The sequence below is a fragment of the Macaca fascicularis genome, chromosome 3 (assembly GCF_037993035.2).
Source record: "Macaca fascicularis isolate 582-1 chromosome 3, T2T-MFA8v1.1".
In the NCBI taxonomy this organism is placed as follows: Eukaryota; Metazoa; Chordata; class Mammalia; order Primates; family Cercopithecidae; genus Macaca; species Macaca fascicularis.
The window spans coordinates 139,586,879-139,731,057 of NC_088377.1; the positions used below are offsets into that span (position 1 = coordinate 139,586,879).

Sequence of the window (144,179 nt, forward strand, 5' to 3'; positions counted from 1 at the left end):
CGTAAATTACTAAAAAGCCTTTAGGATGACTCCCTTGCCTACACTCCATCATCCACCACTCTGGCCTCAGATCAGTGGCCTGTCAATATTCACAGCCCCTAGCTAGTCCAAACACTTCTTCTGGGATGTCTGGGTCTTTTGAATCTACGTCTACTTTCTAAGATAGTCCAACATTTAAGCTCAAGAGAGGCCATTTTCCATCCACTCTCCTACACAAGTCACATTATTTCTACTTCAAAACTTCATCTTATTCTCTCTTCCTGCTTTCCTTCTTCCTTCTTTTCCATTCATTCAAACTTTAACTGTAATTGGAGGCTCAGCTCAAAATACTTGTCCCGCATATTCTATGATCAAGCAAGTTAATAATAATTTCTCCATTTTCGGAGTCATATGATTTTCATCAATATCATACGGTCTAGTCTTTTACTGCGCTCTAATAAATATATCTTTTTCTTATCAAAAAGACCATAAATACTTAATGTGTAAGACTAATATTACTTGTACCATTCATAGCATTAAAATAGCTGATGGCACATAAAAGCAATATTTTTCCTAATTGACTGATTCACACTGAACAGGTGTTATCATTTTTTATAAGCATAGGAAAAGCTGGCAAGGTCTCCCTCAGTATCAAATACATCAAGGAGGTAAGTGACTTCTTTAGACTTTATATGTCTAATGATGGCAGCTTTATTTGTGTACATACTAAGTGAAATATTCCGAATATTCTGCAGACAAGGGAAGTGTTCAGAAAGAATCCTTTACTTCAAGGCCCAGAGATTCATATGCAAAATTGTATTATGTATTGAAATTCTCTACTACTTCGAAATGTAACTCTGAGGCCTGTGTTTTCTCCTTTTGTCTAATCGTTTTACCTCATTGGGATATCAAAATAGATGATCATCTGAAAACATACAAACACCCAAATGTCTACATTTCCAAGTCAGCAGGATAGTTTCACAAACCAAGAAGCTAGAAGATACACAGGCCTTAGGTAACTTTGGGTTTAAATATGAAAACTTCTATTTCAAGTTTCTGCCATTTCAGCTACTTATTCAAAATCTTTGCAAGCAAAGGCAGAAAAGAAACAAGTTGTTTCTAGTAAAATGAAACTGTGCATAAAATCCCCAGCAGTTCAAAACTTGGCATTCTGGACTTTTTCACGAATTACAACTGCAAGTTTAACAGCCAACCTTTGGGACTTCAATGCACCAGGTAGGGGATATTGTTCCATAGAATAATTGCTCTCCAGGGAAAAGGCATTTCGGTAACTTTCATGTTATAAGGCAGCACGAGTCAGTGGGTCATTAATCATTAGTGAGTGTCACTGAAGAGTTTAAAGAAAAGCATTCAATGACATTAAATATTAGAAGGAAAAGAAGAGTCGTGCACATTTTCATGATAATCTGCCTTACTGACACTAAAGTTTCATGTCTATAATATATGCAAATATCAGATTTAAAAGAAATCTGATAAAAGAAACAAAGATAAATTTATCACATTGAATAAAAATGTATATTTCATAGGTAATTCATTTTTGTATGTGTGTAGGTAAATAGCAGAAAGGATGGACACTTTAATAGTCTAAAATTTTTAAATGTGCCATCTTTATCTTTAATTGTTTTTTATTAAGTTTTGGATTCTTTTATTCATCCATTTAAGTATAAAATAAGGAACTTGTGATAAAAGGCAAATACATAATAAAAAATTAAAATAAAGGTAAAGAAATACTCAAAGGAGAAAAAATACGGTGTTTTTTTTTCAAAATCCATGCTTAAAGATAGCTACCGTAGTTGTGAACTAATTCTAGCCCTAAACTTTCAAGAAGAAAAAGCACAAAAAGAGAAATAGAATAAATGATCTCATGCAAAACATAACAGAATGCCAGGAAAACAAATCTTCTAGCACTAATTTTTAGGAGGAATTTATCTTATACATCTCACTGTAAAGCAGTGATGTTGTAAGTCTTCAGTTTCAAACAACAAAATTCAGCTCTGTATAACTTAAGTGAGGAAAGATATGAGAGAACTTACAGAGTCAAAGGACAGGTTGAGGAACCAGCTTGGACCCATGAGGAACCAGGCTGTTTTAGAGTTTCAGTAGCTGAAATGGTCTGACAGCCTCTCCCAGGCAATAGCATTTCAGTAAGTCCCACTTTTCTGCTGTGTTTGTATTTGTGACTATAATAAGGTGACTTGTGTCTCAATAGCAGAGTTTAACAGTTTCTTCCAGGCACTAGCACTCTCATGAATAAGTCCAACTTTCCCATTGTCCTTGCTTTTACAACAATTTACTCGTGGCAGGCACTTGAGATATCCAACTGCTTTCCTTCTCTTGCCATCAACTGCTCCCACCCCTTCTCACCTGTCAATGGCCAGGTCCATGTGGACCTTATTTGGTCAAGACAAATATAATTAAGCAAATTGACTATGCTTAGGGGAGAGGAAATATTGAACTGAAATGAGGGTCAAATGTAATAATCTGATATGAGTAGATGTCATTGCACCAGACAGAATTTTTCAGAAAACATTGAAATACTTTAATTGGGAGTCTTACCTTCTCTCCTCCTTACCACTAACCCCAGGCCAGAGTAGAGGAGGAAGGAGAAGGTGGAGAGGGTAAACCCATTACCTTCAGTGAGAAAGAGAGATACAAAGAGCCACTCCTGATTAAACAAAAGAACAACTGTTTTTAAAAATGGTTCCCTATCCGTGTGATGCTCAGGATTAAAAGTCCTGTGAGAGGGTAGTTGGGTGAGCTTAGGGGACATTCATAGCTCTGACCTGTATGGGACAGTGAGTGGAAGGTTCTGATGTAGGACTTTTCTAAGGACCCCACGGGCTTCCTTAGTGGGAAACCAGGCACCTGAATTCACAATCCCAACAGTGTTACACAGAGTGGGGAATGGCAATTTCCCAAAAAGAAACCAGCGTGCTATTGAAATTGAGGAAATGAGTTGCTGGGCAATCAATCTAAACAGGATCAGATCATGCCCAATAGAGGTGGCAACAGCAACAACAGTAGAAATATCTTATCTGACACCTATTCAGTATTATAAGGTAACAAGCACCATTTTAGGTACTTTACATTTGTTAAACCTCACAACCTCCCAATGAAAAGAGTACACTAGCTCGTAATTATAATTGTAATAAGTAAATTGCCAAGGTCACCCAGATGGTCTGTGATGGAACTGGGCAGGATTCAAACCTGACTTCAGGGATTGTGTTCTTAATTTCTACAAACGCCATTAAGAGCTGTCTCAAAACAGATGCAGAACATATCCTCATACAGTTGCTTCTTAGAAATATAAATGTAAAATTAGAGCTCCCTGATCACTCTGCATATACGATCAAACATATTCTGAAAATACATCTTAAGTATATTATCAGAAAAAGTCTGTAGTATTATTTTTGTATTTAAAAAGAGCCACATATATGAGGCTATAGATGAAGATAAGTATCGTTAGGAAAAAATATAAAAGGTTTTAAAAAAGAGTTTGAAGTTGCTTTCTCTAGAAGTTTTCATAAATAGATATTTCTGATCTACATAGACAATTTAAGTTAATTATTATCATATACTATGTGTGTATCTCAAAATACAAAAAAATTAAAATTACCAATCATTTTATTAAAATTTAAATATTGAGGCATTCGAAGCAAAAATCTCTTTTTGTTTTAATGCCTGCCAGTAGCATTCTCTAGATGTAAATGTGATGTGTAATCTTAAAAATAGCCTTATTTTAAAAGAACACACAGACTCCTTGACATCTGTGGGATATTTCTAGCTGAGAATCATAGCCAGATAATAGCAAAAGCTATCAATTGATTGAACTTACATGTCTCCAAATCTTAAATGTCTTTTATATTTTTCTTGAAGGTGAAAATGAAATTACATGAGTAGTAACAGTAATAAATTGAAAAATATATCCCTCTGCTATATCCCAATTTCTGTCAGTGCTTTGTATTCTTAATTTCATAAAAAGGACCAATATTTTTAACTTTGCTGAGTTTCAGATTCATGAGAGAATTAGAATTTGATAATAACCCTGAGTCTTCTTTCCCTCTTCTCAGGAAAAAAAGTTACATTACTATATGTATATATACACTCAATATATACGTTATATATATTATGTATACGTTATATATATTATATATACATTATATATTATACTCAATGGAAATGTGTATTGAAAGATTAAACTAAGAAATATGACCTTTCTTTATATGCAATGATATCCATAATGAATCATATATTTTGCTACAATTTTAAATTGTATCTCTGTCATGTGCATTGTGGGTATACCCTGAACTTTTAATATTTTGAGCCCTTTCAAGCAAGGAATTACTGAGTGCTGGAAAACTTGCATTTATCGGATATTTTCCAAATTTTAAAATACTAACAAACACCTTGAATATGAAATGGGTAAAAATAAGACAGGTAAAAGTGAGACTTGATTTTACTTTCTGCAGCATCTCTAGCCTTCTCTGTATATCCACTACTTTCTCAATGCACCTGTTACTTCTGTCATTAAAAATATGCAGAGGGGGCTGGGCATGGTGGCTCATGCCTGTAATCCCAGCACTTTGGGAGGCCGAGGTGGGAGGATCACGAGGTCAGGAGTTAGAGACCAGCCTAACCAACATTGTAAAATTGCATCTCTACTAAAAATACAAAAATTAGCCGGGCGTGGTGGCACGCACCTGTAATCCCAGCTACTCAGGAGGCTGAGACAGGAGAATTGCTTGAACCCGGGAGGCAGAGGTTGCAGTGAGCCAAGATCGTGCCACTGCAATCCAGCCTGGGCAACAGAGTGAGACTCCGTCTCAAAAAAAAAAAAAAAAAAAAAGAAAGAAAGAAAGAAAATATGCAGAAGGAGGTACCCATATATGCTAGGTACCCCATATATGCCACACACAGAAGCTAATATTTTCTCATGTCCACAATAAATACTAAAATATCTTATCTGGAAGTTCCCTCAGAATTTTTTTGCCTGAACCACCTCATTTATAAAGTGGCTTTCCTTTACCTACTCAAAATAGCATTTCTTTCACTAGCTCAATCTTAACATTTTATATTGCTTAATTCTTGAAATAAATCATTTTTAGATGAATGATGATAAAATAGCAGGTGGGTTATTGTAGAAAATGGATTTTCTGGAAAAAATTTTATATAGATATATTCTGTTACATGCAGGGAGGATAAAGTCAGGTCTATTTTCATCTGTATCTTGAAGTGACCCTAACTTGAAAGGTGATTGTATCAATATGACCCTTAATTAAAAATTTGTTCTGTGGAGAAATTGAATGTTGCAGGAACAAGCTTCTAGTCCCTGGAGGGAGGGCAAGGTTCCCTGCCTGAGCATTTGAAGGCAAAACTCTCCCTGTAAACACAGATATTCCAAGAGCCTTTTGTATTGTGTCACTCTTAGAAAATGAGTGGGCAACCAAAGACGACTAAAGAGTTGCGGGGAAGAATCAACATCAAAATGAGAGAACAAGGTAAACAATGAGAAGAAGAAAGCAAAATTGGCCCAGGAAGGAGAAGTGCACTTAGAACAGGAAGGGCCACATAATTTGTGGGGCCCAGTGAAAAAATAATAACATGAGACCCTTCTAAAATTAGTAAAATTTTCAAGATGGCCATAGTAGAGCATTAAACCAAGAACTACACCTTCTCATCATGGGGCCCTGTGAGAACCCACAGGTTGCACACACGTAAAGCAGTCCCTGCCTGCAACACAGAATCAAACTTTAATATGTCTTTACTGAATACTCTTGAAGATATTTGAAAAGACAATCATGTCCACAAAACACGAATAAGACAAAATAAAGAGAAGAGCAAATAGAAAACAAGAAAGAACTCATGGAGATTAAATATATTTAAGGATGCACCAAAGTTCACCTTCAGTCTTTAGATTTGTCTAAAATCTGCTTATTGGTTTTGACTTCAGCCCTGACCTTTGGAAAGCCAGAAAGGTGAATGTCTATTTCCATATCATTTTTAGTGTTCCTGAGCATGTATATGAAAAGTTACTGGGTTCCCAAGAAGTCTAATTGCCACACTGATGCCACTAAAAGGAAGAAGCCGTGTCATTTAGATGTATTATTCATTTCTGAATATTTTCTTCCCTTGGACTGAAAGAATGTTTGTCTGTCATTGTTGAAATTTTATCAGTAGTCCAAGAATAAGTATATAATTATTATTGCAAATGTAAAATTCTGCAATAGTTAATGATGACTTTATAGGTTGGTATTCTATGAAAAAATAGTTATTAAAAAGTTGAAGTGAGAAATAAATCTGTAATTAAGTTGAATATTAAACAAACATTTATAACCTTAACCTGCAAGAATGAGGGCTGTAGTAAAGAATGTGAATGAGGTAAATATTACAAACACTGTGATATGTTTATCTCATTTAAAGTTCACAACACATTTTTGAAGTAGGTAGAGATCGTTGTGTCCATTAGATACTTGAGAAAGCTGAGGCTCTGAGAAGTTAAACGATTTGATCAAGGTCACCTATATTATAAATGGAGGCAAGCAGAACCAAACGAGATTTTGTGGCTTTAAACTCATTGTTATTTACTTTTAACTATGCTGTCTTTTCAGAAGAACTGTAAATGACTCATATCAAATTGTTATTTTATACATAAATTGGAGGAAGTAATTATCCTGTTTTTAATAACCAAAAGGGAAGATAACTTCTTGAGGTAAGTAGAACACTCTAAATAAACCATTCGACCAGAATATTTCTTACTATCAAAAGACTCTTGAAAGATTTTTTAAATTGGGTTCCATGATGCACTTAACATCGTTGGAAAGAGAGAGTACAGAGCAAAGTGGAAGCTGAAAGACTGGATTTCCAGGGCCATTATTTCTGCTTCAATCAGAGAAGATAGTTTTACCTGTCTTAAGTGGTAAGCATCTGAATAAGCTATTTTTTGAAGGAAGGATTTCTTGGCTTTACTACCTGCCTAACTAACTAAATAAATAAATAAAAATAAAAAGTAAAATGAAATAAAGGGAAATTAGAGATACACTGACCTAGATAACTGTTAATAAAACTAAGGTCTAGTGTTTTATCTCTGGTCCCACACATAGCAAGTGAATAACTGAATCACTGTCCGATGATTACTGATCTCTTCAGTGTGTGTGTGTGTATATATATATATATACACACACACACACTTTTATTTTATATTACTGATCTCTTCAGTGTGTGTGTATATATATATACTTTTATGTTGCTGATCTCTTCAGTATATATATATACACACACATATATATACATATATACACACACATATATATATATATATATATTTTTTTTTTTTTTTGAGACAGAGTTTCACTCTTCTTGCCCAGGCTGGAGTGCAATGTGCGATCTCAGCTCACTGTAACCTCCGCCTCCCGGGCTCAAGTGATTCTCCTGCCTCATCCTCCCGAATAGCAAGGATTACAGGCATGCGGCACCATATCCGGCTAATTTTGTATTTTTAGTAGAGATGGGGTTTCTCCAAGTTGGTCAGGCTGCTCTTGAACTCCCGACCTCAGGTGATCCACCCACCTCAGCCTCCAAAAGTACTGGGATTACAGGCGTGAGCCACTGCTCCTGACCCTAGTATAGATATTTAAATGATAGGACACTGACTATAGTTTCAGTTTTAAACTCCTTTTCACTTATATAATTGCTTGAAGAACATTGTTTCCTGCATATTTATGTTGATTGTAGCAACATAAATACTTCTTAAACATACTTCTTAAAAAGTAAATTATGACCATAGGCTTAGGCATATATTTTTTTTAATTTATATTCAAATATTTCAAGCTTTTCCTGACATCATCATTTCCACAATTTCTATTGTTACTGGTTCTCAACAGTCCCACTTTCTTCTCTGTATGTATACCATGATCATATATCCTCTGGGAAAAAAGACTCATTTTACATAGTTAGCCATGTGTAAAGCCAGATTTATTTATAAATGCATAAATCATGCATTTGCACCTGCATGGAAAAAATGCTGCGTTGTACAAAATATTTGTTCTTGCCAAGTTGATGTTTAATAGAGCCAAACTCAGCAACACGGTGGTTCTTCTATTCCTCCTTCCTTTCAGAGATGTCTCCCATGCTATGTTGAGCCTACGTTCTCCAGTCACATTAATAACACTAGCTAGCATGTATTAAATTCCTCTTCTGCACCAGGCAGTTTACATATATTATTTGTGAAACTCAACACAACTTTGCAAGATATTTATTAGTTTCCATAGTTTTGAGATGAGAAAAGTGTGCTTTAAGAAATGAAAGCAATGAATCACACCAATAATCTCCATGGTTTCATTGCTACTTTATCACTTCACCCTCTTGGAGACCTTCTCTCCAGACCTTGAAGAGAAAATTTGATATAAACTTGAATATATTCTGTTTAGCATGACTTTGTGTCAAAAAATGAAGGTAGCCTGGACCTATTTTGGAAATTAATTTTATCATGCATACAGGATTTGCAAAATTTTGTTTTTATTCACATTTATTATCATTCCTGAATTTTGGTACTTATCAAGATCAGTTGTCCAGCAGTATTATTATGTCAAAAGTATGTTTGAGTTTTGATTATAAAGTAACACTTTATAATATTTTTACTTTGTATAAATATCAATTATAGATATGCAATTCACTGAGTATATTTTTGAGAGTTAACTTTACCATTAGTGATGTTTTAAGTTATTCAAATACTTATTTTTTCCCCATCGAAGATCTGTACTTCAGTCAAGCTGTCACATTTTTAGTGTCAAATATGTTGCTTAGGTTTTTTAAAATTTTGAATATATATTACTTAAAAATTACAAATGATCTTAATGCAACAGTATTTACTGTTTTAAGATTTAATGAGCTATTTCTCCATTTAATATTTACATGGAGGAAGTAAATGAGTGACTCACTTTTTCAGAGGTAGATGATTTTACTACCTTCAAGAGTCAAGATAAAAGAGAACTGGAATGCATCTGAGGAAGGCCTATCACTGGGGAGTAGGGTTGTGCGCTGCAGGGCAAATTTATTTATTTGTTTGTTTGAGACAGAATTTTGCTCTCGTCACCCAGGCTGGAGTACAATGGTATGGTCCCGATTCACTGCACCCTCAGCCTCCCAGATTCAAGCGATTCTTCTGTCTCAGCCTCCTGAGTAGCTAAGATTACAGGCATGTGCTACCAGGCCCGGCCAATTTTTTTAAATGTTCAGTAGAGGTGAGGTTTTGCCACGTGGGCGAAGCTGGTCTTGAAATCCTGACCTCAAGTGATTCGTGCAGGGTAAATTTAAATGACTAGAACTAGCAATACATTTCTTATTTTCAGTATATTTATATATCTATATAAACAATTCTGTTTTGTCATATAAATTAATATTTTAGGTGAGATTCAATTTTTATTTTATTTTGCTTTTTAAGCTTGGCATGTGCTTCTGTAACATTCTTTCGAGTAACAGAGGTAACAAAGAAAATATCACAATGATTTCTATTAATCCTATCTTCCATGGATAGCCAGCACCATAATTCATAGGATACTGTAGTAGCATGTTCCTCCTTACTCTATGCACTTTGTTCCCAATAGTCAACATGAAACTAAAGCAATTCTTTAAACCATACTTAAGTGTTAAATGCTTGGTGATCAGGTTCTGTTATTTTTTTTAAATACAAATAAATGTTACTTTTTCCCATTAGAAAATTAACATTAACTCTCTTTGCCTCTCCCATCCATTTGTAAAATATTGTAAGAGAAACTATTATACAAGAATTTTTAAAACTTTGTCACCAAGTTTCATATGCTACTATTTTAACCTTCTAGTTAAGTATGCCCACATTTTACCAATTATGGAGATACATGCAGAATATTTTATGAGAGACACTATGGTATTGTAAAAAAAGTGTTCTGGACGTTGAATCAGAAAAACAGATTTCTAGTTTGCATTACCCAGTGACTGGCTGTGCACACTGCAGCAAGTCGCTTCAATGATCTGCATTTTTGTTTTCTAACCTGTGAAGTGCAGTGGTTAAATTATATAATTTTGAACTCTTCATCCTCTGATACTCTAATGAGTCTGATTTTCCTGTCTACTAAGAAATCACAGTGATGGAGAATGATGGAGGAAGAGCTTAAAATATACTGTTTTAGTTTTGTAAACATTTACATAAAAATAAAAGATATATCATGGTTTTTAGAAAGAATCTTTCTCTTTTGTTTTCTCTCTCTCTCATCTACCTATCTATGATAAAGTTTAGGCATTAAATAAATTCAGTGTGTGTGTGTGTGTGTGTGTGTGTGTGTGTGTGTGTGTGTGTGTGTATTTGTGTTTGGTAGAATGGTAACTATTAACTAAATGTGACATTTTCTTTTTATTTTTTCTTCCAGAGGAAAAAAAAATCACATTTAAAATTAAACAATATAACCCTTATTATTTTCATTCTCTGTAACTGCATAAAATGGTTTACAAATGAGATTAGTAAGTATTTGAGAGAGAAATTTACAGGTTAACCTTCTTGATATTAGTTAATTGCAACCTTCTGTTAGTCTATAGTAACCTTATTTCCAGGGTTAGAGCCCGTTTTTTGCATTAGTTCTTCCAAAGGGACCACATGTCAAATATCCTTGGAACAGGGTACAATTTAAATTACTGGTGGTCTACTAGTTAGTTTCAGTCTAGGAGAACAAACACCAGATGTATTATAGACAGACTTTAAAGGGCATTATAAACAGAAGAGGGGGAATAGGCTACTGCTAAAATTGTGGGATCCACCCATTGTTGCTCTATATTATAATCTCATTCTGGAAGAATTCAATTAATATTTATCATCATTGTTCTTTGAAACGATTCCATGAATGAAGACTCCTGCATTAAGCAATTTCATCTAAGCAAGACATAATTCACTTTTGCTCATGCCTGATTTAAAGAGAAAAATTGATGATGCACAGTGTATCACATCTTATTTAAGGTTACTTTGTAATGGCCTGTGGTTTTGTTTGAAAAATCAAAACATGTGCTAATTTAAGAAACAATTTAGAACCATTGTCTGCAAAATAAATCTGCTATTTAAAGGTGAAATAAATTTTACAGACAAAATCATTTTTCTTTTCTGTTTGGGCAAGTTTTTCCTGAAGATTTTACTGAGTTTCAGCTTCTCCTTTTTATAACCCCTTCTTCATTTTCCTTCCCTGATCTCCAAACCTACACTGCTTTCAGGGTGACACTGACACTCAGCATAGCTATTAAACATGATTTTGCTAACTGCTCAGTGAGGCCTGGTGTGAATTCAGGGACCACCATGGCCAGCTGTGCAAAGCCTTTGATCTTTTATTTACATTTTGATTTCATGTTTTGGTGCTGGAGGAGATTTCTTAGCCAACACTGGCTAAACAAGGATTTAAAATTCTGTGCAAATATTCTTTTAAACCACTGTTTAATTAGTGAAAATCTGTTATTAACCTTTTCAATCTAGGGCTATCGTATTGAAGCAAATAACTACCATTTATTTTTCCCAGCCATAAAGAAATATGGACACTACTTTTCTATTCAATTTCCATTTTGTATCGCATCTTGACTACTTTCTAAGATACACCTACATTTTCAATGAGAGTAATTTAAATAAATTTTTTTATCATTTATAGCATCTCATGAACTTCACCAGACAATCTGCATTATACTTGAAAATTCACCTGAAAGTTTTTGCATTTTTACACAACAAAGAAGTGAAATTCATTAAGGTGCTACTTAGGGAGATTAAGATTTATCAGGGAATTTGTTTTTTTAAAAAAACTATCTGTTGGCCTGGCGCGGTGACTCATGCCTGTAATCCCAGCACTATGGGAAACCGATATGGGTGGATTGCTTGAGTTTAAGAATTCGAGACCAACCTGGGCAACGTGGTAAAACATCATTTCTACAAAAAAAAAAAAAAAAAATACAAAACAAAATAGCCAATTGTGGTGGCTTTTCCTGTAATCCTAGCCACTTGAGGAGCTGAGGCAAGAAGATCACTTCAACCCGGGAAGTTGAGGCTGCAGTGAGCCAAGATTGTGCCACTGTACTCCGGCCTAGGTGACAAAGGGAGACCATATCTCAAAATAAAATAAAATCTATCTTTCAATATGTATATTTTAAAGTTCTTTTAAATTAGGAGGACCGGTTACAGAAAAATCTTGCAGGCATGGCTAAATATGTTGGCATATAAATCTGAAAATTTTAAATGATTTCATGCATTTTAATGTAGAAAGCATATATATGTATATATATCTGCAATCAATACAGATAAATTTATATATCTATCTCTATTTTATATAGGATCAAAGAATTATATTAAGCCAAAGAATATTTAGAAACAAATGATATTATTCTCTTGGAAATAAATGCATTTCAAAACACAGAATCTACAATATTCAGTCTACTTCTTAATGAAAGGATATTGTTTTAGAAGAGGAGATGTTTAATACAAAATTAATTACACTAAATGGAGAAACAGCCAAATATAGAGTAAACTGTTGGTCAGCTAATATAGAATCTTGAATGATATAAACCTGATGTAATTATTAGCTGTTGAGAATTTTTGGAGATATATTTATTTTCGTCCTTTGCAAGATTACTATATGACATCTTCATCAACATATTCAGTGGATTGTTTACTGAAATGTAGATTAAGAGCTTTCCACACACAAAAAAAAGAGTTTGTTCAAATATGGTCGACAAATCTTCCCTCCTGGGAGTGGTCTTTCAGTGAGCACTCTCTCAAAGATGATTGCTTGTCTTGCTGTTAGTCCTTAGTGCCAAAAATAACTTCTGCATTTGTAAAAGCTAATTAGTGCCCTGAGTTTCTGGTCTTTCCTTTTTTGGTTCTTGTTTGTTTGTTTTAATATATTAACTGGGAAATAGATAGTATTCCTATTTGCAGACAAGGGAATACAACTCAGAATATTGTATGCAAGCAGTTTATGGGTGAACCATATTAGGGACATTGTTAATGGGTTTTCTGGAAATGGGATAGATGTTGGATAAACCTCTGAATTTAAGAAAGTAACTTCGAAGAGCTCTAAAGCCGAGGCCTGAGAATTAGTAGAAATACTAAAAACAAAAACAACAACAAAAAAAACCCCAAATCTTTATTCATAAAATATTTGGCATTTGTATAGTCAACATTAATATTTTGTTCATCTAGTATGTGCCTTGAACTAAAATTACGTGACTGATTAATAAAGTCCTTGCCCTCAAGGTGCTAAGAGGCTAAAGTGAGAGAGACAGACACTTACTAGATAAAACCATGTGACGGCTCATTGTCAAAACCCCAATTACTGTAGAGGAGTCTTGGGAAATCAGAGAAGATGATGTCAGACCAATGGCCAACAATTTGTAGTTAACAAAATTGCTGAGAGAATATCAAGTGAATTAGAAAAATTGACAAGAGTAAAATATTAAACATGATTAAAAGGAGGAATCCTTTTAAGAGGTTTCATTGTGCATACTATCTATGAAATGTTTCATTTTATAAATCATGAAGTTCTCTGTTTGGTAGCAATTTGAAGTTTTGCTCAGATTGTTTCACAGTTCACCGCTTTGTTGCCGAAATAAAGCACACAACAGAACTAACGGTCTAGTCTCTGTACTGAGGGTAGCCCTGCATCTGTGTCTCTAAAAACACCCAGATTCTGCACTTGTTTCTAGACCAGTTAAATTCTGCCACCAATAATTCACTTACGAAGTCCACTAAAGACTTTAGGAAATTGTTTAATCATAAAATGGAACAGAATACCTAAAGGTAAGACTAAATGCTGCTGATATGAGACCTCTCCTAAGAGAGTGCTTGCAACATGGGAGGAGCAGCGGTGAGGGAGGCAGCTGGGCTGCATCACTTTCTGCTCATCCAACTTGACCATGGGTAACCAGGAATTTCCAAGCCGATGCTTTCATATTAATGCCTTATTCTCCTACATCATCCAGCTTGTTGTTTAGTCTAATATATTAATACTTTCTGCTTAGCCAGTTCTATTCAGGATTTTCTAGTTCCCTCCCATTTGGCTTTAGCAACACATTCTTGTGAATGGGTGACATTCTGAAAAGTTTCCATTTTTCTCCTTGGGAAAGAATGTGGAACAGACCTATTCTAATTTTTATTTAACAGAATTCCATTCAGTAAGTCTTTCCTGAGAAAATAATTATAATACTGATAATAATAATAATACTTCAAATGTGTTGCGTGCCAGGCACTGTATTGAGTATGCAATATTTTATTTAACTTTTAAAACAACCATATAAGGTATATATGAGTATTATCAATCACCATTTTATAGATGCAGAAAATGACATGTGGAGACGGTAAATAGCTTGCTCATAGGTCTTGACAATTAAGTGGTAGAACCAGAATTTAAACCCTCAAAAGCTGACTGCAAAGCCTGGGTGCTTGTAATAAGCACTCCAGAAGAGGTAGATAAGTATATCATGCGCTTCTTAGGACTTATGAGAAATTCACACATTGAGTGATAGAAAAATGGTATGCGACCAAATACTGTGTTTTTAGTACTTGCTATATATAGGCATTTGGGAGAAATCGAAAGATAAATGTGAATCTGGAAATCTTCAGGGAAGAGGGCAGCCTTTTGTTAAAAAAAATATGAGAGAGAGAGAGATCAAGAATTCAAGGTAGAAGCATTCAACAAGACAGAGGAAGAAAGGAGGAAGCATTTCAAAGATAGCAAAACAGCCTGGCTCCTTTTGAAGGGCCAGAACACCAACAGCAGACAACGATGCGTGAATACTTTCTCATAGGCCAGTGGCTTTCACAGGCTTTCCTAGAGCTCTGGAATCCTTCGAGTCAAGTGACTCCATGTCTGGTTCAACTGAAATTGCTTTACCCTATCCATTGCACATATGTGTAGATAGATATACATTCCAGCAAACAGACAGCAAGCTTGATCTGGAATCTTAGCTTGTCATTTTACCCTCTTTTCCTTGAAACTTTATATCCACAATGACAGCTTTATATCTGTTTATAGGTTTGCAGTTCACATGTTTTTATGCCAAAATATCCTCTGATCTTTTCTACAACCTGGAGCATAGTAGGTGCTCAGTAAATGAATAAAAGGAAAATAAAACATAAAATAAGCTATTGTGGTTGATATAGCAGGGACTTTTTGCTTTCTTCTTCTCCAAGAACAAGATTTCTAAACTTTCTAAACTTTATTTTCTTCTATAATCTTTCTTCTCTCAGATTAAATCTAAAAATAAAAGAGATGTAGAGCACTGAGTCTCTTTCTCCCTGCTTGTAATTATTTTCTCCAATCAGGATGTAGTTTCAAGGGTGGCCAACACTGTCAATCACCCTCTGCCCTTCTTTGAAACTCACTGATTATGGGAAAGTGCTTTGCATGTAATCACTTCAATTACTCAGTAAAACTTCCTGTGTTCCTTCTGCTGGTTCTGAATGTGGATTTTTAAAGAGACTTTGCTACTTTTTCTTTACGTTCTTTTTAAAACACATTTAGAAGAAGTAGAACAAAATAGTTTTATAGTATGACTGCACATCTGGTTGTCCAAATTCGCTTACCCTTCCTAGAGGGTTCATAGGATTGGAGCAGACAATATATATGGCAAAGACACCAGAACGAAGGGCTTTTTTGCTGAGGGTTAATCCAAGACTGCAGATTCCAGGGAGGTTGCAAGCTGGGAACTTGGTCAGCAGGCTGTTGTATTTGAAACCATTCATTTTGTCAGAAATTCCTCTGGCATGAAGTGCTGGGGTTACTTTATGGGTGATACACTTTTCTGGCCTTGAACTTGGTTAAAAACAAAACAAAACAAAACAAGAAAAGCAAGAGCAAAAACAACCCAAAACAAATAAAACAACCACAGCAAAACCTCCTCTTTGCTGGAACTTCCAGTGAAGGGGATGGTAGCTTCAAAAAGAGATTTTTCTCTTGATCTTTGAGGGCTATGACCTGCTTTATGATAGTATAGTCACTCTGTTGGCAAAATCTTCTGGAGAAGCTGCCAGGCTCCTGATCATGGGTGGTGTGGTGTGTATAGGACTAAGCTGAGGACTGCTCTCCCAATTGGCTCAGTGATTGCGGTCTTTTCAGAATAACCCGTCACTCAAACAGCATGGTGCCAGGGGTCACAGATTTCTCCATGTGAACCTCTGCACTCTTAGAAACTCATTCATGGGAAGTGTAATGAAGTTTTGATGATTTCATATTCAGTGATATCCCACATAATCTATCCTAAGCAAAATCTCTGGTGTCCAAGCTCTGATGCCCCTGTTTCAATGAGCTCGATATGAGAGATCTTAAGGAAAAGAATGATCAATTCCTTATTTAGCATCCTTCTTTGTCCATTCAGTCTGGTTTAATAAAATAGCATCAGTTAGGTTGCTTATGTGTTTCTCACAACTCTGGAGGCTGAGAAGTCCAAGAACAAAGTGCTGGCCCATGCGGTATCTAGTGAGGGGCAGACATCTGGTTCAGAGGGTGACTTCTAGCTGTGCGCTGACATGGTGGATGGGTGGAGGGATCTCTCTGGGACCTCTTTTAGAAGGGCACTAATACTATTTAGAAGAGCTCTGCCCTCATGACCAAATCACCTCCCGAAGTCCCCACCTCGTAATTCCATCACCTTGGGGGTTAGTATCTCAACATATAAATTTTCTGGAGACATAAACATTCAAACCACAGCAACCTCCAAAAATTAAAGAAAAATTCAAGTGGGAAGAACTGAGAGTTAGATCAGGTAGGGACACCGGGAATATAAATAAAACAAAAAATGTTTTACAAAATATTTTATATCATCAATAAAGTGCTTTCCTGTATATTCCTTTGGTGCTACAATTAAAAAAGACAAGGGAGGTTATTTAACACTCACTAAATATGTATGCTAGGTTCTTTTTGTGTGATATCTTCCTTATTCTTTACAAAACTATTGTGAAGCAAACACATCATTTTATTTAATGAATTTTTTTTTATAAAGCCAGAAAGCAAAAATTAAAATAGTTTGGCACTGTCCTGATGAGATAGTTAATAAGCAATGGGCCAGATTTTAATCTGTGTGCCTCTTTGCAAAACTCATGTTATTTCCCCTGGTCTGTCTTTGTACAACAGGCAGGAAGAACACTTCCAGCAGTTACATTACCACTAGAAGTATCACCTCTGTTTCACAGATGAAGTACTATGTTTTCAGGAAATCATGTAATTGGACCAGGTGACACATCTAGGGAAGTAGAAAGAGAAAGATAGGAGAGGCCAGATACAGTGGCGCAGTCCTGTAATCCCAGCACTTTGGGATGCCGAGACAGGCGTATTGCTTGAGCCCAGGAGTTAGAGATGAGCCTAAGCAATATAGAGAGGCCTGTTCACTACAAATAATAATAATAATAAAAATTAGACAGGTGTGGTGACACATGCCTGTAGTCCCAGCTAGTCAGGAGTCTGAGATGGGAGAATCACCTGAGGCTGGGAAGTCAAGGCTGCAGTGAACCAATATTGCACCACCACAGTCTGGCATGGGCAATGGGAGTGAGATCTTTTCTCAAAAAACAAAACAAAACAAACAAACAAACAAACAAAAAAGAGAGGGGGAGAGAGAACACATCTGAAAAGAATCTTGGCTGATTCTTCATGAAAAAGAAAGTTGAGGGTCTCAGCTAATTCAAGATTCCGAACTTGGTGATTTGAAAAATGGTAATGTCACCAAAAACCATTTTAATGTTAAAAGAGTTAGCAAGTCTTGAGGAAGTTAGTATGGTGGTCTATTAAACTAACTCTGGGTTGACATTCAAATATTTATTGAAATGACCAGAAGGAACTGAGAAGGTGCAGTCAGAGGACGGGCTCATTCTGGACATATGCCTTTCAAATCATAGTTGCTCTGGAAGCTCTTATTCCAGATTTCTCAAAACCATTTGCTTTTGACATTTTGGTCTTAATTCTCTTGTCACCTCTCCTACTCAGTCTTTCTTAGTCCAGTCTAAATTTTCCATCCCTATTTGTTTCAACACTCTTAACATATCACCATGTTTTATATTCTTCAGAGCACTATTTATCTAAAATAATCTCAGTCATGGTGTATTTACTTGCTTGCTGTCTCTTTTCACTAAAATATCATCCCTAGGTGATGAGGGACCTTTGCCTCTTTCATTCACCAGTGCTTCACAGACTACAATTATTATTGGCTGAAAATAAGCACTCATTAAACATTCACAGAAAAAAAACTAAAAGAAAGAACGAATGAATATAGATAATTTGACTGAAATATATGTGGGTCTCTGAGTTAAATACTGAGGAATCATAATTTAATGAAACATGTTATTTGTCATTAAGGAGCTATGCCATGACAATAAAGCAGCCCTCTGAGGAAGGATGTTTAGGCAGAGGAACACAATGAAGTGCTCTGCCTCTGGCAAGTAGCCAAAGATAGGGTATATGGAGACAAAACTGATCCAATAAATGAGAAAAATAAAAGCACATAGTATAAAAGTATGGCAGTATATTATGGAAACCAAGTAATAAAGATGCTTTATGGTGAATATTAGTAGGATAGGATAAAAAATTAAATTGCCATTTACCAATGAATGCCAGAGATAATAAAAAAATATACAGGTCCTACTTCAATGCTAACTTATTAATTCTACTTTTAGCCTTTTGGTTTTATTCAAAATAAGTAACAAGTTAAAAAAACTATAGTAAAGCATTCTTGCTTTTGGCCCCAAACATCCTTGAAATGTTTATTTAAGTGATGTTTTATGTATAAATTTGCATGTGTTTTCATATCAAGTATATATAGTATAATAAATATATAACAATAATAGGAAAAAGTATGGCAACATGAACTACATATGAGCAGTTAAGTGGAATTATATTTCTCTACATCACAGAAAAATATTTGAACTATTATGTATGATCATTTTCCTCTGAAATCAGTGGCCCTATTTAGAAACAAATATAATATTAATGGTAGTTCAATACCTGGGAAAGATTAGCAAGAAGGAAAACAACATTTCTCTTGGAAGAAAATTATAATTACATTTTAATTAATTTCATTTAAATTTTATTTTAGTGAAACTTAACCTATAACTCTGGGGTAATTATATCCTTAATAGTTTAGACTCCAAAATCATTTGAGTCTCACCTGTTGTATCTTGAATGTCTTTGCTGTTATAATATATTCAATATGAGTCAAAAAATGTTGGGTTTTTTTAGTTTTTGTTGCCAGAATTAAAGCAAAATAAGGAATTTATAAAGAAACTCTATTGTTTTCAGAAGTCATTTTCCTTTGTAATTAGCAACAATCAGTTTAAATTACAGTAACTTATGTAAATTTACATCTTTTGTGTTTTCAGGACTAGATCCTATAAACACTTTTAACCACAGTAGCAGAAAATTAGGTTAATTATGAACACATTTAATGGGCCACATTAGTGAACCTTTGGCATAATTTATGATATTGAAAAAATTATTTTTATTCTTAAATCAAAAATATTGAATCATTAAATTTCAAGAAATTCATCTTTGAAAAGTGTTACCCTGCCAGAAATTCTTAATGAATTAAATATTTAATATTTAAACATCAAAATATTTGGAAATAAAAGGAAATACAATTTTGGGGAATTGACCCTTTAAGAATAATGACACTAAAACTATCAATTATTTTAAGGAATATTTGTGAATTTACTATTATTATCTGCAGATAGCTCGAATATATAAATGTATATTTGTATGTGTGTATTTATTTTTCATTAATATTTTCTTATTCCTTAAGGGCAAATAAAATGCTAATGAGCATACAAAATAAGGAAATAAATGGTGATTCAAATGCATTTTATTTCTATGAATATTTTGAAAGACTTCTTATCTATTGTTTTATTATTTATTTTGAAGTAACCATGGTTCCCTGTTTTATGCCTAATGTTGGCCAAGCCAGCATAATACAGAGGTGATTAACCAAGTACTACATAAATTCAAGATACAGGTGGAAACAAATTTAAAGTATCAGTGTAGGTGATAGCATCACCTATTTACTGTTTTCATCTTTATCCCTCATTTTCATGACACAGATTTATCTCAGTGAAATTTTTATTATCGCCAAAGTGAACAGAACTCAGGGTGCAGCAAATCTGTTTTAGAAGTTTGTTTAAAAAATGAAATGGTTAATATATGATAGATAAGTACTAAAGGAACTCATTATTTCACTAGTTAGCTGCAACCTGCTTTGCTCTGCTGCTTGACTTCAAGAGGTTATTTTTCTTACTCATTTTAAACTTCCTTCTGAAACATGTTTTTTTGCATAGGCATTCTGCCAGATCTTAATAAATTTAGTGAGGTCTGACAAGTATGCTTACATTTTTGTGAACTATAAAGATCAGGGTTTCCTGGAGTAGATATAAAAAGAGGGTAAGGTGTCATTTAGTTAATTTAAAACACATTATTGGACAGTGACTCTTGATCCTATGCTATTATAATTAAATTTTATTCCAGTTGAAAAACAATGATCTTTGTTTTTAAATCTGGATAAATTTCTCAAAGGTTTTTTTTTGTGATTTATGGATACTTTTGTTACTGTTGCTTGAATTTTCATGTTCCAAACAGCTTTCTCTTAATGAATTTTTTTCCTAATTATTGTGGATTTCAGTTTTGACAAACAGCTAAAAATTCTATGACCAAATGTTTACCTGTTAATATTATATAATCAAATTATATGTAACTATATGAGCTGACATAACCTTATAAGCATGAGTTAAAGAACGGATTACATGAGAAAATAACACTTTAAAATTACTGCATTTATGAGGATTTATTACGTGAGAATGGTTTTACTACATCATTTTAATACTGCTATAAAATATATTTATGTACATTTTATATTTTATTGTTCCTAAATATCCACAAAGCACGCAAGAGAAGTTTCACAAGCCTGCCTGAAGAAGTGATACTGAGTGGGCACTGAGAGACCACAGTGAACAAAATGTGGAGAAAGAAAAATTGCATCTGGATAGAAATAGTATGCCTTGCTCCCCAAAGTACCCACCTTAGGGAGTTGTTATGAGGATTAAATGATATGGTGTTATATGAAGTTCTTTCCCAGTTTTGGACATATAATAGCCTGTCAATAGATGGCAGGTTCTGTGTTAAAAGAATTGAATTTAATTGACATTTCTTTTGTTTTTAGCTCATAAATAGAGATAATCAGAGCTCCATTCTGCATGGAGTGGATCATGTTTATCATGTTCTATTCTCTTCTGGACCTGGTGGTTTAAAAGGGCATTTGAACATGACAGCTGAGAAGGAATATTGAAAGGTCTGGAGTAGGGTGCATCCTATAAAGTACTACATATCTTTATGTATTCTAAAGAGAGTAGTAGTCTTATTTTCTTTGGCTCTGGAAAGCAGTATCACAACCAAATGCATGAACATTATAAGGTGGTAGATTTCAGATCAGCACGAAGGAGCATTTTCTAAATGTACAACGGCTTAGTAATAGAACTGCCAAGAATGATGGTATATTTCCTGTCTTTGAACAAGCAAGAGAGGGTAAATGACTAGTAGTTGAAGTGTTCTTAGCAGCAACAGGTAAAGCTAGAACGTTAGCATCAGTAATTTACTTTAATATCAAAAACTTGTAACAGCTAATAGTGTTCGAAAAAAACTGGAAAGTGATTACAGATCAATGCATGCGGGGGATAGGGCAGTCCTGAATAATGATTGCAACAATTGACTTATGCATGCTGTCAGCTACCGACGGAGAGAAATCAGTTTTATTACTAATGGATAGATTTCTCCCCATTTTCTACATTACATTCAAGTTCAGTTGAGAGGAAAATCCCTATCTTCTTTCCCTAGACTGCTGTGCCTTATTTTTCTCCTTTTTTCTAAAGGATAATAGAATAGCCTGCAGAAGCAGAATGTTTGGGTTCCAATCTCAGATTTGCCATATACTAGTGTTTTGGTCACCAAAGATTGTAGTAATTGAGGAAAAAGGAAGAAAAAAATAAACTGAGTTCTAGTTACTGAGTCAAAAAAATTACGAGAAATAAAATACAAAGAATGGAAATACAAAATTAAGTATAAAAATACACGAAATAACTTTAAATAAATATTATATAAAATCTCTAGTGGCTCTACTCGGGTTATTATTGTTAGGCCTATTGGTAGAAGATAATTCCTCCTTTGGGTGGGGAAGCTGTCTCCTATTTCTCTGGATGATTTCATATCTATTAGTACATGGGGCACTCAATAATTATTAATGTCACTTCCCAGCAGGTGCAAGAATTAGAATGGGTTTTAATACATGATTTATGTACGTAATAAGATATGTAAATACAAGAGTCATCCAAAGTATAGTAAATGAGCTAAAAAGGTAAGAGGGGTGGGAATAAAAATACTTTCAATTACCCACTTTACACCCATAGGTTCTAGAGGATGTGGCCAGTATTTTTAGCAAAAACCATCTGTTTGACAAATTTTGTGTAATTTCTGTAACTATTTTTCTGCTTCTTCTTAATAAATTATTTGACAAGTTTCTGTACTGCTACACCAATTTTTTTCAGTTACATTTTGCACAAGAACTTTGGATCTACATCCCAGAGGAGGCTGCGGGAAACCTTAGGGTATCAGATAAACTTGGACTGGAAGATTGCCACATATAAAAGAGTCTCCAACAAGGATAATACTAGTTGTAAAATCCTCCTTCCTAAGGAATCTGAATAGATAAAGGAAAAGACAGTTTTGCCACTTCCCTTTTCAAAGATACAGATCTGCGTCTTTCAAAACAGCACTATTATTTGCTAATCTTCCTGCAAAGTCAAGTGTAATATTTGTGCTTTCTCCTGATTACTTGAATAAACAGCACATTGCAAAATGTTTCTCTCAAAGATCAGTTAATGCATCATTGCACAGGGTAAGGCAAAAACCACTGTGAGGTTAAGATTATCATTGTAATCTAATCAATACAAACAGTTTCCTAAAAAAACAAACCTTCCTTATTATATCAATCATTCAGAGATTTCCTTTAATACTAAGTGCAAAGCATAGAAATAGGTAATTTGGAAAGATACAATGAAATATAAGACTTAATTACGAACTTTAAAGAGTTTACAAAACATTCACAGAAGTAAAATATACTTAGAAGATATTAGGTATTAATTGCTGATATAACAAATTACAAAAAAATAAAAAACAAAAAATAACAACAACAACAAAAAACTGACTTGGCTTTAAAGCAACACAGCTGTATTCTTTGTTAGTGTACCTCCAAAGTCTGATGTGCATCTCACTGGGATAAAATCAAGGTGACAGCAGGGCAGTGTTCACTTCTGGTGGCTCTAGGGGATAATCTGTTTCTTCAACTTCTTCAGCTTCTAGAGGCTGCCCATATTTCTTATCTTTTGGCCCCTTTCTCCATCTTCAAAATCAGCAACGTTGCATTCCTCTGACCCTTATTCAGACAGCACAGCCCTCTCTGAGCACAGCTGGGAAAGGTTCTCTGACTTAAAGTAGTCATATGATGGACCTACCTGGATAAACCAAGATAATCTCCCGTCTCAAAGTTCTTAACCTCAACCACATATACAAAGTCCCTTTTGCTATGTAAGGTATCACTACTTCTAGGGATTAGGACATGGACATTTTTGGGAAACATTATTCTGCCTACCACAACATATAAAATCACTATGGTATCTTTAGCACTTAGAAAATACTTCATAAATGTTTTTAATCAATGAATAAATAGAAAGATGTATACAGCAATAAAGATGATATAAGAAAAGGGCTTTTAGGTTTATGGAAATAGACATCTCTCGTACATAAATTCACATGACTTGTTTTTGGCACAGTAATATCTAATTAATATCTCATTATTTCAAGTCACAAATTTGAAGATTCAGTTTAGAACTTATAAACTGCTGTTTGAGGTGGGAGGCACACGTAGTCCCAGCTCTCTGGAGGCAAAGGCAGGAAGATTGCTTGAGCAGAGGAGTTTGCGACTGTAGTGTGCCATGATGGTGGCTGTGAATAGCTACTGTACTCCAGCCTGGGTAACATAGCAAGACTCCGTCTCTAAAAATAAATGTTTCAAAAAGAACTTAAAAGTATGTACTTATAAATGCATTAATGAATGGTGTTACAATTATAAAAAATAAATTCTAGTGTCAATACACGTTAATATATTGCTCATAAGTTCTGCTATTACAAATCACATACTTTTTAGAATGCCATTTATTAGAGCTTAACACAATCTCAATACAATGCCAATAGGCATAGATCTTGGGTTTTGTCTTAAAATTATATCTAAAGATATGTATCAGAAAATGGGAATCTTTGAAAGCTGGAAAAGTAGAAATCAGCTCTCAGTTTCAATTTCTATTATTGTAAATTGACAGACCTTGAGTCACTTATAAATCTAGCAGTCTACTAAATGATAAACTGACTTAGAGTAATTCACGGTGGTTTTGATGAACAGATTTTACTTATGCATTCTTGTGAGTGTGTGTGTATGTATGCATGTATATACAGATGTGTGTCTGTGTATATGTGTCTGTGTGAAAGAAATTAAATAGTGAATTTACTATTATCCTTTTTTTTTTTTTTTTGAGACAGGGTCTCACTCTATCGTCCAGGTTGGAGTGCAGTGGTGTGATTCATGGCTCACTGCAGCCTCAACCTCCTGAGCTCACACACTCCCACCTCAGCCTTCTGAGTAGTCGGGATCACAGATGCGTACCACCACACCTGTCTAATTTTTGTATTTTTGTGTAGAAACGAGGTTTCACCAAGTTGCCCAGGCTGGTCTCAAACTCCTGGGCTCAAATAATCCACCCACCTTGGCCTCTCAAAATACTGGGATTACACATATGAGTCACCGCATCAGCCTTGCAATGTTGTTTGAATGAGAATATCAAATACTTTGAATATATTAGGTGAAAACAATTAAAGCCTACTTAGTGACTGCTAAATATCTTTTGGTAGTCACTAAGATATGCCAGACACTGCCATAGGCTCTAACTCAGAAGGTGGACAATATATAGTCAATCATGTACTCTATTAATAGAATGAGTGGCTAGCTTGAGTTCTTTTGAAATAGGCAAATTCAGTTAACATTCCATTAATAAAAATGAGAAGCTGAGTCAATAGGAATTTTTTGGATAGGGCATGATGGTATTTATTCTCTTTTTACTGATTTAATGGTACAAAACATAAATGCTTAGTTCCTGGGTGCTATATACCCCTTACGGAACTTCAAGAAATTTATTTTAATGACATTTATGAAGAAATGATGCCAATGCAAAGTTAAGTATGCTCAAAACTTCTTACATTTTAAAATACCAAATTATTTAACTTAAATATAATTTTTTACTAGCAATATTTTGTAACATGGAATTCTGTGGCTTCTTCTGCTTCCCTGCATTAGTTAATGTGTGGATGCATGCAGCAAAGTTAAATTCGTGTTTAATTTCACTTAAAACTTATTGTAAAATATTAGCAGATACTTTGGATTAAATAATTGTTAAACACTAAGGCATTTTCTAATATTATTATTCCAAGATCATGCCTTCACTCTGCATTTTAATTTAGGTATTTTCTGTTTGAGATATTAAATGACTCAAGGACTATCTTAAGTGTTTCAGTATTAATAAGACTAGTAATAAAATTGTATTGTGTTACTAAATATGTCATCTGTGTTTTGCATGCTTATTCTCTAATCATCACTATAATTCACATGTAAGACATGTAAGTGTAAATAACTGCTACAACTCTTATTATAATCATTTTGCACATGAATACAGTAAAATAATTTGTCCAGGTTTTCTCAGTTAGTAAGTGGTATAATTAAGACTTCAACCAGCTGGTCTACACTGTGCTATCTCATTGTGTACGTTAGGAAGAACATAAATAAATCCCTAACAAGAAATGTTAATTGGTAGGGTATTCAAGCTATATATTGTACAGAAATCCTGAATTAAAAATTAAACAAGACACAAAGTTTTTTTCTGATAAGTAATATTTGGGACAATGGCTAAATAACCATAAGATGTACTAGCACTTTGGAGAGGTAAAAGATTATCTCTTAGGAAAATGACAGAAAAAAACTATAGAAAAATATTAGTGCACCTTTAAATGTGAGAAATGCTAGGATAAATACATCATTTTGAGGCTGGACAGAGACAGCTGAAAAAGAGAATTCTCTTACTTAACTCTTAAAAGAGAAGGCCATATGTAATCTTTCTTATTCACATAAAACAAGCAAATAAACTAACCACACAAAAGAGACTTAGAAAACTCTATGAACATTTTTTCTTTTATCAGGGCAAAGCAAACAAGCAGTTTAAGGATAGCTATAATCTAGTGCTCTCCATAGTGGGTGTTCTGCTAAATGTCATCACTTATTCAGTATGCAAGGAATAATTCTGTTTTGGAGTTGCAGCATGAGGACACTGGGCTCATTCTAGAGGTGTTTCTCCTTTCTAGTCCCTTCATTCAGGACTAGATTAAAGCATTGGGCAATATACTTCATCTGTCCTTTACACTTACCGTTTTCCATAATTTCGCTATATTCATTATTGTGAGTTGTAAAAACATATAATTAAAACAAGATTAAATAAAGAATATAGAAAATGTCAGGAACTATGAATTTGCCTCCTCGCATGCTTTGTTCCATGGCTAGAAAAAGCAATGTTTCTGGTGGATTTGATAGTCCCTTAGCTCTATCAAGTCTCCAGGAGTCCAGTAACTGCAAATCCTCACAAACTTGAAAATGGTAAGAAGTCTGCCAAGAACGCTCCCATTTAGAATGAGGATTCCCAGGCTCATAGTTTAGGAATTTAAGTAGAAGCTTCTTAAAAAACTTAAAGCATACTATCTTATTAAGCATAAACTAGATATAAATTCAGTCATTTAAAAAATGTTGCAAGATTAATGTATCATACGGGGCCATGCTATCATAGCGTTAGCTAAATAAGTCTTTAAGTAATTCCTAAGAAGGGCCAATGCACCAGATGACTGGTGTACAGAATAGTATATTATAAAGAAACAAACACTGCCCCCCAACCCTCGGCCCTGTACACACAAAAAAGCAGTGCTCCACCAGGTGGAGCCTTTTTCTCCCAGGTTTGAAATGTAATTCCTGGTATTGAGTGCCATCTGGTAAGTGGAATTGCCCTCAGATATCCCCAGGACCACAATAAACATGGAACATGTACATATAGTAAAAGGGAAACCTCAATTTTATTACATGGCTTTTAAGATGCAAAATAAATGGATTAAACAGTTGCTTTGAAAAGTACCTTATTGTGAATATTCCCATTTTCTTACACTAATGATTTTATCATGGTTGGATTCTAAACTGGGAAAAAAGAAATAGATTCCTCCAATTCATGCATTTTACTAATATGCCAGCGTCGAACATACCAGGTGTGGAGTGCTTAGGCTTTATAAGTTTGGGGGCACTCCAGATTTAACAAAGCAGCCAACACCTGGAAATACATAAAAGCTGGCCTCTAAGCACAAGGTGATGAGTGTTAGTTAACTAGGCCCCCTGGATTCAGAAAATGGCCCCTCGTGGCTCAGAAAAGAAAACTGAAAATGCAGCATCAGAGTTTAGTTTTAGCTCAGATTTCCTGGTGTTCTCAACGCCTATCCTCTCTTTACTCCCAAAAGGCAAAACACAGCTCAAGTCATGACAGTTTTTTCTGTTTGAGAAGAATTTCTTTTAATGTGTACCCTGCTATTGTTTTATAGTCATAGTGAACAATATAAAAATGCTGTTTAAGTATATATGGCATATTTCTAGAGGAAAAAAAAATAACCCTGCTATTTTTACATACATGACAATTCCTATCCTGTGATGATGTACTTTAACTGTTACTGTCATTTTCCTGGATGTTGCTTTGCGGTCTCACCACAAATTCTGCAACAGATTTCCTGGGAGTGTGGCAAAGTCATGCGTGAGTGATTGAGACTATGATTTGACTGAGTAACCATTAGAGTCTTTTTAGTGGTTAATCAATGATGAATTAATAAAAATAAAACCTTTACATTAAGTCTATAATTATAATGTGTACTGAAGTCCTGTAAGTTGCTTTCAATTAGGTCATTTTTATTATGTAACGGACAAAGACTCACCAAATTCCCAGAGACTCTATACTTGACTCTATAGATTGCATCACATTCCTTAGCAGACAGGTGTTTTGTTAGACATAACTATTTTAAAACACTTTTCTTTAACCATTTTCTCTGGACTTGTGTCTGTGGTAAGTGCTTGGCATACTCTCCGAACAAGGAGCTATCTTCAGTCTTTGTTACCTTGTATTCAAAAGACAAAGTAATCAAAATCCTGTTATCCTGGTTCATAATATACTATGCAAACTACTGGTAGAAAGAAAGGGGGATTTCAAACTCAAGTGCCACCAACATACAGATAACTTTTTAGTATCTTTTAAAATTACACCTTTAATAGTCATTATCTTGCTTTTCCCATAATCACATTTAGACAACATTTACACCAATCATCTTAGACTAGATCAACATTATCTAACAGAGCTTTCTGCGATGATGGACATATTCTGTATCTGCATTACCTACTGTGGGAGCCACCAACCACACATATGCGATTACTGAACACAACAGAGGAGGTTTTGTTTTAATTAATTTAATTTTGAATACATATAGGAACATGTGGCTTATATCTACCATATTAGACATCACAGGTCTAGGTGTCTGCATGAATGTTGTACCCACTCTTCAATAATTTTGCAAATAGATATGTCATCATGCTTGCTTGTGTCATATAGATTTTAGTTTCTGTTTCATGTTTAAAGTGGTTTTTGTCTGATTCAAATTGTAGTGAATTTTGTAATATTTCCTACACTAAAGGTAGTCAACATATTCAGTGGTGAGGTCTAAAGATAAAAAAATGACCAGTTAGAGGGTAGAATCAACAAACAGGAAAAGAATGAGAAGATATGGTCGTATAGGAAAAGTAAGCAATACCAAAGGTTACGCAAATGCTTCCTTCATAGGTTTGGAAGGTAAGAATTGTATAGAAGTATAGTGGCCACTAAAGAATTCAGATAAGTAGGATAATCTAATTTTAAAGATAGAAGCAATGCTGGAAATTTCTTAATCTGGATCTCTTTCGATGTGGCATAGTGTTTGATAGCAGTGATTTGATACCTGGATAGCTGGTGTCTTCAAATCACATTTCATTAACAATTTAACCTAAACCAAGTCACCATCTCTAAATGTTGATTTCATTACCTGTAAGTCAATGACAATAATAAGATATACCTCTTAGATACACATACCTTTTTTTTTTTTCCTGAGGCAAGGTGTAAGGGCAAGTGAGATAATATGTATGAAGTGTTTAGTACAGCACCTGACACATAGGGTCCCATTTTGGTGATAGGGAAACTGAGGTATTAGGGCAATAAATTAGCTCCCTCAATTTGTAATTGTTTTAGTAAGTGACTCAGCTGGGATTTGAAAGCAGGCCTATGACTAAGCTGAGCCTGTCCAAGTGGTAGCAGAAACAGAATGGCACCTGGCATGTGACAGGCATTTAATAAACAAAATGACAGTTCAAGAACACAAAACGCATTAGTAATCACAGGCGTTTAGTAAACAAAATAACCAGTTCAAGAATACAAAACTCATTAGTAATCTGCAGATCATAAGGTCATGTCAGTTTATTCCCCACGTACGAACGAACTTATAAGCATCACTTGTAGAGAAACATGAGCTTAAGACAAAGAAAGATACTGTGTTAAAGCAGCAGCCTTTTAAAAAGCTCAGTAATAGAGGCTTTTCCATTAAATCCATCTAGTATCCATGATACTAGAAACCTCAATCATAGGACAGATTTAAAATGGTATTATAGGGTAATGAGTATCCATCTAGCATTTCAGTATTTACATAAATTGCAATATTTAAAGTAATCTCTTTACAAGTTATTTTATTTTATCAAAAACTTTTCAGACACAATTTTTTGGGGATTTATACAAACTGTTTAACACTTAAGAAGTACCGGCTTACCTTGGAGATACTGCTCGTTTCGCTTCCGACCATTGTGATCAAGCAAAAATCGCAATAAAGCAAGTCACATGAATTTTTTTTGTTTCCCAGTGCATATAAAAGTTACACAGCAGACTATTAAGTGTGCAATAGCATTATGTTTAAAAATGTCTATACCTTAACTTAAAAATACTTTATTGTTAAAAAATGCTAACGATCGTATGAGCTTTCAGTGAGTGGTAATCTTTTCGCTGATGGAGAGTCTTGCTTGATGTTCAGAGTGTTGCTGAGGCTTTGGCCTAAGGCTTAAGGGAATATTGCAGCTGGTTTGATCTTCTATCTAGACTGCTTAAATTATCTGCATATCAGCAATAAGGCTGCTCTGCTCTCTTATCATTTGTGTGTTCACTGGAATAGCACTTCTAACTTACTTCAAAAACTTTTCTTTTGCATCCGCAACTCGTGTAACTGTTTGGTGCAAGAGGACTGGCTTTTGACCTAACTCATCTTTCGGCATGCCTTTCCCCAGAAGCTTAATTATTTCTACCTTTTGATTTCAAGGAAGAGACATGTAACTCTTCATTTCACTTGAACACTTAGAGGTCATTGAAGGGCTATCAGTTGGCCTAATTTCAATAATGTTGTATTTTAGGAAATAGAGAGGCCTGAGGGGTGGGAGAGAGATGGGTGAACAGCTGGTCAGTGGAGTAGTCAGAATACACACATTAATGGATCAAGTTTGGGTTGTGGTTTGCGGTGCCCAAAACAATTATAGCAGTAACATCAAAGATCACTGATCACAGATCATCATGTAAAATAATAATGAACTACTTGAAATATTGCAAGAATTACCAAAATGTGACACGGAGACACAAAGTGAGCACACGCTGTGGGAAAAACGGCACCAACAGACTTGCTCAATTCGAGGACACCACGAAACTTCAATTTGTAAAAAAACACGTTATCTGTGAAGTACAATAAAGTGAAGAGCAATAAAATGATGTATGACTATGTAAGGCAATCAGTAGATGATGGGAAAACAACAGTGTATGATGTAGAAAGAACAAAGAGAATGTGTTTTCAAAACAGACTAAATTAATAGCATAATTAGAATTTCATTTGAATATTTCTTTATAGTTTTACGAGATTTAAAATTGTGTATTGATTTATTTTATAAATTATTATGGACCACCTCCTATATATCCAGTCTTAGACTTATTTTGGTGATTATATTCTGGAACATGTGATTCTTCTCCTCCTGGGGTTAAAGAAAATGTACACCATCCTATGGAGTATGACTAATCTGAATCTCACACTTGAATATTACTTCGGGATCTTAAACGCAAGTTATTTAAGAATAAAAATAACTTACCTATGTTTCCTCAACTATAAAATGAGAATTTTAATAATCTTAAACTTGTTGTAAGAATTAAATAATTTTCAATGGTATGTAATATGATGCTTAGCATACATTAAGAGCTCAGTGCATATCAGCAACAATTTCAGTAAAGAAAGACCAAATAAATTTTGTCAAAAAGAAATACAAATAAATTACGTAGGTTTTTAGTTGTATTTACCATATTTAATATGACAGTAAAAAAAGTCCTGAAAACGTGTGACCTAATAAATAAGTTTATTCAGTTTTCTAATGTCCTGAACCCCTTATCCTGGATGGATTTTGCTCCTAACTTATAACAATAATTTACAACCCTGACTCTAGTTTTTTCTGAGAGAAAAAAATAAGTAGAAACACTGTTCGTTTTCTTTCCTTACCTACAGGAATTTACTTACAGAAAAATCTAGCTTCTTTTAAAAACAGCCTTAATCCCTTGTTGGGCCAAGGGAAAACTTTTCCATTGCTCACTGAAGTTTTGCTAAAAAAATTACTGACAAGGGGCAGATCAATAGGAGAAAAAGGCATATACATTTATTTGATCATAATTTTATACAACACGAGAGCCTTTAGAACAAAGACCCAAAGTTACAAAAGAAATTGTCCATTTTTATGCTTAGGTTCAACAAAGTGTGGGCAGGTGTGGAGAAATACAACTGGACAAAGGGAATATGATATCATGCTAACAAACTGAGTGGGGATGCCTGGCAAGGTGAGATTCTTCCTGGTATATCTGCGCAACACTCATTCCTTCTGGCTATGGGGCAAGACCTTCTCTGGAATGGGGTCTTATGAGCTACGATCAAACAAGGTAGGTCAGATAATGTCTTTATGGCCAGATTTCACACAGAAAGTTGAGGTGTTAGAGTGATATGTTTAGGTTTTATGGCTGGTTTGGGAAAAAGGGTTCTGGTTTCTAGGAGCCACCTTGGGAAAGAGGGATTCTAGTTTCTACGGCTCGCCTTTGGGGAGAATGAAGGGCTGGAGACTGGAGGGCAAGAGAAGGTCAGAGAGAGCTGCTTCTGAGGTCTTCACTTGGGGTATCATTTTTCTGAGCCCCTACACCTTAATAGAGCACAAGAGATGCAGTGAAGCAATTCAGAGTCATGGTCAGGCAATACATTGAACTGAGATTTCCCAAAAGGTCTAATGAACAGTAAAAAGAAAGTAAAATGGATCCTGGGGACACCAAAGAGAGGCTGACAAATGAATTTTAAGTAAGGAGAAAATGATAAAAGAGAAGGATTAGCAATAGAAATGGGTCATATAAAATAGATCCTTCAAAAGGAATTTGCTTAATCCCTAGCTTCTCCAGATATCCCACAACCTCAGGGACTTATCAGGCAGGTTGTTTTTCCCTGAAAGTTAGGGTAGGGGAGCTGGAGGACAAATGAAGGTGGTATGTGGAGGGAAGGCTGTTCTGTGGATGAGTTTAATTCAGCCCCACAATTACTTCTGTACAGCTACACACTGCTCTAGTCATTCCCACATTCGGCCTGCTTTCTCTTCCTCTGTGGACAGGGGCACTGTTCTCTAATAATATCCATCTCAGAGAGACACAGGGGCAACTCTCCCTCAGCATCCATTAGAAATAAAGCAGGCTCTGGCTTAAAGTTACCAGAGCATCCACCTGTGGGTGCAAAGACAAAATCTCTGAATCAAGTGAGCGGTCTGTGCAATGACCTTAGAAAGATTTGATACCTAGCAGTCCCTCCATCCCCATACAAGCGCCTCATCCTTCCACTTACACTTTGGGAAGCTGGCTGTCGTGTACAGGCGGATGAAGCTGGAAAAGAGAGACATAGTCAACACTCATGAATTCAAACAGCTTGAGGGATTTCTGGTGAAAGTCAGTCCTAGCCAGTGCATACGTATGTACACACCAACATGTGTGAATATGTGTTGTGTGCACGTGTGTGCCTGTACAAGGACACATGGCATATTTACCTGTCAGGGACAGGCTGTGGACAATGACTGTTTCTTGGACTTTCTCTTAAAAAGTCAGATCAGACAAGTTTATTTTGTATACTTTGGGAAAATGTGTGGTATTTCGTGAGTTTAGCACAATTTGTGGGGGGAAAACAAAAACAAAAACAAAAAAACTGCTTTCTCTGAGCCCATGGGGCAGGGGTACATTTTTCATCTGACAATCTGCGTGCTTTTGTTTTGCTTGCTTATTTTGGCCCCACAATACCACACCCTTTTCTTACCTAACCTTTTTCTACCTGGGCTGGACTTGCCTGGGCTCTCCTCCCTGGCCCCTCTCCCTCCTCTCCCAGGTCTCTAAACCCCTAGAGAACCTGTGTCAGTGTTTTGAATCCCTCAATTGCTCTAGCAGGAAAACTAGACAGATTAGGAGCTGGGGCACATTTGGCTGAAAGACAGCTCTTCGCTTTCTTCTTATGCTGCTTCCCCTTCCTCTTTTCCCAAATAGATATATAAACACATGTATTTTCCTGTTTAAATTGAGCGAATGGTCCTCTGCCTGTGCCTTGATTTAGCTATTGGGCTCAGCCTTGCTCCTCCCTGCCTTACTCGGATAGGAGCCACTGGGATCTGGAGCTCCAGCTTCCAAATTGAAGCTGGCCTCAGGCCAGGTGACCTTTTCTTTGTAAGTTTCTTTCCTAAGCGTGGGGTTGGGGGGAGGCGGGGAATGGGGGAGTGCAGGGATCTGTTTGGTGGTGTTGAAGTGGGGGGGCGAGTGAGGAAAGGAGGGGGCTGGAAGAGAGTAAAGGGCTGTTGTTAAACAGTTTCTTACCGTAAGAGGGAGTTCAGACCTAGATCTTTCCAGTTAATCACACAACAAACTTAGCTCATCGCAATAAAAAGCAGCTCAGAGCCGACTGGCTCTTTTAGGCACTGACTCCGAACAGGATTCTTTCACCCAGGCATCTCCTCCAGAGGGATCCGCCAGCCCGTCCAGCAGCACCATGTGGGTGACCAAACTCCTGCCAGCCCTGCTGCTGCAGCATGTCCTCCTGCATCTCCTCCTGCTCCCCATCGCCATCCCCTATGCAGGTTAGTTTCCTTCTTCTTCTTTATTATTATTAGTATTTAAGTCTCCTGCTAACCTTCCCTATTCCTTTTAACACCCTCTTTTTATCCTATTCCCAGCATCCTTTCTGAACTCAGTATGTAGTATAGGTTTCTAAAAGCTCTCATTATGCTTGCTTTTGACATTCTTTTTTGTTTGTTTGAATAGCATTTAAAATGATAATTAACTTTCCCTCAACTCCCCTGCACCCCCAACCCAAGCCCTGTCCCACTTAGCCTAATAGTTGTGGATTATGGGATAGGGTTGAAGTGCTAATACTGGCTGAACTTGGCTGCTTTGGACTAGTTTAAAGCTAAAGAGAGGGTCTGGTCTGAAGAGGCCAGAGTGATGGTCAGTCCAGCAGGAAGTCATCTTTTTCCAGAGAAAAATTTTTCATAATAATCCACTATTCCACATCACCTAGTCAACATTTGAGGCCAAATTACAACTTTGTACAGGTTTTCATTTTCAGGAGGCAGAATAAACTGATTATTTGCATATCATAAAAATGAAAGAGAAAGCCTCTTTTTGAAGATCTTATCCCTTCTGGGTGTGGATGTCTGCCCTTTGGAAACTGCAGTGCATGAAGACTTTGATTAAAGCTGCAGAATTGCCCCTCTCTGTCTCCCACTTTCTCCCTTGGGTTTGCCGATTGGGGAGGAGTCGCTTGAAAGTTCATATTGCCTGGAGGTTTAGAGAACTCATTTGCTGCTTTGGGAAGTTTCTCTTGTTATCAGGGCAAGAGGAAACATCTGTATTTTGTTGTATTATCATTGTAGAGGCTGAAGTGCCAACGGGAGAAGGCAGTGAATATCAAGGGTGGGCACAGGGGAATAAAAGAGTGGAACAAATGCCCAGATGGAGACATGGCCTTTTTACAATATAAAAAAGGAAACTGGCTGTATCTTTTGAGATGTTAAATATGAAATTTATCAGGCGTCAGATCTAGTTTTTGATATGGTACAAAAGTTAAAAACCTCAAGAATTTGCTAAATGAAAAGGAAAATCATTCAACCCACCTGGTTTTCTTTTATTTTGTGAAGTGGCCCTTTTGGAAAATGACGCTGTTTGGAAGGGTCACTTTGAAAGCATTTAGGTAAGATTTCTGAAGAAGTTAAAAAGAAGTGAGTTCAAATCAAGCAGGTTATCATGCTTGAGATGTGTCATGTTAAAACTGCTTCACAGGATCGGGTGCGGTGGCTCACACCTATAATCCCAGCACTTTGGGAGGCTGAGGCGAGCGGATCATGAGGTCAGGAGATCAAGACCATCCTGGCTAACACGGTGAAACCCTGTCTCTACTAAAAATACAAAAAATTAGCCAGGCGTGGTAGCGGGCACCTGTAATCCCAGCTACTCAGGAGACTGAGGCAGGAGAATTGCTTGAACCTGGGAGGTGGAGGTTGCAGTGAGCCAAGATTGTGCCATGCACTCCAGCCTGGGCAACAGAGAGAATCCATCTCAAGATGAAGAAGAAAAAAAAAAAAAGTTTCACAGACAACTGCTGGTTTAGGGGATTTTGAGCTTAAATTGAAATAATGGCTAATATTTTGAGGGTTTTCATTTTTAAAGATTAAAATGTCACTGTTCTGAAGTAGAATCTGGTTACCTGAATTCATCTGTGCGAATGTAAGGGGAACACAGTATGGAAAACCCAAACAGTAGATCAACCATAGGCAGTTTCTATTTGTTTTTGGCATGCATTATGAACTTTTGGCAGGAGACATACATTGATAATTATATTTCACTTGCCTGATGTAGAAATGACTGTGTTTCCTGAGTACAGGCAGAATGCAGCCCAAGAGTGCTGGCAGGCAAGGAGAGTCCAGTTGGGAATTACAAATATGCTGTGAATAATTCCTGAAGTGGATAATTCTAAAACTGTCATCAAAGGAGGGTCCGCCTTTGTTTAGGTGGCCAGTTTATTTTGATAGTTTTTTAAATAACCTTTAAAATAAAAAACATGGGTAGCCTCTTAAACACATAAAAGTTTGTTCTTTTTTAAATGTCATTTAGTATTGACTATTTAGAGGTTTCTTTTGTTGTTGTTACTAGCTTTGATTATAATTATTTATTCTATGAATTTATATTTGTACATATTATAAAATAACACATTGTTAGGAAAGAAGTATATACTGTAAGTTGACAACCAGTTATCAACAGAATACATTATAGAGATACTTTTTTTAAAAGCTTCTTAAGAAATATTCAATATAAAGGGCCCAAGCCATTTTTGTAGGAGTTAGCCTATTTAGAATTACCCTCTATTCACTCCCACCTACATGGGAAACAAATATCCAATCCACTGTAATAAAATAAGCATTAAATGAACACCTAATGTTCAAGAGTATGTGGGGGATGTAAAGATGAACAAATGAGAAAGGAACTTAAATTTGTTGAGCAACCGATATGAACCAAGTAGTAAAGTATATCTTACTTAATTCTAATAAGATTGGCACTATTGGACTCATTTTGCCTCAGGAAACTGAGGTTCAAAGACCTCAGTTATCTTATTTCTTTGTGAGTTAAGGGACAGAGCTGAGGTTCCTACCCAAATCTATGTGAATGAACTACGTTGTGTTTTTTTTTTTCTTTTTTCATTTATATTGAAGCCAGCAGCAGCGAAATCAACTGAAACTTAATTTTAAAAAATCATTTAACTAAGTGATATATTAAAAAAAAAAAAAACCCGGTTAGAAATACTTTGTACTATGGTTGAGAGTTCATTTCTAGCATAGAGAATCAAACCAGGTTAAGGGGTCATATGGTACTAAAGTCCATATGAAAAGATAGATGGTAGAATAGTCAGTACCTTAGCGCAGGAACACAAGTGGGCCAAAGTACAGAGGTTCATAAGTATAAGGAACGTCCCAGGAAGGACCCCACACAGCAACTGAAGGCAAGCATTTGAGACAGAAGTACTGGGCATGTGATGCGGAATATTGTCTGTGAGTGGAAAAGTAAGATGAGGTAGAATGGATAGGACTGAATGTGATGCTCAACCATGTGGTCTTTAAAATGAACATCATGGGAGCAGCTGAAAGTTTTTTGTTGAAAAGATACTTGATTGAAGTTGTTCTTCAGTGTGGTTGCTTCAGTTCCTGTGTGGAAGGAAAGTTGTAGGCACAAACAGACTGTGAAGGTGGAGGCCAGGATTAGGCTTCTAGAAGAATGAAGCCTTAAATAAGAACTGGAAAGAAGGAGAAGGAAGAAAATACCTAGGGAGGCCCCTCAAATCACACTGGACATCACTTCACTTTGTAAATCCCCTTGGAAGAGATGATGGTGCAGCTTCTCAAATACCAGCATTTGATTTACATCTGACACAGTCTCTGTCTTCTTGGTATCTTTATTTGTGATATTGTTGCCTTCTCTAAATAAGGGGAGATCACTGCCAATTTGCAAAAATCCATGTCTTAGATAATAATGAAAATTTAGATTTCTATTTGAAATTCTTGGCTTTGGAGAGTTTACAATCTCCAGTCCCAACCATTCCCTTCCATTAATTATTTGTGTACTTTCATCTTAACATCTTGCCACTTCAAACTGTTAATCACTAATCATGTGGATAGGTTTCTCAGAATATGTGGAGCCAGATTCCTGCTTCTTTCCACACCCTGCAAATCCTTTCCTTGCATGATTTTCCTTTGAAGTAAATGGTTAGTCCACACAGAGAAGAAAATATATGAGGTACTGAGAGAAATGAGTGTGAGGTGCTGGGACTAGAGGGAGAAATGTGTCTTTCTTCAAGCACCTTGATACATTTGACCCTAGTTTCTGTGTGTAGGTTTTCACTAGGATCCTAATGATTTCAGTTCTAAGACAGGGACTTTAGGTTCTTCAGGAAATATAGCTTCCAGAATGTTTTACCATACTGGGAGAAGAGGAAAAAGGAGTTGTAATTTAAAGCACAGGAAAGCATGACAAATTTGTAGTGATCTCTCACCCTTTGATTTCATTTCAATATTTTGTTTATACACTTCAGCTAACAGTCACGCACAAAAAATAGTAGGGACAAATCTGATCCAAAGATATTTTTGAGTTTCTTCCCAAATTAAGCTTGGCTTTTAACTGTTTTCAGTAAAACAAGCATCAGTTGTTAATACATATGGAAGAGAAAGTTGAAACTATTTTCAGCAAAGGAATTTTATTTTCAGATGCTGTTTTTGAATGACTTCTGTTTTGAATTTTTCTTTTATTGAATAAGGAATTAATTTTATAGATGTGTGGATTACATGATGTACAATTAGCTCCAACTTCATATTTTTTAGTAATTAGTTACTGGCTTAGTATAAATGACTTAATTAAAAGGGAAAGTTTCTATGTCATGAGAACAAAATAGTGAGAAAAGAATTCTGGTGTCTGGTTCTGATTGCCCCTGATAGCTTTGTAGCCCCAGACAAGCTTTTCACTTCTATTTATTATCTAGTAAAGGGAAATAATAGATTTATTTGTTTTTCAAAATGCTTTTTGATCTTTAGATGAAAGGTAGTGATTGGAAAATTTGTCAGCAAGCAAGGGTAGACTGTTTTTATGAGGTACAACAAAACATAAACACATTTCAGTAGGACAACTGAGGAGATTCAGAATTAAATACAATCAACAATTCCATGGAGACCTCCGATCTCCAGAATCTTCTTCATGGCTTGCCTTCATTTTGCGTGGCATTGGGAAAAGAAACCAGAACATTGACCAGAGATTTTATTTCATTTGATACATTAAAATATATTACAATTTAATGTTTGTCTTAGACTTTTTGATTTTTATGCTTTTCCCTCACACTTAGACGTGTATACTAAATACATTATACATCAGGCCAACTTCAATTTTATATTTTTAGTTAATACAATTATACACATATTTGAGAAATATGTGTACAAAACTCTTCTATTTTGGTGAACAGTTGTTTCATAGATTTTTTTTCAGCCATTAACTATCATTTATTTCTAAGAAACATTCAAATTTATACAGGAAATTATATCACTATTATGCTATGAAGCATTTCAAAGCACCTTAGAAATAGGGTAATAAGGTCAAAGGAAAGAGAAACTCTTAATGGAAAAACTTATTTCCTATTAACATGGTTCTGTGACAGAAACCAAAATTTGAAATGAATTATGCCTTCTTTGCTTGGAAGAATAACAGTTCCTTCTTCATGCCAGAGATTAAAGGATAAAATTTCAAAAACAAAACTAAAACTTTGCATATCTATAACATTTAAAAAATCCAAATTGATTTTCAAACATTTACTTAAGGTTATCAAGTCAACATAACTTTTATATTTTAGATTGAGAAATCGGGGTGTTAACATTTCAGGTAATTAAAGTCATTTGGCAAGTCAATAAGATTGCCAGTGTTATACAAGGCATTTGGTCCAAAGTCAATAAGATTGCCAGTGTTATACAAGGCATTTGGTCCATGCTCAATAAATAACATGTTGACAGAATTTTTGGTTAATTTAATTTTCATGTTAAAATGTCTTATAAACTGTATCTGTTGTACCATAGCCATTCTATCCTGTAAGGCAAATAAAAATTAAAAATGAAAGCATCATTGCAGAATTAGTATTATCTTTTGGAGACTCTGCTTTGGAGTTTTACAGAGATTCAGAAATTTAGAGGACCTCATGTTTTCTCTAATTTATTGCAGCCTTCAAATTAGGATGGACACTAATTAGTAGCATCTGCTCATCTCATAAACCAACTGGAGCCAGTGGTTGCTGACAAACTTAGAGTATGATGGCATTTTTGGTACCTCACTCTGCTAGGTGTATTTCCAAATTACGTGCACATAAATTTTTACTCTCCTTTTTTGACACATTTCAACACAGATACAGATCAGGAATGTATTTCCTGCTCTACTGTCCACATTTCTTCTCTACTGCTAGCTCTAAACCAAATCTTCAGGAAAATGCTACATGCCATATTTCCATTACGATCTTAGCAATTCTTAGATACAGATGGCATGGTCAGTGGTTCAGAGTGGTGGGTTTCCAATCTGAGATATTCTAAGTGGTCAATTAATTTTTTTTCTATGTCTTGGTTTCTTTGACTGAAAAATGAATGTATCCTTACCGCCTTTAGTATAAGCATGTTCGAAAAGAATTCACAGGCAGAGGAACACAAGCACATCTATCCTTATTACACAATAGTTGCATTCTATTCAACATTTTGATCTGCATTGTGAAGATGCTGATCACTAACAGATTGGAGCTATTTTGGGCAAATGGAGAATACAGAGAACAAGTTTTTGATACACTAAAGTTATCCATAAGGTTAAGTCTTTTAGAATGTTTTAGTTCTGTTTTTCAGGTTTTCAGTAGGAGGCTTCATGCTATCTAGGCGCCTTGTATTTTCATGAAGAAAAATGATATTGCTACATTAAAGGATGAAGTTTTACATACATTTGATTTACAGCATTTGGCTTGATCTCAAGACAAATAGTTCAGTGATACCAAGAAATAGTGTCCAAAAGCACAGAAAACATTTATGCATTAAATGAGGAGAGAGGGGCTAAAATATGAATAATATGAAGGACTTTAAAGAGTAGGTCAGAAGAATTTATCCACTGCACAGTTTTTAGTGAGAAATTTCTCGCCTGTCTTTGTGTTGGTTTATCTCATTAAATACTATAATGTACATGAGGACCAATTGTAGAAGGAAATGAAAAGGTTAATTATAAAGCATGATATGATATGCTTCTAGCACTGATATTTGCTTTCATGATGTTTGGAAAATATCATGTTATTTATTTCTTTAGTGTGAACTCTGTCCTGATTTTTAAAAGTTCCCTAATTTGAAAGAATGTAAATGAGTGACTCTACATGACAAGTTATTTGTTTTTACGTGTTTACAATATTCCTCTCTTTCTCTTAATTATTCCCTACCTCACTCTGCTCCTAACCCCTGGAAATCTAGTATATTGTTAGGTAAAATCACTGTCTTGTAGATGATTCTTGGGATTTTTTTAATATAGGAACCTTAAAAACATTTCTCCAATGTTTATTTTTTTCAAACATTTTGTATTTAATAGAGGGACATAAGAAAAGAAGAAATACAATTCACGAATTCAAAAAATCAGCAAAGACTACCCTAATCAAAATAGATCCAGCACTAAAGATAAAAACCAAAAAAGTGAATACTGCAGACCAATGTGCTAATAGATGTACTAGGAATAATGGACTTCCATTCACTTGCAAGTAAGTTACTTCATTTTTGTTCTTAGAATAATTTTCCAAATATAGCATGCATGTATTATAATCATGTGTCTCTTTTGTGTTGTAGTCATTGTGATTTGATCATAAGTAACTTTGATTCTAGATTTAACTCACTACAAAGGAAGACTTAGCTCTCAGTTTATCGAAACATAGCTTGAGTAAGGGAGAGTACAAAAACTGTTACCTTCTAAAATCCACAGTGGCTTTGCTTATGGAATTTCTTTTCTCATCTGATGAGCAATTGAATTTGAGTAACTGAAATAAAATTCAATTGGCTCTGATCTCCCTAATATTTTAAAATATCTATTCAGAATAACCTTTTTTTTTTCCCTTGCAAGAGGAACGGAGGAATTTTTAGAACAGAAATTGGGCAGCAGCCAAAATTTACTTCAACTTTATTATATCATTGCTTTTAGGGATTTAAATAAAAGGTGTTGAGAGAATTAGTTTAAAAATTAGAGAGACTGGTGTCAGCAGAGACTGTTTAAAAGAAGAGGATAGCAATGGTAAAGTTTCAGGTGAAAATTGATGGGGCAGTTTAAAGAGGCATGAGGGGACTTAAATGGAGAGTTTCATGTCTTTTGACAGTCCCTGTGTGATCTCATAGGGAAGAATTCCTTCCTACAGGGGTCCTTAACCCCCGACCCCTGCCACTAGTCTGTGGCCTGTTAAGAACCAGGCCTCACAGCGGGAGTGAGCTGCAGGCCAGTGAGCATTACTGCCTGAGCTCCACCTCCTGTTGTATCTGTGGCATTAGATTCTCATAGGAGCTGAACCCTATTGTTAACTGCACATGTGTGGGATCTAGCGCGTGTGCTCCTTATGAGAATCTAATGCCTGATGATCTGAAGTGGAACAGTTTCATCCCAAAACCATCCCCCGCTCCCTGGCCCCCCCACCCCACTCCACCCCCTTGGAAAAATAAACCAGTCCCTGGTGCCAAAAAGGTTGGGAACTGATGCCTTACTACTTTGCCAGTGATCCCAGAGCATAAAACTTTTTGTTTTGCACTAAGAGGGTGACAATTTCATTCTAATAGTCTCCTAACCTGTCAGAAGAAGACACATTTTTTTAGTTCTTCATTATCTTCCCTCACTTATTTCCCAGTCTTTCACTCCCTATTTTATCTTTTTTTTTTTTAAATAGGGTCATGCATAAAATCCTCTACATATTAAATTCTACTCAATTACATTTAGGTAGTGACCCGTAATGTGACCACAGGGTTTAGTAAGGTCATGGCAAGCGGTCCTAATTTCATCTTGCCTTTTTCAGAGAAATAAATGTTATGGGCCTGAGAGGAAACAGCATGGTCAGAAAAGATCTTTACCAGGTTTAGGTTGAGGAAAGACTATCTGCTTTCAATATCTAGAGTGAAACTGCCAATTTCAGGGAGATAGTTCCTGGCAAGGGGAGTGGGAATTGACTTTGCAAGTATATTCCTATGATAATTCTGTTTCATTCCCTGAGTTTCCTATAAAAGCCTTGCTATTGTTAAAAATAGAGACAACTACTCTCAATCAACATCTCAGCTGTGTAGATTCATGGAGATGCTCCAGCAGTTGAGGAGGATACAGTTGTATTTTCCCCTCTCCGGGTTGGAAGAGCAGGGTGAAGGGAAGGAGAGGACACCTCATTGCTGATTTTTAACTTTGAAAATAAACTCTCTTGGACCTACAAGTAAGGAAAGTATTGCTACCATTCAATTTTCACATTAGTCAACCTTATACTTAGGAAAGAAAAACTTTCCTCTTATTTTATTTAGTAGGAACTAAAATGATTTTACTAGAGAAGACATTAATAAATTAGTAAGTGCTCACATATTCCATATATATGAAATTTCATACTTTCCTACCATATTTTGGTTGTTATATTTGGTCTCCAAATTTATGGCAACCTGTGCAGAAAACCACAGGTAATATTATGTATTAGAGCCAAGATTTATTGGCCCAGAAATGGTAAAATCCTCCTTGTTCATACACACACACACACACACACACACACACACACACACACACACACACACACACACACTTATGTATTTGGAATTATTAAATATGTTAGCTATACAGAATTGAATTAACATACTATGATACTACGAACTTAGGGTCTTAATGAACCAAAGGATCTTATTTGTAGACATGTTATATAAAACAGAATTATTTTAAAACAATGAAAAATACCCTAAACCACTTATAAAATACCAAAGAAGTGTGCAAAACCATCTGTGAAGTGAATGGGTGTGAGGAGGAACATTCTTAAATACTGTTTGTTCTTGAGAAGATATCAACAATATTAGTTTTCTAGAGATTCAAATTCTTCTTTGCTGGGTAGGAAAGATGACCAAGAATGTCTGATTCAAAGCTCTTCAGGAAATAGCTCATTCATGAATTCACTTAAAAGAATAAGATAAGAAGCTTTCCTCTTTTAGCCATGGCTGGCAACTGCTACTGGAATTGCCTTCCTGCCATAAACAACCAGGAAATAGACAAAAGAAGCTGTTGAAAAGATTACAACTAGAACGATGTTAAGATAAAGACTCTAAAAGTCAAACCTAAAAGAAGATGCAACTCATGGAATTTGATGGCTTCCACCCACTTTATATGGAAGTGTAAAACAATATAAAAAACACATTTCTTAAAGAATTTGTCATTGCATTGGAACGAGAGAAAAGAGTGAATGAGATCAGCAAACTGGAAATCTTGTTACCCACTTTACAGATAGAATTACTTAAAAACAAATTTTTCACTTTTTTGGGTATTTATCATTTTGTTATATACATAGATTATTTTAGTGAACAACGACAAAAAAAATACTTAGCTATAGGAATAGTAGGGGTGGCAAGTTTTCGTAACTTTCTTTGAGATGTTATATCAAAAAGATATCCTCTAATATTACTAGTTTTCTTTAAATTAAAATTAAAAATGCTTAGCACTTTGGGAGGCCGAGACGGGCGTATCACGAGGTCAGGAGATCGAGACCATCCTGGCTAACACGGTGAAACCCTATCTCTACTAAAAATACAAAAACTAAAAATTAGCCCGGCGCGGTGGTGGGTGCCTGTAGTCCCAGCTACTCAGGAGACTGAGACAGGAGAAGGGCATGAACCCAGGAGGCGGAGCTCGCAGTGATCGGAGATCACGCCACTGCACTCCAGCCTCGGCGACAGTGCAAGACTCTGTCACACACACACACACACACACACACACACACACACACACAAAAGAAAGAAAAAGAAAAACTTATATAAGCAAACCTATTTAGGAAATATTAGCTTAAATAGTTATCCTCAACATTTTCATAGCTTTTAATAAACTGCAATGTTTTGTAATTCACCAAAAAGTTACATTATATGCAAAAATTTCCAAACACTGGTTTCAGATCCCACTTTTTAGGAGAATCTCCTAGGGCATTGATATATCTAATGCACCTTAGAAAATGTCATTTTAGCATATATTTTTTACAGTTATACACTTTGTAAATTACTCCTGATATCTCAGATATAATTGAGATAGCTTAAATATCTCAAATATAATACCATTTTATACAACTGCGGATAAAAATCATCCAACTTTCTGTGAAGTTACAGAAAAATAAAGCCTTCAGAAATAGTTCAAATAGTTGTGTTACATATTGATTTTGCATGTTAAAACTGTTATTTTTCTACAAGTCTTTTGGAATAACATGAGAAAATTCCAAGGAGTATTCAATCTGATATTTAAATCTACTACTACAAAAACTTAATTTTGTTCTTTCTTGCTTGGCTATCAAAATGGTAGGTTCAAATTTTACTCATATTTTTATTATGTATATGTAATTATGCGTTCATTTCTATATTGTCCTCCTTGATGAACCATATGCCCTTTCTTTAAATACTGTATAAACAGTAGTATTTCTTCTTTTCACACTGATGTTTTTTTCAGGGCCTTTGTTTTTGATAAAGCGAGAAAACAATGCCTCTGGTTCCCCTTCAATAGCATGTCAAGTGGAGTGAAGAAAGAATTTGGCCATGAATTTGACCTCTATGAAAACAAAGGTAACTGACTTCTCCCTAAATAGTGCATAATAAAGTATAATGAAATACATGTTGTAATTTCCTGCCAGAGTGGTCTTTCTCACTGATTTCTCTAGTATATATGAGATATCTTATGTAGTCAATTCATCCATTAAGACAGTTGAAACTAGTATCTTGACTATTTTTAGTATGGTACTTTAAGGAAAACATTTTCAAAACTTTTCATAATCTAGATTCCTTCCTCCCTCTTTGTTTTTTTGTTTTGTTTTGTTTTGTTTTGTTTTGAGGGGGGGTGAGGAGCATCTCCTAGAACTGGCATTCTCGGTGTTCATTTTAGAAAGTGCTACTTTAATTCATTAGTTTAAAACACTTTATATTACAGCAAATTTTGAGTTTGCTACAGTATTTTGCATTTAACAATGTTGGATAACTAAATTATAGTGATGATTACTGATAATAACAAAATATGGAGATTTTGGATACATGAGTTGGGACTATGTTTCAACATATACTTGAAAAATATTTAAAGGAGGAATTGAGACCATATTATTTGTTGATTGCCTATTCTGGTGGTCTGATATTGTATTCACTAGGTATTTACTTTGTTCAAAAGCAGAATCAAGTAAATGAAATGAAAGAATGTTAACTGTGTCCTATTAAATTTGGATGCATAACATGGTAGAATATGTAGATGTTTTCAAGTTAATAGGGTAAATGTTTAAATAAAATTAAAAATAATTTCATGGTAGAAGTTAATCTTTATATATATAATACTACAAATCCTAAACATAATTCATGATCTAGTATAAGACCGTTCTTACTTCAAACTGTCTTCTAGCTTGCTAACAACTGCATGTACTATTATTTGGTAGGAATATATAGGTTATTACAATTTGCTTGTCATATCAGTTAGCAGTGGAAATGTTTGCAAAAATATGGAAAAAAATAAGCAAGCTACCTCATGCATATACATATGTAAACAAAAATCAACACAATTTTACTAAGAAGGACAAAGTAATTATCTTAGGTAACTTTTTGAATTCAATATAGATTTTAAAAATCATTTAATTTTTGTTGCTAATATTTTCTTAAAATGGTCTATATATGTGAGCAAATCAGAATTGCTTGGCTAGTTGAGTATACAGACTATGTTAAGTACAGAGACTGCTCTCTGGAGTTATCTATGCATATATACACAAAATAAAAACTTCTCAATCATCTGTTTGTTTTGGATTATTCAAAATGTGTTATTTTGAAAATACTAGTAGAAGCTTTAGGCAAGAAATTTCAATGTTATTTGAAATAGTTTACAAGAGTTAATTACTTACAGGTTTGAATGGATTTTTTTTTTCTTAAATACAGCATATGTTTTGCATAGTTGCAATAATTTTATCTGCTTTCTTCAATAGACTACATTAGAAACTGCATCATCGGTAAAGGACGCAGCTACAAGGGAACAGTATCTATCACTAAGAGTGGCATCAAATGTCAGCCCTGGAGTTCCATGATACCACACGAACACAGGTAAGAACAGTATGAAGAAAAGAGGATGAAGCCTCTGTCTTTTATATATGTTAACAGTCTCATATTAGTCCTTCAGAATAATTCTACAATCCTAGAATAACTTAGCCAACTTGCTGATTTGTATTACAGCAAGGTTTATATGAATTCATGACTGATACTTAGCAAATGATTAATATGTTAATAAAATGTAGCCAAAACAATATCTTACCTTAATGCCTCAATTTGTAGATCTTGGTATTTGTGAAATAATAATGTAAACCTCATTTAAAAGGATTCTACTTCCTCTTTCTGTCTTTGAAAAAGTATGGCACTGTGCAGGGGTAGAGGCTGACTGTGAAAAGTGAGAGGTAGATGAGATTCTTACCTTACTGAAAGCTGAGGGTTCTTTAACCTTGGTGGATCCCAACATTGGTTGCACGTTAAAATCACCTGCTGCAAGCCCTCGACGAATCTTACTTAGAAGATGACAACACAGAACAATTAAATCAGAATCTCTGGGAAGAATAAGGCACCAGTATTTTTTAAGCTCCCACCATGATTCCAAAGTGCAGCCAAATTTGAGAACCACTGCTAGAAGTTCAAGCTTCAGATTGACCAGCTTTTCCATCTCACCTATTGCCTAAAGACCAGATTGGATAAATGTGTTCATTACAACAGATGGATACTATTTAGAGATGAGTAAACACAATATACTTAGGCTCGTCAGACTGAGAGTTTTAATCATCACTGAAGAAAAACATAGATATCTAATACTGACTGGAGTATTAGTCAAGGCTTATTTCACATACAATTTTATCAGAAACCAAAATAGTTTAAAACAAGTCTCCCCTTGTTAGTAATGCTTTGGAGGGTTTACTTTACCGTGTATCGTGCTGAGCAACGTACCTCGTTAATCTTATTTACTCATCATAAGAACCACACAGTGGGTAGTTTTATTGGTTCTATTTTAGCTACATGACAAAACTGAAGCATAAAAACACTTAGTAAGTTTTCAGTGTCATGCACAACTAGAAAGTCGCATGGCCAGAATATAAGCCCAGTCACCATCACTCTGTAACCTATGCTTTTAACAACTTCAGGGCATGAAACATTTGGCCTATCAGTAGGATCCATGCTGTGATTTGTTTTTGCAGTGGTGGTGATGACTGCCTTGTTGAATCCACTTTTTATTCTATTCCATTTTGGGGACATAATTCTGCAAGATGATTCTAATTAGGAAACAGAGATGAGTTAATTGACCAACACAGAAAGAAAAAGAGTTTGTTGCTCCATACTGGGATTAAACATATGATCTTGGCCTAATTAACACTAGCTAGTAAGTGTCCAAGCTGATCAGCTCTACTACATTTCAATAACAGAAAACAACAACTTTCAAAATTAGTTACTTAACAATTATGTCGAAATACCTCTAAAACATAGTGTTTTCCTTACATTACAAAAACAAAAATTATGATTGGTTTTGTCCTTTCTTGAGAGTTTGCATGGTGTTACTCCCTGCATAGTGAAGAAAACATTTTATTCAAGTAGGTGGATCTAAGTTTTTCATGAACAAAGGAATAACATTTGAAATCAATCTTACCCTACTCCAGGAGAATGCACTGGACTGACCTAGTAGAGGTCTTATTTCACCCTGAGTTTTCTATGGTTGCGATTCTCCACTGGAGGAGTAAATATGAAATAGATCTCCCTGGGAACTGGCTTCCCAGTCCAATCAGCTATTTTACCAATGAACACTTCCTTGTGATATAGATGTTTACAGCTGAGAGGATCCAATATATTAATAAAATCCTTTTTTGCATTCAATGAGGGAAACACATAATTTTCATCAATTAGCAGCTTATTGGAATATCTGCATGATGTTTTAACACTTTTAAGTGTTGACTAAAGATTAATTTTACAGAAAATAGAAAAAGAAAATATGTTTCTGTCTGGAGGAATGATTTATTGTTGACCCCTAAATTGAAATATTTCACAAGTGGCTTAATGGAAAGATGATGATAGATGATGAAATTAGTGTAGAAGCTTAACTAGAAAATCAGGTGACCTGATATCTACATCTGTATCCTTCATTGGCCACCCAGCATTCATTAATGAATCAGATGATGGAATAGATCAAGTTTCCTAGGAGCACAGTGAATATTAAAAGAAAACAAAGGGAGTCTAGCACCTAGAAGACCTAGTTTATATTTCAAAGTATATTTGGATATAACCCAATTTTAAACATTTCCTCACTTATCTCTCTTAAAGCCTTGCCAACAGCAAGGACAGAGAACCAAAAATAGTGTATATGTGAATAAATGCTTATTACAGAATCTGCTGACTGGCACATGCTTTGTGTGTAATGAGTTCTCATAAACACTTGCTGAATGAACACACATAAGTGAAATAGCACGGCGAGGCTTCATCCCTTGGTCAAATATGGGGTGCTAAAGAAAATCAGGCGAAACACACTGGGACACTAACAAAAAAAAAGTTAATTTAGGTAAAAGGTAAAATACACTATAGAATGAAGAAAAGAGATGACCCAGACTGCTCTTTAACCTTCATGTCTTAGAGAGTAATTTGATATGGATTGATTCAGAATTGTGGAAAGGAGCCCATCTTTTCTCTTCATTTTGATTTTATTAACTCCAATGGGGAAACTTTATTCATCTGTTGGCCATATCTACTTTTGATTTCTACATTATTCTCTCTTCCTTTCTACCTGTATCTTTCCTAATAAATTGTTGACTGATTAATTCACTACTTCTTCACAGCTTTTTTTGGCTTTTCAAATCCACTGGAAAGGTATACGGGTGTATCACTTTGTGTATTTCAGTGTGCATGTGTAGAGGAGACTAAAATCCTCTCTCAAACTATAAATATTGAGTATTTGTGTATTGAACATTTGCTATAACTACTAGGCTTCTTAAATAATCTTAATATATAAAATGATATAGAAAAAGGGAAATTATAGTTTGTATTACTCATCTAAGTGAAGAAATTAGAACCCAGGGAGTAAATAAACTGTCTAAGGACTAAGGTCGTATAACTATTTAGGTGATAGATATGGGGCAACTGTATGAGTTTTATGATTAACAAGTAACTTCTCAACACTGTACTGTATCAACTTTTCCATGAAAGAGAGCTATAGTATACTTTGCTTAAATAAATTTGATTAGTACATGACTTCTTGAAAACATATAAAGCAAAAGTCACATTTGATTCTGTCAGAAAAATGAGTAAGCCATAGCCCAAACAAAAGATGCATTAAAATATTCTGGAATGATAGAGCTAAAAGTAAGAAAAATGACTTTTTAAAAAAGTTAACTGTTAGGAATTGTGAAATTATGCTGAATTTTAGTTGCATTATAATTTTTGTCAGTCATACGGTCTGACAACGTGTCTTATTTCTATTTCCCCATATGAAGAATGCTGGTGAAGCAAGGATATTAACTGTTTAGATGCATTGAAGTTGCATAATGTGGATAATGTTTAATTGGTTCCCTGAAAATGTTTAGTTAGTAATAAGTGTCTTACACTATTTGTTTTGTCCAATAATTTATATTTGTTGAAGACTTAACTAGAATGCACTCATGCCAAAATGAAAGAATTTCATTGCAAAATATTGCTTGGTACATGATGCATACCTGTATTTGTTTTGTGTCACAACATGAAAAATGATGGTTTATTAGAAGTTTCATTGGGTAGGAAACGCATTTGAATGGTATTTACTAAGAGACCAAAATCCTTGGACTTCACTCTACTTTTAGGGCCATTTAGAACTCAAAGTCTCAATAAAAGTAGAAATAAAGCCTGTTAACAAAACCCAAACTGAATATTAAAAATGAAATGGAATTTCAAAGAAATGTTTACTGGTATTACCTGTCGATGTATATTCTTTATTATGATCTTTTGTGTGAAGTCTGGCAGACAAATACAATATCTAATTGTTGAGTCCAATATCACAAGCAGTTCAAAAGTATAAAAAAGACTTGGCCTTTTCTGATGTGTTAAAATACTTTATGCTGGTAATAAAACTAAGAGTAGGGCACTAGAAATTTTAAGTGAAGATAATGTGTTGCAGTTACTGCACCCAATGGCTTACTATTATAAACCAAAATTGGGATCACTAAGCTCCAGTCAGTCAAAATGATCAAAATTATTGAAGAGAATAAGCAATTCTTTATTATGACAGGGTAGATAAAGTAGAGTGTGCTTAATGAGAGGTAGCATTTGCTAGGTGCCAATTACTCTATCATCCATTGGAACTTCTCAAAATAACCATATAAGGTGTAAGATGTTAAAGGTTATGGTTATACTCAGTGCACAGGTAAGCTAATAGGCTGAGAGAAGCTAAATTACTTGCTGGGGTCTCACAGTAAGAAAGTGAGCTGAAGTTTCAGCCCAGATTTAATTGGATTCTGGGCTCTTTATTCATGTTACTTCATGAATCTGTTTCTCAATTGTGCAGAAAAAAGGGGGCTATTTATAAGAAAAACAATAAACAAGTAATGATCGCAAGTAATGCAAGAAATAGTAAGATTTCAAAATCAGTGGCAGCATTTTCTCAGTTCTCTCCTAAGTGGCCTTGCTCAATCACCTGCTATCTTTTAATGGAGTTTTGAAATTATGTTTCAAACAACATCGATTAAGTTCTAGAATGTTTGACTCTTAGCAAATTAAGAGGCTAATCGTTCTAACTTGATGGTGAATATGGAAATTCAGCTAAATGAATGTTAATAAAATTCAAAGGTTTTAAGGATAGATGGAAATGACAGAATTTAAATTAAAATATATGAAGGAATATAAGATAAAGGATTTTTCTACTTTCAGCAAAAACATACCCACTAATTAGCAAAATTAATAGGCCAAAAAAAGTTGCATGCTCTTATACTGTAATGATTATCATTTTAAAACTAGCTTTTTGCCTTCGAGCTATCGGGGTAAAGACCTACAGGAAAACTACTGTCGAAATCCTCGAGGGGAAGAAGGGGGACCCTGGTGTTTCACAAGCAATCCAGAGGTACGCTACGAAGTCTGTGACATTCCTCAGTGTTCAGAAGGTAAATAAACCTGAATGCCATGTGGGCCATTCTATTCCCCCTATGTGTAGAACTGTAACTCACATTAAAGGTTAACAGCAACGAATCAATCATAATAAGTATGTTGTTCATGCAAATGCAACTACAAATAATAATTTAAACATTTTTACACAATGTTTTTAAAACTGTTGGATTATCACCAGATTAATGCACAATAACAGAGCAAGTTATCAGTTTGAATTTCAACACTGCCTGAGACATCCCTCTGGGGAAAGTGAAAGAGAGGGTTTACTTACCTACTGTCTTGAGCTCACATACCTCAAAATCTACTTACTGTGTGGCACCTGAAAGGAGTTGAATGAAGCTTAGCCTTTCATTAGCAATGCTAATTCTATTCAACCAGCACCTGCTTCCACAGAAATTTTGTCAAAACTATTCTGAAGTGGTGTGACAAGGGCATATGGACCCAGAAGAAAATACAGTATAAGAAGGGATCACTGGAAGCTTGACCCCATGCACGTTTTGGTGAAAATGTGCCTAGAATCTGACACATAGACTGGAACTGAGTACCATTCAGCATAGGATCTGAAGAGATCAAAGCAATGGAGCCCAAACTGTCTTGAAGGCAGGCACCTTAAATCCATGTCTGTGTTTTCAGCTCTTCTCACAGCATAAAAGGGCATTGTCCTTACTTTTGCAGTGGAAAACTGAATGACAAGATGGAAGAGTAACCATTTCAGCATTGTATGTGGTTTCATTTTTCTTAGTTATCTGGTTACTGAATAGCTGGGGTTTTCAGTTCTGTCAGAAACTCTAAATTTCTAAAAATCTAAGTGAAACATGGATGAAACTCTGTTAGAAAATTATTAGGATTTCGAAGTATTTGGGGAGGGGGACTACTGGAATGCTGTCCAAGTTTTATACTAAGATATCTTACCTGTTTGTTATTAACCAAATATTTTTTAAAAATATTTCCTCCATAAATATTCATTTAATATTAGGTTGATATTTATCACCTAAAAAGTAAAGGCTACTGTTAGCTAATTGTCACAGAGAAGGATTTGTTTTCTGTTGTTAGTGAATTTGAAATCCTTGCCTTTATGTGCTAGAGCCAGTTCCATCTCTGTTTGTAAATTCTTACTTTCCATTCCATATCATATTCTGTTCCCTATAACCTCTTCATTGTTTTCTTTTCTTTTAAAAATAATAAACTTTTCTATGATCACGTTATGAACAAGTCTGTTTTGTATGAATAAGTCTGAATGAATTAATATTTGTCTTAAACTTGCACATGGAAGAAAAAAACACCCCTACTTTTAAGGGACTCTCTCCTATTACAGTTTTCTGAGGTTGAAAATCATTGGCAAGGGGTGTTGTTTGACCTGAAAAAGTGTTTTCAAAGACTGGTACCTTGGCCAAACTTTAAACAGCTTACTGTTTTCATTACCTGCCTGGTTCTTGTGAGAATATGATTTTTCAACTCTGGGTTTATATGAAAAACATTCATCAAAATATACTTACCTACATAGGACTGGACTGCTAGGCGACATAGATTAAAAGTGCTAGAAAAGAAGTCCTTGAATAAATCCTATTTTCAGTTATTCTTATCTCATTAGAATGTAACTCTCTAGTATCTTAATAATTTGAAGTCATCACACCTCCCTTAGAAAAGGGCGTTGCTCATTGGTATTGATGGTATATGATGCTGTTGGTCACCATGGCACTAAAGGTTGCAGACATGTTCTTTCTGGAAATAATTAGTGGCCTGACAAGCGTGGAATAACTCTCCTGTGGGAGAAGGGAACCAACATCTGCCCTGTAGGTTAAACTTATTTCAGAGAGCATGAGTTAAACTGTGGTATTTTAAATTCAAGCTAACACAAGCAACATGTTAGCAGGATTTTAATGAAAAAGATCCAAAATAAGAAGCATTGTCAAAACATTGGCAGAGAAAAAGAGTGACTTTTAAAATCAATAATATAAAATATACAAAATAGTATAGACATGATATAAATTTCTTTTAAAATACATATAAGGGGGAAACCTCAAAATCCAGAGTGCTTAAGTTGTGTAATAGATGGGCCATTTCTATCCATGGATACAAATTAAATGGTAAGTTATAAAGGTTATTTTATTATGGCTAAGGTAGCAACTATAAAATCATTTTGCATATTTAAAATTAAACAAGAAAAACACCCGTGATCAAACTTTAGACGGTTCAAATGAAAAAGACATATAGAACAGTATATCTTTTTTGAAATTTTTGTAACCATGCTTAAAACTTGGCTTATAATCACCTGAAATTTGTTTAAAATTAAAAGGATTGTGTCTGATAGTCAATGATTAATATTATTTTCTTATAATTTAAAACTTTAAAATATAGTAAATATTCCAAAGGAAAACAAATATTCTTTGATCACACTTATCACCTTTCAGTTAGGTAAGAGGAATAAGTTCAATAGATCTATTTTGTGAATGTTGACTATAGATAATAATATTATATCATATATTTAAAAAATGTTAAGAGACTAGATGTTAAATGTTCTTACCACAAAAATGCTATGTAAGGTAATGTATATGTTAACCAGCTTGATTTAGTCCACTGACAATGTATATATGCTTCAAAACATCATGTTGTACATGATAAATATATACACTTTTATTGGATAGTTTTCAAAAAGAACCCTATAGAGTTATACAAAGAAAATAATTAGTGCTTGATTCAAAAGTTTTAGAAAGTTGAGGTATGTAAAATCCAATTTCTTGCTTTAGCGTTTGCTTGAAACTTAAAATAAAACAATCATTAGTCATTGGAACTGATGTCATTTCTAATGATTGTCAAATGACCAAGTCAATATATTTTAATTAAGCCATAATCATTATTTTAAAAAATACATTACATTTAAAATCCCAAATAATACTGACATAAGTTTATGTGTATAATTTGATACTCTAAGTGAAGAAAAACTTTCTAAAACAAATATTAAATGGCAAGTTATAAAGATTAAATGGCAACTTATGATTTATTTGTAAAACTTTTATTTATATATGTAAATGTATGAGACTGCTTATATTTTAAACATTTAGTTTTGTTGAAGGAATCACCTGCATGGATTTTTCTGAGATTGTCTTTAATGTAATAAAATAAACACTAATTAAAAATAGATTCAGATACTTTCAAAATAACTGTTTTAGTCTGTATACTTATATCACTCCTGTTTTATGACTGAGAAAAATGAAACACATTTTTAAAGATTAGTTGGTTAGTATGATGAAAAAGCTGTTAAATTAATCCTCTGTGTTTTGTAATTTATATACAGTTTTTGTAGTATTCTAGTATTATTCAGTCCAGAGCTGTACTTAGAAAAAATATTGAACTGATGAACAGAAACCATTACTCTGTGAGTTTTTGTGATCTATCTAGGGCAGTAGTTAGCTTTTTCTTTTTCTTTTTTCTTTTTTTTTTTTTTTTTTTGAGGAGAACTTGCTGGATCAGTTAAATAATGTACTGACAGCAATAGAAAGAGCCAAAGGGCATTCCTACATGTAAACTGTTACATAGTTTATATGTTCACCTGTTTCCTTGAGTACATGGACTTGGTTTCACCTGAACTGCTTGATTTTAAGAAAATTTAGAAGAATCTGAGAATTCCCAGTTTGAAAAGTGAATATGAGTTAAAAATTTGACTTTCCTGAGATAATTCTTACGAATAACTTGATGATTTGATTCCATGGTAAAACAGCCAACTTTTCAGCCATTGACTTTGGATAAGGTATCCAATCTAGTTACATTCCCATGCACTTTCCCTGCAATGTTCCAGTAGATGAGACTGCAAAAGGAGAGCAAGTTAACTGTTGTAAACAAAAAAACAGAGGGCAATGAGGACAAGCTGGTAGGGATACCAACTTTCTAAAGTTATTGCTATCAGTATATCATAAAGTATAACCAGCTAGAATATGTAGAAAATAAGTTAAAATATGTAGAACAAAAAGGCAGTTTGGGATAATGAAAAAAATACTAAGACTGTGGGTCAGAAGATTTGTGTTCCAGGCTCAGGTTTAACATATTGTGTTTTAGGTAAGTCTCTTAAAACTTTTGTGAGCCTTGTTTTCCTCACTGTAAGAATCAGATGATACCTTTCATGTTTGTTTGTTTGTTTGTTGTTTTTGTTTTTGTTTTTTTTTAGACAGAGTCTTGCTCTGTTGCCCAGGCTGGAGTGGTGCAGTGGTGCCATCTCAGCTCACTGCAGCCTCCACCTCCTGGGTTCAAGCAATTCTTCTGCCTCAGCCTCCCAAGTAGCTGGCACTACAGGCATGTGCCACCATACCCAAGCTGGTCTCAAACTCCTGACCTCAGGCAATCTGCCCACCTTGGCCTCCCAAAGTGCTAGGATTACAGGCTTGAGCCACCACACCTGGCTGATACCTTTTATGTTAAAATTATGGTATAAACAATCAAATAATATGTTACTATAATATATCTAAATATCTCAATGCAATCATGACATGTTTAATTCCCACCCCAACAATAACTTTCATTGCTTTCTAAAATGTAACGTTATTCTTGATAACTTTTATTTATTTATTTTTAGGCCCACAACTGCAATAATAACTCTCCCTTCACTTTACTATCAAGATAGCATAAGTATGCTTCTGATTTTATGTTATTTTGTCCCTTTATAATTTATCCAACTCTCATCTATTCAAGGTCCCAGTAAAATCTAGTCTCTCCTGTGAGAGACTAGACTGACTAGTCTCTGCCTAGACTATGACTGCCAAATACTTAGAACTTTTACAATAGATCCCATTATCTAGAAAGTTGCAAAGCAAAGTGAGGTCCAAGTACCAGCAGCAGCAGCAACCCCTGGGAGCTTCTTATTAATGCCCCAGCCCAGACCCACTGACTCAGAACTTGCCTCTTAACAGGATCTCAAGGTGGTTTTATGCACATTCATACTTGAACAAGCATTGATCTGCCACACTCATAACGAAAAGTGGTCATCTTATGGAACTATCTGTTTCATTCATGTAGCTATGTTTTCTTAAAACCATTAAAATGTGTAAGTCAAGGAAAAAAATTTATAATATTGCTCAATGTAGTGATTACCAGAAAATAATTCTATTCACTCGCATTAGAAAGGAATATACTATCATAAGCTGCATTTGCTGAAGAAGGCATAATAGATGTAATCTCTTTCCTGAGTACAAGAGTAGAAATTGTATATATGAATACTTATCTTTTATATGTGACCCTAGTACTCTATTGTACATTTCATTCAATACAAAGGAACAAATAATGATAAATGCTGCATCATTTTCCTTGATGGTATCAAACTTTGTGTTCTTTAAAAAAAAAAGAGAGAGAACTAAATGAACCTGTTAACCATTCAAATGGAAAGCTGAAATGTAACATTGCATCACCTGTGTTGATCATTGCAATGACCTTGGCCAACCTGAGCACCTTTATTGATACGCTCATGGACTTCACTCATTTACAGTTCAGATGCTTATTGGGTGTAGTCTGGGGAATCTCAGTATCAAATGAAGGGAAGCTGAGTTGGCCTCTTAGCCCATATATTAATATAAATGAAAGAAAGTAGATGGATCAAGCCAAGTTATTCATGTTTCAGAAAGTTAATAGTTAATGTCCCTATTGGATTATAAGAATCAAGGATTCAAAAGTGATGATTCTAATACTATAATCCCAAATTACTACAAATACTCATTAGGCTAGATTCCATTGGATAAAACTAAGCATTGATGCCTCTTCCCACTTCAGCTAAAGTTAGATTATCAGTAATTATAAGATACAAATGATGTGTTTAAGGAAGTTTGCCTGATTCATAGGAAAGCCAAGCAATGATTTATTCCACAGGATGCTTGCTGTGCTACAAATCAACCTGTCTGTTTGAGAAGTCTCACTTTCAGCAATTGATGTGATTCAGTTTTCAGTGTGACATAAGGAGCCAGCCAGAAGAGAACAATGAATTAACCTCACAAAATCATCTGTGAGATCCTACCTAATTACATTAGCTTATACATTTTAAAAAGAGTGGAAACACGGAGTTCAATAGCAGGTCATCTTCTATCCTAAGCCAGATAGGAATGTAAACTTGCCCAGCCTATTCAACATGGATGTTTGCTAACAGAAAGGAGCTGTGATTTATTGTTTAAAAAGATCCGTATTCTTTGAATTGCACCAGATTTCTATGTGAAGCCAATCTCTTAAATCTATGTGGTCCTGATTGTGGCATTAACCATAAAAGTATGACACAAACTCAATTAACCTTTGTAATTACTGTGTATGTGTTTGGAGGGCAAATTGAGAGAGAAACACTATTGTGCTGACAAATAGATACTGAGATCTTTGCACTTTAGACCAACACAGGAAAAATTTCCAAGGATATGTCTTTTATTTCCATTTTCTAGATACCTTTGAGACAGTTATTTAAAAAAATAGATAGACAGCATCGTGGCCCTATAGTAAATCTGCGTGACACTAATTACAAAAATCCCACTTAAACTGTATGATGTGTTCCGTAGGGAGTAGTTTATGTCACTATTTATGGACATTAGGCCCTAATAAAATGTTAGGATGATGTGTAGGATTTTTAAAAAATCTGTTTACTAAACAGGTGCTGTTCTTTAAATGGAACAGTGGTGTTTTAGATTTTGCTGTCAGAAACAATTAACATGCCATACTTTAATTTTATTAGTTGAATGCATGACCTGCAATGGGGAGAGTTATCGAGGTCTCATGGATCATACAGAATCAGGCAAGATTTGTCAGCGCTGGGATCATCAGACACCACACCGGCACAAATTCTTGCCTGAAAGGTAATATATTAATGAATCATGCTTTCAATGATTCTTTTATAAACTTCTATTCACTCTATGACACACCGCTGTGGAAGTTCTCCTTATATTGTGTTTTCCCGATAGGGCATGAACATAACATTTAGAACTCCCAGAATGTTCAGGAGTTCTTCTGGTAGAATTTCTGGCCATTATATTTGGAGGAAATAGTCAAAGGGCAAAAATATTTCAGATGAGATATATGAGAACACTGACTACATAGTCAACTGGTCAGAGTTTCTAAAATCAGCATGGTACTAAACACAAAATCATCAGCAGGGTGTAGAGTGGAAACACTAAAAGAAGCTTCTTTCTCTCTCAGAGCAGAAACAAAACAAAACCAAAGCAAACCACAGGGCCAATTCAGTAATGACCACTTTGACAAGCCTTAGCTGTGGTTAGAGGTATTGTTACTAATTGCAGGCAAATCTGGAGTTGCATCTTCAGAGACTCAGGTACTGCAGGTGACACGCATAACAACATGAAATAAGTAGTGCTCATAGAAATGGAGTAAAAGAGCAAACCATTCAGATTGCTTTATCCTGGTGTGTTTTGAAATTGCCCATATAAAAAGCGCATTTGGAGAAGTCAGGCAGCTAAATCTATCTTTTTCCCCCAGGAGTAGGTTTTGAGCTTAAGCCATTACCCACCTCCGCCAAATAATAATAATAATAATAATAATAATAATAATAATGCTGTCTACTTTTGACCATATATTTTACATAAAACTTTTAAGGTAAAAAAAAAAAAGGAAGAAAGTTCCTTTATTTTGATTATAAAGAATAAAAATACAAATAATTACACAGGAAAGTTCATCCCCCACCTTTCTTTGGAAATTGATGTTAGGTGTTTTCTCTTTGTTCTTTTCCTCTATCCTTTTTTGTTTGTTGTTATTTTAAATGAAATTAAAACTCCAGCTTATTTTCCAAATAAATGCTTGTCTTGTCATTTAAGTGAGAGCAGCAGGGATATGGTAGCAATTAAAATCAAGTCACTAATTCAGGACTTTGTTCATTTGAAGGGAGGTGGGGTGTGGAGAAAGTAGTGTGATGAAGTTTGTCTCATGATCTGGTGAAGGTGAGGGCATGACCTCGAAAGGCTCTATTTCCAAAACTGAGCTGTCATTAGTAACAGCGCTATTGAAAACGAACTTTCAGTTTGAACTTTAAGCCTTCCCTGGAAGAGGACCTGTTTTCTTAATGAGCACTCTACATGAGGTCATGTTTTTGTAATCTGCCCTTAACTGGGTTCTAGGACAAAGAGACTCGATTTGGAACCTCAGCTAGTGGGAAGGTACCACATGGACCTAACTTACTAGCCAGGGGATGATACTCTATCCTTAGTGGGATATATAAATTAGTAGATTCAATAGTCAGTGATAAGCAGTCCTTGTAAGGCAAGACATAGAAAACGTCCTCTTTCCTCAGCTAGGTGTAGACAACCTAAGTGGAAAGTTATTTTGTGAGCTGAGGGGTGGGTGGTGTTTCCAGGCAGATTTACGTGACACTTTTCTTGGTGTGGTTTGCAGATATCCCGACAAGGGCTTTGATGATAATTATTGCCGCAATCCCGATGGCCAGCCGAGGCCATGGTGCTATACTCTTGACCCTCACACCCGCTGGGAGTACTGTGCAATTAAAACATGCGGTAAGTGAAGGTCAAATTTATTGCTTCCTTTTCCTCTCACAGACTGGATCTAAGCAGGCGATTATTAGTGAGACAGGTTAACAACTATTTAACTTGATGCTTTAATGTGTGCAGGTTTTAATATTTTAAGAATGTGTTACATAATCCTACCCAATCTTTTGCATTTTCAGAGACTGATTATTTTGACAGTGATAAATATGCACATACACACATTCACAGAAAACATTTTTACTTATGGCAAAATGTTCAACATGGCAAGAGCCTAAACATTCTAACGTTATCAAGAAAATTTGAAAAACCACAGAGAGAAAAAGATCAGAAATGTGCGCAGCATCACAAAGTCATTAGGGGAGTAAAAGCTAGGACCTTAGATCCTTGCCTTCCAATCCTGTATCCTTTACCTACCTTTCCTCCCCAGAGATATAACATGAGCTCTCAACTGATGGTGAACCCCTTCTGGTGAGTGACAGAGGCTGCAATGAAGAATAATAAGTCTAACAGAAGTTTATCACAGATGTCTCTAATACCTATAGCTGATCCCTACTTCTCTGGCTGTCCTTGTACCCAGCCTGCATTCTGTTTCAATCTGTCTTTTAGCAGTCCATACAATCATTTTTCCATATGCTGGCCCTTACCCAGCTTTTCTGAATTTACGATAAAAACTATTTTTTTAACCTGTTTTATATTGTTCCTTTCTATCTATGAACTTGGTCCTCTCCTCTATGGTTAACTCACACATTTTCACTGTTCTCTTAAATAATATTACATAATATTTTCATTTCTTTGAATACAGTTCTTATTTTTTTCAACTGGATCCTAAAATTCTTTAAAATCAATAGAATTGCATAAATTTAGTAAGGTATAATAGTGTTATAAATTGGCCTGATAATATAAAGTTATGTATATATGGACAGATATGTAAAGCTAAATAACCTACATAAGATCAGGCACCAGCACCTAGAGTAAAATACACAATTAAGAGGGCATGGATTGATTTTCATATATTTCACTATAGCAGAATGATGGGGAAATTCCTCTGAACAAACCTAATTGAATATAATCCACACCATGATACTGCCAAGGTAAATCTCTCTCAATGTAGACCTGCTGATAAAAGGAAAGGAAATGTTTTGGACAACTCTTGATATTTTGGACAATAATCCCATAGGCAGGGGATATGCCTGGCATATATGAAATAACTGAAGAATCTGGAAGCCTTTCAGAGTAAAACACTGTGTTCCCAGGAAATTGAATCATCTGTTTTGTCCTTTTAAATAAAAGATGACTCCTGTCATAGTGTTTCTCTGTATAGATTAGGTTGGTTCCATTCATTGACTTTTAAAAATGTATTAGTCTTCCCATTGTTCTATACCAGTTAGGTATAATAAACCAACTGTTTCCCTTTTGATTTTGTGTGTGTGTGTGTGTGTGTGTGTGTGTGTGTGTGTGTGTGTGTGTATGTGTAGTTTAGGTACTTTTTTTTTTTTTTTTTGAGATGGAGTTTCACTCTTATTTCCCAGGCTGGAGTGCAGTGGCACAATCTTGGCTTGCCAAACCTCCACCTCCTGGGTTCAAGTGATTCTCCTGCCTCAGCCTCCTGAGAAGCTGGGATTGCAGGCATGTACCACCACACCTGGCTAATTTTGTATTTTTAGTAGATACAGAGTTTCTCCATGTTGGTCAGGCTGGTCTCAAACTCCCGACCTCAGGTGATCTGCTCGCCTTGGCCTCCCAAAGTGCTGGGATTACAGGCATGAGCCACTTTAGGTACTCTTATAAATCTTCTCTGGAATAAAACCTGTACACACACACACAAACACAGACACACACACACACAGACACATACACACACACACAGACACACACACACAGACACACACACACATATGCTCACCTGCACATTCACCCTTCAACTGGCATACACACACCAAGAAATCCAAATGTTGCCCTCCTCTTCAGTTCCAAACCAATCTTTAGGGTATTTTAAAAAAGAGATTGAGAGAGGCAAGAAATACAATGACTATGATACTTTCTAGCTATTAAGTAGGTTTATTTTTTCTCTTCTGTCCAAAGAGGAGCTGGCTAGTTACACAAGTAACATGCTATATAATTCCAATATCTTTGTTAAGCAGAGGATAGTATTTATAGGGTGTTAATTCTAAAAAACAAAACAAAACAAAACAAAACAAAAAAAACAGAATTTGTGAGCCAAACCTGTATCACTCAGATTTAAAAAGTCTTCTGAGTTTTGGGCATATTTTGGAAATATTTTATTAAAGGATAGCTTTTAGTTTAAAAAATACATATATGAAAGAGATATAAATATGACTATAAAGAGATAATACTTCTATTAAAGTGAATGAAATGAAGTTGACATACTGGAAAGCATAAGAGATAATGTTTTATGAATATTCTTTCAAATGTTTTGGTTCACATATATAATAAAGCCTTTAATGTGAAACCAAAAATTTGGTGGTGGATTCAATTGTGCCTTTATTTTCTATTGTGGCATAACAAATTACCAAAACCTTAGTGGCTAACAGCAACACACATTTATTGTCTCATATTTTCTGTGGGTCAGGAGTCCAGCCATAACTCAAGCGGGTTCCTTGCTAGAGTCTCAAAAGGTCCTGATCAAGGTGCCCACCACACCTCTGGTCTCATGTAAAACTCCATGTTGCATTTAAAGTTCACTAGTTTTGACAGAATTCAGTTTCTTGTGGTTTTAAGGCTGTGGTATAATTCTTCTAGAGACTGCCTAACTTTCTGTGACACATAACCCTCTCTACAATATGGCAGTTTACTCCTGCCAACAGGATAGCATCTCTCCTGCTTTGAGCGTTTGACCTCCAGACTCTCTTTTAAAGAGCTAACCTAATTAGGTCAGTCCTGCCTAGGTTAATTTCCCTTTTAATTCACTTACAGTCAACTGATTAGGGACTTTAGTTACATATGCAAAATCTCTTCATCTTTGTTGTATAATATAACCTAATCACAAGAGTAGTTCTCATTGTATTCAAAAGTTTCATCCACACCCAAAGGGAGAAGATTATGCAGTGTGTACACCAGAGGGTGGGGATCTGTATTTACTTGTACTGGTTATAACAGATAATTAATTATTATTTTTTATTCATATCATTAACTGGGGCAGTTTTCTGGTTTTCTCTTAGTCCAGTCCAGCTGAACTCATTCTGGGTTTTCAATGATTCTAAAACAAAGAATAAAGATAATGATTATGTCACTTACTCTCTAGAAAGTTGGAGGGGAATTTCTAAACTCTTGTTTTATCATATAATAACTGTATTAGAAAATCATAATTACCACCATTTATTTAACACCTACAAAGAGGTGCTTTCCATTGCAGAGTTAACAATCCTTATTTCATTCTTAGCAAATGTCTGCAATTAGGCCAGTGAGGAAAGGGGTAAAGACATGGGTGGCTGGATGGCAATTCAAGACAAGGTACATGATTGATATGGGTAGGGTATGGGGTAAAAACAGAAAAATGAAAGAAGTTGAGAAAAATTAAGTTGATATGAGGCAAATCAAGTAAGATCCAAGAGTAGCCCATTCAGTTGCCATGAGAAACACTGGAAAATTAAGCAAAGGGAGGGATCTTACCTCATTTGTGATCTAGAACAGTGATCTTTAAACTGGTGTCCATGAGACCCAGAAAAACACAAAGACTCTCCTAGGGGCCTTTGGGCATAGATTGCTTAAGGGGCTAAAGTTCCATCTCCTCTTCTCTCAGGTGAATTCTTTCCCAAAGGTCCCTTCTTGAGATGCATGTGTTTCTTGGAAGCCAGGCACGTCAACACCCCTGCCCTCCCACACTGCTGCCCTTTCCTACTTTACCTGAATTTTACTGTAGCTCATTGCCCTGGGTTTAAAAACCCTGGGGACAACAAAGAGATCTTTGAAGATACATTAAACATATATTTGTGCTGTTTATAATTTATGGGCTACTAATAATTGTATCCCTATATACTATATATGTTTGTACATATGTGCATGTATTCAGTGTATGTGTGTACTTTTCTCTTAAAACCTTGTGGTCACAAGACATTTTAAATGTAATTTCAATGAATAAAAAGCTTTCAGAGAAGTATGATTAGGTGAGGAATAAAAGACTATTAAACACAAAATACAATGCAGGCCAGTAAGAAATCAAAAGAGTGTGATTAAGGCAGTAAGCGGTGAGAAAAACAAGGTGAGGAAGGATGTGAACAATAGCAAAAGGGGGGAATGTACAGTGTATAATGACAAATTGGTTATACTAGGAAATGGGATAGGGAGAGAGAAGAGTCTAAAATATTTCCAAGTTATTGGGTAGATGACGTATATATCAGAGAGGCATTAATTTGAGGAGAAAGATCACAGGTTTAGTTCTGCTTATATTGAGATGCATGCACTTGGCATCCTTGTTTATAGCACATCTAAGTTCATTCTTCTCCAGAAAGCCAAGGAAAGTGACAAGTAAACAGGGATAGCAAAAGCCTTTGGCATCGGCAGTTCCACCCGGCATATTGAGAACGCAGAGTGTTGTTTGCCCCTTTCTCCGTAGCATTGATTCAATGAATATTTTCTGAGCAGCTATGATGTGTCAAACAAACACTTTTCTAGTATCAGGGATACAGAAGTGAATAAAACAGACCAAAGCCTATAACAGGATAGAAAATTCAGAACTTTAACACAAACCAGTAAAGCAAAAGATGAAACTCCCTTGATATTAGGATATTCACACCTGCCAGCCAACATTTGAATACTGCTCTCCTTCTATTTGTTCCTTTTATTTGTTCAACAGCTGAATGAACTACAAATTTGTTCTAGTCACTTTGCTTCCAAGCTTCTATGTTACAATCAATGTCTCACTCAAAGTAAAGAATGAATGTTGCTCATTGACAAATGTGTGCCAGTGTACTCTGGGATGGGCCTTTTCAGACTTCCTTACACTGTATTTCTCAGGAGGGGATATAAACCTTAATGTCATCAGCCCACGAATATTCTGTGTATATAATTTTTAACAGCGTTTTGGGGCATATGGAATTTTAAGACATCACAAATATAAGATTAGAAGTCCTGCATAGTGCTTGAATGAAGGACTGATTTTCTTATGCTTTTCCCTGATTATAACTTCATATTCTGAATAACAGTTGGTTCTATATATTAGTTTCCTACTTTTTGGAGACAAATAATAACATTTGTTAAATTTATTGTATTTTCTTTAAGTTTTAAGTTCAGGCGTACATGTGCAGGTTTGTTATGTAGGTAAACCTATGTCATGGGGTTTTGTTGTAAAGATTATTTTGTCACCCAGGCATTAAACTTACTACCCATTAGTTATTTTTCCTGATCCTCTCCCTTCTCCTATCTATCACCTTCTGGTGGGCCCCAATGTCTGTTGTTCCCTTCTATGTGTCCATGTGTTCTCATCATTTAGCTGCCACTTATAAGTAAGAACATGCAGTATTAGTATTTTTTATGAAGTAAACTTCAACAGGTCCCTAGAAATTTAAAAACCGTCTTGTGATTGATACCCCTTAGAAATCACATTGAGTATTTAGATCAGTTCACAAACTTCTTGGACTGAACATACATTTATACTCTTCGACATTATTGGGAAGCCCAAATTATCTGTGTGGATTATATGAATCCATGTTTACTATGTTAGAAATTGAAACAGGAACTTCAAGACATGTATTAATTCATTTAAAACAGCAGTAAGGCCATTAGCTATGAATAAATATATTTTACTGAAAAATAATAAACAGTGGCATGGTCAACGTTTTACAAATTTGGCATTTAAAAATTTTTACTTAATGACACCTTAAATGAAGACAGTTGGGTGTCTTGTATTTGCTTTTGCCATCAGTCTTTCAGGATATCACATATCACATGCCATCTGAAAGCTTCATGGTGTAAAGAACAAATGATCTCTTAACATTACTGTGAAAATAGTTTTGATCTCCTGGATCCCTGAAAGGATCTCAGGAACCTCAGGTGTCCCAGGACGCTCTAAGAACAACTTTTTGCTATATATCAGAACATGCAAGACTGACATGGTCCCCTTAAGAGTACACTAATTAGTATTTACCTATGGGCTACTCCAATTTCCCTTAGCCCCTCAGAACCAGAAACTCGCCTCTTCTCTTACTGATTATCTTTTACCCTGATTTTCTTCATGAATCCTGCAAAGGGGGTTGAGAGGGTCTGTTCTGCCTTATACTCTCTTTTGCATGATTGATACCATTATTTGCCCTGTTTAAAATCCAAAAGCCTGGCATAATCCTAGATATAGCCTTCTCCTTCACTCTTCACATTTCATTTATCACCAAGTCCTGTCAATTTTATCTGCTATATACCTTTCACATAAGACCATTTCACTCCATCATTGTCTCCTTTTTCTAAGAGAGTATCATTTTTAACACGAATGGCCTTCAGAGTGAAATATCTATATCCATTATTTTTCCTTGCAAAAGAGAATGTTTTCAAAAATCTGATTATATCATTCCTCATCTATAGAACACCACACACACTCACACACGCACACACACACACACACCCCTCTACACATAAATTAAAAACCCTTCAATGGTTTCCTTTGATCTTAGGACAATGACAAAGCATAACCATCTTTTACCCCCTACCTATATTTCTAACCTTATATATGACTTCATATACCTCCACATTTCTCTCCAGGCTCTCTTGCTCTCTGTTACAGCCACAGTGATTTTCTTCCTTTGCCTCGTATTTTCCATGTTCTCATTATAGTCTCTTTACCCCAACCATGCCTTCTGCCTTCCAAAAATTTTACTTTCTTCCTGATCTAATTGGCAGCTACTCATTCACATTTCAACTAAGTTATGATTTCCTCACATCAGCCCCTTCATTTGAGCTCCCTTACTGTATCATCTCCATACATTCTTATGATAAAGTTTAATTTATTAATTAGGCACAATAAGAGATTAACAACAACAATAAAATAGAATAATGATAACAATATGCCAGCATCACTATTCTTGTGCCTTGGGACCATTGTTAAGTAAAATAAAGGTTACTGCAAAATTATGACCATTGACCTGATCACCCAGAAGGCTACTAAGTGACTAACTATGCGAGTTGCATATACAATGCTGGACAAAGAAATGAGGCATATTTGAGGCAAAATAGAATGGAGTGTGCAATTTGAAACTTATGAATTATTTACTTCTGGAATTTTTTATTTAATATTTTTGGACAATGGTTGACCACAGGTAACTGAAATGGCAGAAACCAAAACTGCAATTAAGGAGGAACTAGTATACTTAAGTGCCCAGAAACACTTTAGAAGTGAGACCTGGGTAGATCTTTGATAACTAAGGTTTCTATTTGAGGTCTTACTATGGAGTGAATTGCTTCTTCCACCAAATCCTTATGTTGAAGCCCCAGCTGCCATTGTGACTATATTTAGATAATATAGGGATTGTCAGTGGTAATTAATGTTAAATGAGGTCATGAGAGTGGACCCTAATCTGGTAGGATTGGTGGCCTTATAACAAGAGGAAGAAAGAGAGAATTCTGTTTTTCTACCATGTAAGGACATAGCAAGAAAGTGGCCATTTGCAAGTGAGGAAGAGAGCCCTCACCAAGGACCCAATTGGCTAGCACCTTGGTCTTGAACACTTCTTAGCCTCCAGAACTGTAAGAAGATAAATTATTTTTGTTTAAATCAGCAAATCTGCAGTACTTTGTTATGGCAGCATGTGCAGACTAATATAGGTATGTTGCCATTGGAAACAAATATACAAAAAAAAATCCTTTCCCTTAGTAACCAATGAACATGGACATCACTTTAAAAGAACATAGTTATCTTTTAAGATTCAGTGTGTTCATATGATGAGAAAATGTTTTTTACAAATTGTATACAATTACAGAATAATTTTTACAAATTATTTTCTTTCTTAGAGAAAGCTGATTGTTTCTTTGAGTTTTCCTAATTTATCCAAGGCCAGAATAGAGACTCATAGAAATAAAATCTTGTGCCCTGTGTCAGAAAAAAAACAGTGCTATCAATGCCCTTTCTCAAGGGAAAAGTCTTTTACTTGGAGGTCTCTTCCAAATCATTTTCTAAAGAATAAAGCTATATAGAATTGAAGACCTTTCATGAAAGTCTTGTCTCCTGAGCATTTTGTACGAGAAAAAGCTTGGATAAAGTCCAGGGAAAAGTTTGAGATGTGAATCCTGGCTTCACATAGAAAGCAAACGTGCAAACAATTTGAGGTTCATTATTTTGGAGGTCTTTACTGTTTTCCCATGCCAATTTTAAAACAAGAAGCTCTTTAAATTTACAATGAGCTTCATCCTCATCTTAGTGGCCCACAGAGCATACGTACTGTTGATGGGAGAGTGGCTTTATTACACACTGTTCTCAATCCCGAGGGACCTTCATAAAGTAAATTCTATTTCAGTTGCTCTTCAGTAGCTGGGAAGAAGCAGTGGGTTAGGTTGAACTACTCCAAGGGATAATTGGGTATTTGTCTACCAGACTATGAATCGACTTATTCTTGGCTATAGGGAAAAGAGAAGCAATAGCTTGTCTCTATTGGGAAATCTGGGATTTCTTTTGGTGGGGATGTTGGGGGCAGGTTGGGGGTGGTGGAAACTGTAGATGTAAGAATTTACTCATCATTCATATGAAGCTTATAGAGCCCTGGGGGTCGCTGTTTGTAATATACTATGCACTCTTCCTCTCTAGCTACCATTCAGACCTCCAACAGGGCCCTGTGGCCTCTCTGCAAGGCTTTGGCCAGCCTTTCACAGAGAAAAGTAATCAGATTTTTTTTAAAATTGTTGATCTTGTTCTATTGGTCACTGTTGGGAGGCAAGATGGTTGTCCCAAGAATTAGACAACAATGAATACTCTTTGTCTCAAAAGTAATCTATTCAAATCTTAAAATTCACTTCCAAATTTTGTAGCAATCAGATCACATCACAACCACACCAGCAAAGTGAAATTAATGTTCCAAGAGACACTCATTGTATTTGATCATATTCAAACAGGACAGTGAAAAATTTTGATAGCAAATGTTTTACTTAAAGCATTTCCAAACAGCAAATTTTGTGTCAATCATCAAAGAAAAGCATTCCTTTACTCATAGACCACTGACGATTACACAAATACCTTTGCTTCTGCTTCCAATGGGTAGCCACTACTGATACTCCTGGTAAAATGTTTCTTTTGTAGAAACTCTCAGAAGAGTTCCAGATATTTTCAGTGTTAACTTGGTAGACAGAATTGAAAATATATTTGTGTATGTGGGGCTGCTGTATTTTAAAATACCTGTTGCTTTGTCTAAACAATCAACTTCAGCTGATATTTGGGAATGTTTCTGTCTTTTCTGACATTTTAGTTTGGCCAATAGAGATTTTTTCAAAACCCTCCCTTACTCAGGTCCCATGTTAAGTATTAAGTACAAAGGAATGCCTTTCCCAACATTTAAGAGCCCTTTCCAAATCAATTGTCATGAAATATTTGTTTTATTTTTACACCCGGTTTTGATATTTATACAGCAGGGCTGCAGGAGGAGTTTGTTTTACTGCCATTGAGGAATAATTAATTTTGTTTGAATAGTAAGTATGTGAGCAGCAAAGATCAAACATTTATATCACAGTTAAATGGTCTATGGACAAATCATTCATCATGGTCCTCATCAGATATTTATTAAACAGCTTCATGGAGACTCATAATAACTCTCATTTATTGATGAAAACTATTTAGTTACCTTGTCATACTAATATATCTTTATTTGCCTGTATTATTTATTCTATACATTGCACCAGAATTATGTAGTTTTTATTTATGGGGTGACTTCTAGCAGTTCAATGTCAAAGGGAATAAATACAATGCACTGATTTCAGAAGGTACTTTGGAGTTAAAGAAAAATACTAGCTAAATACTCTAGTTTGTGTTTAAAATAATGACAAATATTTCCAATGAATTAAAAAACCAGAAAAATAAAACTATTAAGTTATTAGAGTTATACACATTTTAAAGTTATAGATACTTATTTTTTAAAAGATGAAAAATAATAATGTTATTATTTAGATTCTTTACATTTTAATAAAACCTAATGAAAAAGTTATATTTATTTGGTAAAATGTTATATTTATATTAATTACAGTAATTCTTTGTATTCTATAATTTTAAAAATTCTAAAAGGTTTTATTTTTCCATGTCCAAATTAAAATATATTAAACTGTTTAAATTATTTAATCCAAAGCCAGCATTTTGGTTTTTATTTAATGATTTAACATACTTTTTAAAAAATGAATATTCAGTGACTCTTCAAGTTTATAATAAATGCTGTAAAATATGCTAATGAAAGTTTAGAAAAAAACCTATTCAACATGATAGTTCAAATGATGAGATTTATATCATTGCTATTTTTAAAAGTGAAAGATTCTTTTATTAAATCTGGTTGGAAACTTCCAGTTGAAGTAGAGAATTAGCACTAACAATACATGTCTGAATTGACATTGAAATTTTAGTGGATAAATCAGCAGTGAACTATTTTCCTGAATATTTTTAAGCAAGTAGCCTTTTCTTTGACTTGGGATTTTGGTAATATAGATCTCTCATTTCACAGAGGTTCTTAAAATTTCAAAATTTGCTCTCAAATTAGGAATATGTTTATCCTTTATCAGTATTTACCTTTTATCGTTCCTCTTAATATTACCTGATTATCACGTGATTGCTTATAGTTGCTCATTGCACCTTCCAAGTATTGATTTTTTTAATGAATTGTGATAACCTATGTCTACCTTACTATCTCCCTTTTTATAAGGTATATTTCCACTTGTTTCTGACTTTAAGGCTCTAAATATTGCTTCAGATTGTAACTATCATATGTCATTTCTGTAAGAGTGTAACTTTAAAGTATTATTTTTGGAAAAATTACTTTGAAATTCGAATCACCCTTGACTAATAACATGCTGTAGAAATGATAATTGATATTTAATCTTACATTGACAACATAGACAGACAGTTTTACTCTCTCACCCCCACCCAGGCATATCCTTACAGTAGGAAGTTACCTTCACATAGTAGAGGAAACAGCCTTTTGAAGCTGCTTCCATATTTAGAAATTTCAACAAATAATGTTCAAATCCTTAATCATGTCTAAATATTACATTCCTTTTATTTATTGTCTTGATTGGTATCTGGCAAATCATACTTGTGTCCAAGGAGTGGTGTGTTAATTTTTCTTGGACTGAGCCTTGAACTAGTTTCTCAGTGAGATGCAATGGATGGGTCCATATCCAGCCAAAGATGGCACTGATTGACACCTGGACTCATCAAGACCTATCTGTGAGTTATATGCACAGTATAAGAGTAGTGCTCGAGAAGAATGGCTCAGTAGTAAACAATCAAAACAAATCACACACAATTGAGTAGGAAAGTAAAAGAGTTGAGGTACCTGAGGCAGACAATGAAGTCTAAGAGATTAGTGGAAGTGTGTTTACACTGGCTGTTCTAACTCTGAACTCCCTTCTATTGTCAGGACTTAGTTTTGACTGAGGTCACAAGTTTGCTGCCCAAGAGCTTGTGCCCCAAAACTTTTCTTTTAGCATGTTAAGCTAATGAATTGATAGATGCCCAAGGACATTTATTTTTGTTTCCTTTCCCATCAGTTTTATAACTAGATATGAAATATGGCAGTACAAACTTGACCTTTTACCTGTTTTAGAGTTATCATCTATTAAAACTTTCCCCCACACATTCAGTCTCCTCATATCATTTAACAGTTAATTCACATAGTCAGAAATAGAGTAACTTAATGGCATTTATATTGATGAAATATAGTTCCTTAGGACCTATGAAATCCATCTTATTTTGTATTTCACCAAAGACCTTTGGATAGTATTGAAATTATAAAAGACTTGCATAATCAGCATCAACTTTTTCTATACAAGCCATTTCCCCAAGTGCAGTAATTTGTGTTCTTCCTAAAATCAATATATATCATCAATATCAATATAGATGAATTCTCTAGGCTATCAGCTCTCAATTACCACTTTATGGGTCAATTGCTGAACACTTTTCATCTTCATTTGAATTTCTTTTTAAGTTTGGGTATTTCTGAGTCATATTTCTATTCTCTAAAGCATATATACAAAACATTGAGACACTTTTTAAATGGGTTGCAATAAAGTTATTTAAAAGGAATTTAATGGAAATTTGCATAGTACAACTTATTTCAGTAATTAGGGTAGTCATTAAGGTAATGCTTTCCCTTTTCTCACAAAGCTTCATAGAATAACTCTAAACATAGGCTATTGTTTAGTTTGCCTAAGGTTAGCTCATAGAATGCAATGAAATAAAGCATTCAGCTAACTACATAAGTTAGCAATGGTTTGTGTGAGAGAAATGTTTAGATGAAATTTAAGAGCTATTAAAAATATTTACACTATTAACTATAGAAAACTTTCATAGGCATTCTTAGTCACTGAAAGCATGTCTAATTCTGGCCTGTACTTTGTACAGTGGTACATCCAATTCCAAAATGGATACATCAATGAAATTTACTCAGATCTTAAACTGTCCTAGAGGCTGTTGACTTGAGTTTCATTCGGAGGCATCTTGAATGGCCATTTAGATTGTAAAGGTAGCTGGGAAGTTTACACTTTTATCAAACCATAAACATTTCCATGTATGTTTTAAGAAATATGAATTTTAGTTGCTCTGGAATGTTTTGAGTTATATTTTGATTGACTAAACATTACACACAGAGAGAGACCAAATTGTGGTAAAAATTTAAATTTATACTTTTTTTGCTTAGTGACTGAGGATTTCATAATCTTCATGAAGTATAGTAAGCATTGAAGTTGGACTAGGAAAAAAGCAGGAGATAGATCTTCCTAGGAATAACTGATTTTTTTCTTTATTATAAACAAGTTGTTTAAAAATATATTTAACTTGTCAGCTTAGAAACTTAGAATTTATTTATTTATTTAATTCCTTTTTTGAGACAGACTTTCACTCTTCTTGCCCAGGCTGGAGTGCAATGGCACAATCTTGGCTCACTGCAACTTCTGCTTCCCAAGTTCAAGTCATTTTCCTGGCTCAGCCTCCCAAGTAGCTGGAATTACAGGCACCTGCCACCACTCCTGGCTTAATTTTTTTTTTTTTTTTAGTAGAGACGGGGTTTCACCATGTTGGCCAGGCTGGTCTTAAACTCCTGACCTCAGGTGATCCACCCACCTCAGCTTCCCAAAATGCTGGGATTACAGGCATAAGCCACCATACCCGGCCAGAATGTATGTATTAGATTGGAGGAAAATTGTGGTTAATTTCATTACCACTTAGTATGTACTTATAAGCAAGCTGATTTTAGAAATAATTGTATAGTCATTTCAGAAACACTATATATTCAGCATATGTAAGTTATACATGTGGAAGTAAAATGCATTTAAGTAACTGTTCAAGAAAAAACTAATTTAGGATCTAAATGAAAGGAAAATTGGAGTGAAGTTAGTAATAATGTTAAGTTAAATTTCTTTCTTTTTTTTATTTTTATTTTTTAATTTATTTATTATTATTATACTTTAAGTTGTAGGGTACATGTGCATAACGTGCAGGTTTGTTACATATGTATACTTGTGCCATGTTGGTGTGCTGCACCCATCAACTCGTCATTTACATCAGGTATAACTCCCAATGCAATCCCTCCCCCCTCCCCCCTCCCCATGAGAGGCCCGTGTGTGTGATGTTCCCCTTCCTGAGTCCAAGTGATATGCAGCCATCAAAAAGGATGAGTTTGTGTCCTTTGTAGGGACATGGATGCAGCTGGAAACCATCATTCTTAGCAAACTATCACAAGAACAGAAAACCAAACACCGCATGTTCTCACTTATAGGTGGGAACTGAACAATGAGATCACTTGGACTCAGTTAAATTTCTTATTCCACTCAATTGTTATAAAAACTTATAAGTAACAGGAAAAAAGTCTGCTAATAAAAATGCCAATGAACTCTAAGAGGCAGATGGCATCTTCAAAGATTTTATGTAAGTTTTTTTGTTATTGTTTTTCCAATAGCTGACAATACTGTAAATGATACTGATGTTCCTATGGAAACAACTGAATGCATCCAAGGTCAAGGAGAAGGCTACAGGGGCACTGCCAATACCATTTGGAATGGAATTCCATGTCAGCGTTGGGATTCTCAGTATCCTCACAAGCATGACATGACTCCTGAAAATTTCAAGTGCAAGTGAGTAAAATAGGCAAATGTTATACATTTCAGTAGGCCCTGGGGAAAATGGAGGTAGAGTGGTTACTTTTTACTAATTTTGTGTTAGTGATCAAACTTTATTGTGCCCAGTGATAATCAGGAGTTAAAAGGCAGATTATTCCTCCACTCAGAGATTTTGATTCTTTCGATCTGGGATTTGGTCCTCAAATATGCATTTCATTAAGCACTCTAGGTGGTTCAGATCCAGAGGGTAGATTCACTATGCTTTGGGAAATACATCCCTAGGTGGATTTCTGATCACAACTTTGCTCTTGTGGGTCTGTTTAATAAATCAATTAATAGTAATGATAGCCAGGCATGTTTCAAAATACTGCCTTCTTAAATTTTCGTGTTAGCTTTGGGAGGATTACACATTTTTCCTTTTGAAAGAATGGAAAGAAAAGGCCTACCACTGAACAGTTATTAGCCTTAAAGATCTGTGAATAAAATAATTTTTCAAAGCTTAAATGAATGTGTTCAATTGTTTCTGGATTTGCTTTGAAAAGTGAGGAAGCAAAACAATTGTGTAGATGACTCAAGCCAAAGAAACTGCCCTTGAGCATCAATTACATAGTTGTTTTGTGCATTCTCTATGGGTACTTTTCACACCACTTGGCTTTTGTAGACAGGCACAAACACAATGCCATGTGTTTTCAAATTGTCCACCTTGTTATGAGGAACATAAAGTGATTGCTTTTGAAATTAATAACACACATCATTTGTAGTGGCTTTCCTGAAATAGCACCTATAAATAACATATATTGGCTTTATGTAATTGGCTTTTAATAAGACAGGCTAACATTTCTGAATGAGGTGCTGTGAGCACTAGTTGGCCCATCCACCATAGAAGAGGGGAGATTTGTGTTGTATGTGTGTGTGTGTGCATGCACAAGCTTTAGCTAGTTCCATAATTTGTTTAAATAGTAAATATTAATCTAAGATTGTTTTCCCGTTAATTTACAATAACAAAATTGATAGTTGTCATTCTGGGTTTATTTCCCTAATTTCCATCACAGCAATTCACTCTCTATTCCTGACCTATGAGTTTCACACCTGAGAAATACATATCAAAGTAGAAAAAAACAAAGAAACAGAGAATATTAGTTATAAGGGACAAAGGAGATAGTGTCACTGCCATTCACTTCATAACTTCTAATGACTGGTAATACCCAATAAGAAATTGTGTATGTGAAGATAACTAGTGAAATTCATCTGTAAGAAAAACAGAATGGTTATAAACATTTATTTCACAGACTTCACAAGTGAAACTTAAGTATCAAAAGTTACCTGTTATATTTTGGCAGAATTTAAGTCATCATTTCTTAATTTTGTTATTTGGTTTAAATAACCAAACATAAATATTACGAAACAAAGCTTGTGCTGTGTTACAAAACTGATAAAATCTGACTCAACATTTTTCTCAGGACATTGATTTGCCATTTACTCTTTGTGATCCAGTAGTGAGGGGTGTACTGGTCAGGCGTCTCTATTAAATATTAAACATGGAATATTACTTGCCCTGGCACTGAGACCTTACAAATGGCAATCTTTGGAACACTGTAACTGAACAATACTGCCTCCGATGAATCTACACAAATCATAAAATCAATTCCCTTTAGTAATTGTAAACCATCCTTTCTTCAAGTGAAAGATAAGGACTTAGTAAAAATATCTCGGCAAATCTTGACTTTCATTCTTGCTTCATCTAGATTGACTGACGTGCTTCTAATACAGATGTTAAAGTCAGTCCACAGTAAGACTTTGATAGCCCTCGATTTTCACTTAATTAGCTTGTCTAAATGAGCAATCCAGAACTTTGGGAGGATGAGACGGGAAGATGGCTTAAGGTCAGGAGTTCAAGACCAGCCTGGGCAACAAAGGGTGACTCCATCTCTACCAAATAATAGAAAATAAAGCCAAAGTGTATGCAAAGTTTATGTAAAATTTAACACACGTATTTTATACTGACATAGATTTTTAAAAGTATATATAACTATAAATTGCTTGTCTCACCTATTCTAGTTAATAATTGTATAGGAAGGCTAAAGGTTTGAATATGGGTTATGAACACTTAACTATACCATGGCTTTAACCATTGGTGGCTGATGTTCTCATATCCTTAAATAATAGTTTGTGTCAGGACTGACTTTGATTAGATAAGACTATTACTTGTTGACTTTCTAACGCAACACAAGCTTCTTCCTTAAAACTTTCTCAGTTTTGGCCGGGCGTGGTGGCTCATGCCTGTAATCCCAGCACTTTGGGAGGCAGAGGTAAGCAGATCATGAGGTCAGGAGATCAAGACCATCCTGATTAACATGGTGAAACCCTGTCTCTGCTTAAAAAAAAAAAAAAAAAAAAAAAAAAGCCAGACATGATGGCCGGCGGGCACCTGTAGTCCCAGCTACTTGGCAGGCTGAGGCAACAGAATGGCGTGAACCCGGGGGGCAGAGCTTGCAGTGAGCTGAGATCGCACCACTGCACTCCAGCCTGGGTGACAAAACGAGACTCCGTCTCAAAAAAAAAAAAAAAAAATTCTCAGTTTCGAATGGTCCATTTGGATAATAATATAATTGTATAATAGTACTTCTAATTGGAGCTAAGTGATACAAACACTGTGGTTTCCAAAAGATTGAATATTAATTATTAACAAGGAATCTATGAAATAAAAGCACATACTTGTTTAAAATTAGCATATTTAACACATTTTATTTATCATGAAATCCATATTTTATTTAATGTGAACCTTATTTATATTGATAGAAAACCATTAAAATTCTTTTATATACAGGGATTATTAGCATAGATTTTTTTTCTTATTAGGAATTCTAAATTTCTAATTAAAATACTGGTAAAATGAAGAATATACATGTACTACATTGACAATTTGTTCTATAGTTCGTTTTTCTATAGTATAACTGGGCCTTAATTTTACAGAAATATGTATAAAGCTTTTAGGTAGCCTCTCTAAATCCATAAAGAATTGCTTTGTAATTAAAGTAAATTGATGCAACAAATTAAATAAATCAAAGAAATGCAGAACTCAAGGAAAAAATAGCTATCATAATTTTCGTGGGACATATTTGAATAGATTGAACTTCCATTTTAAATGAGAGTAGTTAATGACTATTGATAATAACATTTCTTCCACATGCTGTTTCTACACAATATATGGGTCATGAACATGTAATAAATAACAGGCCAATGTTTTGAAATGGTACCAACTGAGAGTCTAAATCTTGAGACTGAGTGAGAAGAATGCAGTGGTACCGTTTCTCTCTTTTATGAAGTGGTAATGTTTGGGTGAAACTCTACACCTGTGGAAGGAAAAAAAAATATTAACATATGACAGCATTTATTTCAGTAATTTGGGCAGTGTCAGTTATGTATGCTGAATATTAAATTGTTATAGCTATTTTAAGGGCAAAAACTTAGAACTCTATTTATAAACATGATACATTCTAGAATTCTAGCAATGTAATAGCTCTGACTTCACCAACGTAAGAACTCTGGTAATTTACATTAACATGCTTATTCTCAATAGGGACCTACGAGAAAATTACTGCCGAAATCCAGATGGGTCTGAATCACCCTGGTGTTTTACCACTGATCCAAACATCCGAGTTGGTTACTGCTCCCAAATTCCAAACTGTGATATGTCAAATGGACAAGGTAATAGCTGACATTCTGCAGGGTGGGCATGATTAAATTCAGGGGAAATGCCTAAAGGGAGGCCACATTTTACAGCATAAAATGTACTTGTTGCTGCACTGGTTTTGCTGGCTAGCAAACAAAATCACCAAGTTTGAAGTTGGGTTTTTCTTATATGTTTATTCACTCAACATTTATTTATTTAGCTGAGTGTATGCTACTGACAGCCACAGTTCTAAGCCTTGGAGATATACCAGTAAACAAAACTAAGTTATCTGATCACCTGGAGCTAACATCCAACTGATAGAAAATAAGCAAAATAAAAATGAGAATGGGAATATTACAGCAGTTTGTCATAAGTAGTAGAGAGAAAAATGTCTCAGAGTTAGAAAAGAGGGCTGCTGCTCTTTTATATTTTAATATTCAGGGAAGATCATACTTATTATGTTAACATATAAGAAGGAGCCAAGGGCAGTGAGGGAGCAGCATGTGCCATGCACATATATGTGTAAGAGTATTCTAGATAGAGAAAACTGCAAATGCAAATGGTGTGAGATGAGGGAGTTCTGGGAAAGTTAAGTAAATAACCACATCACTATAGCTAGTACAAAATAAGTAAGATGAAGAGTAGTAGGAGATGAGATTAGAGAGGCAATTGGGCTAAAATTGTATCAGCCTTTCAGGAATTGTAAACGTTTGTACTTTTGCTCTGAAAGAGAAAGGACTCTTAGGGCTCTGAAAGGAGAAGTTACACAACCAAACTTAAAGTTTTAACTGGATCACTCTGGCTGCATTCTGGAAAATAGCTAGAATTCTTGACAAGGGTTAAAACAGGAGAACCAATGAAGTGGTTGTTTCAATAATTCAGACTACAGATGGGAGTGACTTGACCCTGGTTGTTAGCAGTGTAGCTGCTGGATAACCGTGGGGTTTGAGGGAAATCACCATTGCATTTGGAAACATAGATGCCATTGAAGATAACTGTCTCAGGGAGCGGTAGTAAAGTCAGATTGAAATAGATTTTTAAGTCAAAAAAATAATAGATGATGGTAGGTTGCTGAGAAAAGGAAATGCTTATATCCTGCTGGTGGGAATGTAAATTAATTCAGCCACATGGAGATTTCTCAAAAAATTTAAAACACAACTACCATTCAACGCAGCAATCCCATCACTGGGTCTATACCCAAAGGAATATACATCGTTCTGCCATAAAGACACATGCATGTATATGCCTGCAAAATAATCTATGCACCCAACCCTGGTGACACACAATTTACATATAACAAACCTACCTATGTACCCCTGAACCTAAAATAATTTTTTAAAAAGGTAGATTTTTCAAAGAAATAATTCATTAAATATTAATAATAATGTTAGGTCCTGGGAATTATTGATGTGTAGTAAATTGAGTTATCCTTTTTAAATGATCATATTCTATTTCACATAGACTTAATTGTGATGGTCATGATCACAGTTAGCCCTAAATCATCCTGGAAATCCCAAGCCAAATTTAAAGCTCCATCTCATAGACTTACTGCCCTCTGCATACTTCTTCCATCCTTTAACTTTTTCCACAATGCCATTGTTCATGAACAACTCTGAAAAGAGAGTTGTAGAGGGAAGAGGGGATGAGTCCCTTTTCAATCAGTTTCACTGTTCTTTTAAGGGTCAGGTGGAAATAAAGTTGAAGTCAATGATTAAGGGAAGTTTGGTACCAGCTGAGTCTTCTGTGTTCCTGTCTCATTTACCTGAACATTTGTTAATAATTTGTGAGTGATAAAGGACAACAATTATTTGATAAACTTTTGGTGTATATTAAGATATTTTTATATACATATACATCACTTAAAAAGGATCAGGTAATAGAATATGAAAATTTTGGATTCTGGAGAGTAAACATGTTATTGCTTATCAGATAATTCATTCATAGGGGAAAATATTAGTTTTATGGAATTTAAGTACCTTTCCTAAATTCTCAAATTGGCACATTGGGATTAAATCTGACTCTCTTTACATTGACCTTTTCATTCTTTCATCCTTTTTTCCTTTCATTCATTCTTTAACACCACATTATATTACTATTCTTTAACAATATATTGCACCATTGCACCTGATATATACAACAAACTGCTAGACTATGGGACAATTTAAAAATAAAGAAGCCATAGACCTTCTACTCAAGAAAAACACTGTTAGCTAAATCAACATTCAGCTGTGGAATTTTAACTGTCAGTTATGTTGTTGTTTGACACTGCTGAGCTAATAGTATGTGTTGTTTTATATATCTATAGAAAAATGTTTATATTTATATCTATTGAAAAATACCTAGATCTAAGTAGATAGATCTATCTAATGTTCTAAGTGGATGCTTAGATGTAGGCATTTTTCTAAAAACAGAAAATATAAGTGCTACATATAGTTAGATGAGTGGAAACATTTTTCAAATCTTGCAACATCTGAATTAACATATATAAAAATATTCTTCCAACTGAATATTAAAAAACACTATTAAAGAAAAATGAAAACTGATTATAGAATTTATTTAAAATGTTATAAAACACTACTTATTATAATACTATGTATTATACACTTAAGGCAGTAAACAATATAATTTATTTAAATATTTATATTGATATCATATAATGTATTTACAGTTATTTCAGTCTTAAAATATATTCTAGTGAGAGTATATACAGTCAGATATACAATCAGAAAATTGTATCCAAAAATCATCTGGATTTTTTTTCCTTCTCTGTATTAATGGTATACATATGATATATACATAGGCATATTTCTGTCTTTATTTCCATCTTTCTGGATATTATTTTTTGAATATTTAAAACCTTGATATTGGATAATAGTCAATGCTATATGAAAGGGTAAATTCAGAGAAGTGTCCTTTTCTTTTGCTTCCATGTCATTCCATTTCTACTTTCTACTCACCATTGCAAGTAGACAATTTCATTAATTTCTTGTTTATGGCTCTTGTGTATTTTCCATTCTTTACTTTTTTGGAATATATGTGTAGGTTTGTTACATAGGTAAACTTGTGTCATGGGGGTTTGTTGTACAGATAATTTCATCACCCAGGTACTAAGGCTAGTACTCATTAGTTATTTTTCCCGACATAAAATCTTAATGTTGATGTAAATTTGTAGATGACCTTTCATAGTCAAATGTACAGTTTTCATTCATATAAAAATTAAGAATCTTAAATATAAAAAGTCACTTTAAAAATTTTTGGTATTATTTAAAAATATAGAGTATTTTTAAAAATAGAATAATTCTTTTAAAATTCAGGATGCAATATATAGATATATAGGGAGAGATAAAATCTTTTAAATTTTATTTATTTTTTTTGAGACGGAGTCTTGCTCTGTCACCCAGGCTGGATTGCAGTGGCATGATCTTGGCTCATTGCAACCTCCGCCTCTGGAGTTTAAGCAATTCTCCTGCCTCAGCCTCCTGAGTAGCTGGGACTACAGGCGTGAGCACCACACCCAGCTAATTTTTTATATTTTTGGTAGAAATGGGGTTTCACCACGTTGGCCAGAACTCCTGACCTGAAGTGATCCACCTACCTCATCCTCCCAAAGTGCTGGGATTACAGGTGTAAGCCACAGCGCCTGACCAACTTACATTTTTTTGAAGAACTTGATTTCTGACTGCATTTCTTTTGATTAAAAATATGAACAATATGGCCGGGCATGGTGGCTCATGCTTGTAATCCCAGCACTTTGGGAGTCCGAGGTGGGCGGATCACTTGAGGTCAGGAGTTTGAGACCAGTCTGGGCAAACATGGTGAAACCCCATCTCTACTAAAAATACAAAAAAATCAGCCAGGTGTGGTGATGCATGCCTGTAATCCTAGCTACTCAGGAGGCTGAGGCAGGAGAACACAAACTGCTCAATTAAAAAAACGAGAAACAGAAAACCTCATGGAGCATAGTAAGAGACACAGGAGTCAGTTTAAAGTGGGTTCCATTGGCCAAACTTGGAACAATTTGAGCATCAAAATGAATAACAGGAATAGATTATATATCATATGAAATAAAAAGAAAATCCCCTGGTCCACATTTCATTTACTACTTCTACAGCTAGTGCTAGCACTTCTACTACTAATACCTAAATGAATGGGGTAAGGGAAAAGGAAAATTTTTTATTTACAGAAGAATGCTAACTAACAAATACAAAGAAATGTTAGAAATAGCAAAATAACCATTTTACCATCAGCATGACAAAAGTGTTTCATGCAAAATTCATTGACGTATGCCTAAGCTATTTTGTGAAAATTTGTTTGGCAATAGGATATTTATTCAGACTCAAAGACCCCAACTGATTTTTTGTTAAATACAAAGAGAAGTTTTTCTTTTGCACCACTTAACCAAGTGATCAAACACATCACCAGTGATGGAACAAAGTGACATCATGTGCCACAAGATGTTATGCTCTAAAAAGGACAAAGCATCACTGATGCAATATTCCTGTTAAGTATCTTTAACTTGGTTTTATTCATGAGAAAATAAATCAAACAAACTGAAGTTAAAGAGCATTTGTAAAACAGCTGACTTGGGTGACTCAGAATGTTAATGTCATAAAAGACAAAAATCAAAACATAAGGAATGTGACTAGTAGATGAATGCTTGTTATATTTCTTTTCTATGGAATGAAATTTTTCAGAAGAAAATGTTGGGATATACATGTGTTATTCTAAAAATTCTTATTTCTTTGTTGTTCCAAGGGCCACTCATTTAAATTATTTTGTTTTTAAATTATTATTTGTTACATTTGAATTTGCATAAACCCTTATTTTGATGAAGATATTGGACTTAAAATAAAGACATTTTAACCTGAGATATCTGAGTACTTTTGATTTGTACAGATTTCAAGTACTTTAATTTTTTTTTTCTTTTTTTTTTTGAGACGGAGTCTTGCTCTGTCGCCCAGGCTGGAGTGCAGTGGTGCAATCTCTGCTCGCTGCAAGCTCCACCTCCTGGGTTCACACCATTCTCCTGCCTCAGCCTCCCGAGTAGCTGGGACTACAGGCGCCTGCCACCACACCCAGCTAATTTTTTGTATTCTTTTAGTAGAGAGAGGGTTTCACCGTGTTAGCCAGGATGGTCTTGATCTCCTGACCTCGTGATCTGCCTGCCTTGGCCTCCCAAAGTGCTGGGATTATAGGCGTAAGCCACTGTGCCCGGCCCTTTCAAGTACTTTAATTTTTATGTTGATTTCATGATTCTGTATACTTGTAAAAAATGTTTTTGTTTTATCTGCCTTAATAGTCGTTAGATTTATTTCTGTATATTTTATGTCTAGATTGTTATCGTGGGAATGGCAAAAATTATATGGGCAACTTATCCCAAACAAGATCTGGACTAACGTGTTCAATGTGGAACAAGAACATGGAAGACTTACACCGGTGTGTAAATTTCTTCCTTTCAAATATATAGAATGTAGTGATACCAACAAATTGTATACTTAGATATGTACATTGCTATTTCTTTCTATTCTTTTATATATCATGGTAAACTAATAAAAACATTAGATTGGTTTTGCTTTACAACTCATCATAACATTGTTTCTCTATGTAGCAAACTTTTAAATATACAATTCAAGTTAGTAGATATTTATTGAGCATTTAGTGTGTGTTCTGTACTGTAATTGCTATCATGGGGAACATCAACAAAAAGTGGATAATATTTTAGTTCCAACCTCTAAGGAGGATACAGTCACATTGACAAAATAATTACATAATTTAATAAGACAATGTATAATTAAGTGGCAAATCTTGTGTTTGAAATAGTGTATTTTATGGGATTATTGTTTTCATATTTAATAATTGATAGTAGTTTACGACAAATCAATGAATAATTACTCATATATAATTTAAATATCTAAAATAGTAAACCTTAACTATTAAAAATGTGTAATGACAGGTTTCCTTATGAACTTTGATACATACAATTTTCCAATAATTACAGGAACGTATATGTAATTGAAAAAAATCTACAAATTTTAGAGAATTACAGATTTTTACCATAGATATACTCATAGACAGAGAAGGTAGCATCTATTCAGCCCTAGCAATAGTGCTAGTGTTTACAAAATTGTGAAAGCAGTATGACACATAATTGTGACCTAAAGCAGATTTTTCATAAACATCCCAGAGTATATGCACTAGAATAAAAGAAAAAACAAGTTACAGTCATTTGATCGAGTGCCTATAACATGGCTGCTTTACCTGAGTTATGCCATTTGACCACCACAATCCTATAGGAAAGATTCCTATGTGTGGATAGGAATTTAAGGGCTCAGAGAGATGGAGTGACTTTGCTTCAGTCTTTTAAGTTCCTTATTCTCTTCCAAAATGTATTCAATAGGGGATTATATTGTTTCAATTAATTTACTTCACACAAAAAGGATGGTTCTAAAATAATGCTGTCCAATATAAAGATAATGCAACTCACAAATGTAAGCGACATCCGTTCTGTTAAATTCCTAGCAGCCACTTTTAAAGAGGTAAAAATAAACAGGCAAAGTTAATTTTAATATATTTTATTTAATTCAATATATCTACAGTTTTTCATTTCAATATGTATTTAATACAAAATAATTGAAAATATCTTTTACATTATACTCTCATGCTGCATATTCAGAATCTGGTGTCTGTTTACACTTACAGCACCTGTCAATTTGGACTGGATCAATTTCTCGCTAGCCATATGTGGCCAATGGCTACTATATCGACACTGTAGTTCTAGGACTTCAAAGAGCAGCAGAGTTCTATCCTTATAGATCTCCCACTCTAGTGTGGGATGCAAGCAAACAGGAAATACCATATGAACACTATGAAAGATAGCATATTTTATGCTATGGGAATGCGAAGAAGTGCCTATTTGGACATAAGTGGTCAGGAAGGCTTCTTAAAGGAAGGGAAATTGACTGGGATGTACATGATAAGTAAGAATCGGGCGAGGGAAGTAGAGGAGGAAGAGGACATTAGACACAAGAAATCGTATGTGCAAAGGCCAAAGCATTAGGTTATTTGAATATAGGAAATAATTGCGGTTAGACTGAAAGAATGTAACTTGGTCAATGTCCACAAAGAAGGAATTCACAAAGTGAATTTTTTACATGTTTATTTTTACCTCTTTACAACACCATATAGAGAGTCTTGTAAGCTCAATTAAGAAATGTAAATTTTATCCTGAAGATTAAAAGGATTTATTAAATAATTTTAAATAAGAATTGGTATGATTAAAATAAATGCTAATTTCAGCACTGCTATTTTTTAAAGCATTTTTAGAAACATGCAGTGGTGGGTGGGGCAGATTGCTCTTACGGACTTGTGAGATATAATTGTTCTCATCTTCTTTCAAAAATGTTGCCTTCAGTGATTTTACATTAGAAGCTTGAAATTTTCATAGTAGAAGTATTTACAGGACAGAAATCAGCAACAGCTACAAATGAGGACTCCTCATCTTCTACCTCAACATACACATACCTCAAAGTACCAGTTGGTAAACTTTTACCAGCATGCCACTGAAAATATGGGATATATTTATTTAGAAACTATCAATGGGTCCCTAATAATACTTAATTCATCTAGTTTAGGTTTGACTTTTGGAAACAATTTGTAGGAAATTGATCAAGGATTAAGTCACATGGTACCATTTTGGCTTAAGGACAAACTTTGTAAGTAGGAGATAGCATGACGGTTTTGAGCACTGACTCTTAAAACAGCTGTGGGTTCAAACCCCAGCTCTAGTGTTTGCAAGCCATGTGACATTACACCAATTAGTTGTCCTCTCCAGATTTCAATTTCCACAAATGTAATATGGTATAACCTTAAAGACTGTCTCATAAGATTGGTCTAAGGTTATATCTATAAAGAACCTACAACACAATCTGGCATGTAATAAGTACTATATGTGTTTACTATTATTCTTGGTCCAGAAAAATGAACCTTGTTCTGGAAATATAGTCCAAGTTTCCATATTCAAGCTTTTTAAAGTTTTATTTAAAATTATACATTAATTATATTCAAGCATGGTAGCAATTAATAACTGGAAACAAATTCAGTAAGATGCATAGTTTTAATGACTTTTATGAGCAGTCAGAGTGACCACGTAGAATTGACTTCATTCATGTTATTGAGGTAAATGTAAATATTGATGTTACATGAATGAAAATGGCCGTATAAAATAATTTACAGTAAATTTACAATCTTTGCTTTTCTTTTGTAATAAATTGTTAAGATGTAAATTAGAAATAAATTATTGCTCAGTTATCTGTCAGAAAATAATATTTTATAACCATATGACCCGTATAGTTTAGAATTTTAATTATTTAATTAACACATTATTAATTTCAGTATATCTTGTACTCTGTCATAGTGGTATTGCTAGTGATGCTTCATTTGTATCTAAAATGTAAAAAAATACTTGTATAATAGCTTGTATTTTTATGTACTTTATAGTTTTAATCTTTGCCATCTGCTTGCTTTAGACAATGTTTCTCTTATTTCTATGCACAGAAGTATTGTTACCATGCCACTGGGATTCTCAAATAGAGGCAAAATCACAAAATCTAATATGCCAATTATGGAGCCCTCTTCCAGATTTCCAAGTTAGAGAGTCTGCTTCTAAAGTGTAGGAACAACAGCAGCAACAAAACAGACCTCAAACAAAATAGCTAAAATTCATCCCAAGTAGAAGGTTATACTGTATCTACAGTGAAAGTAATGTGCTGAGATTATATCTTTTTGTAATATTTTGTGTCTCTTGGATGGAATGAGCATCTTGTGATGTGCAAAGCCTGTTGTTTCCACAGTCATATCTTCTGGGAACCAGATGCAAGTAAGCTGAATGAGAATTACTGCCGAAATCCAGATGATGATGCTCATGGACCCTGGTGCTACACGGGAAATCCACTCATTCCTTGGGATTATTGCCCTATTTCTCGTTGTAAGTACACTTAGGGATTGGTGTCTTGTGAAATATTTTAAATATACTACATTTCATCTGAAAGTTGCAAATAATATAGGTGGTCTGGCATTTATTCCCAATTGCAATTATTCCCTTAATTGCCACAGTTCTAATATGACTGGGCTAGAAATATCTCCCCAGTCTCCAACACCAGTACTCCCTGTTCGACTTCTGAATATAGCAGAGCTCTCAGCAAAGTTCCCAGCCCACTAAAAGAGCCATGAGCAGATCTGAACTAGTGGTACTTCTATTTCCTTCTCAGTTCTTTAACTTAAGACTAAAGAAGAGCCTGGAGTTTTCCACCCAGTTACCTGATTCCCAGATGGCTTTGTTAAAAGGATATTAGTGCATAAAGTAAAAGTTATATAAAAAACATGTAATACCTGTTTGACATAGTTCATATAAAATACATGTCTGGTATAATTCATGTTAAAAAGTCCCTAGATATCAATAAGAAAAAGATGTGAGAACTCAGGAGAAAAAAGTAGAAAATAAGTCTTCAAGAATATAGCTAAGAAATAAATGAAAAGACATTAAAATGTATTAATAGGAAAAAAAATTTTAAGACATGAGAAGTCACTTCTACCTGTCAGGTTAACAAATAAAATGATTGTAAATATCCAGTATTAGTGAGGACCTGGGTAATCAGGTAGTCTCAATTCTGTGCTACTTAGAGTGTGAATTCAAAATCCTGCTTCGAAGTCAGTTTGATAAAATGTATCAAAAGCAGTAATAATGTTGACATAGTCAGGATTTTTGAGCCTCTGCACACCGACATTTTGGGCTAGATGCTGTTCTGTGCATTGTAGCATGTTTAGTAGTATTCCTGGACTCTATCCACTAGATGCCAGTAGCATGACACCTGCCCCAAGTTATGACAATCAAAACTATCTCTAGACATTGCCAATGTTCCCTGGAGGGCAAAATCATTTCCACCGGTAACCAGTGATATAAAGTAATATGTATTGAGATGGAAGTGTGTCTTAAATATGTTATTGAGTGAAAAATCCTTTTTATAAAGCTGTGCCAGTAGAAAGAGACCATTTTACTATACTATGTATCTGTAACTCTATGTTTACAACAAACATCCTTTACCACAATGTTAAACCACATTCTCTTTAGAAAGGAAATACTTTTATAGTTTGATAAGAACTTTGTTTTAAGAATGTTTTTCTTGTGAGACCAGCCAGTAGTAGCAAGTTCCTTGAGAATAGCAGCAAAATTGTCTACTCTAAAAAGAGAGATTAAATTGAAGAAATAATATGTTGCTTTTAAAAAATGAAATACAAACACAAGTCTATGTTTTTCTAGAATTTCTGTCAAATTAAAGTGGTAAATTTCACCTTAAATGGAAATAACAGTTGTGTTTTATGAAATTCTAGCATTAAAGGCAAACTTTTAAAATACGATGTTAATCAAATCTACCTCTAATTAAGACTTGGAGCTGCTCCGTCTATTTTTAATAGGTTGGGAAATTCTCTATAAGAATAAATAACTAAATATATTATATGCTTGCAAATAAATGGCATTTCTAATAAGTTTATTTTCATATTATCAGCCATGATCATAGCCTTTCAAACTAATTTGTTTTCCTAATGTTCTTCACTTTTCCCATATTAAGGTTGACACAGCCCCAATGTTAATACTAAAAGAAACACACCTACCTTTTCAGAGAATGCCATACAAAAATACTTACAAATTATTAAAAGATTATTATCTTTCTAAGTCCTAGTTTTATAGCACTATGCTTTTGTTCACTCTCTATGTTTAAGACTAATGGAGGCTCATAAAATAGACAATGGTGTAGGAAGAAGGAAAAAGGCAATTATCTGCCTTCTAAAACAGGTTATTTTGCTTCCTCTACAGATTTCCAGACTTTTTAAAGACCACAGCAGCTCTATCTAGCACACATGCATGGTTAACAGTGAAATGTCCTGTAGAATCTCAAGGCACTGTGATTTGGTTTATAATCACAAACCAAGGGAGCCAGGACTCTAATAATTTACAAGTTTTCAAAAAATTTTTTCAACTAATATTTTTAAACTAAAAGTAATGTGCTGTTGAAAGATTTGAGGGGGTTACTAGTATTTGATTAAATGCTATTGCAGATAAATCATTTTATTTCAATGTATACCACACATTAATTTCAATAAAGATTTTTACACTGTCATTTTTCTAACTAATATTTATAGCCAGGATTTATTTACATTTTCTCCCTGGTGAAAGGGTAATAATATTTATCTTTAGAAGATTTGAGTTCTTATTATTTATATAACTGCAGAGACTATATAAATCATTTTCACACTGTAAAATTCTCTTACAAAATATGTAAAAGTTTTTATTCTTTTTTCTAACATGCTTACAAAATAATATTTTACATATTTTTAAGTTTATCAAATATGCAAACATAAAAATGAAGAGATGCCTATATGATGAGTATACACAGACACAGTTGGTATACTATTTTAGAAAAATCTTAATTAACTACCAAGAGCGTAGTGGTTAAGAACTTCAGTCCACATTTCCTAAGAATGCCAGACCCATCACTTTTAAGTATCTTGGGCAAGTTACTAAACCCACTTAGGACTCATATTTGTATTTGCAATATTTTATAATAAAAGTACCTATTATATGGGGCTATTGTTAACAGTGTCTGTTGCATAGTAAACAGTCAAAGCCTTAACTTCCATCTCTGTTTTCATTTATTCATTCATTATTGTTAATTGAGCTGCTGTTGTGTACAAAGCCATATTTAACAGACTGCATTTATAAAAATACAAACGTTGCTTCTTAATTTCAAATAGTTCATAATATAGAAAGGAGACATTTGTGTAAACAATTACAAAGCAATATAATCATGTAATATGTATGTATTGACAATATATAAAATGAGAATGTGAACATAGATTTCTCATGGAGAAATACATAATGTTTGTAAGCTTTTGAAATTGAGTTAAAACTTTAAGAAGAGTGGGAGAAAGTTTTCTTTATGTTTTCAGAAAAAGTCCATGTTTGGTTCTGAGGCCATACAAACACACACACACACACACACACACACACACACACACACACACACACCCCTACTCTTCCATAGGTAAAACTTTTATCATTGACATGTTTTCTCTCTTCAAATTTAAGTTGAACCAATAAAAAATAAGTATTGTATCACATATATTTTTTAGACATGAGTCTGAAAGTAGTGTGGTATAGATAGTGTAGTATAGATAGGGTGAAAGTAAAGGAAGAAAAGTGAGAATAGTATTTGGAAGTGAAATGGAAAAGGCCTAGAAAGTAGTTTTTCAAGTTTTAATCCAGGTATGCAACAGAAGAACCTAGGATGCTTGCTAAAAATTAAGAGTCCAGCTACTAACCCAGAATCCCCAGAAATTTAATTTTAAAAGGTATTTCAGTTTATGCTAAAGTGTGAGAAATATTGGATTAGAGAAAGGAAAACATATACATTACTATTAATTATTAAAATCCCAAATTTATAGTATCTACAATTTTTTTTTTTTTTTTTTTTTTTTTTTTTGAGACAGAGTCTTACACTGTCACCCAGGCTAGAATGTAGTGGCACGATCTCGGCTCACTGCAACCTCCACTTCCTAGATTTAAGCGATTCTCCTGCCTCAGCCTCCCAAGGAGCTGGGATTACAGGTGCCTGCCACCACACCTGGCTGATTTTTTGTATTTTTAGTAGATTCGGGGTTTCACTGTGTTGGCCAAACTGGTCTTGAACTCCTGACCTTGTGATCCATCCGCCTCGGCCTCCCAAAGTGTTGGTATCACAGGCGTGAGCCACCGCGCAAGGCCATATCTACAAATTTTTAAAACTAAATATATTGTAAGATACAATAGTTAACTAAGCACTTTGTAGACCTATTAGCTTAATGCCTACAAATAAGAGACTTAATATACAAGTAAAGATAGAACAGTCTTTCTCATCACAAAATAAGAAATAAATATCTACTTATTTAACATTTTCAAGTATTTGACTCATGTGGAAAACCAATATCCTTGATGTTTTTGTTACCATAGTCGGCCTCAATCTTAACTCATACTTATGAACTAATACATTGTCCTCAGCTAACTGACAAACCCTCCTCTAGGATAAGCTACAGGGAAAGAGAAATGATGAATTTTGTATGTTCACCATTAACCTATTCATTTAAAATATCTAGATCTGGAAAATGAGCATAAATAAGTATATATTAATTCTCACAACTATCATCATAAATAACAATCACATTGGTGTCTATTACAAAGGAATCCATATGCATTATTGGTTTGTTGCTGGCTTATTTGAGCTCAGGGCATTTCCAGGGATTAACAACCATCTGGGTCTAAACACTGCCTAACTGAACTCTATGCCATCAATTCTGAATAGTCAGACATTAAGCTCCAGGAAATGTCTTGTGTCTCATTCATTATAGCATAAGTATTTCAAAATCCTCACATCTTCCAAGCCTTTCTCTTATTTGTGGCAATTAAGCCCCAGTAGAGATGAAAAAGTAGTAAGCTACAGGTTTTAATTAGAATTAAGTTGTAGTTTTCAGTGTTCTCTTTTTTCCATATTTTTTTACTAGCATCTGGAAAAAACAACCCTTGAAATATTCAATTAACAAAGCATAATTATATGGTGTTACTACTCTTTTTCCACTAGTGACATTGATTTCTATCTTCTAGAATCCTTGCAGAGATTTATGAAGTTTGTGTAGTTGCAATTATCCTTAACCATATAAAACTAAAAGTTTTCAGAAAAAAATTAAATGATTCAAATTACAGAAGCAAAATGGCCTATCAATATGAAGAGTCCAAGTAGACGGTAATGAACATGAGTGCTATTCAATGGAATGTTCATTGTGTAGGATGTTGGACATCCTGGTGGATCGAGGCAGCTCCTTGATGACGGCAATGTAATTCAAATGGCCAGTGATCATTCAAACGCACACCTGAGAGCTTCCACAGTCATAAAATAGGGCTCTGCTCATATCACCTAGTACCAGAGGGCATATACATACGATATTATCCAGTAAAAATGATGCATAATTACTCAAAACAGTTTACATTTCATCTCTGAATAAAATGTCAAGAATTTTAGTAAATTGGCCAGATGTGGTGGCTCATGCCTAGAATCCTACCACTTTGGGAGGCTGAGGCAGGTGGATCATTTGAGGTCAGGGGTTTGGGACCAGCCTGGCCAATATGGTGAAATCCCATCTCTATTCAAAATACAAAAAGTAGCTGGGTGTGGTAGTGTGTGCCTGTGGTCCCAGCTACTTGGGAGACTGAGTCAGGAGAATCGCTTGAACCTGAGAAGGGAAGGTTGCAGTGAGCTGAGATAGCGCCACTGGACTCCAGCCTGGGTGAGAGAATGAGACTCTGTCTCAAAAAAAACAAAACAAAACAAACAAACAAAAAAGAATTTTAGTAAATTATTGAATTCATTGATACTTGGATTTTAATATATATTTGGTTTTATATAACAGATATATGCATGTATGAATTATGTATTTATCTACACATTTATTTTTACAGGTGAAGGTGATACCACACCTACAATAGTCAATTTAGACCGTAAGTAATCTTTCACAATGTGAAGTATATTCTGAGTCTCTCTCTGAGTGTCAGAAATGTCATTATTTCTTTCAAAGAAAATTATCTATATTAGCTTTCATTATAAAAAGTTAATCTATTTATTTTTACTTTTTAAAATATATTTTTCTATGCGTACGTGTAAAGGAGTTTCAAAGGCAACTGCATACTGAATATGAAAATTCAATTCTCTTTCAAAAAATCTATAAGATGGTATATGTGATTTTGAAAAGAGTGTTTATATTTATTTCTAATTTGGGGCACAATGTATATAACGGAACACCTTTATATATACTATGCTTTAATAAAATTAGGATGCTGAAATCAGGAAGAATGAAACCCGAAAGTTGGAAAGTTATTCAGTGCCTCTCTTCTACTCTGTTTGTAAACTTCTCTGCAGGCCCTACAGTCCAGTGGGCACGAGATGACACAATCTGAGATATTCAGTTAATCCTCAGTTTAAGAATCTGTTGGCGGCCACTTGTATTTTATTTTCACATATCTCTTGAGCCGAAGGAAGTTACTCAAGTGTTTTTGATTTAAAATACCACCTGCTGTGCCCCAGGCTCAGGAAGCAAATGGAAATCTATTCTAGACCATGGGCAGAAGTAGAGAGGATAAGGCGAGGAGCACAGAGGAGGGTCAGGAAAACATTTACTCCAATGAATTTTGTATTATGTCTTTGGACATAAGGATTTGAATATAATAATTATATCATTTGGATATGATTTCAATAAATCAAATGTCGGCAAGACATATCGAATAAATCTACAATCTAACTGTACAAATTCAGAAGTAATATCCAAGTAAAGCTTGGTTTTGTTTTTTTCACTGAAGCTATTGATTTCTACTGACCTTTAGAAATAATCGTTGTAAATAACTTTGGTTTATTTTATGTTAAAGGTGGTGAGGGATTAGATCTGAGGAGCTCGGTGTTAGTGGATTGTGAGCAAAGCCACTGTCACTATCATGGCAATCCTGTCTGCTTTGAGTTGATTTGTTTTTCTGAGTTACTCAGCTTCTTAGATGAGGATGGCATGTGTTAAGGGCTTAATATAATGCTGTGGTCATATAAAACTACTCTTTCTCCAAACTGTTCTTTGGACACAATAAGAATAGTTACATTTATCTAATTATCATTGCATTTAAGAAAACTAAGAGGCACTGATTATTTCAAATTCCTATTTTAAAATGTTATGTTTGGTCCTGTTTTAGATCCTGTAATATCTTGCGCCAAAACGAAACAACTGCGAGTTGTAAATGGGATTCCAACACGAACAAATGTAGGATGGATGGTTAGTTTGAGATACAGGTAATTATTAATAGATGCAAATCATGCATATCCAGAATATGTGCAAGAGTCATATTCCCCAAAATATGGACACGTGGTCGTGAAGGTTGTAGCCTCTACGGGGCACCTGGGTGAGGCAGTAAAAGAGGAGCCTGATCACATTCTGCTTGCCAAACTGTAAGCTCCGGACTGCAATCTGTGCCTCCAGAGGTAGTGCCTTTTTAAATCTTCACAAAGGTCCCATATGTGTTGGCATTGTCCCTGATTCCAAGGGACACTTTGGTTCTGATTAAGCAAAATATTATTGAAGCCCTATTATTACCATAGTAGTTATTATACTTGTTATTAAATTTCCAATCTAGGATATTATGGGTTTATTTTCTAATATGTTTAAGCATGATCATGTCAAAACATTTATTTTTGTTTTTAATTTCTGACTTTTTCCTTGTCAATCAAAAGAAAAGTGGCGATTTTAAATTCTAGAGCATTTTATCATTACAAAAAGGCCAATAGTTAAATAGTCGTGATATTACAATAATCAGTGGGGATACAAAATTCTTGACATATCTATTTCTCAATGCTCTTAAGAATCAATGATATGTTCTACATAAAATCACTTTGCAAATCATATTGTTAGAGAAAATTAAGCTTAATAATTATGTCATAAGAATTAAAGATTGAAAATATTAGTTAACTTAAAATCTGATCTTAGAACTTTCATATACTACATATATTATTCTGTATGTTAATCGGAATGCTAAAATATTTATGTTTTGGCTATCTCTATCAGAACCTCGCCATGCAACACACCCCAAGGTACATCTGAATTTGAGCACATTGTCTCTTGTTTTCTAGATACCTCACGTTTCTTCCTCCAAGCCTTTATTTTGTTGTTCCCACAGCACATGTGGCTTTCTTCCTCCATGTTTTATACCTGAAAATTCTTTCTCCTTCTTCAAATTTCAACCTAAATATCCTCTCTTTTAGAATACCCTCCTGTTCCCTCACCCCTAGCCTCCTAGAGTAGAGAAAAAGAAAGTATGTGTGTTACTATTATTAAATCACAGTGACATTAGAATAGAGACAACTTGAAACGTAAGTCCTTTTATGAATAAACCAATTATTGGAAAGCAAGAGTTTATATCATTTGATATATGTGACTTTAGATGACCATAATGTTGTAGGAGATGGCCTGAAGTTCTTTTTTAGTATACCCTTTTCTCAAGGAATGGCTCATCAGATTTTACAAATATTTATGCCAATAATTGTCATATAGCTGTCCTAGGTGTGTAGTACTAAAACAGAATTGTGAAACTAACCAGAATATTAAAGCTGAGTGTGCAGTATGAGGATTTAGTAAAGACTCTAGAATTCTGTTGGAGTGTTTAATTTTCTTAATTATAGAAAATATTTCAAGAGGCCAAGTATGGTGGCTCACACCTATAATCCCAGCAGTTTGGGAGGCTGAGGCAGGTGTATCACTTGAGGTCAGGAGTTCGAGACAAGCCTGGACAACATGGTAAAACCCCATCTATACTAAAAATACAAAAATTAGCCAGGCATGGTGGCGGTGGCACATGCCTGTAATCCCAGCTACTGAGTGAGAGTCTGTCAAAAAAAAAAAAAAAAAAGGAAAAAAAGAAGGAAGGAAAGAAGGAGAAATCTTTCAATAATCCACATTTGAGTTAATTGGTGATTCTTTGCTTTTCTTATAACCCCAGAGGATAAAAGAAGACATGTATTAATACTTCTAAATTATTTTTTCTAGTAAGAGAATTCACAAGGATACTGCTTTGGTCATCTCCATTTTTGGAGAAGCAGGTGAAGCTATTTTTCCATCAGATTAGAGTACTGTAAATTTTTAGTTTTTTTCCTTTTTAAATCCAAGTTCTTAGCAACAACAGCTGCTTAGTTATTCTTCCAAAACTCATACCGAGAAGGATAGAAATTAAAAGTCAATATATATTCTTATCCTCCTGTGTGGTAAAGGCCATAAATAACTGTGGTCTCAGTCTGGGAATCTTCTAGTATTACCCTCTGAAGCACTGAACCTCTGTACTCTTTGGAAATGTAAATTGTGAAAAGTTGTACTTTTTCCATGTCTCTGCCAAAAAAGAATGGATTTACAGATTTTGGATATCATCAAATAAATGTACTAGTACTCATCATACTCTACAAATATTTTACAATTTCCTAAATGATTTGCCTCACAAAATTGTTTTACTTTAGAGATGAAATATTATATTCCTGATCTTATACTGGAGAAAGTAATTTATTCAGATTCGGTTATATTTTAAGTTAATATATCAAAACTACATAATGGTAGTAGAAGAAGGAAATAGTGCACAAATAAAATTGCTACCACTGGATGGTTTTCAGGGTTCAAATAGGAATTCAACTTTGCATTTTTAATAAGCAAACACTGAATTTAAAATAGGTTCACAGTTTTAAAAAATTATAATTATTCTATGTTTGTAGCACATACTTTCCTCACAAGGATAGATGCACATACACATGAATGTGTACGTTCGGGATGGCTATTGATGTGTAATAACTGAGTTCTTTAGACTACACAAAAGTAAAATTGATTTCATAAATTTGTAGTCACATTATGAAAAAAAGTTCTAATGCTACAATCACCAAATATCACCCTTCAGATAAAAGAACTTCTCATTTTATCCCAATTGGATTAATTTATATATTTTCTTCTGCAGTGCATTTATTTTTAACAAATGGAGCCACAGGCTTTGCATTAATTGGCAGTCACTCTTTCTGCACAGATGTTACTTGTTTCTCTTTCCTCTTTTTCACAGAAATAAACATATCTGCGGAGGATCATTGATAAAGGAAAGTTGGGTTCTTACTGCACGACAGTGTTTCCCTTCTCGGTAAAGTGTTTTTAAAACTAGTATTATTTTGAGCCTTTAAAATTTATATGTCTTCCACTTTGCTCTTAAGGTTATAATATGTATTCATTTTACAGAGATTCACCAGTGGGGTGAACAAATTATTTTATTTTTAGAATTTGGCTTACAAAACTTACTTTGACGTCACTGATATTTACAAGACACTACTTCAGTTCACCTCTTTTCACAATTAGCATTACTCTCAGTTGGGGAAAAATTTTGCTAGAATTATGTAAATATTTTATATCCCAACTTTCTACTGGTACCCTATATTTCTAGATATAATTCTTTTTTTTTTCTAAATTATCAATAGGCTTTTTCCAATCCTCACTGCTTCTTTCTCCTGTAGAGTCAGCCTCAGGATCATCCTGGGCATAATTTTCAATGAAAATTGGCCTAAGGAAAAGATAAAGAGGCAGCATTCGTAAACTAACTTCCTGCTTCTCAGCAAGGTCACCTTGATTTTGTTTGTAGAAAACTTCAACACCTGTTACCAAACCAAATATATACACAGCTGATATAAACAAAACAAAATTTGCAGAAAAAAATGTAATTCATGTAAAGTGCTTTACCTGAGCATTTTTCACAAGTGACTTACTCTAGCAAGCATAAGCAAGTTTCTAAAATAGTCATTTAGAACATCAGCAACTTAAAAGCCTCTTTCTGCTTACGTATGTTTGTAGTATTCAGAATCTCCCATAACAAATGTGTTGCTCTTTATTATACTATGAATCAAATTTTAAATTTAGGTTATGTGCCTTAATAGTCTAAAATAACAATAGATAGGAAAAATACTACAGAATTTGGAATTACTATGTTTTACATTTAAAGTTGTTTCCTTCAAAACAGAGACTTGAAAGATTATGAGGCTTGGCTTGGAATTCATGATGTCCATGGAAGAGGAGAGGAGAAACGCAAACAGGTTCTCAATGTTTCCCAGCTGGTATATGGCCCTGAAGGATCAGATCTGGTTTTAATGAAGCTTGCCAGGTTAGTTACTTTAGAAGATTTTGTATTTTTCACCTGGACTAGAATTGTTGGAGCATTTTCTTCAGCTGTGTGGCAGTTGTTTCTCTCTCATGCAGATGCATTATAAACATATGTCACATGCTATATATATGTATATATGTGTGCCTGTGGGTCTCTCTGTGTGTATATAGAGAGAGGTATTCACAAAACTGTAAAAAATGAATAACTAACATTGGGTCAACAGTCTGATCAGTCTGTTTTAAAATAGAAACTTAGCAGTTACTTGATAACTTTCTAATGTAAAATAATTCTTTTAAAAAATAGCATTGACCATTTATTCTTAAATATTGGCAAATACATGACTCATTTCTTTACTACCTATTCCAAATTTCATCAATACATTTGGACATTCCCACTTCTTTTTTTAATAAAGAAACAGGACTTCTCTGTAAATGCCATATTAAACATGAACACTACATTTAATATGTTAATTTTGTGTTGAATCCAGTTGAGAGTATTTACCATTTTATTTTGTGTTTTCAGACCTGCTGTCCTGGATGATTTTGTTAATACAATTGATTTACCTAATTATGGATGCACAATTCCTGAAAAGACCAGTTGCAGTGTTTATGGCTGGGGCTACACTGGATGTAAGCTAGTTTTCAAAAGATGAGGCCATATTTATTTTATTTTTGTTTCTTACTTTTCTCATCTTATTGTATGTTTTTTTGCATCAATCTAGTGATCAACTATGACGGTCTATTACGAGTGGCACATCTCTATATAATGGGAAATGAGAAATGCAGCCAGCATCACCGAGGGAAGGTGACTCTGAATGAGTCTGAAATATGTGCTGGGGCTGAGAAGATTGGATCAGGACCATGTGAGGTAAAAAGGAAGTTCTTTCATAAGGAGGATGTGATTAATAGCTTAGTGTTTCATGGGGGTTTTTTTTGTTTATTTGTCTCAAATGAAAAATGTTGTATACCAACCTGTTCTAGGAGAGAGGAATTGGGAAAATTATCTCTGTAATATTCTGCATTTCTTTAACTAAACAGTGAGATAATCAATGTTTTATTAGCAGCAAACTATGATGACATTTGTCACTCAAAAATCAATAAGTGTGTAGAGCCGGAACTCCAAGGGAGAGCTATTCAAATGAGAAGTGTCCAAATCAGTTAAATCAATAGTTTGCATTTTTCTAATGTTTTTCTAAATGTATCTCATCTTCCCAAATTATCTCGAAATGAGCTCCACGAGTTATATCATTTAGAGATGCCTGGCTTTAAACTTTAAAATCTCTTTTTGGGTAAGCTGGTCTCTCTTTTGCTCTCTCGCTCTGTGTATGTGTTTAAACATTCTGTTTTAAAAAGCCCAAAGGTCAAAGTTTGTGACTTTATGAGCTTGGACATTTCATTTGTTAGGCAACTGTTATTTCAGCTTGGCAATGTTCCTATCCCTATTTTACATAGACAAGCTGTTAAGCTGTTAGTTTAATTAGCTTTTGAATGTGAGAGACATGTTCTCCAAGCTTCAGGGCTGTGGGATTGTGGAATGCTGTGTGTGGCAAAGGATGAAATGAGTTCAATGATAGTGAAATGTCCTTTGATATATAGGAAAATGCATGCTGTAAGTATGGAACATAAATATGTATTGAAATGCAAGTGCTATACACCTTGCTCTGAGATTTTATTTCTGAAAAGAAGAGAAAATGTTTACTGTTTACTAAGTTAGTTTTTAGAACTGCTTAAAAATGATATGGTTAGAAACAGATTACATGTTTATAACCAGTTTCAAATTTGTTGCCTTTCTAGTAAATCATGAACAATGAAACCGTTGTTCATTACAACAGGGGAAAATTTACTAGGAGAAAGAAATGACTATACTTTAAAAAGAAAAAGCAATAAGCATCCCGGAAACACAGAAGTTTCTAAGTAGACCCAACCTTACAGATCATCTAATTATTGTCATTACCAAAACCAATTTGACAACTGCTTTTGAAGAATAGCCTTTAATCTGGATTATCAACTATATATTCTTCATTTCCCTTCTTCAGCTTGATTTATTCATCTCTGTCTACTATATGTGTTGTTTTTAACCTTATTGATAAGACTTGACCTCAAATAGATTCTGCCACTTCTAAAAAATGTATTTATCCTCCAGAATGTTTTTAAAAATATATATGTCACTGACATTTAAATCAAGGCAATTTAACCACTGAAATAAATTTGGAGGAGATACCTCCCAAATGTTTGTATAATAGCAGTAACATCATATTTAGTGAAAGTTTCCAGAGTAAATTACTTCGAGGAGTTTGTGTCAGTAATCACTAGTGCATTTGTTTAAAAATCAGTTTTCTTGGACAGGCACGATGGCTCACATCTGTAATCCCAGCACTTTGGGAGGTCGAGACAGGCAGATCACGAGGTCAGGAGATCGAGACCATCCTGGCTAACACAGTGAAACCCCATCTCTACTGAAAAAAAAAAAAAAAAAAGAAAGAAAGAAAAAAATACAAAAAATTAGCCGGGCGTGGTGGCGGGTACCTGTAGTCCCACCTACTTGGGAGACTGAGGCAGGAGAATGGCATGAACCCAGCAGGCGGAGCTTGCAGTGAGCCGGGATCACACCACTGTACTCCAGCCTAGGTGACAGAGCGAGATTCTGCCTCAGAAAAAAAAAAAAAAAGAAATCAGTTTTCTTTCCTCAGCTGGCATAGTTTATGCAAAGTCTCTTGGAATAAACTATTTTTCTTTACTGTTTAATATTCTGCTTTACCCCTAACTTGGTTTTCCCCATCATAGAATGCCAATGTCTCTCTTCTTTCCCATTTGAATCACAGAAGTTAATTTTGCAGCGGTTTCCCCCGTCGCTGTTGGGGGAAAATTAAGGTAGTTCCAAACACTCTTATGCATATAAGGATACCAAAAGCCAGCCATTGCATTCTTAGGAGGCTACATGGTTCATGAAAGTGGTGCAGCACAGTTGTACTGGTTATATGTAACAATAAGTGCATTATTTATATTGGCTTATTATATATTTTTATATAATTATATGAATAAATAAAACCATAGATGAATATATGAATGCATATATATATATAAAACACAAATAAAGCTATCTGTTAATCTTCCATCTATCTCTATCTGACAATGCAACGGGCTTACCATATAAGAAATGCCATGAAATCACAGGACATCCTATAGAAAGGAGGGTATAAAATATAAATATAACTATGTTAACTACTAATACCAGCAGCAAGTGGAGGAATATTCCTTGCTTGGAAAAGCAATTTCAATTAACAGAATTATTTTATTGACTACAAGTTTTTTATTTAACTTGTTAAAATCATCTGGGGCAGGATTGGGTGAGGTAAATAAAAAAAGGTTTAGAAATAAGATAAAATATAATGCAGTTTAATTATTAAAGTTATATGATTACAAGTTATTTTCTTTTTTACTTGTATTTTTGCACATGTTCCAAATTTTCTATACTGAACATAAGAAGATTAAAATAAATATAAAATCTACCTTATTAAATAGGTACCAATGGTTATATGTTAGTCTGCATCCAACAAAGGCAGAGCACACTTAAAAGATGATTGACTATTTTGGAAAAGGCAAGTCATTTTAGGAGAATACTACACATAATAGAACACTTTAAACTTGGTATTATCTCAGTCTTGGCTAATTCAGTAGAAAGTCAACAAATGGTCTAGTACACTAATTTTTATATCTTCATATTTCAGTTGCAGTTATTCTCTTTTTCTGTATATATCTCTGAGATGCAAATCTATATACGATAATGTTAATGAACTATTTTTTAAATTCCTAATAATACTTTGTTTTTGTATGTCTTACTCCTAGGGGGATTATGGTGGCCCACTTGTTTGTGAGCAACATAAAATGAGAATGGTTCTTGGTGTCATTGTTCCCGGCCGTGGATGCGCCATTCCAAATCGTCCTGGTATTTTTGTCCGAGTAGCATATTATGCAAAATGGATACACAAAATTATTTTAACATATAAGGTACCACAGTCATAGCTGAAGTAAGTGTGTCTGAAGCACCCACCAATACAACTGTCTTTTACATGAAGATTTCAGAGAATGTGGAATTAAAAATACCACTTACAACAATCCTAAGACAACTACTGGAGAGTCATGTTTGTTAAAATTCTCATTAATGTTTATGGGTGTTTTCTGTTGTTTTGTTTGTCAGTGTTATTTTGTCAATGTTGAAGTGAATTAAGGTACATGCAAGTGTAGTAACATATCTCCTGAAGATACTTGAATGGATTAAAAAAACACACAGGTATAATTGCTGGATAAAGATTTCGTGGGGAAAAAATCAATTAATCTCTCTAAGCTGCTTTCTGAGGTTGGTTTCTTAATAATGAGTAAACCATAAATTAAATGTTATTTTAACCTCACCAAAACAATTTATACCTTGTGTCCTTAAATTGTACCCTATATTAAATTATATTACATTTCATATGCTATATGTTATAGTTCATTCATTTCTCTTCACCATGTATCCTGCAATACTGGTACACGAACACACTTTTTACAAAACCACATACCCATGTACACATGCCTAGGTACACATGTACATGCACTACAGTTTAAATTATGATGTACTTAATGTAACCTCTAAATATTTTAGAAGTATGTACCTATAGTTTTACCTCAAAAAAACAGAAATCTCTAAAGACCAGTAGAAATATTAAAAAAATGATGCAAAATCAAAATGAGTGGCTAATTCTCCATACGTAATCTGCAGATGATCTTCTCTGGTTGACATTTTACGTGTGGCCATCACCCCGGGTTAAATAACACCTAATCTAGGTGTTTACATGTATTCAATATCCTAGTTTGTTTCATGTAGTTTCTAATTCTTAAAGGAAAGAGGGTAATAATTCTATTTGTGTAATTTGTTTCCTCCAAACTTAAGGCCACTTATTTACACAAGATATTTGTATGTCTACTTTCCTAAAGCATTTCTTCAGTGCTCAGATCAGTGTCTAATTGAAGAAGATTAAAACTGCTTTGGTCATTAAAAACGTATTTAAATAGGTTAATTCTAAGACTTGCTGCTGTGATTGACTTCTAGCTCACTGCCTTTAAATTTTAAAAAATTTAAGAGGAAAATTTTCATGTCTCCAAAGTTTTATAAATACCCTTCATCAAGTCATGCATTAAAGTATATATTAGAGAAAATAAATACTTTTCTCAACCTGGAAGATTTTAGCCTAATAAAGTTTTTTTGAAGTAAAAGAAAACTTGTAAAGGGAAAGAAACTAGTTTGTCTAAACTCTGTATTCATTTTTTTTTTTTTTGAAGTACAGTGGAATCTGTTGAATCAGATATTTTATCAAGATATCTTTATTTTTTCTTATTTCATTTTACAAAGATCACTCCCAATGCCATATGTAATAGACATTTAAATTTCGTGTTCTGTATGACAGCCAAATGATCATATTTATCATTGTATTTGTCATGTTTAGCTAAAAATCATGTATTGTTGAGAAATAGAATAACAAAAAGTAATAGGATAGGCTTTGAATTTTTGCAAAAAATCTTCCTGTACAAAACATCTTTAAAAATAATTTTTTGAGTGGTGTGAATCTAGTATTCCCATTTCTCTGATTTAGTTTTCTTGAGTGATTTTTATCAAGGCTAAGTCCCCAAATGATTCCCTAACAGCTCTTTAGAATACCGTTTAATCTGGACTAAAATGGTTTTAAGTTTATGGAGAGTTTAGTCCACAGAACTAACTGGACTTCTGGCGGCAAGTCCAGAAATGCTTATACAAATTTTTTTTTCATAATAAGATATGTGCTGGTATCAAGGAACTTAAAGTGGAAGCAAAAAGACATCCAACTAGTTGCTAGTCTCCATCATCTTATCTGATTGTATTTCTCTTTTCCTTATATAATACACCATTTTCATAAGAACACCTAGAAATTTCAAGAGTATATTGCCAAAATATAATGTATATTTCATAGTTTCTTCTGGCTGAACCAGTGAAATTTTATTGTTGCATATTAATGATATTTTTAAAACTTTTATAAAAATTGTCATACTTTTAAATACTCACATTTTAAAAATACTTCTTTTATGACTCTTCCTCTACATTTCCTGGAAATACAGATAAAGATTAGCTAGATACAAGATGCAGCTAAGTATTTAGACATTTTGAGCCCAGTATTTTTCATTTTATTAAAGGCTAAAAACAATACCACCAATAAATCATCAAACAAACTGTACAAAATAATTCTGTCTTTGGGAGGCTCCTTTTGTGATAGAGGGACATGGGTGGAATTGACAATGAAAGTTAGATGAACAAGGTCCGTGTTATTTTAGGTAGTAGAACAGGGTAGAGTCATGTCATTATTTGCGGGCGGAAGATACTATTTACCACGTGTTCTTTGCTGAATCAATTATTAAACATTTTTAAAAATCCAATTATCCACTTTATTTTGTGTCATTGACAAAAGGATCTTTTAAGTCAGAGGTTTCAATGTGATTTTTGGTTTGGCTGTTTGAATAATGGTTATGTACTGTTATAATTGTAGACATTTTCTCATGTCTACCAGGAATTGAAGTGTAAAACTAAAATATTTTTCATAATGCCTCTGCCGTGCGGAAGGAATGATAATCCTTTTGTATACTTCTTTAATTTTATTGTAAAATGTGTAATGACTTTTACCTATATGCTGTGGGCAGGTCCTCAGTAAAATCTATTGAGTCAATTTCTAGTATTAATAGGCTTTTGCTTGCTATCTAAGTGTTTCAAATTATGGGAAGTGTGAGACACTGGAAGGCAAGAAAATTAACAATAATGGCATGTGATAGCAAAATTGTATTTCACTTATTCCTGTGAATATTTCTTGTTGGTACCAATGGTACTGTACAAAGTGAATGTTATAGCCACAACATTCTCTTGAAAAGAACACTGTCAAGAAGTGGGAAATTGCTGTCAGGCATTTCGTTGTTGTTTTTAAACTTTTTAAAAAAGAAATACTGGTTTTGCAAGATAGAGATCATGAGGTAAAGAATTTTAATAAGCTCTTATACTAAAAAGCCTTAAATCGATTTACTGAGATTCAAAACATACTATTATAATCAATTATATCCCATATATGTAGGCAAACTCATTTAAAAAATAAAATTAATTTTGGTAAAAGTACATAGTGTTTGTTTTTAAAATACATAATTTTAAAATAAATCGCTTGTCATGATAAAGTCCAAAAAGAAGTTATCTTTCAATATTCAACTAAGTTTGGAGCTAAGAATTTACTAATACAAAAAAAGTTAAAATGTTTTGGACCATATATATCTTGACAGTGTAACTTTTAAGTAGGCTCATTTCCATTTGCACAGAAAGTTTCTGTCTTTAGGAAACTGAAAATGAAATACTGTGGATGTTATGACTGTTTGTCTTCTATGTAAATAGGAAATTAATAAGCTGCCTATTGAGTGGTATAGCTGTACGCTTACCCAAAAAAGGGAACACTGTGGTTATGACTTGTATTATAAACTTTCTGTAGTTAATAAAGTTGTTATTTTTATAACCATGATTATATATTATTATTAATAAAATATTTTATCGAAATGCTCATTTTCTCTGTTATAATTATTTACATGTACATATTTGTATCTGTCTTATGGCTTAAATGCAGAAAATAGCAACAACGACTTCACTGACAAAAATTACATGTACGTTCTTGCAAAAAATATAACTTGTCTATAGAACTAAGACAAAAAGTATTATTTTATTCCAACTAATATCCATAGCAATATAGATGGTCTTCAGTAAACCATTAATCTCTATGCACTTTAGTTTCTCCTACTGTAAAATGTAACTACTTATTCATTCTTCATATTTGCTGGAATGGTGCTATATTGTTATTTGCCAAGATATACAAAATATTCCCATGAATTGTCACCTAATTTCCTGTCTCATGCCACTATATAATACAAAGGTGATTTTAAATTATTTAATTAATCACTTTGGGTATCTCTTTAAAGTGTGCATTCAGTTAAGAATAAATAAGAATCCAATGGATTCATTTAATGCAAATTGGAAGAATAGTCATCAATGATCTACGCAAAGAGAGCTCTATAACACCACTGATTATTTCAAATTGTATTTTACTGCCTTTTTCCCTCAAAAGGTTGCTGTACTAATTTATTCTGGCATAGATAGTGATCTCAAGTGATTATTAATGTATCTAATTCTATAGCCCATATTAAGATATCTAATCTTTTAAGTGATTATGATTAAAGCAGAACATACACTTATCCACTTACGGTGACAGTAAGAATATTTCAAATATATTAACTGTTGATTTCTCTAGATTTTGACCTTTTTTTCTCTCTTTTCTAGAATTCCATTCCATTCTAAACTTATATTCTGCTATTTTAATAGAATAGTCCAGCAAAGCTTCTTTAAGAGATATTTGAACAGGGTCCTCAGTAAAAGTTAAGGAGTGAGCTGTTTAGATACCTGGGGTCTCATAAATAATACTTAGAAAATATTGTTCTTGGTTTCTTATTCATTTACTCTTATAAATTGTGATGCTCTAAATAGTTACCATTTGTCAATGTCCTGAATAGAACTCTGTGTTTTAGTCCCAGAGTTCTATTGCCGTTCTATTTTATTATTCTCCTACACAGGCACCATCTTTAACCTATACAATAGTAGAGATGGTGTTTCACCATCTTGGCCAGGCTGGTCTTGAACTCCTGACCTTGTGATCTACCCACCTCAGCCTCCCAAAGTGCTGAGATTACAGGCTTTCTATATCACTCTCACCAAATTATAAGCCTCTCATGTATAATTCACATTAGAAGTTTTATTCTTGGCACTCTATATTTTTCTTTTGTCCCTTATATTTACAAATATCTCGATTGCATGTGTTATTTTTAAAAGCCGAGAATTAAAAGATAAAAGGAATACTTCTAGTAATTGGTGAAGAGTTTACAGTATTATGAAGAATATATTATTGCCTAAAGCGCAGCTAAGCATGACAGAAAATACCTGGCAATAGAAAGAAACTTACTTTTATTTTATATAATTCAAAAGAAGTATAGGATCATAGGTTATATGTTTGTTTATGGATTTTAAAAGTAAATAATGACATCAAAAACCACCAACGAAAACAAAAATCTTATCAATCTGACATATAATCTAACACCAAACCAACCTCAGACCCTCATCCTCTCAAATACTCCTTAACACTCATTATTTTATTTTCATCATTTTTGAACATGTGTTCATATTTAAACTTCATGTCTGTGTTCAAACAGTCCCTAAGAATATCATACTGTTCTTCAACACTTAAAAACCTTTATATGTCACCGAGTATCCTATGTGATTCCATCCTCAACATCCCTATCCAAAAAATCATCATTTCCTCAGCCTGCTACAGTGGCTGCTTATGCTTTATTTTATTCTTTATTTTATTTTTTAATATATATTTTTAAATGTTTTATTATTTCATTTTTTTCCCACAAGTTATTGGGGTACAGGTGGTATTTGGTTAAATGAGCAAGTTCTTTAGTGGTAACGTGCAAAATTTCAGTGCACTCATCACCCGAGCAGTATACACTGCACCATATTTGTAGTCTTTTATCCCTCGCCAACCCCCACTCTTCCCCCCAAGTCCCCAAAGTCCATTGCATCATTCTTATGCTTGTGTGTCCTCATAGCTTAACGTCCACATATTGATGAGAACATACGATATTTGGTTTTCCATTCCTGAGCTACTTCACTTAGAATAATAGTCTCCAATCTCACCCAGGTCACTGCAAATGCTGTTAATTCATTCCTTTTTATGGCTGTGTAGAATTCCATCTCATATATATATCATCATAGATATGCATACATGATATAAATGTATACTATATATATATGTATAGTATTCCATCTATATACATACACACACCACAGCTTCTTTATCTTCTTGTTGATTGAGGGGCATTTGGGTTGGTTCCACAATTTGACAATTGTGAATTGTTGAGGCTTTCTTTTTGTTTGTTACAATAGTGTGTGTATGGCTGAATTAGATTAGTTTTGTTTTATTCTGCTTTCTTTCCTTTTTTTTTTTTTTTCCCCAAAACGGAGTCTCACTCTATTGCCCAGACTGGAGTGCAGTGGCATGATCTCGGCTCACTGCAACCTCCGCCTCCCAGGTTCAGGCAATTCCTTGCCTCAGCCACCAAGTAGCTGGAATTACAGGCACGTGCCACCATGCCCGGCTAATTTTCGCATTTTTAGTAGAGATGGTGTTTCACCATCTTGGCCAGGCTGGTCTTGAACTCCTGACCTTGTGATCTACCCACCTTGGCCTCCCAAAGTGCTGAGATTACAGGCCTGAGCCACGATGCCCAGCTATTCTGCTTTGCTTTCAATGTGCAATCACATCCAGTGAGTTTGAGCTCCTTGAAGACATTTAGCATTGTCACATTAGTAATATTTGTACACTATTTTGTACAGTGCTTCACATATGGTATCCAATATATATTTTATAATTATTAATATTCTATAATTCACCCTCTTCTTGAAGCCTTATCAGTGTTAACAAGACGTTTGGGATTTTTGTGAAACTTATGCAACTCTCAATGTGGATTAAGAATTTTAAGATTTTCTATTTAGTTGCATCATTTAGATTTGAATTAGTAAGTGGGGCTATTTTAAAAGTTTATTGTATTTATACAACAGACAATGCAGCTGGAAAAGAGAAATTATCAACTTTAGAGAGTTTATACATTTACATTTGCAATGTGGTTATTAAAAATAGAAATAAAAAATTAAATTTTAGTTTGCTTATGGATAAATGTATTATTTTATCAAGCTAATAGAGTTTAGATTATGCTAGTGAACACTTTTTTCCCATCTGGGAAAAGATTCTTCTATGAAAGGCTGATGTCATAACATTGGAGGATGAAGTTAAAGGATAAATTATTGCAAAAATATTCTGAGTCCACAATAGTCCACTCATTACATACGTGCCAAATATATCCAATCTGTTGTGCATTGAGTAGTTTCACGGTATCATTATTTAAGGAACAAAAGGTTTTCATTTGATGAGTTTTCTTAACTGAGAGAAATCAACATGGGTAGCATGTTGCAAGGAAATGAGGTGGACCAAAGGCAGATGGATTTTCGTATTAATTATTTTTCATGTATTTTTAAAGCCTTTTTTTTTTTTTAATTTTTTGCGACACGGAGTCTCCCTCTGTTGCCCAGGCTGGAGCGCAGTGGTGCGATCTTGGCTCACTGCAAGCTCCACCTCCAGGGTTGACACCATTCTCCTGCCTCAGCCTCCCCAGTAGCTGGGAGGGACTACAGGCGCACTCCACCACGCCCGGCTAATTTTTATGTGTGTTTTCGGTAGAGACGGGGTTTTACCGTGTTAGCCAGAATGGTCCAAATCTCCTGACCTCGTGATCTGCCTGCCTCGTGGCCTCCCAAAGTGCTGGGATTACAGGCGTGAGCCACCGTGCCCGGCCACGTATTTTTAAAGCTTTACAAAAGTGTGCGGTTTTCAAGTTTCTGGCTTTTTTGGTGAATTAAAACCTAAATGTAGTAATAGTTCAAAATATATTGTTGTGCCGTAAAACAAAGAATTTACATCCTATTAAAAATAATGAAATGATTTAATACGTGGAAAATTGACTTTATGAAATAAGTGATTAAAGATCCCTAGATTAGAGAAGGTGCAAATATGATTAAATATGTTTCTTCAGTTGTCCAAAAAGTCTTTCTGAGAGGAAATGCTCAGGTCTCTTTGGTTAAAAAAGTAAGAATTTGTGAAAAATAAGATTGACATTTCAATCAGATAGTTTAGGTACCAGGCAGTACTTCCCAATAGTGAAGGTTGCAGAAGAATGAACAAGAAGAATGGAATCCCTAACTACAAACGTTTTCTAAAGAAGGAAATATTTCTTTAATGACTTTCATAAGCTTTACCCAAACTGGTCTTTTGCAGCATCCTCAAAAGCTATACTGAGAAGAATAAACTGTTCAAGGCTTAAGTAAGCTTTGGAGATGCTGGGATGCTTTATACAGGCCACTTTGCTGTGGGACAGTTGAGAGCCTTTAGGTGCTCATGTGTGTCTTGAAGCTCCATGAGGGAGTATGGTAGAGCACATCCTTCAGATTTATTGTATTACAGAACCCCCTTACAATTACAGAGCCAATATTTCATTTCCTCTTAAGACACTAGAGTTCTGATAAATGCAGTCCAGAAAAACTGGATTTTCAAATTTACTTTCTAAATGAGAGGCAGTTATTACTATATGGTTTGAGATTTTTATGTCTATTATGTAAATTTTTTTTCTCAACAAAAGCATCTCAGAGCAAATTTTCCCAGATCAAACTTCTTTTTTACATGATTTACTCTTTTCTACTTAATTTGAGTAAAATTCAGACAGGAGGAGTTGATGCATATTTTTCTTCACCTATACATACCATCTATAGGAACTTTCCTATCAATAATACAGAACCAAAATTGATTACACAAAACTATGAAGGTAGTCCTATTTTAACAGTACGAAAGCTAAAAATAAAAATAAAAAAAAAATAAAAAAAAAGGCATGTTTTTAAAAATCTTTCTAGTGTTTACAATATCTCCTTGTCTGCCTAAATTTCCAGCTCTAGAAATGGGGCACCAAGGAAAAGAAAGACATGTAAAGATTAAGAAAGAAAATAAAAACGAAAGAAGGAAAAGGAAAAAAAAGATTAAAAATGAAATTGAGGGGAGCTGAGAGAAGTTTTCTGAAGGCATTTACATGTCCTTAGAAGTGAGGTCAACAAAAAGATATAAAGCATTATTCTTCTTTATTAGCCTCTTTCCTCTTAATTACAGTCACTTGTACTTCCAAAATCCACTTACAAACCAAATACAATGAGTCATCCCGAAATTAACAAGCACAGAGAATTCAGTTCTTCCACGTTCAAAACGTCCCATTTTTATTTTTTAATCATCCTTGTTCTTCTTTTTACTTCTGAACTTCCTCAGTAATGTCTTTTTTATCAGCCTTACTGAGGTATGATTGACAAATAAACATTGTATATTTTTAAAGTGTAAAACAATGTTTGATAAATGTACACATTGCAAAATGATTACCACAATCAAATTAATTAATATATTCATCACCTCACAGGTACCGTGTATGATGAGGACACTTGATTTTTACTCTCAACAAATTTCGAGTCTACAACATCTTCTTAACTATAGTTACCAAGCTGTACATTAAGGCTCCAGTACTTAGTAATAATTGCTCTCTAAAATATAACTCCCTTCTCAGCTTCAAATGCTTTAGCATCTTTCTACCACCATGACTTTACAGAGGAGTTTGGTTGGATCTCAGCAAAGCAGCTCAATGGGAAAGCACTGAAGCAGGTGGAGACAAAAGCAAAGGCTCATCTGTGCACTTGATTTCACTGTTTGGATGTGCTCTCGGCATCTAAACTGAATGTTTCTAAAACTGAACCCCAATCTCTCCCTGCCCTTCAATCTTCTTCTCAATAAAAGGAACATCCATCGGGCTTGCTTAAGCTAGGATCCAGAAAGTCATTTTTAACCTATTTGTGTCCTTTCTCCATTCAGCCAATCACCCAGACATCAGTTTTATCTTCTACATTCATCTTAAATCACTCACATGTCTCTATCTCCAATGGCTCCACTTTAGCCCACGGCACAGTTTTCTTCCACTTTCATGACTACAGTTATCTCAAAATTTCTTTCTCTACATTTACTCTCCACCTTCTCTTTTTTTTTTCTTTTCTTTCTTTCTTTCTTTCTTTCTTTCTTTCTTTCTTTCTTTCTTTCTTTCCTTTCTTTCTTTCTTTCTTTCTTTCTTTTTTTTTTTTCTTTTTTTTTTTTTGAGACAGCTTCTCTTCTGTGGCCCAGGCTGGAGTGCAGTGGCCATCATGGCTCAATATGGCTCAATACCGTATTGAACTCCTGGGTTCAAGCAATCCTCTCACCTCAGCTTCCCAAGCAGATGAGACTCTAGGCCTGCACCACCATATCCAGCTAGAATACATATTTTAAAATGTAACTCTGTGTTATTCTCCTGTTTGAATTTTCTCAATGATTTCCTATCAGCTGACCAATAGATGAACTGTCCCTGATGGTTCAACTCCTCAGTCACCTCTTTTCCTTTTGTCCACTATATTCTAGCTACACTGGTATCTTTTGGTTCTGAGAGTAGGCCAGGAACCTCTTTCCTGCCTCAAACCCTCTGCATCTGCTGTTCTTTCTGCCTGGAATTATCCCCCCACCCACGAACTTTTGCCTGACTAATGCCTACTTCATCATTCAGCTTAAATATCACCAATCGTCCCCCCACCCACCTTCCTGATCCAGTTACACACTGCACAGGATGACACACTTCTATTTCGGGACACTTACCTCAACTAATTAAATTGTCATTTGCATACATAGATATGAATGTTGTCTCTACTCCTAGATTCTAAGCTCCAGGAGAACATGGGCTAGGCTAGTTACTACATCATAAATATTTTTTAAATGAATGAGTCAGTAATTATGTGCACAGTTTTTGTCTTGTTTTCTTTCAATTCAAAAATATGACTGCATTACAATCTCTTTTGTTTACTCTTTTAGTAATAGCATCTCCAAATTCCTTTGGCAGTAGTGTTGGGGAGGTGGTTTCCACTGCCTTCTGTCATACACTTCTGTTTTAAATCAGCACATGTTTATTGAGCATTTACTATGATAGTACTGGGTGCTGTGGATGCTGTCATGAATAAATAAACCTTGACCCTACCCTTCTTATAAATACAAACAAGTTTGGGAAACAGGCACAAACCGAGAATCTGAAAGTGTTAACTGAGAAGTGCAAATAGCTTCTGGAGTTTACAGCAAGAGTTTACTGTGCTTTTCAGTTCACCCTTCCTTAATCTTTCAATATTGTGGTAATCTTAAATCCTGTATTTGAATATATTTTTTCTATTTTATGAACACTTCCATTATGACATAACTATTTAATTATATTTAGTGTTTCTCTCTTTTATCTCCCTCTTACTTTGTTGAGTTTTTCGAGATTCCTAATCTTTTAAGTCTTGCTCCTTCTACCTTACTTTCCCAAGAATCTTATAACACTTAATGGATTCAAGAGATCTGTGTGTCTATTATCAAGGGAATAACGTAGTTTCTCAAATGGTGAAAACACTAGCAAATTTTACACATGAAATTACAAAGATTTCTCTAGTTAGGATGAAATTGACAAATGTTTCATCATAAGTTTTTAATTACATTTGAAGATGATCAAATAACAGTAGATAATGCTTATTCAGTGCTTACTGTTTTCCAGGCTCTGTTTTATCTCATTTAATCACCATTACAACTTTACATAGGCAGGTTCTAAAACTACATCCATTTTAGAGAAAAGCAAGTGTTCAAATAATTCATAATTAGAATACATTAAGGGGTGGATTTTCAATATTAATTCCACCTGGCCCTTTGCTTTATCCTGTGTGGTGGACATTTGATTTAATTATTTTCCAGGAAAGTAGGAAGGAGGGAAAACACGTATTTAAACAAGAAAACACTGCTATCATCTGGGTAGGATATGAGCAAGAAGTTATTCAGAGGTCAAATTGCTCTTCAGACAGGCCTTGCCCAAAGCTCTTTGAGATGTCAACTAAGGGAACGTGGCCTCCTCATCTCTAAATACACCTGGCTAACATGCGCGTTGCTTCTTACCATGGAGCTGAAAGTTAGCAGGGAAAGGCCAGTTTAGCAGAGGAGATTTATTTATCTTTTATGGGGGAAGGGAATGCAGCTATTGAAAAAGAAAAGCAACAGGCTTGTGAGACAGAAATAGAACTGCAGAGAAATGTGTATTGGTAAGAATTCTAAGGGGCTTTGTTGGGAAAAAGTTCAACATTTATTCTGAAACAAAGAAAAGCAGTAATGGTCCCTTGCCCTATATTGCTGATACTAGAAGGCGTTTTATGAAAGAGAGAAACACCTTCAAAGGAAATTACAATCTTTTTCGTAGACTTGTAATGCAAAATGACCCTATATTACATAGACTTTGACAACTGCCAAGGCCAGTTAAAAATCAGCTCTTCATTTTACACACACACACACACACACACACACGAACAGAAAAGTATAATGACTTGCCCAGGGTCACATAGCTGGAGGCAGAGCCAGTCCTGGAAACAAGATCTACTCTATTTTAAATTTAAAACCTTAGTTTTATTATTTACTTATTTTTAATCATATTCAAGTATATTAAAATTTAATCAAAATCCTAAAGTATCTGCAATACTTTTAAAAGAGTTTAAAAACACGAATAGTTAAAAAATTTAAAACACTGTCAGAGAAAAGGAGAGCTTCAACCTACCTTACAGCTGAAAGAGATAATAGAAAAGGCCTGGCAGAGAAAGCCAATCCCAGGTGCAGCCCTAGTAAACTCCTACATAAGGAGCAAGCCAAGGTGGATCTTCATTTGGCCTCCTTCCCCAGTTCAGTTTGTAATCTGACTCCATGCCTGGCCAGGAAGAAGTTCTCCTAAGGAGAACCTGGGACTGAATTTGTTGGCAGAAATGGAGTTGAAATGCAAATCAAACAAAAGCACAAGCCAGCAAGCGGTAGCGTAAAATGGAATGAGTGCAAGTCCATTGTTTTCAACCTCTGGGGAAATGACCCTCCCAATTCATAAACCTGCAAGAGTTCCTGACCTAGAGAGGTGATTTTATTTTTATTTTTTTAAGCAGCTTTAGATGACTGTCTTTACTTGCAGTTTTAAAATCGCTTTCACTTTTATAGAACTAGGGGTGTTCTGTGACTGTGCAACCTGTGAGATGAGTTCTTAAATAGACCAGTTTGAGACTCTAACTTGATGTTTCCCAAATACAGATTGTACACTTTGATTACAGGCTTAGTAAATAGTTCTTATCGTTCTCAATATGCTCGTGGTTTATATATTTCTCAGCCACCTTAATTCATTACTTTGAATCTTCAAACTCTGTGTACCTTATAATATCATGAGTAGTCTCAAGATTTTCACATATTTAAAAATGAAACAAAAGCCCTCTTTAATGATCCCTGTGGAAACTGCAGTCTCCTTTATGAAATAGTACTGTTTCGGGGAAGAGAGAGGGTTGGCAAATGAGATATCCTGATCACGTCTGCCTGTGGTCAATGATGTACAATTGTATTATCTCGACTTTCATATTTTGAGTAACATCATAGCAATGTGGCCCAAATTTTAGCTACATTTTTTGGAACCCTCTTATAGCGTCATGCTCTTCTGAGGTTTACTCAAAAAGACAAACTCTTGTGCATCTATCCACCTGGATGTCCAATAGGTACTTCAAATGATCTCTTACAAACACAGATCATGTCATTTCCCCCCAGAACCTGGTTTTCTCTAAAAATTTCAAGTTTCTATTCCAGTTCTGGCAGTAGCATCTGCAAAACCACCAAAGCCAGAGCCCTGGCTCATCCATTCTTCTGCCACTGCCCCACAGCTCAGCTCTCTAGGTGCTTGTAATTATGCCCTCAGAGTCACCATTCCTCTTCCTGTTTGCCTCATTTGCTCTAGTAGAAATTATCATCATTTCCCTCCACTGCCTCTGTTCTAAAAAGCTGAATCCAAACTAGTTTTTCCTCAAGCCCTCTCCCCTGTTCTGCTGGAGTGACCTCTGTTGGAGTGACCTCTTTAAAAGGCACATGTGGAAAAGGCAGCCAACACTACAGTCCTTTTGTGGCTTTCCAACTGCCATGATGCAGACGGCAGGTTTTTAGTGACCTCAGAGCTTACCCTCACCTCTTCCCTCATTGTTAGTTCTGCTTTAAGCAAAGAGATTGCATGGTCCTTCTTTGGAAGAATATTCATATGTTTTGTTTTGCTGTTTGTTTTTGTCTGTCCCTTTGTTTTATTGGTCTCAATGGTGTTTGTCATGGTGTTGCATTTTGGTGTTTTGTCAATGTTTTGTCATGGTGTTCTTTCTTATATAATTCTGCCTATCATCTCTATTCTTTGCTAAATCCTACTTAGGTTTTGAGTTTGACTTCAGTTGTATCTTCCTCTTGGCCCTTATCCCAAACAAGTAAGTGACTGGCTGGGTCCTGCCTTTCTAGTTTAGTTCCTACCAGACCCATTGTCGGGGCATGAAACACTGCTCTAGATCTGTTCCATCTGTTTTTAAGTGGATAACCTTAAAAAACCTACTTTTCCTGAAGCAATAGGATTTCAGCTCTGTAACTGAGCTTAGCCCACTTAGAGCTTGACATTGTTGCAAATAAAACCCCGTAGACATTGTTCTCACAGCTGTTCTCTCTTCCTGGGAGCTTCAGTTTCTACCTCAAGTGTTGCCTAGTGTGCACACCACTGAACCATGAATCGATATCTTTGCTTTCTCTCCCATGAAATGAAATCTAGAACAAGGTACACATAAATAGCTCTTAAAATAATTATGACCTTGGGTTTGTTTGATCTTAATTTTAGATTTTTAGTTTATCAGCAGTAGTTTGAATCACTGTAATTTCCCTCCATTTAAATATTTAACATCACTTGTGTGATATTAAGGGGTTCTATCTATGCCTTTATGAGTTGTTTGCAATATATATTAAGTATGTTATTCATATGAAAGAAAGTTTCATGAATGTGGTTTTATCAGTTAGAATTAGGTTTTGCTAAATTGACAAAAGTACAAGATAATAATTTTATTTTTCCTTCATATAAAAGTAAACTAGGGGTAGAAGTCCCGAGTTGACACGATAGTTTCGGGAATCACTGGGGACTTAGATACTGTTTATTTTGTACTGAATTATTCCCAATTCTCAGCTCCATTTCATATACTTGTACTTCATATACTATTCTCAGCTCCATTTCATATTCTTGTACTGAATTATATCCCAATACTCAGCTCCATTTCATATACAAAATGGTTGCTTAAGGACCCATTATCAAGTCTGTGTTCCAAGCACCCAGAGACAGAAAAGAAGGAAGTGCAGTCTTTCCTTAAGAACGTATCCCAAGAGCCCAAGCATGGCTCTCCTGCTTATGTTGCCTTGACCATGAACTTAGTTACATGGCCAAACCTAGCTGAAAGGGTGACTTAGGCTTCATGTGCCCAGCTAAATATTTGGAATTCTATTACTAACAGAAGTAGAGAATGGATTTAGGGGAGCACCAGCCAACTCTGTGCTAAAGGATATTTACTTTTATAAAGAAAAACTTTAAACTTTCTTTCCCATTCTTTTCAAAGATTCAGAATTCTTCATAATTTTAAGGAGGAAAATGTGACATATAGTTCCCTTTTCCTTGTGTAGCAGAACATAAATGGTGAGGGTGGAAAGGTAAAGTAGTAGTATTATACTTCCTTAGACGGAGTATTGATACAAACAATTATTTAACCCACTGAATGACAGTAGAACTTTATTTGAATTACAGGATCAGGTTACATAAAGGGACAATTAGAGACAACATTTCTAGTGATTCAGAGTGAGTATAAGAATATTTACTGAAAAAATATTTATCTCCAAATTTCTCCTCTTACCTTTATTTTCTACTTTTTTCATCAGATCACAGTCCTAAAATTTCATTTTTAATATATTTTACTTTTTTATTTTTTATACTTTTGTTGGAACAAACTTTATATACTTTGTGGAGAGAGACTGTATTGTGTAATCAGTGAGCTTTAAAAGACAAGAAAAAAACTAAACAATATCTTAAAATTATGAAGACAAAACTGTACTTAACATCTGGTCATGACTATTTCAAGCAACACTCATGTGATTTGATGATATGCTAGATAATTATGTGAGCTGGATTTTATATGGGAAAGAAAGTAGAGTTTTTAAAATACATTTTCTAGCAACCATTTCAATTTAAATTAAACATACTTATATTCCTATAATAAAGTAAGCTATACTTTTTTTAAATCTCACTAAAGCCTAGTAATCTATAGGAATTTATATGAATTTCATATATTCATGAGGAAAGAATTTTAGTTTACAATGGTTAAATTTTTTAGTTAAAGTGTACAATGTAATGCTTACTTTTTCATCATTAGATAGGCTTTCTATTTAGAAAATATTTATGATTAGGTAATCTACTTTTAAGTAATGATGTGTTATATGTTCAACATTTAAAACATTACAATTAATACAATATAAATAAGCCAAGATAAAGAAATGAACCAATACTTATTGAAAACATTCTATGTGCAGAACTATGTATTCACTATATAAAAAGTGAATACAGATTTTTTTTTTTTTTTTTTTTGAGATGAGTCTCACACTGTCGCCCAGGCTGGAGTGCAGTGGCACAATCTCGGCTCACTGCAACCTCTGCCTCCCAGGTTCAAGGGATTCTCCTGCCTCAGCCTCCTGAGTAGCTGGGATTACAGGTGCCCGCCACTATGCCCAGCTGATTTTAATATTGTTAGTAGAGATGAGGTTTCACCATGTTAGCCAGGCTGCTCTTGAACTCCTGACCTTAGGTGATCTACCTGCTTCGGTCTCCCAAAGTGCTGGAATTATTGCCATGAGCCATGGTGCCTGGCCACGAGTATAGATTTTTAATCTCACAATAATCTGTTGATAGGGTTTGGCTCTGTGTTCCCATCTAAATCTCATCTTGAATTGTAATAATCCCCGCATGTCAAGGGTGGGACCAGGTGGAGATAATTGAATCATGGGGGCAGTTTCGCCTGTTCTAGTCTCGTGATAGTTAAGTTCTCACAAGATCTTATGGTTATATAAGGGGCTTCTTTCCCCCTTTGCTTGGCTCTCATTCTTCTTTCCTGAAATCATGTGATGAAGGATCTGTTTGCTTCCCCTTCTGCCATGATTGTAACTTTCCTGAGGCCTCCCCGGCCATGCGGAACCGTGAGTTAATTAAACCTCTTTCTTTTATAAGTTACCCAGTCTTAGGCAGTTCTTTATAGCAGTATGAGAACAGACTAATATGTTTGTCTATCTTCATTTTACCGACAAGTTAATGGAAAGTTAGGAAGTAGGCATGGTGATCATTATTAAGTGATGGGCATCCAATGTATACTCTTCACCACAGACTTTTCCATCTTGCTCTACCATGACATATGTTTTGTTTTCATTGTTTCATAATCTCAGGGTGAAAAAGCTAACATATCTATTTCGAAAGATATACTAATGTTATTTTATCTGTGTTCTGCCTCCCTTATTTTTAAGTATATATTTCAAGGAGTTAAATTATTTCTGCTTGTTGCTATTTATGAAAATTCCTTGTGGCAATAGAACAAACCGTTTATTCAAGAATGTGAAATTCAGCCCTGCTCTAAACTGCATTTGTTAATTTAACTTGACATATTTATTAAACAGATGTTATGTGTCAGGTACTGGCCTAAGCATTGAGAACACAGTAGTGGATGACTTAGGCAATAAATAAACAACTTAAAAACATAAAAACAATTTTAAAAAATAGAAAAAAAAAAAAAGGAGGGAGCTAAAGAAATCCGAGGAAGAGTCTGAGGTATAAGATCTATAATCAAATAAGACCTTTCTCTTCATGAGATCATATTTGAGCAGAGACAGAAAACACAAGAAGGAAAAAAACAAAACAAAATATCATACTCCATGGGGAGGAACGGCAAGCATAAGGGACATGAAGTGGTGGGTGCATGCCTGGAGAACTCTAGGGCAACAAGAAGGTCTGCATGTTTGGATGAGTTTAGAGAGTGGTGGAAGAGGAGGTCTAGAAGTAGGGTTGGAGATAGACAGGGGCCAGATCCTAAATGGAGAGCTTTGTAGGCTATGGTTAGGAGTTTAGTAGGAAGCTCTGCTTACTCAGATTGAGGGAACAGCCTCACTCTGGACCACTGCCAGTCAGCATTGCAGAAGGGACTTACAGCTGCTCCCCAGAGGCAACACACGTCACTTCTGTGTAGAGTTCATTGATGAGAGTGAGTCACAGGGCCAGTCCTGAGTCAGTGAGCCAGAATGTAATTCTCCCTGAGAAAAGAGCCAGGAACATGTGTGAATCGTAACACAACCTATCATAAGTAACTGTCTGTTAATTGGAGGGTCCTCTGGGACCCCAAATGAATTTCATATACTCCATATGACAGAATTTAAATCATACAATTTAAAATACTTTTTCCCAACTTTGCAAGAAACAAAAATCAGCTATGTCGCTGAAACAGATCAGCCAGACAGGTCTGGCTTTATTTATTTAAAGCTTCAGAAAAGGAATGACTAGGTTAAAGTAAGGGAGATAATTATTTCTGAAGCTCTTTAACATATAACCAGATTGCCTTCAAAATGGGGATGCATGAATTTATGTTCTCATCAACAACATATGAGAATTTTCATGAATTTAAGCTCTTAACAACATATAAGAATTTTAAGTGTCATTGAAGCATCATTAGCAGTTTGTTTTCTGACTTCTTGTATTTTGCTTTTTTGATATAGGATAATAGGGGTACTTTCTCCTGCTCTGGCTTGTAAGAAGAGCTAGAATTTTTGTGTGTTTAGCTCTGAAGATGGCTTTTTTTTTTTTCATGTCCTCTCCACCTGCAATGGAAAATGGTGTGAAAGAAACAAGCCATTGTCTTGAAAAACACTAGGATATTGGTGTTATCACCATGGCATAACCTAGACTGTCTTGACTGAAATAATCACACTTCAGAAGATTGAAATGAAGGCACACTTACTGCTACATGACAGTCAATCAGTAACAGCACACAATAAGCATTCAGATTCTATGGAATGTGAAAACAAATAGTAGTTTCATGTATGAGGTCAAAATTAAAATTCAGACAGGTGGAAACTCTAAATGAAGAGGTGTTGATTTAGAGTTAACCTGTCACTCACAGTTGACTCTGGTTTGGTTTACGATGAGTGGCATCAGAGACTTATTTATTGTCATAAATAGTACTATTGATTATTGAGAGCAAGGCTGAGGAGGCTAACTCATCTAGCCTAAGGATAGAATTATATATACAGAGAAAAAAAGTGTGCTAATATGTTTATCATTGCATTTCTATAATACTGAAGCCCTGAAACAACCTAAATATCTGACTTTAGGATGGTTTAATATATAGCATAAGCTCAGATATATTTTGCTGCTATTAAAATATGTCATATTGTTGAGAGTTACTTGTGAAAATGCTTGTGATGATGTATATGTGTGATGTGTGTATATGTCTGTGTGTAAATATAAAACATAGTAAAAATAAAAGTGAAAATGATTATTTCTGGATAGCAAGGAAAAAAGGTGACATATGTAGCCATAAGATGGACAAAGAGTGATTTTAAATTATTCTTGCCACATTTAACAAAATGTCATCACCCTACGATATTTACACACAATATAGAACATATACGCACAATATAGAACAAAATAGGGCCTGCAGGATTTGGAAGGTAGAGTTTTGTGGTTGATCTTGGAAAAACAAGATTTAATTGAGGGAGAAAAGAAACTAAACATGATGTATTGGATTAGCAGGTAATTTTAGTTTGTATTTTTCCAAATGTTCTCTCTCAGCCTTGAAATTAAGCAGAAAACATAATATATACACGTACAAAATGCTCATAAAGTGTTTAGAAAAGAAAATCTGAGTTTTCATGGACATGAAAAATAGCATTTCCCCCCTTTACATTGCCAATTTTTCTTTGTGCAATTTAGAACGAGTCTCTTTGTGACTCCATATTAATCAATTTCATAATCTTATACCTTCAATTTGTCATTTAAAATGATTCAGACTTTTGTTTCTAACTGTAGTTGGAGTCTCTAAAAACGTATCCTGTGTGGCTGTAGATGCCATATGCTAAGGTTTAGCTTTACACTATTTATCACGACGTTCCCTCATCCTTTTTGCTTCTAATTCTATGTGTAATAAAAGGGGAAATTTGTCTTTATTTACTTAATTTCAAGCCTTATAGATTGCCTCTGCCATCCACACACAGCAGCAGCGTTGGTAGTCAGTAACCATAAGTGAGTGGAGGCATATGTCTGCACATCTCTTCAATTACCCTCCCCTGGACTTTCTCACTGTCAGCTTTATCTTCATTAAGGCAAAGCTACCACTTTCCCTTTGCATTTTTGTGTGCTGGGTCCCTTGGTAAAAGGAGCTGGTGTTTTTTTCTTTAGTGCTATCTTTTGTGTATTAGCTTAGCAAAAAATAAAGAGCTTGGTGAGAGGTGTCTGTGTGTGTGTGTGTTACCATTTTGTATTTATAGTATGAATGTAATATATGCCTATGAATATAAAAATGTAAGAAATGCAGAACAGTAGAGGGTAAAATTGAAAATAGCACATCATCACAGAGATGATATTAACAGTTTGACATATATCATTTAAATGCTATTCCATTTATATAATTTATGCTTTCTTTTCAAAAATGTAATCAACCTACAGATATTGTTCTGTAATTTTTAAAATACTCTCAACACTCTATCATATATATCTTTCCATGATCACATTCACAGACCATTTCCATCCTCCATAACTGAAATTAGTCTATACTTTAGGTGTATATATATTTATATAGATCAGTATTCCACTGGGAAGCTATTGCTTTTTATGTGAAATGGATATCACATAACCTTATTATTGTTTTTTTTTTCTTTCAATCACACTACTTAATCCCCTAGATTTCCTTGTGGCATTTTCAAAATAAGTAATTTTTCTTTGCCTTTTCTTATAAAAATAAGTATCAAAATCCAATTATTTCAGTCAAAAATTTAAAAAGAAAGGGAAATGAAACATCGTGCTTAATATGTGCCAGGATTTATACTACGACTTTTAAATATATATGTTTTTTATCTTCATAAAAATTCTGTGAATAAAACCCATTGGTAATACAATATTTATTGAACACCTCCTTTGTGCCCAATGTTGTATGAACTAGCTGTCATGCAAGTTAGATATATTGTGATCATTTCATAAAGGGAAGGGAAAACTGACTTCAAGAGGCTAAAAACTAAAGGTGATAAATGGATTTGATAGTATTTGAACATGTCTGTATAAAACCATAGCGTTTATTTTTCTATTAAACCATTTAAGGTTACTCATTTAAGTGTTTATAATAAATAATATTTGTTTTACATTGTTTCACAAATCATCTTCCTAAAAATAAAATTTAATTTAGTTACAAACCTGCAATGGCTTGCAATTCTCTAGGGTATCTGGTCTGAAATACTCAACAATGTTTCAAAGCCATTTAAACTCTTTTGTCTCTAAGCCCTCAATCCTATAGTCGTGCAGAACTAATTTTCATTCACCCAACATTACATGTCATAACTTTGCCTATCACTTTCTCAAATGCTACTATACCTTCCTTCTATACATGGTAAACTTATATTTATATTTTCCATACAACTAAATTGTCACCACCTCTGGGAAGCCCTCCTAAACTTCCTCAGAGAGAATAATCACTTCCTTCTATGAGCTGCTATATCAATTGAGACATGCCTTTACCATAGTTTATATGGTATCATAATATTGTGCAATTATGCTTTTATTTCTACTAGAGCACAGACTTTTAGAAAGTAAAATTTGTATTTGTAGCTTCTATTTATCTTCTACCCAGTCTAGCTCTTAAGGTAACAAATAGTCAGTGCTCAAGAAATGAGAGCTAAACAAATACCACAGAATACTTAACTTGAGGTTAGGTTCCTATCCTGACCCCTGAATAAGAAATTACCAAATCTACCATGAGAATATAGATCAGCTTTAATAATCTAAATCTGCATATTTGCGGGATGAGTATTTTTGTATGGATGGACCATACTAATTATGTCCCAAACCTTCTCTACTACTGTAGCCAGTTTTACTCTAGGATTGTTATGAAAAGGTGAGAATATAGGACAGATTTCTCTTTCCACTCTAGGACCATTTAAATATTCCAACAGATATAGATAGAGTTTACTATGAACTTAGGTCCAATGCATATTGTTTTATTGGGCACAAGAAAAAGACCTAGGGAAATGACCCCCGGCCTCTTTTTTGAGGCATTAGAGCCTTGTGTAACTTCATGACATCTATGACTTCTCTGTTTATAATTTTCTAGCTCTGGTAAATCCAATACTGAAAAGCCATTCGAATGTCTCTTTTATTGGATTTTGCTGATGTTTGAGCTACTTTTGATTTATTTTTTATAAGCACCTTCTTATGTTAGGAATAATCTTTTAAGTGAAAGAAGTAAATTCATTTCAACAGTATCCTATATTTGGAAGTTGTTCTTAAGAGCAACTTTACTGGTTATATGCGTATTTATGCTGTTATAAAATTCTTTTCAAATAAGGTATGAATTTCTATAAACTGAAACTCAATTACTTTATTAAAATAAGATTACATTTAAGTGAGAGAACTCTGAAAACATGATTGTTAGTTGCATTATTATGGTGTTTAAACCTATCTTCAGTTATTCTATAGTATGCTATAAAACGGCTATTATATTTAAGCATAGTATTGGCTTTCTTTCAGCAATAAATGAAAGGATATCGATGCATACATGATGATAACACAGGGAAGCCAGTTTGGAAATGCAATCTGGCATGAAATGGAGTTATCTGAAGGAAGATCCCCGATTCACCTATATTTCATCTAAGACTGCCACTGGAAAGAACAATTTTTGCCCTTTTTTCGTGCTACACCTGCTCCTGTTAAACTCATTTCTAGTTTTTCCTCAAGGAGGAACTAGTTGCTAATCTACTTGATCAGGGTTTGAATTTACTATAAACCATAGTAACTAGCCAATGGAGTCACTATGGCTTAAAAGGTAGTTGCTATTATCAGGTACTTTCTCTCCTATTTCCTCTTTGTAGCTTAGTGGTTAAGACCCTGCAGAGCCTTCTAACTCTCTCTACCTTACCCAGGGGAGAGTATCTTCCCCATGCCTGTTGAAACATATGGGATTTTTTTCTGTTGCTGTTTCCTCTGTATAGAATACTTCCACCTGGGTTATCTTATGGCTTACTTCCTTCAGATCTTTGTCAAAATCGCAAAGCTCTCAATGAGACCTTTCCGTGTCCATCCATTATAAACTGCATTCAGAGCCTTTTGGCTTTCCTTATCATTTGTCACTGCTTTATTTATTTGCCCAAGCCACTTATGGCCATCCAACATTAATTATCTCTTTCCTCAATAGGATATAAATTCCATGAAGGTCAACAGGTGTTTCTTGGATCTTGTAACCAGAGTACTTGTCACAGAGTCAGTCTTTAATATATATTTTCCAAATAATCGGGAAAAAAAAGCAATACAGATAAATGAGCAGAAGGTAGAATGCCCACACTATACATTCCAATTCAATTTCACCAGAGTTCTTTAGGATATGGAATAAGACAACCTCAGCTCTTAATCAGTTGGCACTTTACCTAAGTTTGCTACCATTCTTTAATAATCATTCCACAGGGATATTAATGTGGTAGTGAGACAAAAAGTTAGTTTTGTTTGTTTGTTTGTTTGTTTGTTTTTGAGACTGAGTCTCACTCTGTTGCCCAGGCTGGAGTGCAATGGCGTGTGATCTCGGCTCACTGCAACCTCTGCCTCCTAGTTCAAGCGATTCTCCTGCCTCAGCCTCCTGAGTAGCTGGGATTACAGTGGCCCGCCACCATGCCCGGCTAATTTTTGTATTTTCGGTAGAGACGGGGTTTCACCATGTTGGCTGGGATGGTCTCGATCTCCTGACCTCATGATCTGCCTGCCTCAGCCTCCCAAAGTGCTGGGATTACAGGCGTGATCCACCGCACCCGGCCAATTTTAGTTTTCATTAGCAGGGGAGACTGTGGTTCTTTTTTTGTTCCTGGACTTAGTATCATCAAATACTAACAAAGTCCCAATACATTATCTAATAATATATAGCACCCAATAAATGCTAGCTTATTCAGAATGATATGGAATCTTTATTTTATCCAGATAAGTCTTTAGAGAAAACCAGTGGGATGAGAAACCTAAGAACCGTTCTATTAGACTCTATGGTGCACTTCCCATCTGTAAAATGTAGATAATGCCATAAAAATTGAGACAACTCACTCTATTCTCATTGTAAGCATATTGAAGTGCTTACAGTTGTGTTCAGCACATATGAAGTGTCTAATGTAAAGTTAGTATTACTACCATCACCCAATCAATTATCAGACCTTGGTGAATCTCTCTCAGTGTCTCTCAACTCTATCCTCTCCTTTTCCTACCATCATTGACAGATGGTACTGTTTTCAGTTTACTTGGCACTAGTAGTACAGAAGATTATTTTAGATGTCATGTAAGAATAAATCATAAAATAAAGTTATTCTGTTTTAAGATAGTGAAATTAGTTTTGTTCTGAATGAGTAAGTTTGAATTTTAAAGCACGTTGATATAAAGCATCAAGTAAAGATATATAGTTAATACACGGATATGCAAAACTTGATGGTATTTTGTAGGAATAGTCATTGATATTTAGAAAGATTTTTATCTTGACCATCTTTTTACCCCAGTCTCATTCCCTACTTTTCAATTCTCTACTATCCCCTGAATTACCTTTAAACAAAACTATGACTCTGTGACCCCCTTGCATTAGGGGTTTTCAACTCTTAGCCTTCCCTATAGTACAGATCTCAGCTTTAGGAATGCACAAATCTCTTTGTGATCATTGAGACTACAACAAAGGCAGATTTGGCCTCTGCCTTCATCGCCAATCTCAATGATCACAGCTTTCCCAGCACACTTTGTGCTTCATCAGAATCAAGTTTTTGAAATGTCATTATCATACCCAGTACAATTTTACAATCTATGACCATCTAGGCAATAGTTCCCTTTGACTAGATGGTCACATATTTGCTTATTCAAATGGAGAATTTAGATTCGTGCTTCAAAACCCAATTCATATGTTGTCTTTTAGGAAGCCTTCTGAAAGGTAGAGTTGATGATTTCTCTTTCTGTGATATATTTTATTTTATTAAATGTTTTCTTCTAATTTTTACATATTTCATATGTATGTCTACATGATATCTCCTTCACAGGAATATGAGCAGAGACACTATCCATATCTCTGGCAATCAACACGACAAGCAGGCAATACATAAATGTTGAGTGCGTGAATGAGTAAATACACATGTATGCCTTCCTTTCAAAGTAAATATAGACATATATACTTAAAAACAGATATATACAATATAAATGATAGTGCTTAATAATTGGTACAGATTGTATTTTCTCATACATTCCACTTTATGTTTTCACTGAAGTTGCAATGGAAAATTCAACCACTCTGTTCTAATTATCAAAACCAATGCCTTCATTTTAGACTCCATCATACTTGATCTTTCCATAACCATGGAAATCATTAAATGCTAACACATTTGAATTCCACTCTTTCCCTAACTTCTGTCTTTGCCACTTAGGTCATGTTTTCTCAGTTCCCTGCTCTGCTTTATTCCGCATTTTAGTTATCAAACTCCTAATTTTTCTAAATTGAAATCTTAGCATCATTTTTAACAATGTCCCCTTACTCCCAGACTGCATCCAACTGTATAACAAGTTTTGTGCTTCACCCATAACATTTGTTGTTTTTACAAGACTATTTTAGTGCAACTTTAGGTTTTCTAATTTGTTTATAATGTTAAATAATTGTGCATTCCATGGTATTTCAGGCTATGAACTGTCATCTAGATGATTGAAATGCCTCGTTAACTGGTTATGTTTGGATTCATTTAGTTGTTTCATAATCTCGAATCCAGTTAATTCTAAAAAGGGTAAATTTATTGGCTTATTGCATCAATTATATATTGTCACAGTCATACACTGTCAATTATATAATGTCACAAGAAACAATGTCAGAAATAGCCATTACATCTCAGTGGAATATAAATACTAAACATTGATTTTGCCCTATAAGCCTATGGGTTAGGTGAGCACAACCGCTAAGCTGGACTGGGTTTGAATACTTTTGGTTGCGCTAGCATAATTGAGGTAGGCTGGCAAGGCGGCTGCCATCTGGCCAGGATGACTCAGCTCTCCTTCACAAGGTCTTCCAAACTCCAGTGAGCCAGTGTAGGTTTGTTCTTACAGCAATGGCAGGGTTTCAAGAGGACAGATTGCCATAGGCCTCTTGAAACTCAGGCTCAGAGCTGGTACATGATCACTTCCTCCTCATTCTATTGGCCAAAGTCAGTTACAAGGTTATCCTGGCTTTGAGAAGTGGAGAATAGAATCCATTTTTTCGATGGGAGGAGCTGAAAATTCACATTGCAAAGGGCACAGATAAAGGGAGGGAAAGAACTGGGGCCACTTTCAAACTACTGTAATCACATAAATCCAATTTAGAAATGAGATAGAGCTGTTCCAGAGAAGGCTGACTATGGGGATAGAGTCTATCAGGAGTCTCCTTTCTCCTTTCCTCTGTTCAGTTCTGATCTGTTATTTTCAGGCCAGCTATTCCCACGAGGCTGGTTCTAAAGTTGCAAGTGGCTCCGCACTTAAAATGAAACTACATTCTTCCTCAGCAAAAACATCTGAAAAAAAATATCCCAGGGTAAACCCCACTAGGGATACATACCTATCTCTGATTCTTTCATTGTAGCCAGGGATAAGGAATACTATAATTAGCCCAGATAATTAACCTAGCCAAGGCATAATAGGATGACTTTTGCTCCCAGAACCAGCAAAAAAAAAAAAAAAAAAAAAGAAAGGAAAAGGTCCTTTCAGTAGAAGGGGAAGGAAGAATGGTGGGAAGGCAAAATTGACATGACCCGGTCTTATGCAATTCACTTCCTTCACATTCTCATACTACACAGCATCACCCAGTTATCCAAAATGACAGAACTCATCATGTCATCTCCCAGCTTAAATTCTTCAGTGGACCCCCATTGACTGCAGCTAAAATACAACATTTTAGCACACTCTGCAAAACGCTTCTCAATTTTTTACATATGTATCTCTCCAGTCATTTCATCTGCCTCTTGCTTTCTTTTGTTAGTCAAAGATATCACATATTTTAGCCAGACCTATTTGCCATGACAGAAATGTATCATGCAATTTTGCCAAAGATTCGGTTAAATTTCCTTCATTATCCTGACTTAAATCTGTATCTCCTCCATCCTTTCCTACACCATTTCAACAACTGATGATGTACGACCAATTTAAACAATATTTCTGTTCCCAAACTCCTGATATCCTTTTATGATTCAGTGCCTTTACTTCTGCCCCTTATGCAGAATTGTCTTCTCCCTTTCTCATTCTCTACTTGAAATCATCTTGATTGTTCTTCCTCAAGTCCTAGATCCAATCTTTTTCCCTCCATGAATTGTGCCTTGTCCATATATTGCTCACTCATTTTTCACCCGTAATGCCTATCATACTACATTTGGATTATTTGTATCTTTGTGTATCATCCCCCTGTGCATTCTTTTTTGTCTTTTATCTTGCTGTGTTTAGTATGCCTAGACTATACTATCTGTCCTATAATTCCCAATAGTTATTTTGTGCAACACTTAAGTACATGTAAATGTTAATTGCTGAATTAGAAATGATACTATGTAGGTATACAAAGTATTTGCAAATCATCTTGAATAGAGAAAGCACTGTGTTTCAACCCTAAGCATTAGAATAATGATGAGTGACTGTTTTAAGATGTTGTCTTCCCCACAAACCCTTAAAAACACCTGAGTCTAGTGAACTTCAAACCAATAACTTTATACTTAAAATTCCATTATTGTATTATTTATGAATTATTCTCTCCTCTTCTACAAAACCTGTACCACTATCTTTTGAAATTAAATATCTGATGTTTCCCTTTTGGTCTAAATCAAATGTATCCTCTTTCTAAGCAGAGCTAGATGCATTTTTACTTTGTTCTGTGAAACCATACATACTAATGATAAATGAGCAGAATCGATGGTTACATTTGTTCTTATCACTTTTGAAGCAGAAAATCTGGCAGTCTCTTATCTAAACTTTAACAAGTGGAGATAAACCTTGATAGAAAAATGTTTCTAGACTGCCATTGCATTTAGCAAGAGTAAACTATTTAAACTAAAAGCAGCTGGTTTATTTTTTTTCTAAAAAATCTAAAAGTAAAATTCTCTTTAAAGAATGACAGAAAATCAAATGTAGCTTTCAATAATGTGTGAATGCACTTTGTCTGTTATAAAATAGGACTTTTAAAATTATTTTGGCTTTAAGACTAAGATGGTTACTGAAATAATGTTCAGTCTATTCCATTAGTATGATCTAGGAAGTAGTGCTAATGTTGTAGTATAGCCATATAAAAACCTATATATTATTTTTGTAATAATTGATAACTCTATTTGCTATATTTTAACTTATGTTTCAGCAACTGGGAGTTCCTCCAGAAAGTTCGTAGGGTAGATTCTTGGCTCCTAATGAAGGAGGTCAGTTCCAGAACGGAGTTCCTGTTCCCTTTTTAGAAGGGACTAAAGAAGAAAAAAAAAAATCCATGGGAAAAAAAATGATAAATACTAGCAGTGAGGAAGCCAGCAAACAAGTAAGTATTTCTTTATTAAGAGGGGAAAAGATATATATTTTAAATTTTGAAAACTGTTACCCTAATGCAACCCTCCTTGCTCCAATTAGCTTGCCGCTCTGACTCTCCTAGCTGAATTGCAGAAACAAATTAACTCTTTTTTGTTCTCTTTAGTGTTTACCTTTGGGATATTTTAGCCACAATTTTTCCTCTGCACAAATATAATGCAGTTATATAATAAAATATATTGTATTTTCAAGTTGTTTCATTAGAAGAACTTCAAATTTCTTTCCTTCCTTTTCAGAGCAGAAGAGAACATTACCACAGTTGGACAAAAATTACTTTCCTTTACAAATAAGTTAATTTAAAATACACAAATATATTTTAAACCAAACCATAAAGTAAGATCAAATGTTAATTTAAATTAATTTGCCTTAAACTAGAGCATATACTTCTGTGAATCTAAGTACAAATAAATCATTTTTCAGTCCTTTCAGAGAAAGGAAGTCACCAAGTTTGCCTTTAAGTTCCTATAGCACTTTCTGACACTTTCAACTTTGGCTTAAAGACACACATTTTAGCTTTAATTTTAACATTTACTTTAGGACTATAGTTACGTTTTGTTAAGCATTCAAAACGTGAGGATTCTACACTATGCACGTGAACAACTAATAGCTATTTTGCAGTTTTGTGGGTAAATTCAGCTATCTTATACTTATTTGTCAATCTCTTCATAGATAATGTTGTGATTAAAGTTACTGATTTACCTTACCTTTGTCTTTTGGAGAATACAATCTTCAAATAAGAGTTTGGGGCTGGTATTGCATTTTAATTGTGGTCCTAGTTTACATAGACTAGAAATACAAAACAGATGAATTAAAGTAATACTACTAATTCAAAATTATAAAGGTTTTTCCTTGTTGCAACCATGCATTTTATAGTTATTATTTTTCCAACTAAAATCATTAGTGATGACAGATATTGGTGATGTGGTAGGGCACTTTGGAATCACTAGGATTGGGTGGATATAATTGGAAGTTGACTGCAAGGCAATTAAGTTTAAGCGGACAAAAGCCAGAAGTCTCAAAAAGAAGTCTTTAAAATTTACTGTCACCACTACTGCCTCACTCCATTCAGTGTTGCTATAACAAAATACTGGAGGCTGGGTAACTTATAAAGAAAAGAGGTTTATTTGGCTCATGATGCTGGTGGCTGGAAAGTTTATAATTCGGCAGCCGCATCTGGCGAGGTCCTCATATTGCCCCCATCTATTCTGAGTGCAAAAGGGGAGTGGATGTGTGCAAACAGATCACATGGAAGAGAGGAGGCCAGAGACAGAAACCAAGGAAGTCAGACTCTTTAACAATCCTTTCCCAGGAGAGCAAGAACTCACCCCCACTGAAGGATATTCATCTATTCATGAGGGATCTGCCCCCATGACCCAAATACTACCCGCTAGGCCCTACTTCTCAACACTGCCACATTTGGGATCAGATTTCAACTTGAGTTTTAGTGGAGACAAACCACATCCAAACAATAGCACCACCTGAAGCTGTTAAAGGAATTCTACTATTTAAATTGTGGCATCAAACAAACAAACACAAAGGATTTAACTTTTCTTAACAGTCTGCCTACATACTTTGAATTGTTTCATTCTCAGTAGGTATTACTTCATCACAAAATAGAGTCCTGTAAGAGAAAAACTACAAATAAATGCAGTTTCAGAAGGAGTTTTATACAGTTTAATGAATTGTTTTGCGTTTTCTTAGTCCTTCAAACCACTTAGAAGCAGGGCTTAATAAACACGGTACTTTTTGGTGGCTATCATGTAAAGCCTTGAGTGTAAACCAAAATTAATTTTGGAAACATCACAAGCCAGTTATCTTCTGTCTTCTATGATATCTGAAATCCCTGGAACTAGTCTCCTGGGATAGCCAATAAAAGACAATTTATCAGGATGTTTCTTCAAACATTATTTCTAATTTTCTGAATCTTTTTCTGTCTTCACAAATTTTAATACGTTCTTCTAATCTTTGCTAGTTATCTTTCATGCTGTGTATTCCCATATCAGTTACATTTACATAAAATTTCAACTTTAAACATTGTGAAACAGTCATTTTCTCATATCTTCTTACTGCTTATGGTATAACCACTTGTTAGCCTCCAAGTGCATTGGAAAAATATTTTTTATCTATGAAAAGACAAAAACAAAGCATCACTATTGCTTTGGTAGTAGATTTATATTGAGATTGGGCTTGATGACTGACAGATGCTTAGAAAGGCATCTCAGTATGAATTCTGATTAATGATTAATCAAAAATGATTGTATTCCGTATGTGTTCTTCAACATTTAAACCAGGAGATTTAAATAACAGCATTGACTCTTTCTTCCAGCTTTACAGCTTATTTCCCGATATCCAGGTACAATTCTTTATATAAGAAATATATATTAGACATTCTATTAGTTATACAGAACTAGTACTTTCCTCATTTTTTGTTTTCATACTGTCCTATCTTCTGTGCTTTAAAGTCCACACTTCTGACATTTTCTGAAGGTACTTAAGATTCAAAGCTTTTTTTCTGTGTATGAACCTAGATCTAACAGCTAGTACCTGATGCCTATATCAATTCTGAATTGTCTTTGAGACTAAATATTGAATTCTTAAAAATTTAAAGTAGAATGAGGACTTGTCCTCCTCGTTTCTGCTAAACAGAGCATATGACTTTCAATTAAGTGATATAACTGAGTGAAATATACTTAGGGGATTCAATCATGTCTTGATGGCCATCCGGCTCCTGCCAAAACCTTTTTCAAGACAGATGTTTCAGGAAAGCCTAATGGACATGTTTACTGTCTACTTGAATACATTTGCCATGTTCTAGTCCAACATTAAGTAATAGCATTAAAAAAGTAGCAAAGTGTCCAGACCTTCTGTCTTAGTCTTATATATTGATTTAATATCGTATCTTCTGCATAGAAGGATGTTTTAAGAATTAACCATTTAAACAGTAACTCTGCATCTTCTGGAAATTTTTAGCTAAAACAGGTGTTACTGAACTAATTAAAATAAGTTTTAGATAACTTTATAGTTAAGAATATCTGTTTTCTCAATTGTTAAATGCCATGGAGAGTAAATCTGTAATTGAATTCTGGGGGGAAAAAAGGATCTTTACACATGAATTGGCATATGTTTGTCTGTGAATGACAATATTTGTTTGGATTCTTTGATCTTGTCAGGAAATATATAACCATATTTATCACTTAATATTGATAATTAGTTGATCTAGAGCTAGGCAACTCATATATATGTGATCTTAAATTCATTCCTTAACTTCATAATATAATATTTTTCCCAATTTTTTCACACTTAATTTTATTCTACCAAAAATCTTACTGGAAGAGGGTGGAGTATATGTCATAAGTAAATTAAGATAAAAAAATTAATTGTGAAAAAATAATAAATGTTGTAATAAAGACCATCATTATTAACAGAAATACTAATTACCAAGTGTGAAACTTTATCCCTGCTTTTGATGGAGGAGAAAGTTTTTGTCTCAAGAATTTAAATTTTAATTAGTAATAATTACTGATTTTATGTTGATAATTAATATTGAGCTGCCTTTGCCAATATATTCCTTAAATAAAGATTTGTGTGGAGGAAAATAATCAGGGCTGCTTGTTGAGAGCTTAGCTTGTGGTGTAAATGTCACAAATGTTTAACAAAAGGAAACCCAAGGTCTCCCATGAACATATGGTTGCTACTGAAGAGCTATAGCTCACATATTACAGGTCTTTTTCTTGTCATGGTATATCAGGGAGGAATGCTCCAAAAAATGAAAAGTAAAACCAAAAACCAGAAAACCTTGTAACAAACATATTACAATTGTGTGTATACATAATAATACAAGTATTTCCCATTAAAAGATCCTGGAAAAAATATCTGGAGCCCATATGGAATAAGACAGCTGTTATGTTGTTGTAAGGTTAACCAGATTTATAATATCACCATTATACTTCCCACATGTTAATATCAGGGCCTTCTAGGAGTAATTAATATTAATGACATTAAAAGGAAAACAAGTGTGTCTTTCTCAAAAAAAAATCAGATTTTGCACATAATTTTCAACGTGGCTTAAAGTGTAAGAGTATGTAAGTAAGAAATGTTATTTTAGGCAAGACTGAAGAATGCTTAAAATAAATCCAAATGAAAAATGGAAAGTTTTAAAAGATTACTGCTACTTTCACAGTCATGAAAAATATATAGCTAATCATTTCTTTTCATAAATTAGATTCCTTAACGTTCTATCACAAACATCTTCAATAACATTAAGAAAGCAAAAATGAATTTAAATATCTGAATGAAGTGCAAAGAGAGTCTGTGAAATGCAAGTTTGAAAGCAATTATGCCGAGAAATCCATTTACAAACACTATGAACTTAGAATATTTACATAGTGTCTCACGCTTTCTTTCATCTCTATCTCTGTCTCCTTCTATCTTCCTCAGTCCCCTCTCCCTATCTATCCAGACTTCTGGCTGTCTTCCAAAAGGATTTACGTTACCTTATATGGAAATGCATGACATTTCGCAAGATAACCGTCAGGGTCTAACCAGGAAAACAGAAACTGGTCTAAACATGTTTAATAAAGTGAATTTAATAGAAAACAGTGTTTACACAGGCAATAAACTGAGGAACATGGTAAATAGGGGATCATGAGGTACACAGAAATTAGCAACAGCAGGAGACAGCTGCCATCCTGCAGCTGAAAGAAGATGATAAGATTGTGTTAATGGAACCTAACTAAGAACTGAATCCTTCCCATAGGAGCTAGAACCACTGCAGGGCTCTCTGGCAGAACCAGGGCCTCAGCAGATATGTAGTTGCTGACTGCATCTCTGGAGAGAGAGAGAGAGGGAAAAGTACCCTGGCTTCTCCCAGCCTGTGGGCTCCAGCCTTCCCAAAGTGCCTCTCATTGGCTGAACACAGTGGAAATCAATTGAGAGGAGCTGGGAAGACAATCATAGATAAGTGTGAGCCCTAGGACTGGCACAATAACATAAATGAGAAGTGGATAACATGATTCCAAAAGAAAACAATGATAGGAACACACCAGTGAGTAAAGATGAAGGTACTATACAAAACTCTGCCCCAAAACATACTGGCTTGATAAACAGAGGCAGCTATTTTTTAAGCTTTTTAACAAATCAAAGAGGGAAATGTAGGTAGCCACAAAGTTTGTGTCAAAAATTATTCAGAAGAGGCAAAGCTCTTTTTGATGCCAAGACCAGAAATGAATTTGTTCTAAGTGTCCCAATAAAGAAGGCAGTTTAATAAGCAATGTACTTCTCAAAATCCTTGCAGTGATGATGTTTCATGGGCCTATTTCTGATAATATTTTAAAACCTAAACTAATACCATTGCATAAGAAATACTTCAGGAAATTTGTGCACCTAATAATGTCCAATAGACTGTTCTGATCATGTAGACTCTAGATTAACTCAGGGAAAATTTTAGAAAAGAGGATGGGACACAGATTCATCAACTACTGTTTAATATTGATGAATTTTGATAGACATTAAAAGGAACTCAAGATGAAACTTCTAGGTACCTATATAGAGCTATTTAGTTTTATGTTTTGTTTTATTTTTTAATTTTAGAGATAGGGTCTTGCTCTGTTGCCTAGGCTGGAGTGCAATGGCACAATTGTAGCTCACTGTAACCTTGAACTCCTGGACTCAAACGATCCTCCCACCTCAGCCTCCTGAGGAGCTGGGAAACAGGTGTGCACCACGATGTCTGGCTATTTATTTTAATTAAAACTCTTTTGTATTTTTAGAGATGAGGTCTTGCTTTGTTGCCCAGGCTGGCCTTAAACCCCTGGCCTCAAGCAATCTTTCTGCCTCTGCCTCTCAAAATACTGAGGATATGGGTGTGAACCACCACACTTAGAGCCATTTAATTTTATTGGTCAAGTCTGAAGACTTTGTGTTTTGACAAGCAGCTGATCTGAGTTAAGGGTCAGTCGCCATTGTGGCCAACCTGTATCGATGCCAATGGGGATGGCACCAGGTTCAAGAAGCCAAAGAAACCCAGAGCTAGCAAATGAGGGGTTTCAGAAGGGCTTACATCTCAAAGAGAGTCCATTGGTGGCAGACTGGACAGGAGAATCGCATGGTTTGATGGTGGCAGGCTGAGCAGAAGAATTGCAACTGCTTGCAAAAAGCAGGCAGTTTATATAGCATTTTCACTTAGCACCCTCTCCCTAACAACTTCCATCTGGCAACATTTATTCAACCCAAAACTTGTGGCCTTGATTCTGCATATGACTCATCCTGTGGTCCACAGTACAAGACGGAGGCTCAGATGCTCCTCATAGAATAGATCTCTGGGTTGGTCATTCCTGGATTCCTTAGCTCAGAACTGGGAACACACATTCAGGTGTGTCTGCCATACAGGGTCATTCTATAAGGGTATGCTTGAGTTATTGCTATCAGGTGCATTTGCCATACAGTCACATGTGATGATGATACAAGAGAACATGGTAGCCCAATGGGGGTAAATAGCATATGATTAATGGTTTATCTAGATTGCTATGCTCAGAATGCAAAGGGATTAATACTTAATAGCAATTTCATTCCTGTTTCAAATGGTAAAATTATCCAGAGTTAGTGTGAAATGTAATTTATTCAGTAATACTTTTGTTTCTTTATTAGTTACCTGAAAAATGCCTGCCTTCTTTTCTGTAACATTTTGTTTCCTTTTATTCAAAGATTTTAATTAGTATGTGAATCAGGGTTACAAAACTCTCTAGTGCCTAATATAAACAATTGTTGTCTTCATGTTATTGCTGATAGTTACACATTATAGATAAAGTCTACTAGGAAACTATCACGAGCCACAACATTTTTTCAGAAAGGCCTGAACCTTAAAGGTCAATACCCAAGTATATATAATCTTTTGGAAAGTTCTTTGCAAACTAAGTGAATATTATTTGTATATTATTTAATATTATTTGCCAAGTCTCACAAAATGTGTTTTGTTTTTGGTGTTACATATAAAACTTTTATATTTTACCTTTTGCTAAGAATGTAAAAACATCTGATGAAACATACATGAACATTTTACTTAGTGAGGCTATATCTTTACTTCCTAGAGAATTACAATTCATTTTCTTTTGCACTCAGTAACTAAGTTCAGGAACTAAGCGTTCAGGAACTAAGACCTAATAGTTATTGAAAAATACAAGAATTATCTTAGAATACTATTACTTATGATTGAAAACAGTAATATTTTTAGTAAGGAATAGCAAAAGTTCAGGGATTTATAATATTAAACAAAACCAGCTTTGAAGTCTCTTTTACTCCCCGTAAGTTACTTTGCCCACACGCTTTTCAAATAAGAGGCAGCAGAGGGCTACGGTTAAGAACTTTGACTCCCCCATGTGCTAGTGCTGAATCCAACTTGCAGCCACTTACTAGCTCTACAATCTTGAGAAATTTACTTTTTATCTGGCTTCTGTTTCCTTATCTGTAAAATAGGGTCTATATTAGAACCATCCTCATTAGATTTTTGCAATGTATTAAATGAATTAATATTTGTAAATTGCTTAAAACATGCTGACACATGCTAAGTATCATAAAAGAGCTGTTAATAAACCTTCAGTATGTCTGTTTTTAAAAATGTACAGTACTTTGTCTGCTGTATATAATATATAAGCTTATAGTACTTTGTAGAATTCTGACTAGGATAAAGTGCCTCAAGGCGTATCTTACAATTGACTATGTTTTCATATTTATAGTAAACCGACCATTGACCTACAGGTAGTTCCCCGTGAGCAATGCCATTTTTCATAGCAGATTAAAACAAAATTTAATTGAGATTTTTTTTTTTTTACCATGTTTTAATTATGTACACTCTTACTACTCAATTCTGTTTGAGCCCAGAGAGAGAGAGAGAATCAGAGTAGATGTCTGAAGCTCTCTGTATTCATGGAGTTAAAAAATGTGTCTTAAGGCAAAAGCAGAGCTGAAGTATGGTTACGGCTAAATGCCTCAAATATAAACTCTCTGTTAAGTACTTAAATAAGTCCTACATCTGGCTGGCCATTTATTATTCATTCTACTCCCTAGTGGGAATATCACAAATGACAAAGCATATGTTGATTTGGGATCATTTCAATAAAAACTCTTTCTTATGCAAATATTTATCTTAAATTCCTTAAAGCTACCAATAAAAGCAAAAATTTTAAACAGAGAATAGATTATTGCTAACACTGGGAACACAAGGAGGCCTAGATGTTCAAAGATAAACTGAGATCCTATTGTGTAATACCTAAGAAAGTCGCTTATATTATTTAAATGAAAAAGTATGCACGTGTTATTTTAGAAGAAAAAAAGATATACAGAGAAAGATTCAAACAAAAGTTAAATATGTATTTCTTTTTTTTTTTTTTTTTTTTGAGACGGAGTCTCGCTCTGTCCCCCAGGCTGGAGTGCAGTGGCGCGATCTCGGCTCACTGCAAGCTCCGCCTCCCGGGTTCCCGCCATTCTCCTGCCTCAGCCTCCTGAGTAGCTGGGACTACAGGCGCCCGCCACCGCGCCCGGCTAATTTTTTTGTATTTTTAGTAGAGACGGGGTTTCACTGTGGTCTCGATCTCCTGACCTTGTGATCCGCCCGCCTCGGCCTCCCAAAGTGCTGGGATTACAGGCTTGAGCCACAGCGCCCGGCCAAATATGTATTTCTATAGTAGCCAGAGAAGAGCTGCAATTTTTACTGTATTAAATACTTTCCACATATTATTTTATTGGATCTCAGGAACAGCCCTGAAGTCGGTAGTATATTTCTTAATTCATAGAAAAGAAAATTGAGGCTAAGGAATATTAAACACCTAAAATGATATTACTTTGTATTATATGTTTGTTTGATTATTGTAGATCTCCCTCACTGGAATGCAATCCCGAGAACGGAGATCTTGCTCTGTCTTTTCACAATCATACCCTCAGTGCCGAGAATACCTTCTTGCACTTAGGTATTTATTGAAGGAATGAGTATCAAATTCATAAGCTTGCTAAGATCCCAGAACTAGTAATTTGTTAGATCAGGTGCAAATTCAAATCACTCTAGATGATTTTCCTTTTTTTTTTTGTGACAATATATTAAAAAGTGAAGAAACATAAAAAAAATTTCAGAAATGCCCAGCCAGGTTCTGAAAATTGAAATGTCTTTGATCAAGTTCTGTGCAAAGCAACAATGATGTCCCAACCCTAATAATCATTTTCTCAGAAACAGCTGCATGGTCTTGAGCAAGACACTTAATCTCATATAATAGAGTAAAACTTCATATTGGTATGATGAGGATTAAATACTTAGGATTTGTAAAGCCTGTAGAACAGCATCTGGCATTTAGTAAGTTAATGTTATTAAAATCTTACCCATTATTGTCAGTATTTTATTACTTTCATTTTCAATCAGCTATTTTTCTTTTCCAAATTTATGTTAGGGAAACATTGAAAAATCAATATGTACGACAGGTGATCTTTTAGAAGATTTTATATATATATATATATATATATAGTTTATTCAAATATATCAAAAGTAGGTAAGAAAAAAAAAGAATTAATTTTGGAGCTCTTTTATTTCAGAGCAGGAAAAAAATCCGGTCCTCCCAAAACAGTACCTATTTCTGCCCCAATTCTTGATTGTATTTTCATATATCTCAAATCATCAGAAAGAAAAAAAACAATCACGATACATATCAGTAATATTTCTCACCTTGAGGCAACCTTTATTGATAAAGTATGATGTAATCACTAAGAGTCATAGATTTTATGTATGTGTGTATGTATGCATGTATGTATCTGGATATTGTAGGAGCAGAGGGAAAGCTCCCCTCTGTCCTCTCTGAACATTCACTAGACTGAACTTGCAATAGACAGAATAATAGGAGAAAAATGCATACAGATTTATTTACATGCACGTGGACATCGGAGTCCTACAAATACCAGACTCAAAGAAGGGCCAGATGTTTGAAGGTTAGATACTCTCTTCTAGGGAAGCAGGGAAATAGGGGATGTAAGTAATTATAAGTAGCAAAAAACAACTTTCAGGGAAAATGCAGAGCCCAAGGAACAGACAATTGACTTGGAAACGGGTTTCTCTGAGCTCTGGGGAAGGTGGAGGCAAATTTAGAGAAGTTGAGGGGTGGAACTTCACCATTAACAAAGGTTCTTATGACGCAGACGGCCCCCTAGATAATCTCTCAGTGCTGCCCTCAGGAGAACAGATGAAAAGTCTGTCTGAGCATTGCGACTTTTAATCTTTTCTCTTAGTCTTTTCTCCAGTGGTTAATCTTTCCTGGTTCTTTAATGAGATCCCTGGGGGAAGGGGTGTGTTAATGACAGTTTCATTTCTTTTGGAGAGAAGCTTCTTTAGTTGAATCAGGAAATTAAGAGAGTTCCTCCCTGCGCTGATGGCGGGGAGAATAGTGGGAAGGAACAAAAGAAGTTTAGGAAGTTATGGGTTTTGAAGCATCTTTTAAGTCATTCCAGTTTTTTAAAATTCAAGGTGCCTAGCATGTCGGAGTACCATAATTTGGGGTATCATTCTCTGTGCCCCAACTCTATCCTCTTTATAAAAACATTATGTGTATGGTTATATAAACCTACAAATACATATGTATGTGTTCACCAATTGTTGGATGTTATTCTTCCAACTAATGTCCTATTTTTGGTTATGAATGTTTTACCAAACTTGCTCTATCACAAACATGCAAGAGTAATAATTATTTTTGGCCAATTTTTCTGGAGCTCTATGTGGCTGACTTTGGCCAAGTTTCCAGTTTCTAGTTCAAAGAGTAGAAATGACTAACAAACAAAATTAAATTCTTTTTACCATGTAAACTTCAAATAAATTAAAATCTAAAGCTCATCTCCCTGATTTTTTATTCTGCTCAGCCTCAGCCAAAGACATTCTCAATAACTGGTTAGATGTGAGCACCTTCAAGCATCTGTATCCTGGGCTTTTCTCCATGAAAATCATTGTGATTTTTCCAGTACTTCAAGTCCTAATTAGTCTCATGTGTTCCCTTTTAAAGGCGCTCAAGAGTTAGTGGGATAAATAAGATGATCACAGCACCGGCTCCTCATCCATCAAATTAATAAATAAAATTTAAAAGTCCAACCTTTTAAATAAAAAAGCCCCTAAACCAATTACTCCTGGCAAATCTGGGACTCCAGAGTGATTCCAAAACATAAAATGGAGACTCAGTAGTGTCTCCAGATGAAGAGCAGAAGGGAAAGTTCTTTTTTTTTTTTTTTTTTTTTTGCCTCAATAGCTACCACTTTGTCTGCACTAGTTGTCCAGAGTTCATCGCTTGAGACTTAAGATGTAATTAGAATACCCTCCTTTCAAATGATAATTTTGACATTGTGCATTTTTCTGTTGCAGGAAACGTCATTGATTCATACTTTGTCTTTTCTCAGAGAATGGCATTTTGGCCCAGCCTACACAAGATGTACCCATCCAGCCCATGTGAACTCTCCTACTTAATATGCCCCTTAATTTGCTAAGTATGGCCTCTAGGGATGATATGTCTTCCACAGGCTTTCAGCTGATATCTGCCTCTTAGGCAAGGTTTTTCTTTCATTTCCACATTTGTTTCAGATATGTATTTGTCTTCATGAGATTTCTGAACTGTGGCTGCCGCTGAGGTTTGGAACTTGGGCCGCATGGCTCAAGTCAGAACTAGGAGTAAACTCTGAATGTCAGAAGATGTCAAGGCAGTATGTCAAATCAGAATATGTCCTTCCTGAGGCACTGTATTTCTTCGGAATTTTTTCTTCTACACTGACATTTTATTTATTTATTTATTTATTTATTTTTGCATTTCTTAATTTTAGTTATTATTTTAATTGACAGATAAAATTGTATTATGTACAAAAAATTCTAAGACGGTGGATGTTAAGTTTTCCCACTACGAAAATGATAACTTTGTGAGTTAATACATGTTAATTAGCTAGATTTAGTCTAGCCACAGAGTCTGTATATTTCTTCAGCTTTTGAAAGGCTTATGTTTGGCTTTATAGCCTTGAGCAACATTCTATCTGTTCCATCATTTTTTTGCAACAGTGGGTCATGCCTCTCATACCTCTAGTATTTAATTCCTCTATATATTTTTTTTTATCTCTTTTTGGGAGGCCCAGCTGAATCAATGTGTCCATTGCTTTCTTTACACTTTTTTTTTTTTCTTTTTTAGACAGGGTCTTACTATGTTGCCCAGGATAGTCACAAACTCCTGGGCTCAAGTGATTCTTTTGCCTCAGCCTCCCAAGTGCTGGGATTACAGGCATGAGCCACTGTGCCTGGCCTGTTTCTTTTACATCTTTCGTACATTTGGGCTCAAATTGATTTCTGGGACAGAATGGTTTCTTTCATTAATTTTCATTTTCTCTCCTCATAGCTGGCCTGCACCTTCCTTCATAATCTTCTTTATGTTGTCTCGTGTTGTGTTCCATAGGGTAAGTAGTGAAAATTAGTTCAGGGACTTCCCAAATGAACCCCTGTTCAGGTAATCTTCTCCATCTTCAAGTTTCTAATTTGGAAGAATCACATTCAGGATGTGTCACCCATAAGAACGTCACTAAGGCCTGGAGTCAAACTGTCCCTGTCTTTCCATCTCTAACCTCTGTACTTCAACATGTTTCTCTTTTCTAGAACTTCCCTTGGAAGACTAATTTCATGCATATTTTAGGCACAGGCAATGTCTGTAGCTGCATGTATACTTATATTAACTTGAAAATCATCTTGTAATATTTTGAATTTTTTACTCCAGTATTTCTGGTCTTCCCATTTCAAGTCAGTGAATTATTTTATCTAATCAAGTGGCCTAGATGTGTCTATAAAGAGATAGTTTCCTAATTGCTCTAACTATGCAGGTTTTTTTCAACTTGTATTTTAGATTGAGGGCGTACATGTACAGGTTTGTTATAAGGGTATATAGTGCAATGTTGTCATTTTGGGTATGACTGAATCTGTCAGTCAGGTAGTGAGCATAGTAGCCTACAGGTAATTTTTCAACAGTGCCCCCTACTATTCCCATCTTCATGTCCATATGTGCCCAGTGTTCACTTTCCACTTACAAGTGAGAACATGGGGTATTTACAGTAAGTTTCATGTACAGATGAGAAAGCTGTATATTCTATGGTTGTTGAGTGGAGTATTCTATCAGGTCCAATTGGTCAGGTGTCAAATTTAAGTTCAAAATTTCTTTGTCAGTTTTCTTTCTCAATGATCTGCCTAACACCATCAGTGGGCTATTGAAGTCCCCACTATTACTCTGTGG

At 34.7% G+C, this 144,179-nt stretch overlaps 1 protein-coding gene across 4 annotated transcripts; it reads left to right on the plus strand.

The window, feature by feature from the left end:
* Positions 1–33,880: 33,880 nt before the first annotated feature.
* HGF (hepatocyte growth factor) lies at positions 33,881–106,012 on the plus strand. Of its 4 annotated transcripts, none has more exons than XM_065542405.1 (19): positions 33,881–34,024; positions 34,287–34,431; positions 41,480–41,645; positions 45,584–45,696; positions 47,085–47,199; positions 52,102–52,244; positions 58,940–59,060; positions 60,607–60,725; positions 74,801–74,975; positions 78,541–78,668; positions 83,967–84,069; positions 87,483–87,616; positions 93,176–93,214; positions 94,448–94,544; positions 97,337–97,411; positions 98,279–98,419; positions 98,942–99,048; positions 99,141–99,286; positions 102,265–106,012. In XM_065542405.1, the coding sequence occupies exons 1-19, from the start codon at positions 33,887–33,889 to the stop codon at positions 102,439–102,441; spliced, it is 2,382 nt and encodes a 793-aa protein (XP_065398477.1). In that variant the 5' UTR covers positions 33,881–33,886; the 3' UTR covers positions 102,442–106,012. The 4 variants fall into 4 exon arrangements, with proteins under 4 accessions (XP_065398477.1, XP_065398478.1, XP_005550426.2 ...); XM_065542406.1 differs by having other exon boundaries at positions 52,117–52,244; XM_005550369.4 differs by having other exon boundaries at positions 34,302–34,431.
* Positions 106,013–144,179: the final 38,167 nt, after the last annotated feature.

What these genes read in the sequence shown, in the direction of transcription:
- HGF (XM_065542405.1), top strand. Translation starts at nt 33,887, where the DNA reads ATGGTCCTCTGCCTGTGCCTTGATTTAGCTATTGGGCTCAGCCTTGCT. An exon ending in TGACCTCTATGAAAACAAAG is followed by an intron (nt 45,697 to 47,084) that starts GTAACTGACTTC and finishes TTTCTTCAATAG; the next exon opens with ACTACATTAGAAACTGCATC. An exon ending in TGGCTGGGGCTACACTGGAT is followed by an intron (nt 99,049 to 99,140) that starts GTAAGCTAGTTT and finishes GCATCAATCTAG; the next exon opens with TGATCAACTATGACGGTCTA.